This window comes from Neoarius graeffei, chromosome 18 (assembly GCF_027579695.1).
Source record: "Neoarius graeffei isolate fNeoGra1 chromosome 18, fNeoGra1.pri, whole genome shotgun sequence".
Classification (NCBI taxonomy): domain Eukaryota; kingdom Metazoa; phylum Chordata; class Actinopteri; order Siluriformes; family Ariidae; genus Neoarius; species Neoarius graeffei.
This window is the reverse complement of record NC_083586.1, coordinates 24,152,774-24,296,952: the sequence shown is the minus strand read 5'-3', so window position 1 is coordinate 24,296,952 and position 144,179 is coordinate 24,152,774. Positions and strand designations below refer to the sequence as shown.

The 144,179-nt window shown below is 41.9% G+C and overlaps 4 protein-coding genes, 2 long non-coding RNA genes and 1 pseudogene across 8 annotated transcripts in view; all 7 read left to right on the top strand.

Annotated features, from left to right (window-relative positions):
* Positions 1-9,878, top strand: part of LOC132866668 (interferon-induced protein 44-like) — a 20,977-nt gene extending 11,099 nt beyond the window's left edge. Inside the window, exons 2-6 of the mRNA XM_060899450.1 lie at positions 7,696-7,906; positions 8,121-8,273; positions 8,553-8,712; positions 9,360-9,460; positions 9,622-9,878. Coding sequence (XP_060755433.1) covers positions 7,715-7,906; positions 8,121-8,273; positions 8,553-8,712; positions 9,360-9,460; positions 9,622-9,795 — 780 coding nt within the window. The 5' untranslated portion in view covers positions 7,696-7,714 and the 3' untranslated portion in view covers positions 9,796-9,878. The remainder of the gene's footprint in view (positions 1-7,695; positions 7,907-8,120; positions 8,274-8,552; positions 8,713-9,359; positions 9,461-9,621) is intronic.
* Positions 5,303-7,252, top strand: LOC132866667 (uncharacterized). The gene is made up of 3 exons (XR_009650610.1): positions 5,303-5,363; positions 5,992-6,047; positions 7,126-7,252. It is a non-coding gene; the product is annotated as an uncharacterized LOC132866667 (long non-coding RNA).
* A 32,260-nt stretch (positions 9,879-42,138) lies between the features above and the next one.
* LOC132866030 (interferon-induced protein 44-like) lies at positions 42,139-134,093 on the top strand. Of its 3 annotated transcripts, none has more exons than XM_060898586.1 (9): positions 42,139-42,175; positions 131,245-131,301; positions 131,490-131,556; positions 131,670-131,703; positions 131,824-132,025; positions 132,241-132,393; positions 132,541-132,700; positions 133,327-133,427; positions 133,591-134,093. In XM_060898586.1, the coding sequence occupies exons 2-9, from the start codon at positions 131,260-131,262 to the stop codon at positions 133,762-133,764; spliced, it is 933 nt and encodes a 310-aa protein (XP_060754569.1). In that variant the 5' UTR covers positions 42,139-42,175; positions 131,245-131,259; the 3' UTR covers positions 133,765-134,093. The 3 variants fall into 3 exon arrangements, with proteins under 3 accessions (XP_060754569.1, XP_060754568.1, XP_060754570.1); XM_060898585.1 differs by lacking the exon at positions 42,139-42,175 and adding an exon at positions 115,204-115,257; XM_060898587.1 differs by lacking the exons at positions 42,139-42,175; positions 131,245-131,301 and adding an exon at positions 131,328-131,394.
* On the top strand, positions 53,341-54,951 carry LOC132865743 (interferon-induced protein 44-like; annotated as a pseudogene).
* On the top strand, positions 72,700-73,776 carry LOC132865742 (interferon-induced protein 44-like). Its single transcript, XM_060898266.1, has 4 exons — positions 72,700-72,746; positions 72,811-73,021; positions 73,237-73,389; positions 73,669-73,776. The coding sequence occupies exons 1-4, from the start codon at positions 72,700-72,702 to the stop codon at positions 73,744-73,746; spliced, it is 489 nt and encodes a 162-aa protein (XP_060754249.1). The 3' UTR covers positions 73,747-73,776.
* LOC132866666 (uncharacterized) lies at positions 74,521-76,064 on the top strand. The gene is made up of 2 exons (XR_009650609.1): positions 74,521-74,587; positions 74,753-76,064. It is a non-coding gene; the product is annotated as an uncharacterized LOC132866666 (long non-coding RNA).
* LOC132866031 (interferon-induced protein 44-like) lies at positions 82,558-110,367 on the top strand. The gene is made up of 9 exons (XM_060898588.1): positions 82,558-82,620; positions 107,425-107,481; positions 107,670-107,718; positions 107,832-107,865; positions 107,986-108,196; positions 108,412-108,564; positions 108,712-108,871; positions 109,519-109,619; positions 109,787-110,367. The coding sequence occupies exons 2-9, from the start codon at positions 107,473-107,475 to the stop codon at positions 109,958-109,960; spliced, it is 891 nt and encodes a 296-aa protein (XP_060754571.1). The 5' UTR covers positions 82,558-82,620; positions 107,425-107,472; the 3' UTR covers positions 109,961-110,367.
* Positions 134,094-144,179: the final 10,086 nt, after the last annotated feature.

Below are 144,179 nucleotides of genomic sequence, written 5' to 3'. Positions count from 1 at the left end.
AGTGTATTAAGAAGGTGGAAAGAGTACTTTGAGGATTTATTAAATGAGGAGAATCCAAGAGAGAAAAGGTCAGATTCGTTGGAGACAGCAAATCAGGAAGTAAAGTTGGTTAGTAAGGATGAGGTGAGGGCAGCCATGAAAAGAATGAAGACTGGGAAAGCAGTCGGACCAGATGGTATCCCGATTGAGGCTTGGAGATGTTTGGGTGAAACGGCTGTGGAGTTCCTAACGAGATTGTTTAATAAGATCCTAGAGAATGAGAAAATGCCAAATGAATGGAGAGTGTGCTAGTCCCAATATACAAGAATAAGGGAGATGTACAGAGCTGCAGTAATTACAGAGGGATAAAATTGATGAGCCACACCATGAAGTTATGGGAAAGGGTATTGGAGGTGAGATTGAGAAGAGAGGTAGTAATCTGTGAACAGCAGTACGGGTTGAAGAGCATGTCTGATGCAATATTTGCTTTAAGAATGTTAATGGAGAAGTACAGGGAAGGCCAGAGAAAGCTTCATTGTGTGTTTGTAGACCTGGAGAAGGCATACGATAGAGTGCCGAGAGATGAGTTATGGTATTATATGAGAAAGTGTGAAGTGAATGAGAAGTATATCAGAGTGGTGCAAGACATGTATGAGAACAGTGAAACAGCAGTGAGGTGTGCAGTTGGAACGACTGAATGGTTCAAGGTGAAGGTGGGACTTCATCAAGGATCTGCTTTGAGTCCTTTCTTGTTTGCCATAGTGATGGATAGCTTGACGGACAAAGTGAGGCAAGAGTCACCATGGAACATGATGTTTGCAGATAGAATAGAATGGAATGACCTTTATTGTCATTTTACAATCAATTGTATAACAAGATTAGAAGCTTCTCCCTTTCCAGTGCAAAAAAATAAGTACAAAAAAAAAACTTAAATCCTAACACAAACATTACAAAAATTGAAATACGTATAAAAGTGTCTTATATCCAAGTATGAATATGGATGGCTATGTACAGAATCAATAATAAATTATTTGTATTGCACAGAATGTAAAAGGGACAGTGACAGATGTTTTGCATCATGTCGACATTATATTTGTTTCCTCTCAGAGTTCAATATGGTGATGGTTCTTGGGAAGAAGCTGTTTTTCATTCTAGTAGTCCGTGTTTTAATACATCTGTTGTGCCTCCCAGAAGGAAGCAGCTCAAACAGCTGGGAGGCAGGATGTGAATTGTCCTTAATGATACTCCGAGCTCTGCTGATGCACCGGGTGGTGTATATGTCCATCAGGGAGGGGAGAGGGCAGCCGACAATCCTCTGCACTGCTGCGACTGTCCTCTGAAGCCTCCCTCTGTCTGTAGCAGTGCAGCTCCCGTACCAGGTGGACAAGCAGTACGTCAGCAGGCTTTCAATGGAGGAACGGTAGAAGGCCAGCAGCAGCTTCTGGTCTAGATTGTTCTTCCTGAGGACTCTCAGGAAGTGTAGACGCTGCTGTGCCTTCTTTATAACAGCTGAGATATTGATTGTCCAGGAGAGTAAATGTCCAGGAAATGTAACTTACCGTAAAATACCAAATAATAGCCCGGGCGATTATTTGTCTCAATCACGTAAGAGACCCGGCGCGTATTAGAGACTAGGCGGCTATTTGGAACAGGCGATTAATTCCTTCTTCACAAACACCTTCCCCAAAATCTACCTCAAAACGGGGAAAAAAATCATTCTCAGATAGGCCTACTTTTAACCAGTATAACTTACAGTTTGTTTAGAGTTAGATTACAGATAGCACGGTGCCGACTTCGGGGAATTTTGAAGACGCAGAATGCATCTTCGCATGGCACAGTCGGGGTGGATAAAGGATAAATCACACACCTTTTCCTGTTAATGACTAGTTAAGCGCATGCTTTACAAAATAATCAAGAAACCACACCATTGTCTGTGCGCAGCACTGTGATTTAATTACTCTGCAAAGTTATGGTCACTTGCTATCACCCTCACCCATGCAGCCTCCACCCTTTGCGCTTCGCGATGTCTGTCAATCTGAAATTGCATGGAGGGCGCGACGTTGAAGCAACATACCGTAAAATACCAAATAATAGCCGAGTTCCAATTAACCGCCGAGTTCCCTTTAACGGCCGGGTGTACGCGTGTGTTGTGACAAATAAAGGCCGGTTCCGAATACTCGCCGGGGTCTAAAAAAAAAAAAAAAAGCGTCCGAACGTTCTATCTAGAATCTTGAGGCCCAGCACTTTTCTGGTTTTCTGGTGTTTAAACGATTTTGCATTGCATAGTTTTCTACCGAAACAATATGAATGAATGAATGAATGAATGAATGAATGAAATTATTTCTATAATACTGTTTACAATATTTTGTTACGTGATAATAAACATGCCATTTCAATGTTATAATCTTGGTCTACCGTAATATTTCTTGAGGAATGCAACTCCGTAACTTTTGACAGATGTCTTAGCCACCCCTTTGGGTATACCCAACGAAAGCCAGCGTGTGTGGTGACATTGAGGACTGCGGGTTTCCAAGGTTGGACTGCTGCTTCTGTTAAACGACCTAAATTGCCGAATGCATGCGTCAAAGCACACACTGAGTTTTATTAAAGACCTTATACCACACTCTAAAAAATAAAGGTGCTTCAGTGGTTCTTCAAATCTCTGGATGGTTCCATGGAGAGTCAAAACTCTGTGATGAACCATTACATTATGCGAAAGGTTCTTCACATTGGAAATGGTTCTTCAGAGCCTGGCATTCTCTTACCATTTGCTGGTCAATGCACATAGGCTATGTCTACACAAATCTGTCTTCACTGCTCAAACAAATGGTTTAAATGGTTCTTTAAAGAACTGTTGCATGAATGGTTCTTTGAAGCCCTGAAAAAGGTTCTTCTATGGCATCACCCTGAAGAACCGGTACTGGCCCCATTATTTTTTAGAGTGCATTTCACTTGCCCTTACCCATTCGGATCTGGAAGACGCTTTACAAAAAAGGTGAGAGCGTTCTAACATGCATTTCAGTCTGCTCGCGGCCAATCTAATCCAAGGGGCCTTTTCAACAAGTAATCTGTCGTGCAAGTTGGGCAGAAGCACGCGTCAGGCAGGCAACATGTAGGCCTACAAGTCAGTAACCTATTCAACTAACTTTCATCCGAACTTTAAGTTTTCTACGGGGTCGAGCCACCGTACCAACTCACTCTGGGAATAGGCTCATATCCGCCAAATAGGGAGACGTCTTGGAGAGAAACGTGAGAATGCAAGATGACAGTATGTAGCCACTGCAGGTCACTTATTTTTCAGCATAAGAAAAAACCCTTTGGTTTGACACTTCGCACCCTAATTATGTTGCTTCAACGTCGCGCCCTCCATGCAATTTCAGATTGACAGACATCGCGAAGCGCAAAGGGTGGAGGCTGCATGGGTGAGGGTGATAGCAAGTGACCATAACTTTGCAGAGTAATTAAATCACAGTGCTGCGCACAGACAATGGTGTGGTTTCTTGATTATTTTGTAAAGCATGCGCTTAACTAGTCATTAACAGGAAAAGGTGTGTGATTTATCCTTTATCCACCCCGACTGTGCCATGCGAAGATGCATTCTGCGTCTTCAAAATTCCCCGAAGTCGGCACCGTGCTATCTGTAATCTAACTCTAAACAAACTGTAAGTTATACTGGTTGAAAGTAGGCCTATCTGAGAATGATTTTTTTCCCCGTTTTGAGGTAGATTTTGGGGAAGGTGTTTGTGAAGAAGGAATTAATCGCCTGTTCCAAATAGCCGCCTAGTCTCTAATACGCGCCGGGTCTCTTACGTGATTGAGACAAATAATCGCCCGGGCTATTATTTGGTATTTTACGGTAATTAGGGTGCGAAGTGTCAAACCAAAGGGTTTTTTCTTATGCTGAAAAATAAGTGACCTGCAGTGGCTACATACTGTCATCTTGCATTCTCACGTTTCTCTCCAAGACGTCTCCCTATTTGGCGGATATGAGCCTATTCCCAGAGTGAGTTGGTACGGTGGCTCGACCCCGTAGAAAACTTAAAGTTCGGATGAAAGTTAGTTGAATAGGTTACTGACTTGTAGGCCTACATGTTGCCTGCCTGACGCGTGCTTCTGCCCAACTTGCACGACAGATTACTTGTTGAAAAGGCCCCTTGGATTAGATTGGCCGCGAGCAGACTGAAATGCATGTTAGAACGCTCTCACCTTTTTTGTAAAGCGTCTTCCAGATCCGAATGGGTAAGGGCAAGTGAAATGCACTCTAAAAAATAATGGGGCCAGTACCGGTTCTTCAGGGTGATGCCATAGAAGAACCTTTTTCAGGGCTTCAAAGAACCATTCATGCAACAGTTCTTTAAAGAACCATTTAAACCATTTGTTTGAGCAGTGAAGACAGATTTGTGTAGACATAGCCTATGTGCATTGACCAGCAAATGGTAAGAGAATGCCAGGCTCTGAAGAACCATTTCCAATGTGAAGAACCTTTCGCATAATGTAATGGTTCATCACAGAGTTTTGACTCTCCATGGAACCATCCAGAGATTTGAAGAACCACTGAAGCACCTTTATTTTTTAGAGTGTGGTATAAGGTCTTTAATAAAACTCAGTGTGTGCTTTGACGCATGCATTCGGCAATTTAGGTCGTTTAACAGAAGCAGCAGTCCAACCTTGGAAACCCGCAGTCCTCAATGTCACCACACACGCTGGCTTTCGTTGGGTATACCCAAAGGGGTGGCTAAGACATCTGTCAAAAGTTACGGAGTTGCATTCCTCAAGAAATATTACGGTAGACCAAGATTATAACATTGAAATGGCATGTTTATTATCACGTAACAAAATATTGTAAACAGTATTATAGAAATAATTTCATTCATTCATTCATTCATTCATTCATTCATTCATATTGTTTCGGTAGAAAACTATGCAATGCAAAATCGTTTAAACACCAGAAAACCAGAAAAGTGCTGGGCCTCAAGATTCTAGATAGAACGTTCGGACGCTTTTTTTTTTTTTTTTAGACCCCGGCGAGTATTCGGAACCGGCCTTTATTTGTCACAACACACGCGTACACCCGGCCGTTAAAGGGAACTCGGCGGTTAATTGGAACTCGGCTATTATTTGGTATTTTACGGTATTATTATTATCTCTCATCTCATTATCTCTAGCCGCTTTATCCTGTCCTACAGATTATTATTATTATTATTATTATTATTATTATTATTATTATTATTATTGGCTAACCTCTGAGTCCGTTCTGGGAAAGTAAAAGTAAATACCCAAGTCACACCCAGTTCCAGCTTTGCATCCAACACACCTTGCATGTCTCAGATTTAGACACAGCAGCAGCATACAGGTTCAGCTCTACAGCCGGAACAGAATAAACCGTAAGTATAAACCGTAACTCTGTCGCACTTAATTATCCATTTAAATTAGATTTAACATTTCTCAATCCTATTATTATCAGATAATAATGGCACGGTGGTGTAGTGGTTAGCACAGTCGCCTCACAGCAAGAAGGTTCCAGGTTGCTTGGTGGCATCATGGCAGCTGTGCAGGCAGTTTGGGACATACCAGCATTCTGCGTGGCGGTGCTTCTGTGCTCACTTTGTGCCTCCATGGCGCAGTGTTCTGGGCAGTGTTGCATGGCGGCTGTGCAGGCGGTGTGGGACTTGTTTTTGTGCGCCTTTTGGTGGGACTGTGGCTGCTGCACCACTGGAATGACATCCTGAACTTTATTTGGACTTTTTTCCCCCTGTTTCCTTATAAATGTAAAGCGTACTTGGGTATGAGAAAGGTGCTATATAAATGTAACTTATTATTATTGTCTCTCATCTCATTATCTCTAGCCGCTTTATCCTGTTCTACAGATTATTATTATTATTATTATTATTATTATTATTATTATTATTATTATTATTGGCTAACCTCTGAGTCAGTTCTGGGAAAGTAAAAGTAAATACCCAAGTCATACCCAGTTCCAGCTTTGCATCCAACACACTTTGCATGTCTCAGATTTAGACACAGCAGCAGCATACAGGTTCAGCTCTACAGCCGGAACAGAATAAACCGTAAAATTAAACCGTAACTCTGTCGCACTTAATTATCCATTCAAATTAGATTTAACATTTCTCAATCCTAAATGTTCCTGATTATTGAAAAAAAATAAACATGTTTTATTTATATAAACATAATAATTATGTTTCTGATCTGGACAGACATAAAAGTTTCTTATTATATTATTATCAGATAATAATGGCACAGTGGTGTAGTGGTTAGCACGGTCGCCTCACAGCAAGAAGGTTCCGGGTTCGAACCCAGCGGCCGGCGAGGGCCTTTCTGTGTGGAGTTTGCATGTTCTCCCCATGTCCATGTGGGTTTCCTCCGGGTACTCCGGTTTCCCCCACAATCCAAAGACATGCAGTTAGGTTGGCGTGGGGAGGCCTTGGGCTGAGGTGCCCTTGAGCAAGGTACCAAACCCCTGACTGCTCCCCGGGCGCTCTGGGCTGCCCACTGCTCTGTGTGTGTGCGCGTGTGTGTTCACTGCTTCAGATGGGTTAAATGCAGAGGATGAATTTCACTGTGCTTGAAGTGTGCATGTGACGAATAAAGGTTTCTTCCTCTTCTTCTTAATCGCTTCATTTTTTTTCATTAGAAAAAAAAACATGGCAAGGTAATCTGAATGCTAAATTTTACAGTACCATTTTGAGCAAGAAAAATAAATCTGCCCATATTATTTACAATTTGTTCACAAATAGATAAATCAGTTCCAAAAAAACCCACAAATCTGGTCAGAGGATATAAAAGAGGTTGGAGGCAGTTAAAGATGGAGAAAATATAAGGAATGCAAGACAAATAAAAACTTTTGAACATGAAACATGAAGGTTTCAAAAAGATAATGAAGTCAAGCATGAAGGCAGCTCCACCCTTTAAGTCATCACAAAGACAGTCCTCTTTTCCCGACCTTTCTAAAAGCATGTCCTGTTTTCAAAGTGTGAGACTTTGTTGTGTCCTGCACAGCATTAATTTTTCTCTATTGCAGCAGAATTACATCTGGTTATGATGATTTACAATTACTTTATAAGCTTTAGGGTGAAAATAATGTCTAAAAATAATAAATAACTTATTCAGTGACACATTCCTATGCAGAATTCAAGCAGGAACACATTTGAGGTGTCATTCACAGAGGCCAGAGTCATGAGTTGGAATTGGGTAAGAAAACTGATTATTAACAGAAACAATAGCAGGTCTTAACCCAAAGCACGAAGTAAAATTTCTCACTTCCTAAATCATTATACTTTATGAGCAGCTCAGAATAAAGTGACAATACTTCAATATTTTCTATCTACATATAGTAAAAGAGCAATGAAATGTGTGCTTATTTTATATTGATATTGCAGCTTATTAACTTTTCTCGTCTTGGCTTAAAAACTCCAAGCCCAGATCCAGATCCTGGTAAGTTACTGCTGAAACATAATTTTTAAGCAATGTCATAGAAAGAAACATTTATCATGTCAAAGAAAACTCATATGATAATTGATTCATTAAATTTTTCCTTTTTGGAGAATTGGATCATCCATGGCGGCCAGTGGCATGGAGGTAATACCAATGGCTGCAAAAAACTACAAAGACAAGATTATTGTGTGCTTCAAGATGTAATTACTAGAACAACGAAACTGGAAGAAAATATGTTAATGTATTGGTTTACTTCTTAAATAGTGAAAATAAGAAGAATGAGATGTTGAGATACCTGAAGGATTTCCAGCCAGGTAATGCAGAAGTCAGCGAGATTAAGATTCTGCTTCACGGCCCAATCGGAGCAGGAAAATCGAGTTTTATCAACTCTGTCAGCACCGTCCTCCAAGGATACAACACCACCAGTGCACTGGCAGATTCAAGAGCTGGTCAAAGTCACAGCTTCACTAAGGAGGTAACCAAACAATAGAATATTTACTGTAATAGACTGAAGCCTGGACATTGTTTCCCTGAACTTCAGTGAATGTTTAACATGTTTTGGTCTCATTTGATCTCGTATCTAATTTACAGTTGGATCGAGCTGGATATATTATTTTTTAAGATTTAACTGTGTTTTAGAAAATCTTAACAGAATCTTGAAATAAGACACTCCTGTATTTTGTGTCCAGTTTAAAATTCACAGGCTGAAGAAAGAAAGGCCTGGAACTTTCTATCCATTCACCCTTTCTGACATCATGGGTCTGGAGCCAGGGGAGTCAGAAGGAGTGCAGACTGAAGATATAATCAAAATATTAAAGGGCCATGTGAAAAGTGGTTACACTGTAAGTTCATGACTTATTATGAGAATTTTGTATTCTCCAGAAGAAGTTTGGTTATGGCAATGACAACATAAGATGTGAAAAATTCAGACGAACAAATTTTAACATTATGATAGATTAATATTTCTCATAACTAATTACCAGTATTCACTGTTGTTACTGAATAATTCACGAGTTAATATTAGTACTTTGTTTCTGAAGTTCATTCAGTCTCATGTACATCTAAAAAGCATTTGAGGTGGTTCTTTTCACCTCTAAACATAAAGAACTTTGTTCTTTCAGTTTAACCCTGTAAAATCAACTGAGGAATGTGATCAAAAGCCCAGCCTGAAAGACAGAGTACACTGTCTGGTGAGTGTTCTACCAGCGGACAGAATCTCCATCACCTATGACAATGTTTTTCAGAAAATGAGAGCTGTTCGGGAAAAGGCAAGGGACTTAGGTGAGTTTTTACATACACGATATTGCCGAAAGTATGTGCCCCCTGACCATCACACCCATATGTGGTTCTTCCCCAAACTGTTCCCACAAAGTCTGAAACACACAGTTGTATAGAGTGTCTCTGTACACTGTAGCATTACAGTTTACCTTCATTGGAACTAAGAGTCCAAACCTGTTCCAACATAATGTCCATGTGCACAAAACGAGCTCCATGAAGACATGGTGTGTTAAGGTTGGAGTGAAGAGCTTGAGTGTCCTGCACAGAGTCCTGACTGAACTCAACCCCACTGAACACATTTGGGATGAACTGGAACATCCGACTGCACCCCAGACCTCCTTAATCAATAAAGTTCTATTTAATCTAATCTAATCTAAACACCATCAGTGTCTGATCTCACTAATGCTCTTGTAACTGAATGAACACACATCCCCACAGACCCACCCCAAAATCTGGAAAGGGATGTTCAACAAGCAGGCACGGGTGTGATGATCAGGTGTCCACGTACTTTTGAACATATACTGTAATTATGGACAGAAATCTGGTCATCTATAAAACTATTTGTACCATGAGTCATGTTTTTGCATGAGTAGGGTCATATAAATGAAAGCTAGATAGTAATGAATTGTTTGTTTCTGGTGATTTAACAGGGATTCCTCAAGTTGTCATCATGTCACTGGTTGACAAAGCATGTCCCCTTGTTAACAAAAACCTGGAGAAGATCTACACCAGCAAAAAAATCAAACAGAAGGTGAGAAAAACAACAACAGTCATCTTTTCCTCCCTTTATTTACTGCCTGTAGGTCTCCCATCTACTCTTTGGAGTTTTTCAGCAGCATAGAACCCTTTAACAGACGTAAGAGTTTTATATTAACATTATTCCCCCAGTATAACGTCTTTTTTTTGTCATAGATGGAAGAGTGCAGTGCTCAACTGGGAGTCCCGATGAACTGCATCTTTCCTGTGATGAACTACCATGAGCAGGTTACCAACGACTTGCACATGGATATTCTGATTCTCATGGCAATCACTAATATCATTAGCTTTGCCAATGACTATGTTGAAGACCAGGTTTACAAAGAATAAGTTCCCCTTGTTTCTTGTTTAATCTCAAACATGCAACTGGATTGTTTCAGGAATTCACAGAGGTTTACTTAGAGACTATTAAAACAAGCTTAATCATTTCACTTGCAGTGATTACATTTTCATTGAGAATATTTAGTGATTATGATACATGAAATACATTGGAAAATTATCATCTATCATCTTTTTTTGCTATTATCTTTTATGACTGATATCTTTATGACTTTATGACAATGATATTGTTTTAATGAAGGTCACTTGGAGCATGATTTTCTCTTTTTTCCAATTTTAATGTATACAACAAGAGTATAAATAAAAGACAGATTTACAAGAGAGACACCGTAGGAGTAATCTTTACTATTGACATTTTATGGGGTTAATATTCTACCTGGCCAAAAAAAATAAATTTGCATACTAATATTTTATTGGAAAGCTTTTATACATTTACCCCCAACTTTCCCAAACTCTCACCTTTTCCATGATTCATTGTTGCGTCATAGCGGAAGCTGGTATCTTTCTTCTGCTCCACTCTGTTGACATTTGTAGCTAATGCTAACTGCTAGGTACCGTAGGTAAGATCAAAGATGACTAAATGAAGGTTACCCGGGTCCGATTTTCTGACGTGCTCTGGGGATAATACAATCACAATGTCCCATCCGTCTACCCTCACGGAATGGATAGACGACATGAAGTTGTGGCCCAACATCAGCTACATTGAGAGTGTCAATTATTTTATTCTTAGTGAGGGTTTTGATGGTAAGGAGCTACAAAAGCATGGAGGCGTACGATTATCTACACAGTTATAAAATTGGGAAAATTATGTGTAAAAGAGAGGGCAAGTTTGTTTGCTTAAAGGCTAAGGTTGAGCCTACCCAGAGCATGAACAAACCCAAACACCTGACTTGGGTAATGATGAGAGCCAATGGCATGATAGAAATGGCCAGCTGTTCCTGCATTGCAAGGTTAGGGAAATCCTGCAGTCATGCAGCAGCTATCATCTGGAAGGTAGACCATGTCAGAGTAGAGCTATTGTATTATTGTATTTGTTTACTAATTATGTAGTGCGAGTCCATTTAGAATAGAATAGAATAGAATAGAATAGAATAGAATGCCTTTATTGTCACTATACCCATGTACAATGAGATTAAAAGCATCTCCAATAACAGTGCAAACAGCGTGTAGAAAAGAAAAGAGAGAAAAAAAAAGGTGAGGGTGTAAGGTGCACAGTCCTGAGGCGTATGTGTTGTGTTTCACATTATGGAGTGAGGTATTGGACATTTAAAGTATTGCACAGAGAGAGTCATATTATAAAGTACTGTACATTATAAATTATTGCACGAAGAGAGTCACATTGTAAAATAAAGCATTGCACATTATGAAGTATTGCACAGGGGAGTTAGACTATAAAGTCAGAGTATATTCGAGTTCAGGGTGGTTATGGCTTTTGGAAAGAAGCTGTTTTCGAATCTATTTGTTTTTGTCTTGATGCACCTGTAGCGCCTCCCTGAGGGCAACAGGTCAAAGCCAGGGTGGGAGCTGTCCTTGATAATGTTCTTAGCTCTGCTAAGGCAGCAGAAGGTGTAAATGTCCATCAGGGAGGGGAGAGTGCAGCCGATGATCTTCTGTGCTGCCTGATCTTCTGTGCTCAAAACAGATTCCATTCATAAAATCTTTAAGCTTTCATGAGTTGTTTGTGCACCCAACAATGGCACACATTGAACCAGAAAAAGACATTTAAAAAGACATTATCTTCTGACTAAAACAGGGTTGTCGTAGCTAGCTCTGCTCAGCTACGTTCAACTCCCTCAGCCTCAGCTGCTTGGATAAACTGGAAATCAAAAACCAGCATCCGGGAGAGGTGGGTCTCATGGCAACCCCAACTCTCTCTCGTAGGAAAGCCATGGATAGCTTTGATTACGGTGCACATTCACAGTTTTGACAACCTCACTGTACATGATGTCACAACTTTTATTTCCATCCAGAGCTCCATTAATTTTTCACCAGGATCTTGTATTGATGACAGGAAAGTTGAGCCACTCTGTAAAATCTCCAGCACATAGACTTTCAATGGGATTAAGATCAGGACTCTCTGGTGGTTAATTCCTATTGAAAATTATTCCTCATGCTTCTTGAACCACTCTTTCACTATTTGAGTCCAATGAATCCTGCCATCATCCTGGAATATGGCTGTTCCATCAGGGAAGAAAAACCATCAGCTGACTTCATTTTATTGCCCCATACTGTTGCTGAGCCTTGACCTGACCAACTGAATCAACCCCAGATAATAACACTGCCTCCAGAGGCTTGTACAGTGGACAGTATGCATGATGGGGGCATCGCTTCATGAGCTTCTCTTCTTACCTTGACATGTCCATCACTCTGGAATAGGGTCAGTCTGGACTCATCAGACCACATTACTTATTTCCATTGCTCCAGAGTCCAATTTTTATGCTCCCTAACAAAATGAAGCCTTTTCTCCTGATGATCCTCACTAACAAGTGGTTTTCTTATGGATGCACAACTGTTAAGCACCAATCCTGTGAGATCTCGTCACACTGTGAGTGTGAAAATGCTCTTAATTTCACTAGCAAACATAGCTGTGAGTTCTATTGTTGATTTGTTATGATTTCACTTCACCAAGTATTGAAGCAATATCTTATCACATACAGTGAAGTTTTTTTCAACCAGGTTTCTTCTGTGAAGTTGAAGGTTCACCACCATCCTTCCAGGTTTTAATAATGGGTTGGATACAGCTTCTGACATGGTAGTTTAGGAAAGGAGAAGCTACTCACTGCATCATTTCGGGTTGAAAGACTTGTTGCAGCTGAAACCTATTGCTCACTGCAGTAACTATCCAATCAATGGATAAGTATTTGTTTATTTGTTTACTTATCCAAGCAGTGGATATGTATTTGTAAATCCAAACAGCCACTTTTTTGGATAGAAAACATGTGTAAGCTTTTGTAAACATTTTAATTTTGATGTTAAAAAAAAAGGACGGGTAGTCCTGCACTTCTGGTTCTGATAAGTATATTGCAATACATAACCATGACAGCAACAGATACATAACACTTGTGTATGATTGATTGGCTCTCTGTGGCTTTAAGGAGGAAAAAACACATGGGCTTATGAGATGTTGATTTTTCTTTGCTCAGGATTTACCTTTATTAAAAAATGCAAAATAATGAGTGAACATATCTAAAATACAAAATAAAAAATACCCATTACTGAACATCTTGGCAAAAACCAAAAATACATAAGATTGAGTTTATGTTTTGCTGGGATACGAACCTGGTTCATTGGTGTGATGATCCAGCAAACCCCCAGTAGGCCACCAGGGGAATGACTCAAATGCAGAGGCGTGAGGCGGAAGTAGAAAAAGTCACAAAAGGTTTATTTATACTATGTACACTATATACAATCCAGGGCAAAACAAAAAAAAACAAAAACAAAGAGTATAATTCAAAAAGAAAAAGGCAAAAAGGCAAAAGCTCAGAAGATCCACAAAACACAGTACAAAGGAAACTGGAGATAAACATAACAGCACAAAGACTCCGTGACAAGAGGACTGAACTCAGGGGTATAAATACACAAACTAATTAAGGACACAGGTGAAGATAATTAGGACTAACAGGCAATTAACAAAAAAAAAAACACAAAACACAGGAACAGTGGCGGCCTCTAGAGGCCAAAATAAATATGACATGAAAAGGAAATAACAGCGGCCTCTAGAGGCCAAAACAGTCCAAGTCCTAACAGGACCCCCCCCCTCTAGGAGCGTCTCCTGACGTTCCCAGGGCGATCCGGATGGGCCGAATGGAAGTCCCGACACAGTTCTTTATCCAGGACATCCCAAGCAGGAACCCAGCAGCGCTCCTCAGGACCATAGCCCTCCCAGTCCACCAGATATTGCAACCCGCCGCGGACCCGGCGGGAGTCAAGCAGGCGATGCACAGTGAACACAGTCTGCCCCTGGAAGATGCGGGGGGGTGGGGGGTTCCTAGGGGCAGGGGCATACGTAGACATCAGTACAGGCCGCAACAGGGAAACATGGAAAGTGGGGTTGATCCTCAGAGTCCGGGGCAACTGGAGCCGGTAGGAGACAGGGTTCACCCTGCGCACCACCTTGAAGGGGCCAATGTAGCGAGGAGCAAGCTTGCGGTTCTCCACCCGCAGCGGAAGGTCCTTAGTGGACAGCCAAACCCGCTGCCCAGGGCGGAAAGTGTGTGCAGGTCTTCTATGGCGGTTGGCCTGAGTCTGGTTGGTTCTGGAGGTCTGTATGAGGGTCTTCCTGACCTTGCTCCAGGTCTTGCGACACCGTCTCACATATTGGTTGACCGAGGGCACCCCCGCGTCCTCCTCCTGGTCCGGGAACAGAGGTGGCTGGAACCCGAATTGGCACTGGAATGGCGACAGCTTGGTGGCCGATGACTGCAGGGTGTTGTGGGCGTACTCTGCCCATGGCAGCCAGGTGCTCCACGATGTCGGGTTATCCATAGCCAGGCCTCGCAGGGTGGTTTCCAGGTCCTGGTTGAGCCTCTCCGTCTGACCATTGGACTGTGGGTGAAACCCAGAGGAGAGGCTGGCAGTGGCTCCGATGACCTTGCAGAACCCGTGCCACACTCGGGAGGAGAACTGGGGCCCTCGGTCTGAGACGATGTCCTGTGGAAGACCAAAGACTCGGAAGACATGATTAAAATATAAGTTTCGCTGTTTCAAGAGCAGAGGGGAGTTTGCACAGAGGTATGAAGCGGCAGGCCTTGGAGAATCTGTCAACAATGACCAAAATGACCATGTTACCTTGTGAATCAGGGAGACCCATGATGAAGTCGACTGCCATGTGGGACCAGGGACGCCGGGGAATGGTCAGAGGATGCAGGAGACCCTGGGGACGCTGTCGTGGGTTCTTGGTTCTGGTGCAAACCTCACAGGACAGGACAAATGACCTTACTTCCTGCTCCATGTTAGGCCACCAGAAGCGTCTTTTCAGGAAGTCCAGGGTCCTCCGAGCTCCCGGGTGGGCGGTGAGAGGGGAAGAGTGACCCCACTGGAGAACCTTGGCCCGGGCTTGATGTGGGATGTACAAGAGGCCCGGTGGCCCCGTCCCAGGACCGGGGTCCTGGCGTTGGGCTCGTCGAACAGCCTCCTCAATACCCCAGCGGACAGGGGCCACAATCCGGGACACCGGGATAATAGGCCCGACTTCATTCTCCCTGTTAGTGGCAGAGAACAGCCTGGACAGTGCGTCAGGTTTGGTGTTCTTGGAGCCGGGACGGTACGAGAGGGTGAAGTCAAACCGACTGAAAAACAGGGCCCACCTAGCCTGTCGAGGGTTCAGTCTCTTGGCTTGCTGGAGGTACTCCAGGTTCTTGTGGTCAGTCCAAACCAGGAATGGATGTTGCGCTCCCTCCAGCCAGTGCCTCCACTCCTCAAGGGCCAGTTTGACCGCTAGCAGTTCTCGATCCCCCACATCGTACCGGGACTCCGCAGGACTCAGGCGGTGGGAGAAGTAAGCGCAGGGGTGCAGCTTTCCTTCCGAACGTTGAGAGAGTACCGCGCCGACACCACTGTCCGAGGCGTCCACCTCCACGATGAATGGTTGGGAGGTGTCCGGGAGGACCAGAATGGGTGCCGTGCAGAAGCGGGCCTTGAGGTCTTTGAACGCCTTTTCTGCCTGAGGAGACCAGCCATAAGATCCACCTGTCCCTTTGGTGAGTTCTGACATGGGTGCTGCCACAGAACTGAAGTTCCTGATGAACTTGCGGTAGAAGTTAGCGAATCCTAAGAACCGCTGAACCTCCTTAACAGACTTGGGAGTAGGCCAGTCCCGGACGGCCAGGGTCTTGGCAGGGTCCATTTGGAGTTGGCCTGTCCGTACAATAAATCCCAGAAAGGAGACCTCGGGAACATGAAATTCGCATTTCTGGGCCTTGGTGAACAGATTGTTCTGTAGCAGCCTCTGGAGAACCTGGCGGACATGGTGGCGGTGCTCCTGCACGGTCTTGGAAAAGATAAGGATGTCATCGAGGTAGACAAAGACGTACAGGTTAATCATGTCCCTTAAGACGTCGTTGATTAGGGCCTGAAAAACAGCTGGTGCGTTGGTGAGTCCGAAGGGCATCACCTGGTATTCGTAGTGCCCAGACGGGGTGTTAAAGGCAGTCTTCCACTCGTCTCCCTGTCGGATACGGATGAGGTGGTATGCGTTCCGTAGGTCCAACTTGGTGAAGATGGTGGCGCCTTGGAGCAGGTCGAAAGCAGTGGACATCAGCGGAAGGGGATATCGGTTGCGCACAGTGATCTTGTTCAGGCCCCTGTAGTCAATACATGGTCGAAGCCCCCCATCCTTCTTGCCGACAAAGAAGAAGCCGGCACCAGCAGGTGAGGTGGAGGGTCGAATGAACCCAGAGACCAGGGCGTCTTTGAGGTATTCCTCCATAGCCTTGCGTTCTGGCTGAGAGAGGGAAAACAGTCTGCCACGAGGAGGGGTAGTCCCAGGGAGCAAGTCGATGGCACAGTCGTAGGCCCGGTGCGGAGGAAGAACGGCGGCCCTGCTCTTGCTGAATACCTCCTTGAGATCCCAGTACTCTGTGGGAACTTGAGATAACTCGGTGAGATCAGGGGGCTCGGCAGCAGACACAGGAGAGCTAGAGAGAAGACAAGAGGCATGGCATGCAGGGCCCCATTCCACAACCTGGCTTGTTACCCAGTCTATGCGAGGGTTGTGGCGAGTAAGCCAAGGAAGGCCTAGAATAACTGGGAACTCAGGTGAAGGAATCAGGTGCAGGGATATTTCTTCCTTGTGACCTTGAGACTGGAGGAAGACTGGAGAAGTAACTTGAGTGACTCTTCCATCACCTAATGCTTGGCCATCGAGGGCAGACACAGACAGAGGGACTTCAAGAGGTGCAGAAGGTATATTGATGCTTTGGGCGAAGTGAATATCCATAAAGTTCCCAGCCGCCCCTGAGTCTATCAAAGCTTGACAAGAGTGGACAGACTCACCCCAGGAGATGGAGACCGGGATGTAGATTCCTTGGCCAGGGAGTCCGGGAGAGAGGGTAGGCCCCGTCACAACCCTCCCTCGGCTGGACGGGGCGGTCCTTTTCCCAAGAGTTCGGGACATGATGCTCGGAAGTGACCAGGCTTGCCACAGTAGATGCAGCACTTGTCCCTCCTTCTGCGCTCCCTCTCAGATGTGGAGAGGCGAGTACGACCCACTTGCATGGGTTCTGGACAGTCACTGAAGGAGGTAGACGGTCTCCAGGTAGAGGTAGGGAGGCTGGGGGGCCTCAAGGCTTGGTGGCGTTCTCTCATCCTGTTGTCCAGACGAATAGCATGTGAGATGAGGGTTTCGAGGTCACTTGGGCATCCAATAGAGGCCAGACCGTCCTTGATGGGGTCAGACAGACCATGGTGGAAGGCTGACACCAGGGCAGTCTCGTTCCATCCACTTACTGCTGCGAGTGTTCGGAACGAGATGGCATAATCTGCGACGCTTCCTCCTTGCCGGATGGACATGAGCTTTCGGGCTGCGTCGGTACTGATGTCTGCCTGATTGAAGACCCGAAGCATCTCTTCAGAAAACAGCTGGAAATCAAAGCACTCAGGTCCCTGTCTTTGCCAGATAGCAGTAGCCCAGGCTCGCGCCTTACCAGCTAATAAGGTGATCACAAAGGCAATCTTGCGGCGATCCGTAGTGTAGGTGGTAGGCTGAAGCTCAAAGGTGAGTTGACACTGGGTAAGGAACTCTCGGCACTCACTGTGCTTGCCGTCATACCTCTGTGGTGCAGGAAGGCTGGGTTCGCGAGGTGAAGAAGGCAGCATGGCAGGAGGCACTGGAGCAGGAGTGGGAGCTGGATCAGGAGCAGGAACTGGATCAGGAGCAGGAGATGCAGGCAGAGATGTCAGCTGTGCCAGGGTTTTCCCAATTTGCTGAAGCAGTTCCTCGTGGTGAGCAAGGGCCTCACGTTGGCTGGTGAGCGTACGTCCATGAGCGTCCATGGTCGCTCCGAAGCGTGTCAAAGCTGCCATAATTCCCTGAAGGTTGGCCGGGTAGACAGTTGAAGCAGCCTCTGCTGAGTCGGTTATGACGGAGTCTTTCTGTTAGGGTTTTGCTGGGATACGAACCTGGTTCGTTGGTGTGATGATCCAGCAAACCCCCACTAGGCCACCAGGGGAATGACTCAAATGCAGAGGCGTGAGGCGGAAGTAGAAAAAGTCACAAAAGGTTTATTTATACTATGTACACTATATACAATCCAGGGCAAAACAAAAAAAACAAAAACAAAGAGTATAATTCAAAAAGAAAAAGGCAAAAAGGCAAAAGCTCAGAAGATCCACAAAACACAGTACAAAGGAAACTGGAGATAAACATAACAGCACAAAGACTCCGTGACAAGAGGACTGAACTCAGGGGTATAAATACACAAACTAATTAAGGACACAGGTGAAGATAATTAGGACTAACAGGCAATTAACAAAAAAAAAAAACACAAAACACAGGAACAGTGGCGGCCTCTAGAGGCCAAAATAAATATGACATGAAAAGGAAATAACAGCGGCCTCTAGAGGCCAAAACAGTCCAAGTCCTAACAGTTTACAGTATTTCCTAACCATTTAAAGGATTACATCCAGCATTGTTTACACAAGTTAAATGAAGAACAGAGACCTCCAAAATGGGAAATTAATAATAAGTTCAAGGCACTGCACTCTGCACTGGTTATTGAGAGAAGTAACAACTACAAAGCCACTCCCCTAAAATACACAAATTAATGATCACCCAGATTTGTATTTGAATTTACGTTGACAAGACGAGGCCAGAGGTGCGCAGGAAAGGCTAGAGTACAGGTCTACTTTTCAAAATACTGAAACTGTTTATATTTTTGTGCATATGTAACCACACACATACCTTGATTCGTCTTATGCTGAATATATATTGATTGAAAGCCAGGTATGTTGATTTTCAGTAAAGAGCAATTGAAGTTGATGCTATTAAAAGCAAAAATAAATTATCATAATTACAGTAAACAAGTAAAATACATTAAAGATATTGAGGTTGCTTATACTGAAAGGCTGTTTTCTGATAAATCACAGGCCTATTCAAAAAATGTATTATTCTAACCCAGCACCTGCAGCATTATTATATGTTGTAATGAGCTAGCCAAGGCCATGTTGAATCAAGCAATTGTTTATTCTGATTCATGCGATTCATGTGCCGGAGTGTTTTGCACGCTAACATAATACATTTTATCAAATCATTCTGAATCGGGTATCGTTACAGCACAAGCTCCACAGACTGGCCAAGGTCACGATTGTACCCTATCAAGTGTTGTGCTTGTTTGTACCTGCAGCCTGTATCAGTCTTTAAGCTGATTTGACTCCAGTCATTTTGAATCCTGAATTGATCTGAATACTGTGTTGTTCACGATGCATCACTTCTTATCATATGTTTTGATTCTTCCTGAATTGACCATTCATACTAGAAAATTTGGCTCGGTTGATTCCAAACATGAGAAGTGTGAGAGGTACTGCCCAATAGAAAATGTTGAAGAGGTATGATTTGACATGTTAACCAATGAGATTATTTACATACACCGTGTTATTTTGAAACTGTATAAAATGAGAATTTTGTGATTTTGAGTCGGTTCACTCTGCAGACTGACTTGGCTTTTGTTATTGATTTAATAAAAGTCTAAACTTTTCTGCAAACTCTTTGACCTTTGATTGTTCTTGAGAGAGTTTCCACGACAGTACCAGCTTAGTTTTGCACTCACAGAGTGAACTAAGACTGAGCATTTGAGCAACCTATAAGCAGGACTGTGGCTGCTACCCCATTGGAATGACATCCTGATCTTTATTTGGTGGACTTTTTTTTCCCCCTGTTAGATTTAACCAGTGTTGAATTTGAAATTGAAATGATTGAATGTTAGATTTAATGTAAATTTTAAGCTGCATTAAGTGATTTAAGTTAGTTTTATAGTTTTAGAATGCAGAATGTAATTTAGCATTGTTAAGACTTTATGATTTTAATATTTTAGAGCTTTTTAAGATCTTTTATTATTTTAAACTATTACATATACTAGAACAGTGATTCTAAACTATTCCTGTGTAACTTGACCAAGTTACTGTGTGACCTTCGTCCAGGGGAGAAGACACTTCTTTGCCAGACTAAACATGTCTTTGTTTAAAAATTGTCGTTAAGAACATCCGCTGATATGAAATGTATATTATTGATCAGAAATGTGTCTGAACAGCGCCAAGGTCTGCAATGATGTCAGACACACACACACATCCCACAGCTGCATATTCACACAGACACACACACACACACAGACAGATATCAAACAGTGATGTCACTTCATCTACAGATAACACGCACATAAAACCCCTGTATACTCTCGTCTCAGGGGGGACTTGTGAATAAAGATTGCGAACTCATGGGGTTCCTGTCTTTCTTTCGCGACTCACCCCCAGACGTCTGGGTGACACGGGGGGACTGATCTCAAGATGGTGAGGGCCAGAGGTGAAGAAACCTAACACCCCCTTTCCTTATAATTGTAAAGCGACCTTGGGTATGAGAAAGTCACTATATAAATAATAATAATAATAATAATAATAATAATAATAATAATAATTATTATTATTATTATTATTATTATTATTATTATTATTATTGGCTTGGGTAATATTGGGTATTATTGGCAATCTTTTCTCAGCCAGCACCGAGGAAAACAGTTGATAAGATGTCGCAGACTGACATAGTTACAAAGCCTAAACAATCATCTTTGCAAGTCGTCATCAAGGACACACAAACATCTGACTTGCAGGCCTCCCAACATTCAAGGACAGATGACTCCACTTCTCCTCGGATGGATTTCCCAAATAGCATGAAAAAATTGCTCCCAATGGCTACACTCTCTTTTTCCAGCCCAAATCTGTCGCGACAAGCAGTGTACCCAGTTCATCAAAATTGTGTTCGTCCAGGACTTTCAGCTGGCTACAAATCTTTTTCACCATCCAAAAGATACATGTCATCTCCAATCCTTTCACCCTCAAACCAAATGGAACATTTAGAAAGTCTTGTTTGATGTACTCTGGGTCCCTGCAAATGGGTGTAGTGTTGGAAACCAGCTGGGACCCAATGTTGACACTATTCCTGTGTTGATAAGAAACAGAAAACATAGAGCACATTTAACCCTGGGGGTGAACCAATCTAATCTCCTTCCTGTTTTAAAACAGCATCAGAGTGCTCAACCAGATATTACTTCTAGAATTTTTGTAAAGCTAGCTCTTCTGAACATTAGATCACTTTTAAACAAGTCATTTTTAATTAATGATCTTATTTGCAAACACAATCTTGATTTTTTGCTTCTAACTGAAACCTGGCTGGATCAAGCAAATAGTGCTACCACCCTTATTGAAGCAGCTCCCCCAAATTTTAATTTTTTGAATGTTACCCGACAAGGGAAAGGTGGAGGGATCGCAAATATATTCAAAGTCTCTTTTCAATGTAAACAATCCTCACTTGGAGATTTTATGTCCTTTGAACACTTATGTGCACTTGTTACATGCTCTCCTAACATATTATTATTAACTATTTATAGGCCTCCGAGACATTCAGCCAAAGTCTTTCTTGAAGAGTTTGGTGAACTGTTATCAGTCATTTGCTTAGAGTTTGATTGTCTTATTATATCTGGGGATTTTAACTTGCATGTAGATAATACTGATAACATTTATGCCAAAGAACTACTTGCAATTATTGACAACTTCAACCTAGTACAACATGTACAGGGGCCGACCCACTCTCGTGGTCATACTCTTGACCTCGTCATCACAAAGGGTCTTACTGTTTCTAATACTGTTGTTGACCTGGCCTTATCTGATCATTTCTGTGTTTTCTTTGATGTTTCTATGTCTCCTCACATTCAAAATAGCTCAACGACTATAGGTAGGAGAGTCATAAACGACAACACGTGCTCTTTTTGAGCAAGCTCTCTCTCAGAACTCAACCAAAATGTCAGACTCTGTAGATGATTTACTGGAATTTTTTAATTTAAATATGACCCAAATTATGGATGATATTGCTCCATTCAAAATAAAAAGAGTCAATGATAAGCAGAAAGCACCATGGAAGCAGTACCCGGCTGTTAAACTGCTAAAGAGAGAATGTAGAAAGACTGAAAGAAAATGGCGCAAATCTAAACTTCACATCCATTATCAAATCCATAGAGAGATGCTTTGTAATTATATTTATGAAATTCGTAAAGCAAGACAGTCTTTCTTCTCCAACATCATCAGCAGGAATATGAACAATGCCCGTGTGCTATTTTCAACAGTAGAGAAGCTAACTAATCCCCCACCACAATTAGCACCTGAACTTCTCTCAGTTAATAAATGCAATGAGTTTGCATCTTTTTTCAAAGGTAAAATTGATAAAATACGGCAGAATATTTCTCATAATATATCTCAGTTGCAAAAAATTGAAAAACTGCAATCACCAATGACACAGATAGATAACTTTAACACAATGTCAGAATTCTGTTTAATTGATTATGAGACTCTTGAAAAAACTGTACAAAATCTCAGTTCCTCAACATCTGAATTGGACATTCTGCCCACCAACTTTTTTAAGTCTGTTCTTCATCTTATAATTACAGATGTGCTTCAAATTATAAATACATCCTTGGAGACTGGCGTTGTTCCTGTGTCCCTAAAAAAAGCCGTTGTAAAGCCCCTTCTTAAAAAAAAAAATCTGGATCCTTCAGTGTTAAATAACTACAGGCCAATATCAAATCTACCATTCATCGGGAAAATCCTGGAAAAAATTGTCTTCAATCAATTAACTGCCTTCTTGATATCAAACAGCCGTTTTGATAATTTTCAGTCAGGATTTCGTGCCAATCATAGCACTGAAACAGCGCTGATTAAAGTTATAAATGACATACGTCTTAATACTGATGCAGGCAAAACATCGGTCCTGGTATTACTGGACCTCAGTGCAGCTTTTGATACTGTTGATCACAACATACTGCTATATCGACTTGAACACTGGGTTGGATTGACTGGTAAAGTTATCAATTGGTTAAAATCATACTTAAAAGATAGAAGCTTCTTTGTTACCCTGGGAAATTGTTCCTCAACGTCAGTGTCCTTGACCTGTGGTGTCCCCCAGGGGTCGATTCTTGGACCATTACTTTTCAACCTTTATATGCTCCCACTTGGGCAAATTATCAATAAAAATTCAATTTTGTATCACTGCTATGCAGATGACACCCAAATTTATTTTGCTCTATCACCTAATGATTATGCCTCCCTTGAATGTCTCTACCAGTGTATCGATCAAATCAATAGCTGGATGTCACAAAATTTTCTTCAGCTGAACACAGATAAAACAGAAGTAATTCTATTTGGAAAAAAGATGAAAGACTCAGGATTACCACTATTCTTGACACAAAAGGGATGAAAACTAAAGAAATGGTTAAAAATCTTGGTGTTTTCATTGACAGCGAGCTAAACTTTGACAGTCACATGAAAGCAATCACTAAAACAGCATTTTATCACCTAAAAACATTTCCAAACTAAGAGGACTTATGTCAAAAAATGATCTGGAAAAACTAATACATGCCTTCATCTCTAGTAGGGTTGATTACTGCAATGGCCTTTTCACAGGCTTGCCAAAAAAGACCATCAAATGACTTCAGCTGGTTCAAAATGCAGCGGCGAGGGTTCTCACACAAACAAAAAGAACAGAGCACATTACTCCAATTCTAAGGTCCCTTCACTGGCTTCCAGTAAGCTACAGAATTGACTTTAAAGTATTGCTGCTGGTATACAAATCTCTAAATGGTACAGGGCCCAATTACCTCTCTGATATGTTGCAGCGGCCTAACCCAATCAGATCTACCAGATCAAAACAGAAAAAATTACTATTAAAACCAGTTGTTAAAACAAAGTGTGGTGAAGCAGCTTTTAGCTACTATGCAGTACAGCTATGGAACCAACTCCCAGAGGACATTAAAAATGCTCCTGCTGTCGGCAGCTTCAAATCTAGGTTAAAGACCAAGCTGTTTTCAGATGCTTTCTGTTAAATAATTAATATTGTCTTCTTTACATTCTTTATAATCTTTACTTCTCTGCATGTTTTAAATTTACTTTAACTTTATCCTATTTTATTCTTTATTCTATTCTGCTGGGGTTTTTTTTCTTCTCATCCTATTTGAACTACTACTTCATTTTATTATTTTATTTTTACTATTGTTTAATTCTTATTTTCTTTTAATTCTTTTAATTCTTTTAATTAATTGTTTTAGAATTTTATGTAATTTTATTTCTCTATTGTTTACTGTTTTTGTTTTTACTTCTGTAAAGCACATTGAACTGCCATTGTGTATGAAATGTGCTATATAAATGAACTTGCCTTGCCTTGCCTTGCCTTGGCTGACCTCTGGGTCAGTTCTGGGAAAGTGAAAATAAAAGTAAATACCCAAGTCACACCCAGTTCCAGTTATACATTCAACGCATCTTCAGTGTCTCAGACTTACACAAAGCAACAGCATACAGGTTCAGCTCTACAGCCGGAACAGAATAAACCACAAGTGAAAAACATCACTCTGTAGCACTTTATCATCTATTTAAATTAGATTTAACATTAGATTTAGATTTAACTCAATCCTAAATGTTCCTGATTATTGAATATATAATAACACACACACACACACACATAATAATTATGTTTCTGATCTGGTCAGACATAAAGTTTATTCTTATATTATTATCAGATAATAGCTTCCTTTTTTTATCATTAGAACAAAAAAAAATCAACATGGCAAGATAATCTGAGTGCTAAATTTTATAGTACCATTTTGAGCAAGAAAAAGAAATTTGCCCATATCATTCACAATTTGTTTACAAATAGATAAATCAGTTCCAAAATTATAACACAAAGTTGGTCAGAGGATATAAAAGAGGTTAGAGGCAGTGAAAGAAAATATATAGGAATGCAAGACAAATAAAAACATTTGAACATGAAACATGGTATGAAAAAGATGACGAAAAAGTCAAGCATGAAGGCAGCTCCACCATTAGAATCATCACAAAGACAGTCCTCTTTTCCAGACCTTTCTAAAAGCATGTCCTGTTTTCTTACTGACAGTTGTTGATGACAGATGTTCTTATGTTCAGGTTTTATAACAGAAATCCTGAGTCTTTTTTTTGTTGTTGTTCTGCACAGCATTATTTTTTCTCTATTGCAGCAGAATTTTATGATGATTTACAATTACTTTATCAGCTTTAGTGTGAAAATAATGTCTAAAAATAATAATCAACTTATCCTGTGGCACATTCCTATGCAGACCTCAAGAAACAACATATTTGAGGCATCATTCACAGAGGCTAGACTCATGAGTTGGAATCGGGTAAGAAAATTGCTTACTAATAGAAACAATAACAGGTCTTAAACCAAACCAGGAAGTAAAATTTCTCACTTCCTAAATCATTATATTTTATGAGTAGGTCAGAATAAAATGACAATACTACAATATTTTCTATTTACATATAGTAAAAGAGCAATGAAATGTGTGCTTATTTTATATTGATATTGCAGCTTATTAACGTTTTTCGTCTTGGCCGAAAAACACCAAGCCCAAACCCAGAACCAGATCCTGGTAAGTTACTGCTGAAACATGATTTTTAAGCAAAGTTATAGAAAGAAACATTTATCATGTTAGAGGAAAGTCACGTAATATTTGATTCTTTTGATTTTTCCTTGTTTGCAGAATTTGATTGTTCATGGCGGCCAGTGGCATGGAGGTAATAGAGTAGAGTGGGGGAAAAAGCCCCCCTTAAGGAAAATTCAGTTTTTCTCCAAGTTGAAATGAACCATGTGTTTAGTTTTAATCATAGTTTTTGACAACAGTGACATGAACAATAATGCCACCTAAAGTTTGCCTAAAGTTAATACTTAATTTTTTTTTCTCGTCTCGTCTCGTCTTCTTCCGCTTATCCGGGACCGGGTCGCGGAGGCAGCAGTCTAAGCATGGAAGCCCAAACTTCCCTTTCCCCAGACACCTCGGCCAGCTCCTCGGGAAGAACACCGAGGCGTTCCCAGGCCAGCCGAGAGACACAGTCCCTCCAGCGTGTCCTGGGTCTTCCCCGGGGCCTCCTCCCGGGGGGACATGCCTGGAACACCTCCCCAGGGAGGCGTCCAGGAGGCATCTGAAAAAGATGCCCGAGCCACCTCAGCTGGTTCCTCTCGATGTGGAGGAGCAGCGTCTCTACTCCGAGCTCCTCCCGAGTGACTGTGCTTCTCACCCTATCTCTAAGGGAGCGCCCAGCCACCCTGCGAAGGAAACTCATTTCAGCCGCTTGTATCCGCGATCTTGTTCTTTCTGTCATTACCCAAAGCTCATGACCATAGGTGAGAGTCGGAACGTAGATCGACCGGTAAATTGAGAACTTCGCCTTTTGGCTCAACTCCTTCTTCACCACAACAGACCGGTAAAGCGACCGCATCACTGCGGAGGCTGCACCGATCCGCCTGTCAATCTCACGCTCCATCCTTCCCTCACTCGTGAACAAGATCCCGAGATACTTAAACTCCTCCACTTGAGGCAGGACTTCTCCACCAACCTGGAGAGGGCAAGCCACCCTTTTCCGGTCAAGAACCATGGCCTCGGACTTGGAGGTGCTGATTCTCATCCCAGCCGCTTCACACTCGACTGCAAACCGCCCCAGTGCATGCTGAAGGTCCTGGTTTGAAGAAGCCAACAGGACAACATCATCCGCAAAAAGCAGAGATGAAATCCTGTGGTTCCCAAACAGGATTCCTTCCAGCCCCTGGCTGCACCTAGAAATTCTGTCCATAAAAATTATGAACAGAACCGGTGACAAAGGGCAGCCCTGCTGGAGTCCAACATGCACTGGGAACAGGTCTGACTTACTGCCGGCAATGCGAACCAGACTCCTGCTCCGTTCGTACAGGGACCGGACAGCCCTTAGCAAAGAGCCCCGAACCCCATACTCCCGAAGCACCCCCCACAGAATACCACGGGGGACACGGTCGAATGCCTTCTCCAGATCCACAAAGCACATGTGGACTGGTTGGGCAAACTCCCATGAACCCTTGAGCACCCTATGAAGGGTATAGAGCTGGTCCAGTGTTCCGCGACCAGGATGAAAACCGCATTGTTCCTCCTGGATCCGAGGTTCGACTATAGGTCGAATTCTCCTCTCCAGTACGCTGGAGTAAACTTTCCCTGGGAGGCTGAGAAGTGTGATTGGAGCACACTCTCCGGTCCCCTTTCTTAAAAAGAGGGACCACCACCCCAGTCTGCCACTCCAGAGGCACTGTCCCCAACCGCCACGCGATGTTGCAGAGTCGTGTCAACCAAGACAGCCCCACAACATCCAGAGACTTGAGATACTCAGGGCGGATCTCATCCACCCCCGGTGCCTTGCCACCGAGGAGCTTGCAAACCACCTCAGTGACTTCGGCTTGGGTAATGGACGAGTCCACCTCTGAGTCATCAGCCTCAGTCTCCTCAGTGGAAGACATGACGGTGGGATTGAGGAGATCCTCAAAGTATTCCTTCCACCGCCCGACAATGTCCCCAGTCGAGGTCAACAGCTCCCCACCCGCACTGTAAACAGTGTTGGCAGAGTACTGCTTCCCCCTCCTGAGGCGCCGGACGGTTTGCCAGAATTTCTTCGAGGCCGACCGATAGTCCTTCTCCATGGCCTCCCCGAACTCCTCCCAGTTCCGAGTTTTTGACTCTGCAACTGCCCGAGCTGCAGCACGCCTGGCCTGCCGATACCCGTCGGCTGCCTCAGGAGTCCCGGAGGTCAACATGGCCCGATAGGACTCCTTCTTCAGCTTGACGGCATCCCTTACTTCCGGTGTCCACCACCGGGTTTGGGGATTGCCGCCACGACAGGCACCGGAGACCTTGAGGCCACAGCTCCGAACAGCTGCATCCACAATGGAGGTAGAGAACATGGTCCACTCAGACTCAATGTCCCCCGCCTCCCTCGGAAGCTGGGAAAAGCTCTCCCAGAGGTGGGAGTTAAAGACCTCCCCAACAGAGTGCTCGGCCAGATGTTCCCAGCAGACCCTCACCATACGTTTGGGCCTGCCAGGTCTGTCCAGCTTCCTCCTCCGCCAGCGGATCCAACTCACCACCAGGTGGTGATCAGTTGACAGCTCAGCCCCTCTCTTCACCCGAGTGTCCAAGACATAGGGCCGGAGATCAGATGAAACGACTACAAAGTCGATCATCGACCTCTGACCTAAGGTGTCCTGGTGCCACGTGCACTTATGGACACCCCTATGCTCGAACATGGTGTTCATTATGGACAAACCGTGACTAGCACAGAAGTCCAATAACAAAACACCACTCGGGTTCAGATCGGGGAGGCCGTTCCTCCCAACCACGCCCCTCCAGGTGTCACTGTCGTCGCCCACGTGAGCATTGAAGTCCCCCAGTAGCACAATGGAGTCCCCAGTCTGAGCACCCCTCAGTACCTCTCCCAGGGACTCCAAGAAGGCCGGATACTCTATACTGCTATTTGGCCCGTAGGCACAAACAACAGCAAGAGCCCTCTCCCCAATCCGAAGGCGCAGAGAGGCGACCCTCTCGTTCACTGGGGTAAACTCCAACACATGGCGGCTGAGCTGGGGAGCTATAAGCAAGCCCACACCAGCCCGCCGCCGCTCATCACGGGCGACTCCAGAGAAGTGGAAAGTCCAGCCCCTCTCGAGGAGCTGAGTTCCAGAGCCCAAGCTGTGCGTGGAGGTGAGCCCGACTATCTCTAGCCGGTACCTCTCAACCTCCCGCACAAGCTCAGGCTCTTTCCCCCCCAGCAAAGTGACATTCCATGTCCCAACAGCCAGCTGCTGTGTCCAGGGATCAGGTCGTCGAGGCTCCTGCCTTCGACTGCCACCCAATCCACAGTGCACCAAACCCCTACTGCTACCTCTGTGGGTGGTGAACCCACAGGAGGTCGGGCCCACGTCACCTCTTCAGGCTGAGCCCGGCCGGGCCCCATGGGCAAAGGCCCAGCCACCAAGCGCTCGCATACGAGCCCCAACCCCGGGCCTGGCTCCAGGGTGGGGCCCCGGCTGCGTCCTACAAGGCGACGTCACGGTCCTGGATTTTTTCTCCATAGGGTTTTTTTGGTGAACTGCTCTTGGTCTGGCCTGTCACCTAGGACCTGTCTGCCTTGGGAAACCCTACCAGGGGCATAATGCCCCCGACAACATAGCTCCTAGGATCATTCAAGCACACAAACCCCTCCACCACAATAAGGTGGCAGTTTTAACAAAAACAAACATTGTGCCAAGGGGGCCTTTTACCCCCCCCCCCCAGTGGGGTAAAAGGCCCCCTGAGGTGGGGCAATAGGCTCCCTCACTCAAAAAAAGCTGTTTGGATAGCAAAAGTGTTTACTTAAGCCTATAATGTGAAAGAAACAAGAAAATACCCCTGAATTAATGAATAGATGCATTATTTTATTATATTTCGCATTTTAATTTCAATATAATTTTGTGTGGATTGAACATGAATTAAGAAAGAACAAGTGCATCAATAAATATTGCTAATTGAATCAATGAATTCATTACATTAACATATTCATCTCATCTCATTATCTCTAGCCGCTTTATCCTTCTACAGGGCCGCAGGCAAGCTGGAGCCCATCCCAGCTGACTACGGGCGAAAGGCGGGGTACACCCTGGACAAGTCGCCAGGTCATCACAGGGCTGACACATAGACACAGACAACCATTCACACTCACATTCACACCTACGGTCAATTTAGAGTCACCAGTTAACCTAACCTGCATGTCTTTGGACTGTGGGGGAAACCGGAGCACCCGGAGGAAACCCACGCGGACACGGGGAGAACATGCAAACTCCACACAGAAAGGCCCCCACCGGCCCCGGGGCTCGAACCCAGGACCTTCTTGCTGTGAGGCGACAGCGCTAACCACTACAACACCGTGCCGCCACATTAACATATTATATAACATAATAAAATATTATGAATGGAATATAATATAAATAGATAAATAGGTAGAATTTCTATAAATAAATAGAAATTCCATCACATTAATACATTAGGCCTATAAAAAGAATAAAGAATAAAAGAATAAAAAGAATAAATAAATCCAGTGAAATGTAACGCTATCTAAATAAATACCCCGCAGCTGAAAACCCCCAACTGAAACAACACACATGCCATCACACACACACACACACATGCACACACACAGGTTTCTATTCAGACAAACAAATTTCACACACAAATTCCCCATCATTTTCATTGGAACACTCCACATGAGCCCACTTCTGGCAGCCCTTACACCGGATCCATTCCCCCACACTTCTTGAAAAAAGCTCCCCACAATATAAACATTCGACATCATCATTTGATCTAGCTTCTGCTTTTTCATTATTCTTTTTAATTTGCCCTCCTTTGCCCCTTTTGCCTCTAGATGCCTTCGCCTCCAACATCCGCTTGAATGGGGACGAGGTAAGGACAGTTGCTGACTCAGCTGTCCTCTTCTGGGCCCTCTTGGATGGAACTGGCCGAGGAGAAATTGTGTCTATTATTGCCCAAAGTTGTTGGGGTCCTTTAAAAAGCAACATAAAAAGCAACAACGTAGACTATAATTTGAAATACAGAAATACAGTAGACTAATTGCAGAAAGTACACCTGTAAGTTATTTTTCTTACCAGGTTCAGCATGGTGTGGTGGGGATGGTGGTGTGGTGAGAGGTCGACTGGGGCCAGAGAGCTCCTCCTCGCTGTCCTCCTCCACTGTCCTGTCCCCCGCCACAGGAGCCTGTGCAGCCTCAAAGTCCTCCTCCTTAAAGACGAGCCTGTTGATAGGCCAAATGCCACAAGCCCTGAAGCCATTCTGTGCTTTCCCCACAGAGGCAGCATTTCCATACGCCTGATTGAAAAGCCCACACATTGCGTATGCGTCAATGCGCTGACCTGGATGGCAGGTCAGCCGGCTGTCAGCTGCACTGTTGTATGCACATTTTAAAGATTTAAAAAATGTGCGATCCAGAGGCTGCATTTTGTGACTGCAGTGGGGTGGTATGGTTATCATTACCACCCCATGCTCTCTTGCCACCTGTACAGCCTCCAGTGTCTTGTGAGAATGATGACCATCTAACACCAGGACATGTGGCCTCTCCTGTGAACACCCCACAACATCACAGAAGTGGTGCAACCAGCGTACAAGAAGGCTGCTGTCGATCCAGCCGGAGTCGGACACCACTCCAATTGAGCCAGCTGGGGCACCATTCAGGAGACGCTCGTTCATCCTCTTCCTGGGAAAGACAAACATTGGGGGGATGTACTGCCCGGCAGCACTCATGGCGCAAACTGAGGTCACTGTGAACCCCCTCTCTGCACTGGTGATTCTGCCCACCTGCCTCTTCCCCTTGGTCGCCACAATGTTACTTGGCTTTTGGACATTCTGGATTCCAGTCTTGTCCATGTTCCACAGACGAGACGGTTCAAAATGTGGCACCTTCCTGATCTCATTTTCTAGAATGTCAAAAAACTGATTGACATTCGGCCTACTAAATCCCACCATACGGGAGATGCTGGTGGCATGAGGGGTACGGACTGAAAGTGTGCCCTGACGCCTCATGAACCCCTGCAACCAGTCTTTTCCAGCCATCTTAGTGTGTGGATTAAAGGGGTGGTTAATTTGCAGTCGTTCAGCTAGGTCAAATGCAAGCCTCCTGACATCTTTAGTCGTTAAACCAAACAATGCTCTCTCCATTTCCTGTACTATGTGTTGTGTGAGTTGGTGTTCAAACTCAACACTGAACACAGCTTTTCTTCCCAGGGAGGCAGATCCGGGTCTTGCGACTTTGTTATCCCTGTGTCACCTCAGGGTCTTGGGGGACACCCCAAAAAGCTGTGATGCTGCCTTCAATGGCATCCCATTTTTAATTAATTTAAGTGCCTCTTTGAGGCTCTGTTCACTGTATGAACAGCGTTTGCTGACTCTCTTGTAAGTTCTCATCTATATCAAACAAAAAAAAGATAAGACAAAAAGAGAAGAGGTTTATTTAGATTAGAATAGAATAGAATAGAATAGGCTTCATTATTCATTAGAAAACATAGACCTGTCACCAATAAAAAAAAAATCAACAGCACACACACACAATCATATCACCATGTTATATGTAACTATAAGAATCTGAATCTGATGAGCATCAATTAGCCAAACATGATGTGACTAATCTAAGGCTACTGTTCTAGCTAGCTACATAGCTATCTAGGCTAATCTGAGGTAATATTTTTAATATTAAGTTCAAATTACTTGCTTTACTCAACCAGGTAAGCGAGATGTTATTAAAAACTATGTATCTGCTATTCAGAAATGTATGAAATACAGTAATTATGATAAAAGGAAACGATGCCCCCTGGGGGCCATTTACCCCACCATTAAGGGGGCATTTTACCCCACAGACTACACTTTTACAAAAAAGGGTCTTACTTTCAAAATGTGATTCAACTTTTTATACCTAATGTATTTTTTAACGTGCTGACTTGTCTACTTATACCACATACACAGCTGTGATAACTGACGAAATAGCAGCTATCTAAATACAGTTTTACTGATATCTGAAAATTATATCACTTACCATGAAATTTGATTTCTCTCCGCTGCGTTGCTGATATGCGATCCACAGTGGATATTTGTATATCCCCGTTGTCAAGCCAGTCCATAGCAACAATAGAAATGTAACTTTGCGCCATCTGGTGGTTATTTTGGGTAAAACAGGCCGGGGGCGTATTACCCCACGGGGGCGTATTACCCCACTCTACTACCAATGACTGCAAATAGACACAAAGACAAGATCATTGTGTGCTTCAAGCTGTAATTAGTAGAACAAGGTAACTGGAAGAAAATATGTTAATGTATTGGTTTACTTCTTAAATAGTGAAGATAACAAGAATGAGATTTTGAAATCCCTGAAGGATTTCCAGCCAGGTACTGCAGAAGTCAGCGAGATTAAGATTCTGCTTCATGGCCCAATCGGAACAGGAAAATCGAGTTTTATCAACTCCGTCAACACCATCCTCCAAGGATACAACACCACCGGTGCACTGGCAGATTCATCAGCTGGTCAAAGTCACAGCTTCACTCAGGAGGTAACCAAACAACAGAATATTTACTGTAATAGACTGAAGCCTGGACATTGTTTCCCTGAACTTCAGTGAATGTTTAACATGTTTTGGTCTCATTTGATCTTGTATCTAATTTACAGTTGGATCGAGTTGTATACATTTCTTTTTTAAGGTTTAACTGTGTTTTAGAAAATCTTAACAGAATCTTGAAATAAGACACTCCTGTATTTTGTGTCCAGTTTAAAATTCACAGGCTGAAGAAAGAAAGGCCTGGAACTTTCTATCCATTCACCCTTTCTGACAGCAAGGGTCTGGAACCAGGGGATTCAGAAGGAACGCAAACAAAAAATATAAAGAAAATATTAAAGGGCCATGTGAAAAGTGGTTACACTGTAAGTTCATGACTTATTATGAGAATTTTGTATTCTCCAGAATAAGTTTGGTTATGGCAATGACAACATAAGATGTGAAAAATTCAGACGAACAAATTTTAACATTATGATAGATTAATATTTCTCATCTCATCATCTCTAGCCACTTTATCCTTCTACAGGGTCGCAGGCAAGCTGGAGCCATCCCAGCTGACTATGGGCGAAAGGCGGGGTACACCCTGGACAAGTCGCCAGGTCATCACAGGGCTGACACATAGACACAGACAACCATTCACACTCACATTCACACCTACGGTCAATTTAGAGTCACCAGTTAACCTAACCTGCATGTCTTTGGACTGTGGGGGAAACCGGAGCACCCGGAGGAAACCCACGCGGACACGGGGAGAACATGCAAACTCCACACAGAAAGGCCCTCGCTGGCCCCGGGGCTCGAACCCAGAACCTTCTTGCTGTGAGGCGACAGCGCTAACCACTACACCACCGTGCCGCCCCCTAGATTAATATTTCTCATACACTGTAAAAAAAATCCCGTTGTTTTTACGGAAAAAAATTGGCAGCTGGAGTCACCAGAAAAAATCCGTAAAATATACAGCAAAACGGTAATTGCTTTTACAGCACAGCATGTACATTTTACAGTTTAAAGTAGCAAATATAACAGAAGTCCAGTGTTTTATATGCTGGATTTAACTGTAAAATGTACAAGCTGTACCGTAAAAGCAATTACCGTTTTGCTGTATATTTTACGGATTTTTTCTGGTGATACCAGCTGCCAGTTTTTTTCCGTAAAAACAACGGGATTTTTTTTACAGTGTGGTTTCAATGTTCTACTAGACAGATATTTTTTTTTGGGGGGGGGGGCTTTTTTCACCTTTATTGGATAGGACAGTGTAGAGACAGGAAATTAGCTGGAGAGAGACTGGGAAATGACCTTGGGTCAGAATCGAACCCGGGTCCCCAGATTCATGGTATGGCGCCTTAGTCGACTGAGCCACGACAGTGGCTGTTTTTGTATTTTTTTAACGGGGCAATTATGTAATTTTAACTATCACATTCTGTTTTAGTATTACAGTTTGTTTAAACTACAACAATTTGTAAATTCTACAAAAAAATATGATCAATTCAACATATTCTTACTGTTAAATTAACAGTGGTATTTGGTGAGGAGTTTTACAGTATATTGATGTAAATTACACACTGCTTCATTGCTTTTGTATTTACAGTTTTTTTATGTCATGATTTTACATAAATTCACTGTTAATTCTACGGACATTTTTTACAGTGACTAATTACCAGTATTCACTGTTGTTAGTGAATAATTCACGAGTTAATATTAGTACTTTGTTTCTGAAATTCATTCAGTCTCATGTACATCTAAAAAGCATTTGAGGTGGTTCTTTTCACCTCTAAACATAAAGAACTTTGCTCTTTCAGTTGAACCCTGTAAAATCAACTGAGGAATGTGATCAAAAGCCCAGCCTGAAAGACAAAGTGCACTGTCTGGTCTGGTGAGTGTTCTATCAGCTGACAGAATCTCCCTCACCAGTGACAATGTTTTTCAGAAAATGAGAGTTTTCGGAAAAATGCAAGGGACTTAGGTGAGTTTTTACATACACGATATTGCCGAAAGTATGTGCCCCCTGACCATCACACTCATATGTGGTTCTTCCCCAAACTGTTCCCACAAAGTCTGAAACAAACAGTTGTATAGAGTGTCTCTGTACACTGTAGCATTACAGTTTACCTTCATTGGAACTAAGAGTCCAAACCTGTTCCAACATGACGATGTCCCTGTGCACAAAACAAGCTCCATGAAGACATGGTGTGTTAAGGTTGGAGTGAAGAGCTTGAGTGTCCTGCACAGAGTCCTGACTGAACTCAACCCCACTGAACACATTTGGGATGAACTGGAACATCCGACTGCACCCCAGACCTCCTTAATCAATAAAGTTCTATTTAATCTAATCTAATCTAAACACCGTCAGTGTCTGATCTCACTAATGTTCTTGTAACTGAATGAACACAGATCCACACGAAAATCTAGTGGAAATCTGGAAAGGGATGTTCAACAAACAGGAACGGGTGTGATGATCAGGTGTCCACGTACTTTTGGACATATACTGTAATTATGGACAGAAATCTGGTCATCTATAAAACTATTTGTACCATGAGTCATGTTTTTGCATGAGTAGGGTCATATAAATGAAAGCTAGATAGTAATGAATTGTTTATGTTTCTGGTGATTTAACAGGGATTCCTCAAGTTGTCATCATGCCACTGGTTGACAAAGCATGTCCCCTTGTGAACAAGAATCTGGATAAGATCTACACCAGCAAAAAAAAATCAAAGAGAAGGTGAGAACAACAACAGCCATCTTTTCTTCACTTTATTTACTGCCTGTACAGTAGGTCTCCCATCTACTCTTTGGAGTTTTTCAGCAGCATAGAACCCTTTAACAGACATGTAAGAGTTTTATATTAACATTATTCCCCCCAATATAACGTCTTTTTTTGTCATAGATGAAAGAGTGCAGTGTTAAACTGGGAGTCCTGATGAACTGCATCTTTCCTGTGAGGAACTACCATGAGCAGGTTACCAGCGACTTGTACATGGATATTCTGATTCTCATGGCAATCACTAATATCATTAGATTTGCCAATGACTATGTTGAAGACCAAGTTTACAATGAATAAGTTCCCCTTGTTTCTTGTTTAATCTCAAACATGCAACTGGATTGTTTCAGGAATTCACAGAGGTTTACTTAGAGACTATTAAAACAAGCTTAATCATTTCACTTGTGGTGATGCAGTGAATATTCATTGAGAATATTTAGTGATTATGATACATGAAATACATTGGAAAATTATCACATCTCATCTTTATTTGCTATTATCTTTTATGACTGATATCTTTATGACTTTATGACAATGATATTGTTTTAATGAAGGTCACTTGGAGCATGATTTTCTCTTTTTTCCAATTTTAATGTATAGAACAAGAGTATAAATAAAAGACAGACCTACAAGAGAGACACTGTAGGAGTAATCTTTACTATTGACATTTTATGGGGTTAATATTCCTGGCCAAAAAATAAATAAATTTGCACACTAATATTTTATTGGAAAGCTTTTATACATTTACCCTCAACTTTCCCGAACTCTCACCTTTTCCATGATTCATTGTTGCATCATAGCGGAAGCTGGTATCTTTCTTCTGCTCCACTCTGTTGACGTTTGTAGCTAATGCTACCGTAACTGCTAGGTACCGTAGGTAAGATCAAAGATGACTAAATGAAGGTTACACGGGTCCAATTTTCTGACGTGTTCTGCGGAAATCAAAAACCAGCATCCGGGAGAGGTGGGTCTCATGGCAACCCCAACTGTCTCTCGTAGGAAAGCCATGGATAGCTTTGATTACAGCACACATTCACAGTTTTGACAACCTTATACGATGTCACAACTTTTATTTCCATCCAGAGTTGCATTAATTTTTCACCAGGATCTTGTATTGATGACAGGAAAGTTGAGCCACTCTGTAAAATCTCCAGCACATAGACTTTCAATGGGGTTAAGATCAGGACTCTCTGGTGGTTAATTCATACTGAAAATTATTCCTCATACTTCTTGAACCACTCTTTCACTATTTGAGTCCAATGAATCCTGCCATCGTCCTGGAAAATGGCTATTCCATCAGGGAAGAAAAACCCTACTGATGTGAACCTGGTAATTCAGTACATACAGGTCATCAGCTGACTTCATTTTATTGCCCCATACCGTTGCTGAGCCTTGACCTGACCAACTGAATCAACCCCAGACAACACTGCCTCCAGAGGCTTGTAAAGTGGACAGTATGCATGATGGGGGCATCGCTTCATGAGCTTCTCTTCTTACCTTGACATGCCCATCACTCTGGAATAGGGTCAGTCTGGACTCATCAGACCACATGACTTATTTCCATTGCTCCAGAGTCCAATTTTTATGCTCCCTAACAAAGTGAAGCCTTTTCTCCTGATTATCCTCACTAACAAGTGGTTTTCTTATGGATGCACAACTGCTAAGTACCAATCCTGTGAGATCTCGTCACACTGTGAGTGTGAAAATGCTCTTAATTTCACTATCAAACATAGCTGAGTTCTACTGTTGATTTGATATGATTTCACTTCACCAAGTATTTAACCAGGGGCGGCACAGTGTTGCAGTGGTTAGTGCTGTCGCCTCACAGCAAGAAGGTCTGGGTTTGAGCCCTGTGGCCAGCGAGGGCCTTTCTGTGCGGAGTTTGCACACTCTCCCTGTGTCTGCGTGGGTTTCCTCCGGGTGCTCCGGTTTCCCCCACAGTCCAAAGACATGCAGGTTAGGTTAACTGGTGACTCTAAATTGACTGTAGGTGTGAATGTGAGTGTGAATGGTTGTCTGTGCCTATGTGTCAGCCCTGTGATGACCTGGCGACTTGTCCAGGGTGTACCCCGCCTTTCGCCTGTAGTTAGCTGGGATAGGCTCCAACTTGCCTGTGACCCTGTGGAACAGGATAAAGCGGCTAGAGATAATGAGATGAGATTAAGTATTTAAGCAATATCTTATCACATACAGTGAAGTTTTTTTCAACCAGGTTTCTTCTGTGAAGTTGAAGGTTTACCAATATCCTTCCAGGTTTTAATAATGGGTTGGATACAGCTTCTGACACGGTAGTTTAGGAAAGGAGAAGCTACTCACTGCATCATTTCGGGTTGAAAGACTTGTTGCAGCTGAAACCTATTGCTCACTGCAGTAACTATCCAATCAATGGCTAAGTATTTGTTTATTTGTTTACTTATCCAAGCAGTGGATAAGTATTTGTAAATCCAAACAGCCACTTTTTTGGATAGAAAACATGTGTAAGCTTTTGTAAACATTTTAATTTTGATGTTAAAAAAAAGGACGGGGAGTCCTGCACTTCTGGCTCTGATAAGTATATTGCAATATATAAGCATGACAGCAACAAATACATAACAGTTGTGTATGATTGATTGGCCCTCTGTAGCTTTAAGGAGGAAAAAACACATGGGCTTATGAGATGTTGATTTTTCTTTGCTCAGGATTTACCTTTATTAAAAAATGCAGACTAATGAGTGAACATATCTAAAATACAGAATAAAAAATAACCATTACTGAACATCTTGGCAAAAACCAAAAATACACAGGATTGAGTTTACAGTATTTCCTAACCATTTAAAGGATTACATCCAGCATTGTTTACACGAGTTAAATGAAGAACAGAGACCTCCAAAATGGGAAATAAATAATAAGTTCAAGCCACTGCACTCTGCACTGGTTATTGAGAGAAGTAACAACTACAAAGCCACTCCCCTAAAATACACAAATTAATGATCACCCAGATTTGCATTTGAATTTACGTTGACAAGACGAGGCCAGAGGTGCCAAAATACTGAAACTGTTTATATTTTTGTGCATATGTAACCACACATACCTTGATTCATCTTATGCTGAATATATATTGACTGAAAGCCAGGTATGTTGATTTTCAGTAAAGAGTAATTGAAGTTAATGCTATTAAAAGCAAAAATAAATTATCATAATTACAGTAAACAAGTAAAATACATTAAAGATATTGAGGTTGCTTATACTGAAAGGTTGTTTTCTGATAAATCACAGGCCTATTCAAAAAATTTATTATTCTAACCCAGCACCTGCAGCATTATTATATGTTGTAATGAGCTAGCCAAAGCCATGTTGAATCAAGCAATTGTTTATTCTGATTCATGCGATTCATGTGCCGGAGTGTTTTGCACGCTAATGTAATACATTTTATCAAATCATTCTGAATCGGGTATTGTTATAGCACAAGCTCCACAAACTGGCCAAGGTCACGATTGTACCCTATCAAGTGTTGTGCTTGTTTGTACCTGCAGCCTGTATCAGTCTTTAAGCTGATTTGACTCCAGTCATTTTGAATCCTGAATTGATCTGAATACTGTGTTGTTCACGATGCATCACTTCTCATCATATGTTTTGATTCTTCCTGAACTGACCATTCATACTAGAAAATTTGGCTCGGTTGATTCCAAACATGAGAAGTGTGAGAGGTACTGCCCAATAGAAAATGTTGAAGTGGTATGATGTGACATGTTAACCAATGAGATTATTGACATACACTGTGTTATTTTGAAACTGTATAAAATGAGAACTTTGTGGTTTTGAGTCGGTTCACTCTGCAGACTGACTTGGCTTTTGTTATTGATTTAATAAAAGTCTAAACTTTTCTGCAAACTCTTTGACCTTTGATTGTTCTTGAGAGAGTTTCCACGACAGTACCAGCTTAGTTTTGCACTCACAGAGTGAACTAAGACTGAGCATTTGAGCAACCTATAAGCAGCTCTTTAACATGTGTGAAATCAACAACAACAACAAAAAAGGTGAGGTCTCGTGGCTGCTAGAAAGCTAGACTAGTGTTTCTTGGTACTAATTTAACTTTAGGATCACCATAAAAACACAAGATTTGGAGAATAACATCATAGCATTTTAAGAAAAATTTCTAATACTAAAATGGTCCATACTGGAGCAACATTTGTGTGTTAAAATGAGGGATGATGCGGACTTAAAACTGGTTTGACAAAAAAAGAAAAAAAGGAATGGTTGAATTTCTGACACATTCACACCAGGATAATATTATTGGTTTGAAACCTTTTGTTTGTTTAGAAGAAAAAACCACATATCACTTTTCCCCCAAATGATGACTCATGGGCATGGTAATTGGGGAGAAGAAGTCAGACCAAGTGTCACACCAGCACTGGAGTCCATCCTGAACTCTGTCACAGAACCCATCACAGCACACTAACATGGCCTCAATGAATTATGAATACCATCAGCCATCACGTTCAAGTTCAAGAGATTTCTGAACACACACACACACACCTGTACTCAGTCACACATACTGTAAGCGACATACTTACCTGGCAGGGGCAATACCATGATTTGTGAGTGACACAAGTCCAGCTTAAAGGGCTGATGACACGAACATGACTCTATGCAATTTCTTAAATTAACTATACAACATGGTAAACATGTTAGATTTCTGTTATAATTACGTGAAAAGAAGCTGTTGTTACATGAATATCCAACTTTTAATTGCACAGCGCAAGAAAACTGGGTCCGTGGCTCGCGGCCATGCTGTGACGTCAGCGAAAGAACACGCTGCGGTTCACTGGCTGTTCTACTCAATGGAAATGGCGCATGAAAACACCGGTGAACTCTCTAGTGCTAGCTCTTCCTCTTCTGGGAGTCTAGAATTGTGTTGATCTCTTCCGAATAGAATCTATGATAGTCTACCCTCTTTACCCTTTGTCTCTCGTTGCTAGGCAGCAGTTACATGAAAGCCGCAAGCTTTCACAAGCAAATACATGACTGATATCACGCCGACTTTATGATTACATTTATGATTATCATGTAGAATCTATAGCTCTACGTACCTTTATCTAATGTCGCTTCACAACACATGTTCTGACAGGAGGACTGTCTTTGGATCCGGCATAGCTACTAGTAGACCCCCTCCGGAATACTGGCAGTGTTGCCAGATTGGGAGGTTTCCCGCCCAGTTGGGCGGTTTCAAGTGCATTTTGGTGGGTTTTGAACATATTTTGGGCTGGAAAACTTCAGCAGTATCTTGCAACAGATACTGCTGACGTTTTCCAGCCCAAAATATGTTCAAAACCCACCAAAATGCACCTGAAACCGCCCAACTGGGCGGGAAACCTCCCAATCTGGCAACACGGTGTAGGCACTGCTGATGGTAGTAACACACGTTTGTGCTGAACTGCACACCCAAGAGATTCTTTTAAGCTGGGAAGGGTGTCAAAACAATCCAAATCGAAGTGTTCAGAGCACAGGACGGATGTTGGTGAGGGCTCCCACTTGTCACGAGTGCGCCTGACTTGCTTCACCCACTTCGCATGCAGCTCGGGATTTCTGGGAAACTTGAATAAACTTACCCCATCCTTGTGGGTTTTGGAGCAAAAGCCGGCAACACAACGCGAAGGCATAATAACTAATATATATATATATATATATATATATATATATATATATATATATATATATATATATATATAATGTCTAATAATGTCTAATAAAAATACTAATAATGATAAACTGAACACCTCTCGCATCAACAACAAACTGGTAAGTTAGGAGGAAGGTTCTTTCGTTGACGTCATATAGCTCCTCCTCCTCTTTCGTCTCCTGGGTGCTGCAGCCCCGTCAAATTTGCCCAAATAGCTGCGTTTATCATCATAACTTGTAAAATAGGCGCCTTCGTGAATTAATATATGGGTCATCGGGAATTACTTTTTATGTTATAAAACATCGCCAAAGATGTCAAAAACGTGTCATCAGCACTTTAAAGGCTTCATAAAAGCAACTATTTTCCCTTCACTTCTCTCAGCCTGAACATGTTTTACAAAATGAAGAAATAAATTAAGTTTCTATAAGAAAATTCAGTGCTTTTATGATATTTATGATATACAGTAAGCTTTACTCACACTTTTCAGTGATATTTCTCACATACACATCTCACGTTATTCTTTACCAAGGGAGCAACATAGTAATCACATTCAGATATAAACTTATCATCCTGACATATTGAGTGAAACTGCTGATTAAAATTTTACATAGCAGCAGATATTTTGGATCATGAATCTTGGAATTATTGCAGTTCTGGGAAAGTAAAAGTAAATACCCAAGTCATACCCAGTTCCAATTTTATATCCAACACTTCTTCAGTGTTTCAGACTTACAGAACTGGAGCAGCAGTATACAGGTTCAGCTCTACAACCGGAACAGAATAAACTGTAAGTGAAAGATTTCACTCTGTTGCACTGAACATCCATTTAAATTAGATTTAACATTTCTCAATCCAAAATGTTCCTACTTATTAAATATATAATAATACCATGATTATGTTTCTGATCTGGTCAGACATAAAAGTTTCTCATTATATTATTATTACATAATAATCACAACATTTTTTCATTAGAACAAAAAAAAACATAGCAAGATAATCTGAAAGATAAATTTTACAGTAGTATGGTAAACATGGAAAAGAAATCTGTCCATATTGTTTACAATTTGTTTACAAATAGATTAATTAATTCCAACAAGATAACAAAAAACTCCTCAGAGGATATATAAGAGGTTGCAGGCAGTTCAAGAAAAATCATACACAAAGAAAATATAGAGAATGCAAGAAAAATAAAAGCTTTTGAACATATTAACATAGCTTTGTTAAAATCTTAAAATATACTATGGACCAGGGCGGCACGGTGGTGTAGTGGTTAGCCCTGTCGCCTCACAGCAAGAAGGTCCGGGTTCGAGCCCCGTGGCCGGTGAGGGCCTATCTGTGCGGAGTTTGCATGTTCTCCCAGTGTCCGCGTGGGTTTCCTCCAGGTGCTCCGGTTTCCCCCACAGTCCAAAGACATGCAGGTTAGGTTAACTGGTGACTCTAAATTGACCGTAGGTGTGAATGTGAGTGTGAATGGTTGTCTGTCTATGTGTCAGCCTTGTGATGACCTGGCGACTTGTCCAGGGTGTACCCCACCTTTCGCACGTAGTCAGCTGGGATAGGCTCCAGCTTGCCTGCGACCCTGTAGAACAGGATAAAGCGGCTAGAGGTAATGAGATGAGATACTATGGACTATTTTTGTTGTTATAATAAAGAAGCATTCATGAAACCTGACACTAAATATGACTGGAATGTAGGGCTGCTGCTGCCTTTTACATTAGACAGGCCTACATGTAACATTCCTCGGTCCTAAATGTTCCGACGTATGAAATATATAAGGATACCACGATTATGTTTCGGCCCTGACCAGGGATAAAATTAAATCCTCTGGAAAAGAAGGCACAATGTTTTCTCATTATGTTATTCTACAGTCAGTACATTAATGACAGACCTTCTGTCATTCTGTAAGTAGAAATAAAATAACATGGAAAGTTCTGTTAAAACACCATGATAAAAAGGCAAAAAAAAGAAAACTGTTCATCTTCATGGTCACAAGGTGAGATCTTTACACAAGGCCAGATCTTTATATCACAGAAAAGACTTCTTTTACATGTTTTAATTCATCAGCTTTTACCTGAATGCTACAATTGGAATAACAAACACAAATTGACTAAATCAGGAACTAACATTTTCACAATGTTACATGTAACTATAAATGAATAAAAAGTACAATCTGTTGGTATTGTTATTTTTTAATCATCTAGAACAGGGCTTTTCAAAGTGTGGGGCGCGCCTCCCCTAGGGGGCGCCAGAGTTCTTCAGGGGGGCGCAACATGAGGAAAAATAAACCAGAATAAGTTACTATTGCGGACATTTAGCGAACTTCAGCTAGCCTTTACCAGAGACAAAATGGATCGATTTTTAGTACCTAAAGCTACAGTGAGTGAGGAGACAGAGTCTGGGCCAAGCAAAAAAAGAAGGAAGTATGACCACGATTATTTAAAGTTTGGATTTTCATGGACTGGATCTGAAGATGCTCCACTGCCACAGTGTGTTGTCTGCCAAGAGGTGCTAGCTAACGATGCTATGAGATGTTTAAAATGTGTAAAACAAGATGTTTTTTTTTAAAAAAAAAGCACAGATGTTTAAAATGTGTAAAAAAAAGAGGTTTTAAAAAAGCACAGATGTTTAAAATGTAAAAAAAGAGGTTTCAAAAAGCACAGATGTTTAAAATGTGTAAAAAAGAGGCTTTAAAAAGCAGATGTTTAAAATGTGTAAAAAAAGAGGTTTTAAAAAGCACAGATGTTTAAAATGTGTAAAAAAAGAGGTTTTAAAAAGCACAGATGTTTAAAATGTGTAAAAAAAAGAGGCTTTAAAAAAGCAGATGTTTAAAATGTGTAAAAAAAGAGGTTTTAAAAAGCACAGATGTTTAAAATGTGTAAAAAAAGAGGTTTTAAAAAGCACAGATGTTTAAAATGTGTAAAAAAAGAGGTTTTAAAAAGCACAGATGTTTAAAATGTGTAAAAAAAGAGGTTTTAAAAACCACAGATGTTTTAAATGTGTAAAAAAGATGTTTTCAAAAAGCACAGATGTTTAAAATGTGTAAAAAAAAAAAGGTTCTAAAAACGCACAGATGTTTAAAATGTGTAAAAAAAAAAAAGAGGTTTTAAAAAGCACAGAGGTTTTAAATGTGTAAAAGAAAAGAGGTTTTAAAAACCACAGATGTTTTAAATGTGTAAAAAAAGATGTTTTCAAAAAGCACAGATGTTTAAAATGTGTAAAAGAAAAAAAATAATGTGTACAACAACCATTTTTTTTTTAAATACGAATGGAACATTAAGTATAGCAACAACAAAAATAGTAAGGCGGGGGGAGGGGGTGCGCTGTTGTTTCTTTGCTCTCTGGGGGGGGGGGGGGGGGGGCTGACTCTCCCACACTTTGAAAACCCCTCATCTAGAAATTGTAATCATTGTTAATTTGCTGTGGTGTCGGAGGAATAAAACTCTTGGGAGCGTGCTGTTACAGGAAAGTAATCAGCTCTGTGGTGGTAACAGTGCTTGTCGTTGATTGTTTTTCTGGAACAGCAGGCCGCTGAGGGGGTGTGACTGGGGGAGTGTCAGGGCTGCAGTGTGAGCACTGGAAAGACTCCTTTAGAGAACAGGAACACTGCTCTGTTTCAGGATAATGTTACATCTTAAAGCTTTCATTTAGAAACTAAAATAACAATCGAAATATTCTTACACTGCTATCACCTCATACACATGGATTAACAGCTGCACACAACCGGATATCCGGTTTCCTCTAAAATAAACTCATCAACCGGAGCTCAGTAATATCATGCATCAGAATAAACCCGTCCCGGAATCCTACCCCGGGGTGAGAGGGGTATTTACAGTGCAGTGTCTGATGCTACCTGCGGGTGAAGATCAGCCATAATCGGTCATCTGATCTAACTACAGACATCAGAGCGCTGCTGCTCCTCCTCCTCTTCATACCGCTGATCTGCAGATCATCATCACGGAAATGAGGAATGGAATATGACATAAACACCCTCGAAAGTGGGCGGGAACTTTAACATGTTGCACCTCAAGCGGATATGAACTTCCGGCTAGACTACGGGTTTCAAAATAAAAGTCCTACATGGACAGATCCATATTTCTGTCCCCTGCAGTGAGTTCCACCTAGACAGCCGCAAGAGGGCGTGAAATCACAAAAAACAGGCTGAAGTCTCATGGATGCTCGAAAAGTATTCTAGTGGCTCTCGCACTGAGCTCGAGATAAAATCTGGAGAGCTCATAGGCTTGTCAGAGTGAAGCCAGCTGGCCGCCATCTTACCACTCCCATCGTGAGTGTTAGACCACTGGAAGCTACACAACTGAAAATTAGAAAAATTAGAAGAAAAATGCCTGCGTGTGCAGCAGTGAACTATACAAATAGGCAGGTCAAAGGTTGTTGATGGACATTTCACTTGTGAGTACTGGTAGCTAGGGTGTGATCATTTTTATACTTGTGTATGAACTGAGTAAATTAGCCTCAAGAACCTAAATGAAAGAAGGACCAGAGTCTGAGGCAGAAATGGCAGTGAGGGATATATCTGTGAAGAATCTCAGTCATCCAGGTACATAGTAATCTGTGGTTGGTAGAAGAGAGCAACTGGACTTGCTTGAAGATTCTTGAAAACGTTTCGCCTCCCATCCGAAAGGCTTCCTCAGTTCTGTCTGACTTATAGGGAGTATCAAGTATTTATCCTCTCATCGATCATCATAGAATCCGAATCAGAATGCTGATGGCTGCATTGTAGGTGGCTGACCCCCACCTGTGTTCACTGATGGTCGTTCCAGGTTGACAAAAATGAACGATCCTCTCTGGCTAGGATGTCTGCCAGTTTTCTGGAAGTCCTCTCATACTCCTGCACCCGTCGAAGGGATCTCAACCCAAAGTGCATAGTTAGTCAGACAGAACTGAGGAAGGCGAAACGTTTTCAAGAATCTTCAAGCAAGTCCAGTTGCTCTCTTCTACCAACCACAGATTACTATGTACCTGGATGACTGAGATTCTTCACAAATATGTTTCTACGCACTTTGGGATGAGATCCCTTCGACTGGTGCGGGAGTATGAGAGGACTTCCAGAAAACTGGCAGACATCTTAGCCAGAGAGGATCGTTCATTTTTGTCAACCTGGAACGACCATCAGTGAACAGAGGTGGGTGTCTATGACATCTTTTATCAGCCACCTACAATGCAGCCATCAGCATTCTGATTCGGATTCTATGATGATCCATGAGAGGATAAATACTTGATACTCCCTATTAGTCAGACAGAACTGAGGAAGCCTTTCGGATGAGAGGCGAAACGTTTTCAAGAATCTTCAGGCAAGTCCAGTTGCTCTCTTCTACCAACCACAGATGGCAGTGAGGGATGCAAATAAAAAGAGAGATGTTATTGTTCTAGTTTGGTCAGTAGTTATTTTCATTTACCTAAGGCTAAAAACAATTGATGATGTCGATCATCTACACGTCACACCCACTTGCACAAATTGACAAAATGTGAATTGATTAAATATCAAATAACATGAGAAAATAATCCTGTTTCAACAACTGTCGTAAATAGAAAGGAAGTATTGTACAGCCTTTGTGTTGGTACAATAATTAAAGTAACTAAATAAATTATATAAGGAAGAATAAGTAAAGAGAAAGGTACACTGTATAAGAGAAAAACTGAAATAATATCTGTAAAAATAATTATAGTTGTAAAAAAGAGCCATTAAAAAAATGATCAGAGACTGAACTGGAAAAAGGAAAAAAACAATAATAGTGAAGAGGAGCGCAATAAAGATATGTAAGGAATGTGGCTAAAGTGGAGAAAATAAGAGGAGGTAATGAAAGGAGAAAAAAACATCAGGAGATACTTTTCTTGGGGCAAATTTGATCGGATACCACACAAGCCGAATACTCGTGATGGGAGTGGTAATATGGCAGCCACATGGCTTCACTCGTCTCTACAGCAGGTAATAGGCTATGAGCTCTCCAGAATTTATATAGAGCTCAGTGGGTTCTTGGTACTAATTTAGCTTTAGATGAAGGTGACCAGAATTCTGAGAAGAAAATTGGGAACATTTTCAGTTCGGCGGTGAAAACATCATCAAAATATCTAATGTTTTCATTTTTGTAATAAAAAGGGGGGACATTTCTGGTTTTCATGTATTTTGATCATGCATTGCATTAAAACTGGGATTTTCCTCACTGAGTGCACTGTAGGCCGATTCTGCAACTGCTTTAGGTTAACATTAACTGAAGACAATGTGAAAAGCTCTGGTATGGGTACATCGTTTAGATTTATAGACTCTTACATTGTAGGTTAGCTGAAATAGATGTTTTAGACCCATGAAAGTAAATATTAAATTAATTACCGTATATGCCACTAGAGTGGCAGCTACAGTTATCGACACCTTAACAACCTTTTCGCCATTGCAAAAGTAGAAAACACTTTCAATACGGAAATTGTGCATGAATAATTACTCAAACTTCCACTGAAAAAAAAATGGGTTGATTCCCGATTACTTAGCATATCAGATCACATGACACCGTTCCACAATTATCAACACCCAGATGATTATTTATTAAAAAAAAAAATCGGTATGTCGTATTAAGTTAACATAGTTTTTATTTGAAATCTGTTTTGCACAGACTTATATTTAGTACAAAATATATTTTATATAAATATACTGATGTCGCTGCTTACATAAATGAGGAAGTAATTATAATGTTTGTAAACAAATGAACTGATAATGTTTAACCTGCATCAGAAAATCTTTTTGTTCCACTTTCTACCCACTTTCTAAGTATTTTCGTAGATCACATTTTGTTAATCATTCGTTGTTGTTTGCATTAATTTCTAGTTTTGTAGTTTACCAATAAATGTCAACAGGCAATTGATATTGTAACCACATGGAAATCCCGGTCAAAGGTCGCACGTCATTCCTCGAACCAAAATAGAAAATGTCTACTGATATTGTAATATGTGGTAGACATTTACAACAAACTGCAAAAAAAAATATTTTCTGAATGGAAGAGAAAAATGTGAATATTTCAAGCATGTAATTTTTTTTTTATATGCTAGGAATTTAATTCTGGTCTAATTCTATTGATTGCAATAGGATTCCAAATATTCTGTAAGCATTCCATTCTGTTATGAATTGGAAAAAAATTATTATAAATCACAGCACGTTTATTTTTTTAAAGTCCTTCATCTACTTCAATACTGTTACACAAAGATTGATACAAAACAGTTGTAAATGTGACTTAATTCCACAGGGTATCAATAACGGTGGATAAAAGTGATCAGAATTATCAACACCTTACGTGACTTCTCAAACGTGTGTACAGATACAAAATGGCGACTGTCAAATGAAAGAGTAAGAAACAAAGTAGGTTTCGACAAGGAGATTTAGCTGATCATGCTAAAAAAAAATTCCATCTCAGATAACGAGCTGCGTCATCAGACAACAAGATCAAGGGGGGGGGGGGGGGGGGGTCTTCCGGTTGATTAATTAACCATTAATAACTGTTGTAACTGAAACTCACCTTTGTAAAATTGTTTTTTATTGGTAAATCTGAAAGGTGTCTAATGATGGATTGTCGATAATTGTAGCCACCTCTCTAGTAAAAAAGAGCCATTCAAAAAAATGATCAGACACTGAACTGGAAAAGGAAAAAAAACAATAATAGTGAAGGGGAGCGCTATAAAGATATGTAAGGAATGTGGCTAAAGTTGAGAAAATAAGAAGAAGTAATGAAAGGAAAATAACATCAGGAGATACTTTTCTTGGGGCAAATCTGATCGGATACCACAGTTTAACACATAAGCCGAATACACGCTGTGGGAGTGGTAATATGGTGGCCACATGGCTTCACTCATCTCTACAGCGGGTAATAGGCTATGAGCTCTCCAGATTTTATATAGAGCTCAGTGGGTTCTTGGTACTAATTGAGCTTAAGATTAAGGTGACCAGAATTCTGAGAAGAAAACTGGGGGCATTTTCAGTTTGGCGGTGAAAATATCATTAAAATATCTAATGTTTTCATCTTTGTAATAAAAAGGGGGGACATGTCTGGTTTTCATGTATTTTGATCATGCATTGCATAAAAAGTGGGATTTTCCTCACTGAGTGCACTGTAGGGCGATTCTGCAACTGCTTTAGGTTAACATTAATTAAAGACAATGTGAAAATCTCTGGTATGGGTACATAGTTTAGATTTATAGACTCTTACATTGTAGGTGAGGGGCGGCATGGTGGTGTAGTGGTTAGCGCTGTCGCCTCACAGCAAGAAGGTCCGGGTTCGAGCCCCGTGGCCGGCGAGGGCCTTTCTGTGTGGAGTTTGCATGTTCTCCTCGTGTCCGCGTGGGTTTCCTCTGGGTGCTCCGGTTTCCCCCACAGTCCAAAGACATGCAGGTTAGGTTAACTGGTGACTCTAAATTGACCGTAGGTGTGAATGTGAGTGTGAATGGTTGTCTGTGTCTATGTGTCAGCCCTGTGATGACCTGGCGACTTGTCCAGGGTGTACCCCGCCTTTCGCCCGTAGTCAGCTGGGATAGGCTCCAGCTTGCCTGCGACCCTGTAGAAGGATAAAGCGGCTAGAGATAATGAGATGAGAAATTGTAGGTGAGCTGAAATAGATGTTTTAGACCCATGAAAGTAAATATATTAAATTAATTACCGTATATGCGACTAGTAATGTACAATGTATTTAAAAATATACAAAACACACAACACAATTTCAATAAATAGTTTACTTCAATCCAAGCAATTTCAAGGTATTATTATTATTATTATTGAAGATACAAATGATTCCCTATCTCCCATAGCCTAAATTGTAGCCATCACAGAATTGATGACCTCGCCTAAATGAGTAGCCTTAATCAAAATGTGTTGTCCACTACACATCACAACAAATTATACAAATTACTTTGGTAACATTAATCCAGCCACTGGGGGTGCATAAGCATACTCTTGGTGCCGGTCCCAAGCCCGGATAAATTGGAAAGGGTTGCGTCAAGAAGGGCATTCGGCATAAAACCGTGCCAAATCTAACATGCAGATTGAAAAGAGAAGTACCATACCGGATCGGTCGGGGCCCAGATTAACAACTGCCTCCGGTACTGTTGGTCAACAGGGTACCGGTGGAAAGTATGCTACTGTTGTGTCAAATCAGAGAAGGAGAAAGAGAGGGGGGAGGCGTGTTAGGCGTGAGCGTGATAGATGGAAGGGAAGGAGCTTAGAATTGAGTGTAGGAACACTGAATGTGGGAACATTGACTGGCAGAGCGAGAGAGTTAGCAGGTATGATGGAAAGAAGGAAGTTGGACATTTTGTGTGTGCAGGAGATGAGGTGGAAAGGAAGCAAGGCCAAGAACATTGGAGGTGGATGCAAGTTGTTTTATTATGGAGTCGATGGAAAGAAAAATGGTGTTGGTATTGTTTTGAGGGGAGAGTTGGTCAACAGTGTGATTGATATGAAGAGGGTGTCAGATAGAGTGATAGGCATGAAGTTGGAGAGTCAAGGAGTGATAATCAATGCTGTGTGTGCATACGCTCCACAGGTTGGATGTGAGAATGAAGAGAAAGAGTCTTTCTGGGAAAAGATGGATGAAGTGGTAGAAAGTATACCGAGGGAGGAGCATGTGCTGATAGAAGCAGATTTCAATGGACATGTTGGCGAGGGAAACAGAGGAGATGAGGATGTGATGGGCAGATATGGTGTAAGAGAGAGAAATGTGGAAGGGCAAATAGTGGTTGATTTTTCAAAGGGGATGAATTTGGCAACAGTCAATACATACTTCGAGAAGAAAGAGCAGCACAGGGTGATGTTTAAGAGTGGAGGAAGATCTACACAGGTGGACTACATACTCTGTAGAAGGGGTAACATGAAAGAGATTGGAGACTGTAAAGTGATGGCAGGGGAGAGTGTAGCTAGACAACATTGAGTGGTTGTGTGCAGGATGAGCTTGAAAGTGAAAAAGAGGAAGCGTGAAATAGTGGAGCTGAAGATTAAGTGGTGGAAACTAAAAGAGATTGATCATCAGAAATGAGACGAGCATTGAGTGGGCATGGAAGTCTGCCAGAAGATTGGGATACTACTGCTATACTAGTAAGAGAGGCAGCAAGGAAGGTGCTAGGGTGGTCATCAGGAAGGAAGACAAGGAGACATGGTGGTGGAACAAAGAAGTGCAGGAAATTATAAAAGAGAAGAGGCTAGCAAAGAAGAATTGGGACGATCAGAGAGATGAGGAAAGCAGGCGGTTATACAGAGAGATGAGACAGAAGGCAAAAAGAGCAGTAGCAAAGGCGAAAGCAGATGCATACCAGGAGTTGTACGAAAGACTGGAGACCAAAGAAGGAGAGAAAGACCTGTACAGACTAGCTAGGCAGAGAAACAGGGAAGCGAGGGATGTATGGCAGGTAAGAGTGATGAAAGATGTAAATGGAAAATGTGCTGACAAAGAGAGTGTATTAAGAAGGTGGAAAGAGTACTTTTGAGGATTTATTAAATGAGGAGAATCCAAGAGAGAAAAGGTCAGATTCGTTGGAGACAGCAAATCAGGAAGTAAAGTTGGTTAGTAAGGATGAGGTGAGGGCAGCCATGAAAAGAATGAAGACTGGGAAAGCAGTTGGACCAGATGGTATCCCGATTGAGGCTTGGAGATGTTTGGGTGAAACGGCTGTGGAGTTCCTAACGAGATTGTTTAATAAGATCCTAGAGAATGAGAAAATGCCAAATGAATGGAGAAAGAGTGTGCTAGTCCCAATATACAAGAATAAGGGAGATGTACAGAGCTGCAGTAATTACAGAGGGATAAAATTGATAAGCCACACCATGAAGTTATGGGAAAGGGTATTGGAGGCGAGATTGAGAAGAGAGGTAGCAATCTGTGAACAGCAGTACGGGTTTATGCCAAGGAAGAGCATGTCTGATGCAATATTTGCTTTAAGAATGTTAATGGAGAAGTACAGGGAAGGCCAGAGAAAGCTACATTGTGTGTTTGTAGACCTGGAGAAGGCATACGATAGAGTGCCGAGAGATGAGTTATGGTATTATATGAGAAAGTGTGAAGTGAATGAGAAGTATAGAGTGGTGCAAGACATGTATGAGAACAGTGAAACAGCAGTGAGGTGTGCAGTTGGAACGACTGAATGGTTCAAGGTGAAGGTGGGACTTCATCAAGGATCTGCTTTGAGTCCTTTCTTGTTTGCCATAGTGATCGATAGCTTGACGGACAAAGTGAGGCAAGAGTCACCATGGAACATGATGTTTGCAGATAGAATAGAATAGAATGGAATGCCCTTTATTGTCATTTTACAATCAACTGTATAACAAGATTAGAAGCTTCTCCCTTTCCAGTGCAAAAAAATAAGTACAAAAAAACCACTTAAATCCTAACACAAACATTACAAAAATTGAAATACGTATAAAAGTGTCTTATATCCAAGTATGAATATGGATGGCTATGTACAGAATCAATAATAAATTATTTGTATTGCACAAAATGTAAAAGGGACAGTGACAGATGTTTTGCATAATGTCGACATTATATTTGTTTCCTCTCAGAGTTCAATATGGTGATGGCTCTTGGGAAGAAGCTGTTTTTCATTCTAGTAGTCCTTGTTTTAATACATCTGTAGTGCCTCCCAGAAGGAAGCAGCTCAAACAGCTAAGGCAGGATGTGAATTGTCCTTAATGATACTCCGAGCTCTGCTGATGCACCGGGTGGTGTATATGTCCTTCAGGGAGGGGAGAGGGCAGCCGACAATCCTCTGCACTGCTGCGACTGTCCTCTGAAGCCTCCCTCTGTCTGCAGCAGTGCAGCTCCCGTACCAGGTGGACAAGCAGTACGTCAGCAGGCTTTCAGTGGAGGAACGGTAGAAGGCCAACAGCAGCTTCTGGTCTAGATTGTTCTTCCTGAGGACTCTCAGGAAGATAGGCCTGGAACTTTCTATCCATTCACCCTTTCTGACATCATGGGTCTGGAGCCAGGGGAGTCAGAAGGAGTGCAGACTGAAGATATAATCAAAATATTAAAGGGCCATGTGAAAAGTGGTTACACTGTAAGTTCATGACTTATTATGAGAATTTTGTATTCTCCAGAATAAGTTTGGTTATGGCAATGACAACATAAGATGTGAAAAATTCAGACGAACAAATTTTAGCATAATGATAGATTAATATTTCTCATAACTAATTACCAGTATTCACTGTTGTTAGTGAATAATTCACGAGTTAATATTAGTACTTTCTTTCTGAAGTTCATTCAGTCTGATGTACATCTAAAAAGCATTTGAGGTGGTTCTTTTCACCTCTAAACATAAAGAACTTTGTTCTTTCAGTTTAACCCTGTAAAATCAACTGAGGAATGTGATCAAAAGCCCAGCCTGAAAGACAGAGTGCACTGTCTGGTGAGTTCTACCGGCGGACAGAATCTCCCTCACCAGTGACAATGTTTTTCAGAAAATGAGAGCTGTTCGGGAAAAGGCAAGGGACTTAGGTGAGTTTTTACATACACGATATTGCCGAAAGTATGTGCCCCTGACCATCACACCCATATGTGGTTCTTCCCCAAACTGTTCCCACAAAGTCTGAAACACACAGTTGTATAGAGTGTCTCTGTACACTGTAGCATTACAGTTTACCTTCATTGGAACTAAGAGTCCAAACTTGTTCCAACATGACAATGTCCCTGTGCACAAAACGAGCTCCATGAAGACATGGTGTGTGAAGGTTGGAGTGAAGAGCTCGAGTGTCCTGCACAGAGCCCTGACTGAACTCAACCCCACTGAACACATTTGGGATGAACTGGAACATCCGACTGCACCCCAGACCTCCTTAATCAATAAAGTTATATTTAATCTAATCTAATCTAAACACCATCAGTGTCTGATCTCACTAATGCTCTTGTAACTGAATGAACACACATCCCCACAGACCCACCCCAAAATCTGGAAAGGGATGTTCAACAAACAGGAACGGGTGTGATGATCAGGTGTCCACGTACTTTTGAACATATACTGTAATTATGGACAGAAATCTGGTCATCTATAAAACTATTTGTACCATGAGTCAAGTTTTTGCATGAGTAGGGTCATATAAATGAAAGCTAGATAGTAATGAATTGTTTGTTTCTGGTGATTTAACAGGGATTCCTCAAGTTGTCATCATGTCACTGGTTGACAAAGCATGTCCCCTTGTTAACAAGAACCTGGAGAAGATCTACACCAGCAAAAAAATCAAATGGAAGGTGAGAACAACAACAACAGTCATCTTTTCCTCCCTTTATTTACTGCCTGTAGGTCTCCCATCTACTCTTTGGAGTTTTTCAGCAGCATAGAACCCTTTAACAGACGTAAGAGTTTTATATTAACATGATTCCCCCAGTATAACATGTCTTTTTTTTGTCATAGATGGAAGAGTGCAGTGCTCAACTGGGAGTCCCGATGAACTGCATCTTTCCTGTGAGGAACTACCATGAGCAGGTTACCAACGACTTGCACATGGATATTCTGATTCTCATGGCAGTCACTAATATCATTAGCTTTGCCAATGACTATGTTGAAGACCAGGTTTACAAAGAATAAGTTCCCCTTGTTTCTTGTTTAATCTCAAACATGCAACTGGATTGTTTCAGGAATTCACAGAGGTTTACTTAGAGACTATTAAAACAAGCTTAATCATTTCACTTGCAGTGATTACATTTTCATTGAGAATATTTAGTGATTATAATACATGAAATACATTGGAAAATTATCATCGATCATCTTTTTTTGCTATTATCTTTTATGACTGATATCTTTATGACTTTATGACAATGATATTGTTTTAATGAAGGTCACTTGGAGCATGATTTTCTCTTTTTTCCAATTTTAATGTATACAACAAGAAAAGACAGATTTACAAGAGAGACACCGTAGGAGTAATCTTTACTATTGACATTTTATGGGGTTAATATTCTACCTGGCCAAAAAAAATAAATTTGCACACTAATATTTTATTGGAAAGCTTTTATACATTTACCCCCAACTTTCCCGAACTCTCACCTTTTCCATGATTCATTGTTGCGTCATAGCGGAAGCTGGTATCTTTCTTCTGCTCCACTCTGTTGACATTTGTAGCTAATGCTAACTGCTAGGTACCGTAGGTAAGATCAAAGATGACTAAATGAAGGTTACATGGGTCCGATTTTCTGACGTGCTCTGGGGATAATACAATCACAATGTCCCATCCGTCTACCCTCACGGAATGGATAGACGACATGAAGTTGTGGCCCGACATCAGCTACATTGAGAGTGTCAATTATTTTATTCTTAGTGAGGGTTTTGATGGTAAGGAGCTACAAAAGCATGGAGGCGTACGATTATCTACACAGTTATGAAATTGGGAAAATTATGTGTAAAAGAGAGGGCAAGTTTGTTTGCTTAAAGGCTAAGGTTGAGCCTACCCAGAGCATGAACAAACCCAAACACCTGACTTGGGTAATGATGAGAGCCAATGGCATGATAGAAATGGCCAGCTGTTCCTGCATTGCAAGGTTAGGGAAATCCTGCAGTCATGCAGCAGCTATCATCTGGAAGGTAGACCATGTCAGAGTAGAGCTATTGTATTATTGTATTTGTTTACTAATTATGTAGTGTTTATATATTATAAGTCACGTTTGACAAAAGGGTCTGCCGAATACCACAACCATAACTATAACCATATTAACCATAAGCACCTAGCTCGAGTCTAATAGAACTCTACCAGCCTACTGTACCGTGATGTCTCTTGTATCAGCTCAAGAAGCAAAAGCTAGGAGAGAAGCCTAAACTAACCATTTTAATGCAGATGTAAATACTGTCAAACTTTGGAAACAGTAAACATACCATACTTAAATAATTCTTTGTCTATGTATTTGTCCAAGCTTCTTCAACTTCTTAACTACTCTGATCATTCCAGACATTGGATGATATTTGTAGGCTGTTTGTTTACACTAGTACTTCAGCACTGGTCGCTCTTGGATTCTCTTGGCTACATGCACTTATTGTTAGTCGCTTTGAATAAAAACATCAGCTAAATGACTGTAATGCCATGTAATGTTTGAATAATGTACAATTTCTAAACAACAATTACATAGAATTAATGTTGTTGATTTGGGTCCAAAATGCAGTGGTTAGTGGAAAGACAGGAATTGCATGTACAGATGAGCAGCGTATGGTGCTGGACATCACATCTTGCGAGTCCATTTAGAATAGAATAGAATAGAATAGAATAGAATAGAATAGAATAGAATAGAATAGAATGCCTTTATTGTCACTATACCCATGTACAATGAGATTAAAAGCAACTCCAATAACAGTGCAAACAGCATGTAGAAAAGAAGAGAGAGAAAAAAAAGGTGAGAGTGTAAGGTGCACAGTCCTGAGGCGTATGTGTTGTGTTTCACATTATGGAGTGAGGTATTGGACATTTAAAGTATTGCACAGAGAGAATCATATTATAAAGTATTGTACATTATAAATTATTGCACAAAGAGAGTCACATTGTAAAATAAAGCATTGCATATTATGAAGTATTGCACTGGGGAGTTAGACTATAAAGTCAGAGTATATTCGAGTTCAGGGTGGTTATGGCTTTTAGAAAGAAGCTGTTTTCGAATCTATTTGTTTTTGTTTTGATGCACCTGTAGCGCCTCCCTGAGGGTAACAGGTCAAAGCCAGGGTGGGAGCTGTCCTTGATAATGTTCTTAGCTCTGCTAAGGCAGCAGAAGGTGTAAATGTCCATCAGGGAGGGGAGAGTGCAGCCGATGATCTTCTGTGCTGCCTGATCTTCTGTGCTCAAAACAGATTCCATTCATAAAATCTTTAAGCTTTCATGAGTTGTTTGTGCACCCAACAATGGCACACATTGAACCAGAGAAAGACATTTAAAAAGACATTATCTTCTGACTAAAACAGGGTTGTCGTAGCTAGCTCTGCTCAACTACGTTCAACTCCCTCAGCCTCAGCTGCTTGGATAAACTGGAAATCAAAAACCAGCATCCGGGAGAGGTGGGTCTCATGGCAACCCCAACTGTCTCTCATAGGAAAGCCATGGATAGCTTTGATTACGGTACACATTCACAGTTTTGACAACCTCAATGTACATGATGTCACAACTTTTATTTCCATCCAGAGCTCCATTAATTTTTCACCAGGATCTTGTATTGATGACAGGAAATTTGAGCCACTCTGTAAAATCTCCAGCACATAGACTTTCAATGGGGTTAAGATCAGGACTCTCTGGTGGTTAATTCCTATTGAAAATTATTCCTCATGCTTCTTGAACCACTCTTTCACTATTTGAGTCCAATGAATCCTGCCATCATCCTGGAATATGGCTGTTCCATCAGGGAAGAAAAACCATCAGCTGACTTCATTTTATTGCCCCATACCGTTGCTGAGCCTTGACCTGACCAACTGAATCAACCCCAGATAATAACACTGCCTCCAGAGGCTTGTACAGTGGACAGTATGCATGATGGGGGCATCGCTTCATGAGCTTCTCTTCTTACCTTGACATGTCCATCACTCTGGAATAGGGTCAGTCTGGACTCATCAGACCACATTACTTATTTCCATTGCTCCAGAGTCCAATTTTTATGCTCCCTAACAAAATGAAGCCTTTTCTCCTGATTATCCTCACTAACAAGTGGTTTTCTTATGGATGCACAACTGTTAAGCACCAATCCTGTGAGATCTCATCACACTGTGAGTGTGAAAATGCTCTTAATTTCACTAGCAAACATAGCTGTGAGTTCTATTGTTGATTTGTTATGATTTCACTTCACCAAGTATTGAAGCAATATCTTATCACATGAAGTTTTTTTCAACCAGGTTTCTTCTGTGAAGTTGAAGGTTCACCACCATCCTTCCAGGTTTTAATAATGGGTTGGATACAGCTTCTGACATGGTAGTTTAGGAAAGGAGAAGCTACTCACTGCATCATTTCGGGTTGAAAGACTTGTTGCAGCTGAAACCTATTGCTCACTGCAGTAACTATCCAATCAATGGATAAGTATTTGTTTATTTGTTTACTTATCCAAGCAGTGGATATGTATTTGTAAATCCAAACAGCCACTTTTTTGGATAGAAAACATGTGTAAGCTTTTGTAAACATTTTAATTTTGATGTTAAAAAAAAAGGACGGGTAGTCCTGCACTTCTGGTTCTGATAAGTATATTGCAATACATAACCATGACAGCAACAGATACATAACAGTTGTGTATGATTGATTGGCTCTCTGTGGCTTTAAGGAGGAAAAAACACATGGGCTTATGAGATGTTGATTTTTCTTTGCTCAGGATTTACCTTTATTAAAAAATGCAGACTAATGAGTGAACATATCTAAAATACAAAATAAAAAATACCCATTACTGAACATCTTGGCAAAAACCAAAAATACACAGGATTTAGTTTACAGTATTTCCTAACCATTTAAAGGATTACATCCAGCATTGTTTACACAAGTTAAATGAAGAACAGAGACCTCCAAAATGGGAAATTAATAATAAGTTCAAGCCACTGCACTCTGCACTGGTTATTGAGAGAAGTAACAGCTACAAAGCCACTCCCCTAAAATACACAAATTAATGATCACCCAGATTTGCATTTGAATTAACTTTGACAAGACGAGGCCAGAGGTGCGCAGGAAAGGCTAGAGTACAGGTCTACTTTTCAAAATACTGAAACTGTTTATATTTTTGTGCATATGTAACCACACACATACCTTGATTCGTCTTATGCTGAATATATATTGATTGAAAGCCAGGTATGTTGATTTTCAGTAAAGAGTAATTGAAGTTAATGCTATTAAAAGCAAAAATAAATTATCATAATTACAGTAAACAAGTAAAATACATTAAAGATTTTGAGGTTGCTTATACTGAAAGGTTGTTTTCTGATAAATCACAGGCCTATTCAAAACGTGGATTATTCTAACCCAGCACCTGCAGCATTATTATATGTTGTAATGAGCTAGCCAAGGCCATGTTGAATCAAGCAATTGTTTATTCTGATTCATGCGATTCATGTGCCGGAGTGTTTTGCACGCTAACGTAATACATTTTATCAAATCATTCTGAATCGGGTATCGTTACAGCACAAGCTCCACAGACTGGCCAAGGTCACGACTGTACCCTATCAAGTGTTGTGCTTGTTTGTACCTGCAGCCTGTATCAGTCTTTAAGCTGATTTGACTCCAGTCATTTTGAATCCTGAATTGATCTGAATACTGTGTTGTTCACGATGCATCACTTCTCATCATATGTTTTGATTCTTCCTGAACTGACCATTCATACTAGAAAATTTGGCTCGGTTGATTCCAAACATGAGAAGTGTGAGAGGTACTGCCCAATAGAAAATGTTGAAGTGGTATGATGTGACATGTTAACCAATGAGATTATTGACATACACTGTGTTATTTTGAAACTGTATAAAATTAGAACTTTGTGGTTTTGAGTCGGTTCACTCTGCAGACTTACTTGGCTTTTGTTATTGATTTAATAAAAGTCTAAACCTTTCTGCAAACTCTTTGACCTTTGATTGTTCTTGAGAGAGTTTCCACGACAGTACCAGCTTAGTTTTGCACTCACAGAGTGAACTAAGACTGATCATTTGAGCAACCTATAAGCAGGACTGTGGCTGCTACCCCATTGGAATGACATCCTGATCTTTATTTGGTGGACTTTTTTTTCCCCCTGTTAGATTTAACCAGTGTTGAATTTGAAATTGAAATGATTGAATGTTAGATTTAATGTAAATTTAAAGCTGCATTAAGTGATTTAAGTTAGTTTTATAGTTTTAGAATGCAGAATGTAATTTAGCATTGTTAAGACTTTATGATTTTAATATTTTAGAGCTTTTTAAGATCTTTTATTATTTTAAACTATTACATATACTATAACAGTGATTCTAAACTATTCCTATGTAACTTGACCAAGTTACTGTGTGACCTTCGTCCAGGGGAGAAGACACTTCTTTGCCAGACTAAACATGTCTTTGTTTAAAAATTGTCGTTAAGAACATCCGCTGATATGAAATGTATATTATTGATCAGAAATGTGTCTGAACAGCGCCAAGGTCTGCAATGATGTCACACACACACACACACATCCCACAGCTGCATATTCACACAGACACACACACACATAGACAGATATCAAACAGTGATGTCACTTCATCTACAGATAACACGCACATAAAACCCCTGTATACTCTCGTCTCAGGGGGGACTTGTGAATAAAGATTGTGAACTCATGGGGTTCCTGTCTTTCTTTCGCGACTCACCCCCAGACGTCTGGGTGACACGGGGGGACTGATCTCAAGATGGTGAGGGCCAGAGGTGAAGAAACCTAACACCCCCTTTCCTTATAATTGTAAAGCGACCTTGGGTATGAGAAAGTCACTATATAAATAATAATAATAATAATAATAACAATAATAATAATTATTATTATTATTATTATTATTGGCTTGGGTAATATTGTGTATTATTGGCAATCTTTTCTCAGCCAGCACCGAGGAAAACAGTTGATAAGATGTCGCAGACTGACATAGTTACAAAGCCTAAACAATCATCTTTGCAAGTCGTCATCAAGGACACACAAACATCTGACTTGCAGGCCTCCCAACATTCAAGGACAGATGACTCCACTTCTCCTCGGATGGATTTCCCAAATAGCATGAAAAAATTGCTCCCAATGGCTACACTCTCTTTTTCCAGCCCAAATCTGTCGCGACAAGCAGTGTACCCAGTTCATCAAAATTGTGTTCGTCCAGGACTTTCAGCTGGCTACAAATCTTTTTCACCATCCAAAAGATACATGTCATCTCCAATCCTTTCACCCTCAAACCAAATGGAACATTTAGAAAGTCTTGTTTGATGTACTCTGGGTCCCTGCAAATGGGTGTAGTGTTGGAAACCAGCTGGGACCCAATGTTGACACTATTCCTGTGTTGATAAGAAACAGAAAACATAGAGCACATTTAACCCTGGGGGTGAACCAATCTAATCTCCTTCCTGTTTTAAAACAGCATCAGAGTGCTCAACCAGATATTACTTCTAGAATTTCTGTAAAGCTAGCTCTTCTGAACATTAGATCACTTTTAAACAAGTCATTTTTAATTAATGATCTTATTTGCAAACACAATCTTGATTTTTTGCTTCTAACTGAAACCTGGCTGGATCAAGCAAATAGTGCTACCACCCTTATTGAAGCAGCTCCCCCAAATTTTAATTTTTTGAATGTTACCCGACAAGGGAAAGGTGGAGGGATCGCAAATATATTCAAAGTCTCTTTTCAATGTAAACAATCCTCACTTGGAGATTTTATGTCCTTTGAACACTTATGTGCACTTGTTACATGCTCTCCTAACATATTATTATTAACTATTTATAGGCCTCCGAGACATTCAGCCAAAGTCTTTCTTGAAGAGTTTGGTGAACTGTTATCAGTCATTTGCTTAGAGTTTGATTGTCTTATTATATCTGGGGATTTTAACTTGCATGTAGATAATACTGATAACATTTATGCCAAAGAACTACTTGCAATTATTGACAACTTCAACCTAGTACAACATGTACAGGGGCCGACCCACTCTCATGGTCATACTCTTGACCTCGTCATCACAAAGGGTCTTACTGTTTCTAATACTGTTGTTGACCTGGCCTTATCTGATCATTTCTGTGTTTTCTTTGATGTTTCTATGTCTCCTCACATTCAGAATAGCTCAACGACTATAGGTAGGAGAGTCATAAAAGACAACACGTGCTCTTTTTGAGCAAGCTCTCTCTCAGAACTCAACCAAAATGTCAGACTCTGTAGATGATTTACTGGAATTTTTTAATTTAAATATGACCCAAATTATGGATGATATTGCTCCATTCAAAATAAAAAGAGTCAATGATAAGCAGAAAGCACCATGGAAGCAGTACCCGGCTGTTAAACTGCTAAAGAGAGAATGTAGAAAGACTGAAAGAAAATGGCGCAAATCTAAACTTCACATCCATTATCAAATCCATAAAGAGATGCTTTGTAATTATATTTATGAAATTCGTAAAGCAAGACAGTCTTTCTTCTCCAACATCATCAGCAGGAATATGAACAATGCCCGTGTGCTATTTTCAACAGTAGAGAAGCTAACTAATCCCCCACCACAATTAGCACCTGAACTTCTCTCAGTTAATAAATGCAATGAGTTTGCATCTTTTTTCAAAGGTAAAATTGATAAAATACGGCAGAATATTTCTCATAATATATCTCAGTTGCAAAAAATTGAAAAACTGCAATCACCAATGACACAGATAGATAACTTTAACACAATGTCAGAATTCTGTTTAATTGATTATGAGACTCTTGAAAAAACTGTACAAAATCTCAGTTCCTCAACATCTGAATTGGACATTCTGCCCACCAACTTTTTTAAGTCTGTTCTTCATCTTATAATTACAGATGTGCTTCAAATTATAAATACATCCTTGGAGACTGGCGTTGTTCCTGTGTCCCTAAAAAAAGCCGTTGTAAAGCCCCTTCTTAAAAAAAAATAATCTGGATCCTTCAGTGTTAAATAACTACAGGCCAATATCAAATCTACCATTCATCGGGAAAATCCTGGAAAAAATTGTCTTCAATCAATTAACTGCCTTCTTGATATCAAACAGCCGTTTTGATAATTTTCAGTCAGGATTTCGTGCCAATCATAGCACTGAAACAGCGCTGATTAAAGTTATAAATGACATACGTCTTAATACTGATGCAGGCAAAACATCGGTCCTGGTATTACTGGACCTCAGTGCAGCTTTTGATACTGTTGATCACAACATACTGCTATATCGACTTGAACACTGGGTTGGATTGACTGGTGAAGTTATCAATTGGTTAAAATCATACTTAAAAGATAGAAGCTTCTTTGTTACCCTGGGAAATTGTTCCTCAACGTCAATGTCCTTGACCTGTGGTGTCCCCCAGGGGTCGATTCTTGGACCATTACTTTTCAACCTTTATATGCTCCCACTTGGGCAAATTATCAATAAAAATTCAATTTTGTATCACTGCTATGCAGATGACACCCAAATTTATTTTGCTCTATCACCTAATGATTATGCCCCCCTTGAATGTCTCTACCAGTGTATCAATCAAATCAATAGCTGGATGTCACAAAATTTTCTTCAGCTGAACACAGATAAAACAGAAGTAATTCTATTTGGAAAAAAGATGAAAGACTCAGGATTACCACTATTCTTGACACAAAAGGGATTAAAACTAAAGAAATGGTTAAAAATCTTGGTGTTTTCATTGACAGCGAGCTAAACTTTGACAGTCACATGAAAGCAATCACTAAAACAGCATTTTATCACCTAAAAAACATTTCCAAACTAAGAGGACTTATGTCAAAAAATGATCTGGAAAAACTTATACATGCCTTCATCTCTAGTAGGGTTGATTACTGCAATGGCCTTTTCACAGGCTTGCCAAAAAAGACCATCAAATGACTTCAGCTGGTTCAAAATGCAGCGGCGAGGGTTCTCACACGAACAAAAAGAACAGAGCACATTACTCCAATTCTAAGGTCCCTTCACTGGCTTCCAGTAAGCTACAGAATTGACTTTAAAGTATTGCTGCTGGTATACAAATCTCTAAATGGTACAGGGCCCAATTACCTCTCTGATATGTTGCAGCGGCCTAACCCAATCAGATCTACCAGATCAAAACAGAAAAAATTACTATTAAAACCAGTTGTTAAAACAAAGTGTGGTGAAGCAGCTTTTAGCTACTATGCAGTACAGCTATGGAACCAACTCCCAGAGGACATTAAAAATGCTCCTGCTGTCGGCAGCTTCAAATCTAGGTTAAAGACCAAGCTGTTTTCAGATGCTTTCTGTTAAATAATTAATATTGTCTTCTTTACATTCTTTATAATCTTTACTTCTCTGCATGTTTTAAATTTACTTTAACTTTATCCTATTTTATTCTTTATTCTATTCTGCTGGGGGGTTTTTTCTTCTCATCCTATTTGAACTACTTCATTTTATTATTTTATTTTTACTATTGTTTAATTCTTATTATTTTCTTTTAATTCTTTTAATTCTTTTAATTAATTGTTTTAGAATAAAAATAAAATTATTTTATGTAATTTTATTTCTCTATTGTTTACTGTTTTTGTTTTTACTTCTGTAAAGCACATTGAACTGCCATTGTGTATGAAATGTGCTATATAAATGAACTTGCCTTGCCTTGCCTTGCCTTGCCTTGCCTTGGCTGACCTCTGGGTCAGTTCTGGGAAAGTGAAAATAAAAGTAAATACCCAAGTCACACCCAGTTCCAGTTATACATTCAACGCATCTTCAGTGTCTCAGACTTACACAAAGCAACAACATACAGGTTCAGCTCTACAGCCGGAACAGAATAAACCACAAGTGAAAAACATCACTCTGTAGCACTTTATCATCTATTTAAATTAGATTTAACATTAGATTTAGATTTAACTCAATCCTAAATGTTCCTGATTATTGTATATATAATAACACACACACACACACACACACACACACACACACAATAATTATGTTTCTGATCTGGTCAGACATAAAGTTTATTCTTATATTATTATCAGATAATAGCTTCCTCTTTTTATCATTAGAACAAAAAAAAAATCAACATGGCAAGATAATCTGAGTGCTAAATTTTATAGTACCATTTTGAGCAAGAAAAAGAAATTTGCCCATATCATTCACAATTTGTTTACAAATAGATAAATCAGTTCCAAAATTATAACGCAAAGTTGGTCAGAGGATATAAAAGAGGTTAGAGGCAGTGAAAGAAAATATATAGGAATGCAAGACAAATAAAAACATTTGAACATGAAACATGGTATGAAAAAGATGACGAAAAAGTCAAGCATGAAGGCAGCTCCACCATTAGAATCATCACAAAGACAGTCCTCTTTTCCAGACCTTTCTAAAAGCATGTCCTGTTTTCTTACTGACAGTTGTTGATGACAGATGTTCTTATGTTCAGGTTTTATAACAGAAATCCTGAGTCTTTTTTTTTTTGTTCTGCACAGCATTATTTTTTCTCTATTGCAGCAGAATTTTATGATGATTTACAATTACTTTATCAGCTTTAGTGTGAAAATAATGTCTAAAAATAATAATCAACTTATCCTGTGGCACATTCCTATGCAGACCTCAAGAAACAACATATTTGAGGCATCATTCACAGAGGCTAGACTCATGAGTTGGAATCGGGTAAGAAAATTGCTTACTAATAGAAACAATAACAGGTCTTAAACCAAACCAGGAAGTAAAATTTCTCACTTCCTAAATCATTATATTTTATGAGTAGGTCAGAATAAAATGACAATACTACAATATTTTCTATTTACATATAGTAAAAGAGCAATGAAATGTGTGCTTATTTTATATTGATATTGCAGCTTATTAACGTTTTTCGTCTTGGCCAAAAAACACCAAGCCCAAACCCAGAACCAGATCCTGGTAAGTTACTGCTGAAACATGATTTTTAAGCAAAGTTATAGAAAGAAACATTTATCATGTTAGAGGAAAGTCACGTAATATTTGATTCTTTTAATTTTTCCTTGTTTGCAGAATTTGATTGTTCATGGCGGCCAGTGGCATGGAGGTAATAGAGTAGAGTGGGGGAAAAGCCCCCTTAAGGAAAATTCAGTTTTTCTCCAAGTTGAAATGAACCATGTGTTTAGTTTTAATCATAGTTTTTGACAACAGTGACATGAACAATAATGCCACCTAAAGTTTGCCTAAAGTTAATACTTAATTTTTTTTTCTCGTCTCGTCTCGTCTTCTTCCGCTTATCCAGGACCGGGTCGCGGAGGCAGCAGTTTAAGCATGGAAGCCCAAACTTCCCTTTCCCCAGACACCTCGGCCAGCTCCTCAGGAAGAACACCGACGCGTTCCCAGGCCAGCTGAGAGACATAGTCCCTCCAGCGTGTCCTGGGTTTTCCCCGGGGCCTCCTCCCGGGGGGACATGCCTGGAACACCTCCCCAGGGAGGCGTCCAGGAGGCATCCGAAAAAGATGCCCGAGCCACCTCAGCTGGTTCCTCTCGATGTGGAGGAGCAGCGGCTCTACTCCGAGCTCCTCCCGAGTGACTGTGCTTCTCACCCTATCTCTAAGGGAGCGCCCAGCCACCCTGCGAAGGAAACTCATTTCAGCCACTTGTATCCGCGATCTTGTTCTTTCTGTCATTACCCAAAGCTCATGACCATAGGTGAGAGTCGGAACGTAGATCGACCGGTAAATTGAGAACTTCGCCTTTTGGCTCAGCTCCTTCTTCACCACAACAGACCGGTAAAGCGACCGCATCACTGCGGAGGCTGCACCGATCCGCCTGTCGATCTCACGCTCCATCCTTCCCTCACTTGTGAACAAGATCCCGAGATACTTAAACTCCTCCACTTGAGGCAGGACTTCTCCACCAACCTGGAGAGGGCAAGCCACCCTTTTCCGGTCGAGAACCATGGCCTCGGACTTGGAGGTGCTGATTCTCATCCCAGCCGCTTCACACTCGACTGCAAACCGCCCCAGTGCATGCTGAAGGTCCTGGTTTGAAGAAGCCAACAGGACAACATCATCCGCAAAAAGCAGAGATGAAATCCTGTGGTTCCCAAACAGGATTCCTTCCGGCCCCTGGCTGCGCCTACAAATTCTGTCCATAAAAATTATGAACAGAACCGGTGACAAAGGGCAGCCCTGCCGGAGTCCAACATGCACTGGGAACAGGTCTGACTTACTGCCGGCAATGCGAACCAGACTCCTGCTCCGTTCGTACAGGGACCGGACAGCCCTTAGCAAAGAGCCCCGAACCCCATACTCCCGAAGCACCCCCCACAGAATACCATGGGGGACACGGTCGAATGCCTTCTCCAGATCCACAAAGCACATGTGGACTGGTTGGGCAAACTCCCATGAACCCTTGAGCACCCTATGAAGGGTATAGAACTGGTCCAGTGTTCCGCGACCAGGACGAAAACCGCATTGTTCCTCCTGGATCCGAGGTTCGACTATAGGTCGAATTCTCCTCTCCAGTACCCTGGAGTAAACTTTCCCTGGGAGGCTGAGAAGTGTGATTGGAGCACACTCTCCGGTCCCCTTTCTTAAAAAGAGGGACCACCACCCCAGTCTGCCACTCCAGAGGCACTGTCCCCGACCGCCACGCGATGTTGCAGAGGCGTGTCAACCAAGACAGCCCCACAACATCCAGAGACTTGAGATACTCAGGGCGGATCTCATCCACCCCCGGTGCCTTGCCACCGAGGAGCTTGCAAACCACCTCAGTGACTTCGGCTTGGGTAATGGACGAGTCCACCTCTGAGTCATCAGCCTCAGTCTCCTCAGTGGAAGACATGACAGTGGGATTGAGGAGATCCTCAAAGTATTCCTTCCACCACCCGACAATGTCCCCAGTCGAGGTCAACAGCTCCCCACCCGCACTGTAAACAGTGTTGGCAGAGTACTGCTTCCCCCTCCTGAGGCGCCGGACGGTTTGCCAGAATTTCTTCGAGGCCGACCGATAGTCCTTCTCCATTGCCTCCCCGAACTCCTCCCAGTTCCGAGTTTTTGACTCTGCAACTGCCCGAGCTGCAGCACGCCTGGCCTGCTGATACCCGTCGGCTGCCTCAGGAGTCCCGGAGGTCAACATGGCCCGATAGGACTCCTTCTTCAGCTTGACGGCATCCCTTACTTCCGGTGTCCACCACCGGGTTTGGGGATTGCCGCCACGACAGGCACCGGAGACCTTGCGGCCACAGCTCCGAACAGCTGCGTCCACAATGGAGGTAGAGAACATGGTCCACTCAGACTCAATGTCCCCCGCCTCCCTCGGAAGCTGGGAAAAGCTCTCCCAGAGGTGGGAGTTAAAGACCTCCCCAACAGAGTGCTCGGCCAGACGTTCCCAGCAGACCCTCACCATACGTTTGGGCCTGCCAGGTCTGTCCAGCTTCCTCCTCTGCCAGCGGATCCAACTCACCACCAGGTGGTGATCAGTTGACAGCTCAGCCCCTCTCTTCACCCGAGTGTCCAAGACATAGGGCCGGAGATCAGATGAAACGACTACAAAGTCGATCATCGACCTCCGACCTAAGGTGTCCTGGTGCCACGTGCACTTATGGACACCCCTATGCTCAAACATGGTGTTCATTATGGACAAACCGTGACTAGCACAGAAGTCCAATAACAAAACACCACTCGGGTTCAGATCGGGGAGGCCGTTCCTCCCAACCACGCCCCTCCAGGTGTCACTGTCGTCGCCCACGTGAGCATTGAAGTCCCCCAGTAGCACAATGGAGTCCCCAGTCTGAGCACCCCTCAGTACCTCTCCCAGGGACTCCAAGAAGGCCGGATACTCTATACTGCTATTTGGCCCGTAGGCACAAACAACAGCAAGAGCCCTCTCCCCAATCCGAAGGCGCAGAGAGGCGACCCTCTCGTTCACTGGGGTAAACTCCAACACATGGCGGCTGAGCTGGGGAGCTATAAGCAAGCCCACACCAGCCCGCTGCCTCTCACCACGGGCGACTCCAGAGAAGTGGAAAGTCCAGCCCCTCTCGAGGAGCTGGGTTCCAGAGCCCAAGCTGTGTGTGGAGGTGAGCCCGACTATCTCTAGACAGTACCTCTCAACCTCCCGCACAAGCTCAGGCTCTTTCCCCCCCAGCGAAGTGACATTCCATGTCCCAACAGCCAGCTGCTGTGTCCGGGGATCAGGTCGTCGAGGCCCCTGCCTTCGACTGCCACCCAATCCACAGTGCACCAAACCCCTACTGCTACCTCTGTGGGTGGTGAACCCACAGGAGGTCGGGCCCACGTCACCTCTTCGGGCTGAGCCCGGCCGGGCCCCATGGGCAAAGGCCCGGCCACCAAGCGCTCGCATACGAGCCCCAACCCCGGGCCTGGCTCCAGGGTGGGGCCCCGGCTGCGTCCTACCAGGCGACGTCACGGTCCTGGATTTTTTCTCCATAGGGGTTTTTTGGTGAACTGCTCTTGGTCTGGCCTGTCACCTAGGACCTGTCTGCCTTGGGAAACCCTAACAGGGGCATAATGCCCCCGACAACATAGCTCCTAGGATCATTCAAGCACACAAACCCCTCCACCACAATAAGGTGGCAGTTTTAGCAAAAACAAACATTGTGCCAAGGGGGCCTTTTACCCCCCCCCCCCCCCCCCAGTGGGGTAAAAGGCCCCCTGAGGTGGGGCAATAGGCTCCCTCACTCAAAAAAAGCTGTTTGGATAGCAAAAGTGTTTACTTAAGCCTATAATGTGAAAGAAACAAGAAAATATCCCTGAATTAATGAATAGATGCATTATTTTATTATATTTCGCATTTTAATTTCAATATAATTTTGTGTGGATTGAACATGAATTAACAAAGAACAAGTGCATCAATAAATAATGCTAATTGAATCAATGAATTCATTACATTAACATATTATATAACATAATAAAATATTATGAATGGAATATAATATAAATAGATAAATAGATAGAATTTCTATAAATAGAAATTCCATCACATTAATACATTAGGCCTATAAAAAGAATAAAGAATAAAAGAATAAAAAGAATAAATAAATCCAGTGAAATGTAACGCTATCTAAATAAATACCCCGCAGCTGAAAACCCCCAACTGAAACAACACACATGCCATCACACACACACACACACACACACATGCACACACACAGGTTTCTATTCAGACAAACAAATTTCACACACAAATTCCCCATCATTTTCATTGGAACACTCCACATGAGCCCACTTCTGGCAGCCCTTACACCGGATCCATTCCCCCACACTTCTTGAAAAAAGCTCCCCACAATATAAACATTCGACATCATCATTTGATCTAGCTTCTGCTTTTTCATTATTCTTTTTAGTTTGCCCTCCTTTGCCCCTTTTGCCTCTAGATGCCTTCGCCTCCAACATCCGCTTGAATGGGGATGAGGTAAGGACAGTTGCTGACTCAGCTGTCCTCTTCTGGGCCCTCTTGGATGGAACTGGCCGAGGAGAAATTGTGTCTATTATTGCCCGAAGTTGTTGGGGTCCTTTAAAAAGCAACATAAAAAGCAACAACGTAGACTATAATTTGAAATACAGAAATACAGTAGACTAATTGCAGAAAGTACACCTGTAAGTTATTTTTCTTACCAGGTTCAGCATGGTGTGGTGGGGATGGTGATGTGGTGAGAGGTCGACTGGGGCCAGAGAGCTCCTCCTCGCTGCCCTCCTCCACTGTCCTGTCCCCCACCACTGGAGCCTGTGTAGCCTCAAAGTCCTCCTCCTTAAAGACGAGCCTGTTGATAGGCCAAATGCCACAAGCCCTGAAGCCATTCTGTGCTTTCCCCACAGAGGCAGCATTTCCATACGCCTGATTGAAAAGCCCACACATTGCGTATGCGTCAATGCGCTGACCTGGATGGCAGGTCAGCCGGCTGTCAGCTGCACTGTTGTATGCACATTTTAAAGATTTAAAAAATGTGCGATCCAGAGGCTGCATTTTGTGACTGCAGTGGGGTGGTATGGTTATCATTACCACCCCACGCTCTCTTGCCACCTGTACAGCCTCCAGTGTCTTGTGAGAATGATGACCATCTAACACCAGGACATGTGGCCTCTCCTGTGAACACCCCACAACATCACAGAAGTGGTGCAACCAGCGTACAAGAAGGCTGCTGTCGATCCAGCCGGAGTCGGACACCACTCCAATTGAGCCAGCTGGGGCACCATTCAGGAGACGCTCGTTCATCCTCTTCCTGGGAAAGACAAACATTGGGGGGATGTACTGCCCGGCAGCACTCATGGCGCAAACTGAGGTCACTGTGAACCCCCTCTCTGCACTGGTGATTCTGCCCACCTGCCTCTTCCCCTTGGTCACCACAATGTTACTTGGCTTTTGGACATTCTGGATTCCAGTCTTGTCCATGTTCCACAGACGAGACGGTTCAAAATGTGGCACCTTCCTGATCTCATTTTCTAGAATGTCAAAAAACTGATTGACATTCGGCCTACTAAATCCCACCATACGGGAGATGCTGGTGGCATGAGGGGTACGGACTGAAAGTGTGCCCTGACGCCTCATGAACCCCTGCAACCAGTCTTTTCCAGCCATCTTAGTGTGTGGATTAAAGGGGTGGTTAATTTGCAGTCGTTCAGCTAGGTCAAATGCAAGCCTCCTGACATCTTTAGTCGTTAAACCAAACAATGCTCTCTCCATTTCCTGTACTATGTGTTGTGTGAGTTGGTGTTCAAACTCAACACTGAACACAGCTTTTCTTCCCAGGGAGGCAGATCCGGGTCTTGCGACTTTGTTATCCCTGTGTCGCCTCAGGGTCTTGGGGGACACCCCAAAAAGCTGTGATGCTGCCTTCAATGGCATCCCATTTTTAATTAATTTAAGTGCCTCTTTGAGGCTCTGTTCACTGTATGAACAGCGTTTGCTGACTCTCTTGTAAGTTCTCATCTATATCAAACAAAAAAAAGATAAGACAAAAAGAGAAGAGGTTTATTTAGATTAGAATAGAATAGAATAGAATAGAATAGAATAGGCTTCATTATTCATTAGAAAACATAGACCTGTCACCAATAAAAAAAAAAATCAACAGCACACACACACAATCATATCACCATGTTATATGTAAATATAAGAATCTGAATCTGATGAGCATCAATTAGCCAAACATGATGTGACTAATCTTAGGCTACTGTTTTAGCTAGCTACATAGCTATCTAGGCTAATCTGAGGTAATATTTTTAATATTAAGTTCAAATTACTTGCTTTACTCAACCAGGTAAGCGAGATGTTATTAAAACTATGTATCTGCTATTCAGAAATGTATGAAATACAGTAATTATGATAAAAGGAAACGATGCCCCCTGGGGGCCATTTACCCCACCATTAAGGGGGCGTTTTACCCCACAGACTACACTTTTACAAAAAAGGGTCTTACTTTCAAAATGTGATTCAACTTTTTATACCTAATGTATTTTTTAACGTACTGACTTGTCTACTTATACCACATACACAGCTGTGATATCTGACGAAATAGCAGCTATATAAATACAGTTTTACTGGTATCTGAAAATTATATCACTTACCATGAAATTTGATTTCTCTCCGCTGCGTTGCTGATATGCGATCCACAGTGGATATTTGTATATCCCCGTTGTCAAGCCAGTCCATAGCAACAATAGAAATGTAACTTTGCACCATCTGGTGGTTATTTTGGGTAAAACAGGCCGGGGGCGTATTACCCCACGGGGGCGTATTACCCCACTCTACTACCAATGACTGCAAATAGACACAAAGACAAGATCATTGTGTGCTTCAAGCTGTAATTAGTAGAACAAGGTAACTGGAAGAAAATATGTTAATGTATTGGTTTACTTCTTAAATAGTGAAGATAACAAGAATGAGATTTTGAAATCCCTGAAGGATTTCCAGCCAGGTACTGCAGAAGTCAGCGAGATTAAGATTCTGCTTCATGGCCCAATCGGAACAGGAAAATCGAGTTTTATCAACTCCGTCAACACCATCCTCCAAGGATACAACACCACCGGTGCACTGGCAGATTCATCAGCTGGTCAAAGTCACAGCTTCACTCAGGAGGTAACCAAACAACAGAATATTTACTGTAATAGACTGAAGCCTGGACATTGTTTCCCTGAACTTCAGTGAATGTTTAACATGTTTTGGTCTCATTTGATCTCGTATCTAATTTACAGTTGGATCGAGTTGTATACATTTCTTTTTTAAGGTTTAACTGTGTTTTAGAAAATCTTAACAGAATCTTGAAATAAGACACTCCTGTATTTTGTGTCCAGTTTAAAATTCACAGGCTGAAGAAAGAAAGGCCTGGAACTTTCTATCCATTCACCCTTTCTGACAGCAAGGGTCTGGAACCAGGGGATTCAGAAGGAACGCAAACAAAAAATATAAAGAAAATATTAAAGGGCCATGTGAAAAGTGGTTACACTGTAAGTTCATGACTTATTATGAGAATTTTGTATTCTCCAGAATAAGTTTGGTTATGGCAATGACAACATAAGATGTGAAAAATTCAGACGAACAAATTTTAACATTATGATAGATTAATATTTCTCATAACTAATTACCAGTATTCACTGTTGTTAGTGAATAATTCACGAGTTAATATTAGTACTTTGTTTCTGAAATTCATTCAGTCTCATGTACATCTAAAAAGCATTTGAGGTGGTTCTTTTCACCTCTAAACATAAAGAACTTTGCTCTTTCAGTTGAACCCTGTAAAATCAACTGAGGAATGTGATCAAAAGCCCAGCCTGAAAGACAAAGTGCACTGTCTGGTCTGGTGAGTGTTCTATCAGCAGACAGAATCTCCCTCACCAGTGACAATGTTTTTCAGAAAATGAGAGTTTTCGGAAAAATGCAAGGGACTTAGGTGAGTTTTTACATACACGATATTGCCGAAAGTATGTGCCCCCTGACCATCACACTCATATGTGGTTCTTCCCCAAACTGTTCCCACAAAGTCTGAAACAAACAGTTGTATAGAGTGTCTCTGTACACTGTAGCATTACAGTTTACCTTCATTGGAACTAAGAGTCCAAACCTGTTCCAACATGACGATGTCCCTGTGCACAAAACAAGCTCCATGAAGACATGGTGTGTTAACGTTGGAGTGAAGAGCTTGAGTGTCCTGCACAGAGTCCTGACTGAACTCAACCCCACTGAACACATTTGGGATGAACTGGAACATCCGACTGCACCCCAGACCTCCTTAATCAATAAAGTTCTATTTAATCTAATCTAATCTAAACACCGTCAGTGTCTGATCTCACTAATGTTCTTGTAACTGAATGAACACAGATCCACACGAAAATCTAGTGGAAATCTGGAAAGGGATGTTCAACAAACAGGAACGGGTGTGATGATCAGGTGTCCACGTACTTTTGGACATATACTGTAATTATGGACAGAAATCTGGTCATCTATAAAACTATTTGTACCATGAGTCACGTTTTTGCATGAGTAGGGTCATATAAATGAAAGCTAGATAGTAATGAATTGTTTATGTTTCTGGTGATTTAACAGGGATTCCTCAAGTTGTCATCATGCCACTGGTTGACAAAGCATGTTCCCTTGTTAACAAGAATCTGGATAAGATCTACACCAGCAAAAAAAATCAAAGAGAAGGTGAGAACAACAACAGTCATCTTTTCTTCACTTTATTTACTGCCTGTACAGTAGGTCTCCCATCTACTCTTTGGAGTTTTTCAGCAGCATAGAACCCTTTAACAGACATGTAAGAGTTTTATATTAACATTATTCCTCCCAATATAACGTCTTTTTTTGTCATAGATGAAAGAGTGCAGTGTTAAACTGGGAGTCCTGATGAACTGCATCTTTCCTGTGAGGAACTACCATGAACAGGTTACCAGCGACTTGTACACACTGTAAAAAATGATTTTGTGGGGTTGTATATTTTACTGATAAAAAATGATTATTTTTTCCACAAAAAAAATAGGTAAGCAAAGGTAATCGATTGCAAGGGGTAGATCATACAGGCGCTACCTATTAATATAGAGTATAAACTTCTAATGGTGAGAAATGAGTAAACTACACCCAATTGAAGTGATGAAAATGGATTAAATAATAATCAGAAATATTAGGCAGGAAATAATGTAACGCAATAGGTAGGGTATAACTACCTAAAATGACTAAAATATAGCCTACTCGATTCTACGCGCAATGATTCATGGGAGCATGCTCGTACCGTGCTCATGATTCAGCAGAAAACAGCACTCGTGCGTGCAGCGCTCCCAGAAGAAGAGACCGGAGCGAGTCTGCGTCTCGAAGGGAATTGCGAATTAACATTTACAAGGACGCAAACAGTTGAGCAGGATTTATTTTGTTTTTTTGTTGTGTGTGTGTCAGTTGACCTGAATGTCTGGCAGAACAGAGAACCATTTAAGAGATATGAACACATGTAGCATCACTCCACATTCTAAGTTATTCTGATTTATGTGAATACTGTCTAAACTTGTCTTGGGGGGGGAAGAGTGCTAAATATGTACAAGAATAACCTTTTCTTAAACTTTTATCTTGGCACTAACTGTTTTTTTTTGGAAGGTTTTTACCTTTGGCACAGCAGAGAGAGAGTGAACTGCTTTTACTCAGGTTAAGCTACACACAAACAGATTTCTCTTGTCTTTTTTGAACACACACACACAGAGCTTGTGTTGTGTTGTGTCAGTGGCTTAATCTGAATAATTGGTAAAACGCACTGTTGGGTGAGTGCTGCACGTGTTCATATTTTTCTTAAATTGTTCTTAGTTATTCTCATTTGTATGAATACATGTGCAAACTTCTCTAAGGGGAAAAACAGTTGTGTGGTGTATTTTTTTTTCTATTTTTGTAACAGCTTTTATTGTTTTATATCTACACTGTGCCCTCCACTCTTGACCATTTCTACATGCCCAAATGCATCGAGTTGCTGCCATGTGTTTAGCTGACTAGAAATTTGTGTCAGCGAGCAGTTGTACACATGTATCTAATAAAGTGGCCGGTTTGTGTATATATGTGTGCATTGTGTTTTACATTGTTTAAATACAGTATATTGGATATGTTGCATGTTAAGACTTGAGTGACTGATTAAACAAGTTGACTTTAATACTGTCTGGCGTCTGCTGTGTCTGAAAATAGCTTCAAGTAAATCTAACCTTCCTGGAATAGGTAATAGTTAATTTGTCATAGTAGCTAATAATTATTAATAATTATTAATTACATAAATAATGGCTAAACATTTAGTGTTATTACTACTCAATAATTTTGAGTAATTTTTATTGAAAATCGTAGGCAATATTTACCTTATTTCTTTGAGTAATTTATAGCTGTTGAATGTAGGTGGTATTTACTCAAAATAATGGTTGAAATTTACCCAAATAAAGTCTATGCAAATTGTTACCTTAGATAAATTGGGTAAATTCTATAGGTTGTTTTTTATAGTGCATGGATATTCTGATTCTCATGGCAATCACTAATATCATTAGATTTGCCAATGACTATGTTGAAGACCAAGTTTACAAAGAATAAGTTCCCCTTGTTTCTTGTTTAATCTCAAACATGCAACTGGATTGTTTCAGGAATTCACAGAGGTTTACTTAGAGACTATTAAAACAAGCTTAATCATTTCACTTGCGGTGATGCAGTGAATATTCATTGAGAATATTTAGTGATTATGATACATGAAATACATTGGAAAATTATCACATCTCATCTTTATTTGCTATTATCTTTTATGACTGATATCTTTATGACTTTATGACAATGATATTGTTTTAATGAAGGTCACTTGGAGCATGATTTTCTCTTTTTTCCAATTTTAATGTATACAACAAGAGTATAAATAAAAGACAGACCTACAAGAGAGACACTGTAGGAGTAATCTTTACTATTGACATTTTATGGTGTTAATATTCCTGGCCAAAAAATAAATAAATTTGCACACTAATATTTTATTGGAAAGCTTTTATACATTTACCCCCAACTTTCCCGAACTCTCACCTTTTCCATGATTCATTGTTGCGTCATAGCGGAAGCTGGTATCTTTCTTCTGCTCCACTCTGTTGACGTTTGTAGCTAATGCTACCGTAACTGCTAGGTACCGTAGGTAAGGTCAAAGATGACTAAATGAAGGTTACACGGGTCCAATTTTCTGACGTGCTCTGCGGAAATCAAAAACCAGCATCCGGGAGAGGTGGGTCTCATGGCAACCCCAACTGTCTCTCGTAGGAAAGCCATGGATAGCTTTGATTACAGCACACATTCACAGTTTTGACAACCTTATACGATGTCACAACTTTTATTTCCATCCAGAGTTGCATTAATTTTTCACCAGGATCTTGTATTGATGACAGGAATGTTGAGCCACTCTGTAAAATCTCCAGCACATAGACTTTCAATGGGGTTAAGATCAGGACTCTCTGGTGGTTAATTCATACTGAAAATTATTCCTCGTGCTACTTGAACCACTCTTTCACTATTTGAGTCCAATGAATCCTGCCATCGTCCTGGAATATGACTATTCCATCAGGGAAGAAAAACCCTACTGATGTGAACCTGGTAATTCAGTACATACAGGTCATCAGCTGACTTCATTTTATTGCCCCATACCGTTGCTGAGCCTTGACCTGACCAACTGAATCAACCCTAGACAATACTGCCTCCAGAGGCTTGTACAGTGGACAGTATGCATGATGGGGGCATCGCTTCATGAGCTTCTCTTCTTACCTTGACATGCCCATCACTCTGGAATAGGGTCAGTCTGGACTCATCAGACCACTTGACTTATTTCCATTGCTCCAGAGTCCAATTTTTATGCTCCCTAACAAAATGAAGCCTTTTCTCCTGATTATCCTCACTAACAAGTGGTTTTCTTATGGATGCACAACTGCTAAGTACCAATCCTGTGAGATCTCGTCACACTGTGAGTGTGAAAATGCTCTTAATTTCACTATCAAACATAGCTGAGTTCTACTGTTGATTTGTTATGATTTCACTTCACCAAGTATTTAACCAGGGGCGGCACAGTGGTGTAGTGGTTAGTGCTGTCGCCTCACAGCAAGAAGGTCTGGGTTCGAGCCCTGTGGCCAGCGAGGGCCTTTCTGTGCGGAGTTTGCACGCTCTCACTGTGTCCGCGTGGGTTTCCTCCGGGTGCTCCGGTTTCCCCCACAGTCCAAAGACATGCAGGTTAGGTTAACTGGTGACTCTAAATTGACTGTAGGTGTGAATGTGAGTGTGAATGGTTGTCTGTGCCTATGTGTCAGCCCTGTGATGACCTGGCGACTTGTCCAGGGTGTACCCCGCCTTTCGCCTGTAGTTAGCTGGGATAGGCTCCAACTTGCCTGTGACCCTGTGGAACAGGATAAAGCGGCTAGAGATAATGAGATGAGATTAAGTATTTAAGCAATATCTTATCACATACAGTGAAGTTTTTTTTCAACCAGGTTTCTTCTGTGAAGTTGAAGGTTCACCACCATCCGTCCAGGTTTTAATAATGGGTTGGATACAGCTTCTGACACGGTAGTTTAGGAAAGGAGAAGCTACTCACTGCATCATTTTGGGTTGAAAGACTTGTTGCAGCTGAAACCTATTGCTCACTGCAGTAACTATCCAATCAATGGATAAGTATTTGTTTATTTGTTTACTTATCCAAGCAGTGGATAAGTATTTGTAAATCCAAACAGCCACTTTTTTGGATAGAAAACATGTGTAAGCTTTTGTAAACATTTTAATTTTGATGTTAAAAAAAAAAGGACGGGGAGTCCTGCACTTCTGGTTCTGATAAGTATATTGCAATACATAAGCATGACAGCAACAAATACATAACAGTTGTGTATGATTGATTGGCTCTCTGTAGCTTTAAGGAGGAAAAAACACATGGGCTTATGAGATGTTGATTTTTCTTTGCTCAGGATTTACCTTTATTAAAAAATGCAGACTAATGAGTGAACATATCTAAAATACAGAATAAAAAATAATCATTACTGAACATCTTGGCAAAAACCAAAAATACACAGGATTGAGTTTACAGTATTTCCTAACCATTTAAAGGATTACATCCAGCATTGTTTACACGAGTTAAATGAAGAACAGAGACCTCCAAAATGGGAAATAAATAATAAGTTCAAGCCACTGCACTCTGCACTGGTTATTGAGAGAAGTAACAACTACAAAGCCACTCCCCTAAAATGCACAAATTAATGATCACCCAGATTTGCATTTGAATTTACGTTGACGAGGCCAGAGGTGCCAAAATACTGAAACTGTTTATATTTTTGTGCATATGTAACCACACACATACCTTGATTCGTCTTATGCTGAATATATATTGATTGAAACCCAGGTATGTTGATTTTCAGTAAAGAGTAATTGAAGTTAATGCTATTAAAAGCAAAAATAAATTATCATAATTACAGTAAACAAGTAAAATACATTAAAGATTTTGAGGTTGCTTATACTGAAAGGTTGTTTTCTGATAAATCACAGGCCTATTCAAAACGTGGATTATTCTAACCCAGCACCTGCAGCATTATTATATGTTGTAATGAGCTAGCCAAGGCCATGTTGAATCAAGCAATTGTTTATTCTGATTCATGCGATTCATGTGCCGGAGTGTTTTGCACGCTAACGTAATACATTTTATCAAATCATTCTGAATCGGGTATTGTTATAGCACAAGCTCCACAAACTGGCCAAGGTCACGATTGTACCCTATCAAATGTTGTGCTTGTTTGTACCTGCAGCCTGTATCAGTCTTTAAGCTGATTTGACTCCAGTCATTTTGAATCCTGAATTGATCTGAATACTGTGTTCTTCACCATGCATCACTTCTTATCATATGTTTTGATTCTTCCTGAACTGACCATTCATACTAGAAAATTTGGCTCGGTTGATTCCAAACATGAGAAGTGTGAGAGGTACTGCCCAATAGAAAATGTTGAAGTGGTATGATGTGACATGTTAACCAATGAGATTATTGACATACACTGTGTTATTTTGAAACTGTATAAAATGAGAATTTTGTGATTTTGAGTCGGTTCACTCTGCAGACTGACTTGGCTTTTGTTATTGATTTAATAAAAGTCTAAACTTTTCTGCAAACTCTTTGACCTTTGATTGTTCTTGAGAGAGTTTCCACGACAGTACCAGCTTAGTTTTGCACTCACAGAGTGAACTAAGACTGAGCATTTGAGCAACCTATAAGCAGCCCTTTAACATGTGTGAAATCAACAACAACAACAACAACAAAAAAGTGAGGTCTCATGGCTGCTAGAAAGCTAGACTAGTGTTTCTTGGTACTAATTTCACTTTAGGATCACCATGAAAACACAAGATTTGGAGAATAACATCATAGTATTTTAAGAAAAAATTCTAATATTAAAATGGTCCATACTGGAGCAACATTTGTGTGTTAAAATGAGGGATGATGCGGACTTAAAATTGGTTTGACAAAAAAAGAAAAAAAGGAATGGTTGAATTTCTGACACATTCACACCAGGATAATATTATTGGTTTGAAACCTTTTGTTTGTTTAGAAGAAAAAACCACATATCACTTTTCCCCCAAATGATGACTCATGGGCATGGTAATTGGGGAGAAGAAGTCAGACCAAGTGTCACACCAGCACTAGAGTCCATCCTGAACTCTGTCACAGAACCCATCACAGCACACTAACATGGCCTCAATGAATTATGAATACCATCAGCCATCACGTTCAAGTTCAAGAGATTTCTGAACACATACACACACACACCTGTACTCAGTCACACATACTGTAAGCAACATACTTACCTGGCAGGGGCAATACCATGATTTGTGAGTGACACAAGTCCAGCTTAAAGGGCTGATGACACGAACATGACTCTATGCAATTTCTTAAATAAACTATACAACATGGCAAACATGTTAGATTTCTGTTATAATTACGTGAAAAGAAGCTGTTGTTACATGAATATCCAACTTTTAATTGCACAGCGCAAGAAAACTGGGTCCGTGGCTCGCGGCCATGCTGTGACGTCAGCGGAAGAACACGCTGCGGTTCACTGGCTGTTCTACTCAATGGAAATGGCGCATGAAAACACCGGTGAACTCTCTAGTGCTAGCTCTTCCTCTTCTGGGAGTCTAGAATTGTGTTGATCTCTTCCGAATAGAATCTATGATAGTCTACCCTCTTTACCCTTTGCCTCTCGTTGCTAGGCGGCAGTTACATGAAAGCCGCAAGCTTTCACAAGCAAATACATGACTGATATCACGCCGACTTTATGATTACATTTATTATTATCATGTAGAATCTATAGCTCTACGTACCTTTATCTTATGTCGCTTCACAACACATGTTCTGACAGGAGGACTGTCTTTGGATCCGGCATAGCTACTAGTAGACCCCCTCCGGAATACTGGCAGTGTTGCCAGATTGGGAGGTTTCCCACCCAGTTGGGCGGTTTCAAGTGCATTTTGGTGGGTTTTGAACATATTTTGGGCTGGAAAACTTTAGCAGTATCTTGCAACAGATACTGCTGACGTTTTCCAGCCCAAAATATGTTCAAAACCCACCAAAATGCACTTGAAACCGCCCAACTGGGCGGGAAACCTCCCAATCTGGCAACACTGTGTAGGCACTGCTGATGGTAGTAACACACGTTTGTGCTGAACTGCACACGCAAGAGATTCTTTTAAGCTGGGAAGGGTGTCAAAACAATCCAAATCGAAGTGTTCAGAGCACAGGACGGATGTTGGTGAGGGCTCCCACTTGTCACGAGTGCGCCTGACTTGCTTCACCCACTTCGCATGCAGCTCAGGATTTCTGGGAAACTTGAATAAACTTACCCCATCCTTGTGGGTTTTGGAGCAAAAGCTGGCAAGACAACGCGAAGGCATTATATATATATATATATATATATATATATATATATATATATATATATATAATGTCTAATAATGTCTAATAAAAATACTAATAATGATAAACTGAACACCTGCCGCATCAACAACAAACTGGTAAGTGAGGAGGAAGGTTCTTTCGCTGACGTCATATAGCTCCTCCTCCTCTTTCGTCTCCTGGGTGCTGCAGCCCCGTCAAATTTGCCCAAATAGCTGCGTTTATCATCATAACTTGTAAAATAGGCGCCTTCGTGAATTAATATATGGGTCATCGGGAATTACTTTTTATGTTATAAAACATCGCCAAAGATGTCAAAAACGTGTCATCAGCACTTTAAAGGCTTCATAAAAGCAACTATTTTCCCTTCACTTCTCTCAGCCTGAACATGTTTTACAAAATGAAGAAATAAATTAAGTTTCTATAAGAAAATTCAGTGCTTTTATGATATTTATGATATACAGTAAGCTTTAGTCACACTTTTCAGTGATATTTCTCACATACACATCTTACGTTATTCTTTACCATGGGAGCAACATAGTAATCACATTCAGATATAAACTTATCATCCTGAAATATTGAGTGAAACTGCTGATTAAAATTTTACATAGCAGCAGATATTTTGGATCATGAATCTTGGAATTATTGCAGTTCTGGGAAAGTAAAAGTAAATACCCAAGTCACACCCAGTTCCAATTTTATATCCAACACTTCTTCAGTGTTTCAGACTTACAGAACTGGAGCAGCAGCATACAGGTTCAGCTCTACAGCCGGAACAGAATAAACTGTAAGTGAAAGATTTCACTCTGTTGCACTGAACATCCATTTAAATTAGATTTAACATTTCTCAATCCAAAATTTTCCTACTTATTAAATATATAATAATACCATGATTATGTTTCTGATCTGGTCAGACATAAAAGTTTCTCATTATATTATTATTACATAATAATCACTACATTTTTTCATTAGAACAAAAAAAAACATAGCAAGATAATCTGAAAGATAAATTTTACAGTAGTATGGTAAACATGGAAAAGAAATCTGTCCATATTGTTTACAATTTGTTTACAAATAGATTAATTAATTCCAACAAGGTAACAAAAAACTCCTCAGAGGATATATAAGAGGTTGCAGGCAGTTCAAGAAAAATCATACACAAAGAAAATATAGAGAATGCAAGAAAAATAAAAGCTTTTGAACATATTAACATAGTTTTGTTAAAATCTTAAAATATACTATGGACCAGGGAGGCACGGTGGTGTAGTGGTTAGCCCTGTCGCCTCACAGCAAGAAGGTCCGGGTTCGAGCCCCGTGGCCGGCGAGGGCCTTTCTGTGCAGAGTTTGCATGTTCTCCCCGTGTCCGCGTGGGTTTCCTCCGGGTGCTCCGGTTTCCCCCACAGTCCAAAGACATGCAGGTTAGGTTAACTGGTGACTCTAAATTGACCGTAGGTGTGAATGTGAGTGTGAATGGTTGTCTGTGTCTATGTGTCAGCCCTGTGATGACCTGGCGACTTGTCCAGGGTGTACCCCGCCTTTCGCCCGTAGTCAGCTGGGATAGGCTCCAGCTTGCCTGCGACCCTGTAGAAGGATAAAGCGGCTAGAGATAATGAGATGAGATGAGATTATTTGTAAATCCAAACAGCAACTTTTTTGGATAGAAAACATGTACAGTGGTGTTTGAAAGTTTGTGAACCCTTTAGCATTTTCTATCTTTCTGCATAAATATGACCTAAAACATCATCAGATTTTTAGGCTCCAGCTTGCCTGCGACTCTGTAGAACAGGATAAAGCGGCTAGAGATAATGAGATGAGATGAGATACTATGGACTATTTTTGTTGTTATAATAAAGAAGCATTCATGAAACCTGACACTAAATATGACTGGAATGTAGGGCTGCTGCTGCCTTTTACATTAGACAGGCCTACATGTAACATTCCTCGGTCCTAAATGTTCCGACGTATGAAATATATAAGGATACCACGATTATGTTTCGGCCCTGACCAGGGATAAAATCAAATCCTCTGGAAAAGAAGGCACAATGTTTTCTCGTTATGTTATTCTACAGTCAGTACATTAATGACAGACCTTCTGTCATTCTGTAAGTAGAAATAAAATAACATGGAAAGTTCTGTTAAAACACCATGATAAAAAGGCAAAAAAAAGAAAACTGTTCATCTTCATGGTCACAAGGTGAGATCTTCACACAAGGCCAGATCTTTATATCACAGAAAAGACTTCTTTTACATGTTTTAATTCATCAATTGGAATCAATTCTACAATTGGAATAACAAACACAAATTGACTAAATCAGGAACTAACCTTTTCACAATGTTACATGTAACTATAAATGAATAAAAAGTACAATCTGTTGGTATTGTTATTTTTTAATCATCTAGAACAGGGCTTTTCAAAGTGTGGGGTGCGACTCCCCTAGGGGGCGCCAGAGTTCTTCAGGGGGGCGCAACGTGAGGAAAAATAAACCAGAATAAGTTACTATTGCGGACATTTACTGAACTTCAGCTAGCCTTTACCAGAGACAAAATGGATCGATTTTTAGTACCTAAAGCTACAGTGAGTGAGGAGACAGAGTCTGGGCCAAGCAAAAAAAGAAGGAAGTATGACCACGATTATTTAAAGTTTGGATTTTCATGGACTGGATCTGAAGATGCTCCACTGCCACAGTGTGTTGTCTGCCAAGAGGTGCTAGCTAACGATGCTATGAGATGTTTAAAATGTGTAAAACAAGATGTTTTTTAAAAAAAAGCACAGATGTTTAAAATGTGTAAAAAAAAGAGGTTTTAAAAAAGCACAGATGTTTAAAATGTGTAAAAAAAAAAGAAGAGGTTTTAAAAACCACAGATGTTTTAAATGTGTAAAAAAGATGTTTTAAAAACCACAGATGTTTTAAATGTGTAAAAAAGATGTTTTCAAAAAGCACAGATGTTTTAAATGTGTAAAAAAAGGTTTTAAAAATGCACAGATGTTTAAAATGTGTAAAAAAGAGGTTTTAAAAACCACAGATGTTTTAAATGTGTAAAAAGAGGTTTTAAAAACCACAGATGTTTTAAATGTGTAAAAAAAAGATGTTTTCAAAAAGCACAGATGTTTAAAATGTGTAAAAGAAAAAAAATAATGTGTACAACAACCATTTTTTTTTAAAAATACGAATGGAACATTAAGTATAGCAACAACAAAAATTGTAAGGCGGCGGCGGGGGGGGGGGGGGGGCTGTTGTTTCTTTGCTCTCTGGGGGGGGGGCTGACTCTCCCACACTTTGAAAACCCCTCATCTAGAAATTGTAATCATTGTTAATTTGCTGTGGTGTCGGAGGAATAAAACTCTTGGGAGCGTGCTGTTACAGGAAAGTAATCAGCTCTGTGGTGGTAACAGTGCTTGTCGTTGATTGTTTTTCTGGAACAGCAGGCCGCTGAGGGGGTGTGACTGGGGGAGTGTCAGGGCTGCAGTGTGAGCACTGGAAAGACTCCTTTAAATAACAGGAACACTGCTCTGTTTCAGGATAATGTTACATCTTAAAGCTTTCATTTAGAAACTAAAATAACAATCGAAATATTCTTACACTGCTATCACCTCATACACATGGATTAACAGCTGCACACAACCGGATATCCGGTTTCCTCTAAAATAAACTCATCAACCGGAGCTCAGTAATATCATGCATCAGAATAAACCCGTCCCGGAATCCTACCCCGGGGTGAGAGGGGTATTTACAGTGCAGTGTCTGATGCTACCTGCGGGTGAAGATCAGCCATAATCGGTCATCTGATCTAACTACAGACATCAGAGCGCTGCTGCTCCTCCTCCTCTTCATACCGCTGATCTGCAGATCATCATCACGGAAATGAGGAATGGAATATGATATAAACACCCTCGAAAGTGGGCGGGAACTTTAACAAATTGCAACTCAAACGGATATGAACTTCCGCCTAGACTACAGATTTCAAAATAAAAGCCATACATAGACAGATCCATATTTCTGATTCCTGCAGTGATTTCCACCTAGACAGCCGCAAGAGGGCGTGAAATCACAAAAAGCAGGTGAGGAAGTCCCATGGCTGCTCGAAAAGTATTCTCGTGGTTCTTGGTGCTAATTTAGCTTTAGGACCAAAATAAAAACACAAGACTTGGAGAGTAACATCAGACTATTTTAAGAAAAAAGTTCTAATGCTAAAATGGTCCACACTGGAGCAACGTTTGTGTGTTAAAATGAAGGACAGTGAAGAATTAATATTGGTTTTACAAAATAAGGGGGAAATGGTTAATTTTCTGACACATTAGCACCAGGTTAATGTTACTGGTATTAAACTGTAGCAAGTGTTCTATGTGGGTGGAGCACAGAAGCACGGCAGGCTGGTACTGAGTTCTCAACAACTCTTTTATTGTCAGCTTTTTAGCTTCTACACGTTTACTCATACATATATACACACACGCCACACACACACACACGTGTTCTGGTCGGGAGAGAGCCCGCTCTGCTCTCGCTCTCTTCCTTAAATAGGGCGCGGCTCCTGGGAAGACACAAACAGGTTAATTCACCTCAGGTGTAGTGATTCTGCCACTTACCTTTCCTGACTCCGTCCTCCGGTCACAGACCGACGCTTAACCATGCCCCCACTGCCACATACCCCCACCGCCCGACTTCAGGCTGGGCAGCCATCCGGCCTGCAGCCGACTCCACCCCCCCCTTGACGGGAGAGGAAGTCCACCGCGACCATCTGCGCCCCCGGCCTGTGGACCACCTTGAAGTTAAAGGGTTGGAGTGCCAGATACCAACGGGTGATCCATGCGTTGGCATCCTTCATGCGGTGGAGCCACTGGAGGGGCGCATGGTCCAAACAGAGGGTGAAAGGGCGTCCCAGCAGGTAGTAACGGATGGCAAGGACCGCCCAATTGATGGCCAGGCACTCCTTCTCTATGGTGCTGTAGCGCCCCTCACGCACTGACAGCTTACGACTTATGTACAGCACTGGGCGATCCTCCCCCTCCACCTCCTGGGACAAAACAGCCTCCAGCCCTCTGTCTGACGCATCCGTCTGCAATATAAAAGGGAGAGAAAAGTCAGGGGAGTGTAACAGTGGCCCCCCACACAGTGCAGCCTTTACCTCAGAAAAAGCCCACTGGCATTGCTCCGTCCACTGGACCAGATCTGGTGCCCCCTTTTTAGTGAGATCAGTCAGCGGGCTGGTGACGTCCGAATAATTAGGTATAAACCTACGATAATAGCCAGCCAGCCCCAGGAACTGTCTCACCCCCTTTTTGGTCTTGGGCCTCGGGCAGGCCGCAATCGCTGCAGTCTTGTTAATTTGGGGATGCACCTGCCCATTGCCCAAGTGGAAGCCCAGATACCGTACTTCCACCTGCCCAATCGCACACTTCTTTGGGTTGGCTGTGAGACCCGCCCGCCTCAGTGACCTAAGGACGGCCCTCAGGTGTTGTAGGTGCCACGGCCAGTCATTACTATAAATAATGATGTCACCAAGGTACACGGCAGCATAGGTGGCGTGGGGGCAGAGGACCCTATCCATCAGCCGCTGAAACGTAGTGGGCGCCCCAAACAGCCCAAAAGGAAGTGTGACAAACTGGTGTAAGCCGAATGGTGTGGAAAAGGCCGTTTTTTCTCGGGATAATGGAGTCAAGGGGATCTGCTAATAACCCTTTGTCAAATCCAGTGTCGAGTAAAAGCGAGCCGTGCCTAGTCGATCAAGCAACTCATCAATACGAGGCATTGGGTATGCGTCGAATTTAGACACCGCGTTGACTTTTCTATAGTCTACACAGAACCGGACCGACCCGTCGGCCTTGGGTACCAAGACCACTGGGCTGCTCCAGTCGCTGTGGGACTCCTCGACAATGCCCATTTTGAGCATGGTCTCGAGTTCTTCCCGAACCACCTTGTAGGTACATTCCACTGTCTCTTTAAGAAACTACATTTCCCATCAGCCTACTTCCGCATTGACCTGCGTCACGCTAGGGCGGGATCATCTATGTCGCTTCCAACGAGAGCATAAACCGCCTGGAATTCCTCAGCTCTTTGTCTCTCACGTCCGGATTCCAAGGAATCTAGACGCATAAAGAGATGCTGTCAAACCCGAAAACACCTCTTTCTTGCAAGATCCATCATTCAGCGCGATTTCTTACCCTTGGCCAAGGTAAACTCTAGAGTCGCGCGATCTTTAAACTCAACCTGAGTTACAACCGGTTTATTCGTATTAGAAGTGACGCCACGACTGCCGCTCAAACGCAGTTTTTTATTAAAAGTTGGAAGCAACCAGATTCCTTCTGACTAAAAAGCGCTGTGCATATTAGGGGTGGGCAAAATTATCGATACGGCGATATATCGCGATACTTTGTCTTCTGATTCAATATCGATACTCAAAATTTGAATATCGATATTTTTTCAAATAATAAATCATGTTTCAAACGGGTTGTAAATCCAGTACGACTTCCGCACCTCCGCTCCGCTAGGTGTCGCTGTGCCGCTACCTCACTGCAAGGCACTCTTCGTCTTCTCTTTTTTTCCCGGTGGTTGCAGTGAGGAAAAAAAAACAAGCAAGCATGGCTGTTAATGTAAACCTAGAGACGCCGCCGAACTTTAAGGCAGATGTTTGGAGGCACTTTGGATTCCAAAGGAAAGGAGAAAAAAAAAAACAGTGAGCTGGACAAAGAGTACTCACTTTGCAAAACCTGTTTCGCTCCAATTAGATATTCAGGTAACACAACAAACTTGCGAACTTACTTAGCACGACACCACCCCAACATATTAGCTCAGCCGGAGCCACCGAAACCCGACCCGAAGCAAACTACACTGGACAGCGCCAAAGTCCTCCCATCTACTTCAGTGATGTGTGACTTACTGTAACTGTGAACTTAATTTTGTGATTTAAGACCAAAGGCAAGAAGCTGCACTTTATTTTGCATTTTCAATTTTAGTGTGTGTGAGACACTGCATTTTATTTTGAGTATTTACTCAAAGTTCAGAAGAAACGTGATTCACTGAGGTTTCAATTCAGTTTCAGTGTGTGGACACTGACCCACACTGCACTTTGTTTCATAATTGTTCTCAGGGAGACTAAGATGCACACTGCACTTTTCAATGTGTTCCAGACAGTGTGTTGTTCCTGCAAATATGTTGTAACTTGCGCTTGTATAGTTACAATAAAATGGCATGGATAATTAGAATTACATTGTTTTGACTCAGTTTGTCCCATGAATTATCACTATCATCTGATGTACATACAACTCAGATTTTAAGATGCATAATGCGTTTACATTTTTCAGTGAACTATGTAGAATATCGCAATATATCGCAGTATCGTATCATGACTCAAGTATTGTGATGCGTATCGTATCGTGACTCAAGTATCGTGATGCGTATCGTATCGTGAGGTCCTTGGCAATACCCACCCCTAGTGCATATTATTCTGATCAGAGACTTTTCCTCACGAACGCTGAAGTTCGGACCAAGAATCCTCTGCCTTCACAGAAACAACCCAAGTGATCCGCTGGACCAGGAAGCTCTCCGCGCTTTCTACACGAGCGGCTCATGTGCTTCATGAGCAGCGAAGCTCTGCAACGGCAAACATCTTCTCAGAACTTTGCTAGAGGCAAGATATTGAGTAAAATATATTTGGGCATAAATTAAGATAGTCTTAGGAATTTGCTTTTATTGAAATAGTGTGAATTTAAACCCAGGTTTATCTGTTACACTGTTAAACACGCAGCGTGTTGAATTGATCTGTTTTGTTTTAATATCTCAGTTAGATAGGCTGTGCATGTCTCTCTCTCTCTCTTATTCCTTACTAATATCCTCAATTTCATTCTTATTATACATTTTGACCTTATCAAGATTTCAGTGAATTTGATAATGTTATAAAGTAGGTGGAACTCCTTTGTCTCAAGGCAAATCACGGGGGAGGACTCACCTCCCCCCCCCCCCCAATACCTCAGATAACATTCCACACACACCCTGGCTCCCCTTTTCACAGATAACATTCCAAACTTTTATAGCCCTCTCACACCACACACACACACACACACACACACACACACACACACACACACACACTTGCTCTCCCTTTCACAGATAACATTCCAAACTTCACACACACACACGCTCTTACACACATATATGACCATCATCATATTTGAATATATCTGCTGACATTATTCATTTTATTTTTATCTTTGTTATAATAAATTCATTTATTATCAAAGCTGTGTGTATTCATCTTGTTGGTGTTCCAATATATCTGAAGTCCCCAATCTCTCAAAGAATTCAAAAAGGTGCAGATGATTTATGTAATATGGTAAGTGATCAATAATAATTTGGAATATACCATAATTTAGCTGTTTGGTAATTTGTTATTAAGCACCAGGATTAATGGTATGATTCACTTTGAATCATTCACTGATTCACTTTGAATGATTCACTGATTCGATTCACTTGAGTGATTCACTTGAGTGATTCACTTCAAACGATTCAATGAGACTGATTCTATGGTATGATTCAATTCAAATGAGTCAAATTAAACGATTCAATGGGATTGATTCATTTTAATTATTAACCTTCAAATTTAATGAGACTGATTTAATGAGATTGATCACTTAATATTAATAGTAACTGTGATTGTACCTACAACCTTTTTCTTGTGTTCAGGCAATCTGTAAGGGCGGCTGTGCACTACCACCCCCGGGGGCGTCTCAATGTGGTGTTCTATGAGGTGGGTGTGGCCGGGCAGGGGCGAGAACACGTCAGAAAATTCTGTTTGCAACCGGGCGACCTCCGCGAGCTGGGTCGGTGAGAGGTGGGCTCCACAGGGGACCGGAGCAGTGGGTGATGCCAATTTTCCCTTTTGAACCTCTGGCCCCAGCTCCGCCTTCTCAGGAACCACCGACACCAGCGCCACGGGGACCTCCTCGCTCCAACGTTTTAACAGATTGAGGTGGTATACCTGTAACGCCCCACCCCTGTCCATTTGCCCCACCTCATAGTCAACGTCCCCGACTTGCCGTGTGACCTCAAAGGGTCCTTGCCACCTGGCGATTAATTTAGAGCTCGATGTGGGCAACAGTACGAGTACTTTATCTCCCAGTGCAAACTCCCTGAGGCGCGTACCCTTGTTGTACAGGCGGGTTTGTCATTCTTGGGCCTGCCGCAAATTCTCCTGGGTTAGGTGGGCGAGTGTGTGGAGTTTTGCGTGCAGGTCAATAACGTATTGGATTTCATTTTTACTTTGTGAAGGTCCCTCCTCCCAATTTTCCCGCAGCACATCTAGAATGCCGCACAGCTTACGCCCATATAACAATTCAAACGGGGAGAACTCCATGGAGGCTTGTGGGACCTCTCGCACTGAAAACAACAAGAGTTCGAGCCACTTATCCCAATTACGTGCGTCCTCACTTACGAATTTTTTAATTATATTTTTGAGGGTGCGATTGAACCGTTCAACTAAACCGTCCATTTGTGGGTGATAAACGCTGGTGCGGATTGGCTTAATCCCCAACAACCTATACAGTTCCTTTTGTGTACGTGACATAAACGCGGTGCCTTGGTCAGTCAGAATCTCTTTCGGGATCCCAACTCGGGAGATGACGCGGAAGAGCACCTCCGCAATACTGCATGCTGAGATATTGTGAAGAGGCACTGCTTCTGGGTATCGCATTGCATAGTCCACCAGAACTAATATAAAGCGGTACCCTCATGCTGACCGATCTAATGGCCCGACAAGATCCATCCCAATTCTTTCGAATGGGGTCTCAATTAATGGTAGATGGCACAAAGGCGCTTTTGGGATGGCCGCTGGATTTACTAACTGGCATTTGCGGCACGCCGTACACCACCTACGGACATCGCCGCGAATCCCTGGCCAATAGAACCGGGCCATTATTCGGGCTAGTGTTTTATCCTGCCCTAAGTGTCCAGCCATTGGATTAAAGTGAGCTGCCTGGAATACCAATTCCCGGCGGCTCTTTGGGATCAAAAGTTGGGTTATTTGTTCCTTTGTTTGAGTGTCCTGCATCACTCGGTATAATCTATCCTTAATAATGGAGAAATAGGGGAAGGGCGGGGTGGCGTTTGGCTGGAGCGTTTGACCATCGATTACTCTCACTTGGTCAATCGCATGCCGCAGAGACTCGTCTTGCGACTGCTCTAACGGGAAATCTGCGAGGGATTCCCCGAGAGAGGGAGGAGGAGCCTGCTGCTCCTCACTCTGATGCGGGGATGACGTAGATGGCTCTGTGACAGCTGCTCCCGCCAACGCCACTCCGGGACCTCCCCCCGCTGAACTACGGCAGGACCCACTCTTCACTAAGTGCGTCATTAAATCCCGAAATCCCGGCCAATCAGTCCCCAAAATTATAGAGTGGGTAAGGCGAGAATTAACCGCCACCTGAACTCTAAATTTCTCCCCTTGAAACAGAATGTGGACCGACACTAAAGGATAGTTGTGAACATCCCCATGCACATACAACACCTTCACCACTTGTGCTCCCCCCAATGCCTCGTTTTTCACCAGGCTTTGGTGGATTGAGGTCTGATTACAGCCGGAATCCACCAAAGCCTGATACGTATCCCCTTGGATATTCACCAGTATGCGATACGCTCCGGCCCGATCGAGGGAGGTTCCTGACGCGTTGGGGATCCGGACCACCGCGCCCACCTCCATCGCCGAGCACTGATGCTGGAGGTGCCCCGGCTCCCCGCAGCGCCAGCACACCGGCCCGGGCTCTCTCTCTGCACCGGTGTTCCGGATATCACTCACTTGATGGGGGGAAGACACAGACACGGAAGTAGGAGACGGTAGGACACCGCGGGTGTGGCGGGCCGGCTAGGGTGGAGCCGGCCCCCGCCTCCGCGGTGGGGGAATGGGGCGAGGGAGAGGAACAGAAGGGGAGAGAGAGGGAGAGGGGAGGGGAGAAGGGGAGACACGCTGTCCTGCCGTTGGAACGGCCGCCATCTGGTCCTCCGCCAGCTCAATGGCTTGATCCAGCGATGCCGGGCGATGGCACTGGACCCACTCCACGGTTCCCTCTGGAAGTTGAGCGATGAACTGCTCCAGCGCCACCCGATCGATGATCTCCTTGGCGTCGCGGTTGTCGGCCCTCAGCCACCGGTGGCAGGCGTCCCGGAGTTGCTGGCCAAACGCGAACGGCCAGCTGACCTCCTCCAGGTGCAGCGTGCAGAAGCGCTGCCGCTGCTGCTCCGGAGTGCGACCCACGCACTGGAGGACGGCCCTGTGGAGGTCCACGTAGACCAGCTGGCTGTCGGCGGGGAGCTGTAGCGCGGCCAGCTGTGCCTAGCCCGTGAGCAGGGGGAGGAGGCGCGCCGCGCGCTGTTCCACCAGCCAATCCCATGCCTCTGCTGCCTGCTCAAAGAGAATGAGAAAGGCCTCGGGGTCGTCGTGCGGGCCCATCTTCGTCAGGGTGAGGTGGGAAGGGCCCGCGGCAGTGGAGATGGTGGACCCCGCCGACGCGAGTAGGTGCCGGAACGCTCAGCGATCTTCCTGTTGTGCCAGCACCAGGGCCTCGAACCTTCGCTCCTGTTCTTCCCAGAGGGCGACCACCGCCTGGTGCTGGCTCTGTTGGGCCGTGGCGAGGGCATGGACCAGGTCCTTGAAGGGGGAGGACTCCATGGGGCTGTTCTCTCCTGCGCTCCACTCCCGGGTTTCGGCACCACTGTAGCAAGCGTTCTATGTGGGTGGAGCACAGAAGCACGGCAGGCCAGTACTGAGTTCTCAACAACTCTTTTATTGTCAGCTTTTCAGCTTCTACACGTTTACTCATACATATACACACACGCCACACACACACACGTGTTCTGGTCAGGAGAGAGCCCGCTCTGCTCTCGCTCTCTTCCTTAAATAGGGTGCGGCTCCTGGGAAGACACACAAACAGGTTAATTCACCTCAGGTGTAGTGATTCTGCCACTTACCTTCCCTGACTCCGCCCTCCGGTCACAGACCAACGCTTGACCATGCCCCCACTGCCACATAAACCTTTGTGTTTGTTTAGAAGAAAGAACCACATGAACTTGGAGGAGGTTGTCTCTTTTGTTGAAGGAAAAATAGCAGGCATTGGTGATCTTCAAGGCATCAGTGGTCACATCTGTGGTGTAACAGCTGGAATGCCATAAAGAGAAACAGCTTCATAAAGAGGGGACGTGCTTCTAAAATATCTGCAACAAGAGAGACATGTGATACAAGTTTGCCATTATCAGCCTTAAAGCTACGCAAGTGCCATATTTTCAATAAATAAATAAATAGCTACCCTAAATATATTATGGGAATCTAGATAGATAGATAGATAGATAGATAGATAGATAGATAGATAGATAGATAGATAGATAGATAGATAGATAGATAGATGAAGAAGCCTTTATTTGTCACATGCACACTCAAGCACAGTGAAATTCATGCTCTGTATTTAACCCATTTGAAGCAGTGAACACATACCCAGAGCAGTGGGCAGCCATACTACAGCGCCCGGAGAGCAGTTAGGGGTTAGGTACCTTGCTCAAGGGCACTTCAGCCCAAGGCCGCCCCATGATAACCGAACTGCATGTCTTTGAACTGTGGGGGAAACTGTGGGGGAGCACCCAGAGGAAACCCCTGCAGACATGGGGAGAGCATGCAAATTCAATGCCAGTCGTTGCCCGATTGCCCAGTTTGCCTGACCAAGATGTTCGGCAGAAATATTTTAGCAAGTTAGGCCCATTTGGGCACACCTATGGTAGGCTTCTTTAAGCACAAAAATGATTTTCAAGCGAGTACATTACAAAAAAACACGACACATTAACCAGCATCCTCACCTCCCCTGTGATCACTGTTTTGTTTTTTTCTTCCCGATTTGTCACGGCAATTCTGATTGGCTCGCTTCAGGCGCACATGTACCTTTTTTCACTACGAGTGGTCTGAAGCCAAGTGAAGATGTCCGGCATTTGTTGCTGTTTTTCGAAGAAAACTACAGCTAAAAAAGCTCTACTACCAGATTACTTGGATAATCTTAGTCAGAAAGAAGCACAGGATAGATATACGTGGAAATTAGAGTTTATTATTGGCTATGATCCATACAAAATTCCTCAAAATGACTGGAGTGACAGTGCAGATGAATGGCCTAGCATTAGCATTAGCATTAGCTACATGTTGGAATATACCTTCTTTTTCCCCAAAGGGTCCTGACACAGAAGTAGTTAAAAAAAAAACACGCACAAAATAAATAAATAAACTACAAACGCAAGAAAGCCTTCTTTGTGTAAAGACTTTTTCCTTACATCAGCTTTTGGGAACAGAATATTGTGTAGTATCTATTCCAACTTCCGGAAGTGAGATGGCGGCGCACACAGTTGCAGCAGCTCAGTGTCTTTGCGGTCGGTGCCGTGTACAGTATGGCTGTTTTTGTACGTGACTTTTGTTTTGTGTATGTTCTGTCGGGCGAATAACATCTACAGCCGGCATGATCTCCTCAAGATCGGACTTTGTTATGAACGATCCGTAACAAGAGAGTTCCTCCACACACACAAGATTCCGGTGGAGTTAGCGAGAAGCCCCTGCTCTCCATGGATTACCATCCCAGTAGGGAGGAGGCGCAGGCGGCATAGAGAGAGGAGGCAAAAGCGAGGCTGCAGGGCTGGCGGGCTAGTCAGGCTACGGAGGCAGCCATTCAAACCACCGCTTCCCATCTCATTTCTCACGAATGCCAGATCCCTCACGAACAAAATGGATGAATTGAGGCTACAGACTGCAGCGAACAACACCGTGAAGGATTCATGCATTCTGCTTATCACAGAGACTTGGCTTCATCAATCCATTCCGGATTCTGCCATTGAGCGAGCAGGCTACACCACACAGTGCCATGACAGAACAGCAGACTCCGGTAAGAGCAGAGGAAGGGGGCTCTGTGTGTATGTGAACAACAGCTGGTGTACCAACACAGTGATTGTAGACAGTCACTGCTCTCCAGAGTTAGAATATTTGACTGTTAAATGCAGGCCCTTTTATCTCCCAAGGGAGTTCACTGTGATCTTGATAATGGCTGTTTACATACCACCGGATGCTAATGCTAGCTCAGCTATCAGACTTTTGCATGGAAACATCACCAACAAGCAGAACACGTATCCTGACGCCGTGAATATAATAGCAGGGGATTTTAATCATGCGGACTTAAAGGCAGCACTCCTGAAATTCCATCAGCATGTTAAGTGTGCTACAAGGGGAGATAACACCCTGGACAAGGTTTACTCTAACATCAAACTGGGCTACAGGGCCAGACCACTACCACATCTGGGCCAGTCCGACCACCTGTCGTTGCTTTTAATCCATGCATATGCCCCCCTCAGGAAAACTGCTCCTGCTAAGACTGTTGCCACATGGCCGGAGGGTGCCTCCCAGCAGCTGCAGGATTGCTTCGAGAGGATCAACTGGGGGGGTCTTTGATCATCAGGACCTAGGAGGTGTTCACAGACAGTGTCCTACGCTATATTAAGAACTGTATAGACACTGTCACGGTGGACAAATGCATCCGGGTCTACTCCAATCAGAAGCCCTGGATGACACGGGAGGTCCAGCAGCTGCTAAAAGAGAGGAACACCGCCTGGTGGTCTTGCAACAAAGACCTCTACAGCACAGCTCGAACCACTTAAAGAGGGGCATCAGAGAGGCCAAGGCAGACTACAGGAGGAGGATAGAGGACCATCTGAGCAGTAACAACAGTAGGCAGGTGTGGCAGGGAATCCAGCATCTGACCAACTACAGGACCAACTTTGGAGCTGGTGAAGGTGACCCCGCACTGGCAGAGGAGCTGAATACCTTCTTTGCCCGCTTTGAGGTGACAGCACCAGAGTCGGTACTGCTACACCATACGGCATACAGCAGCGTAAACCTCACAATTGAACAGCATGAGGTGACGCGCATACTACGGGCCGTCAACCTGAGGAAGGTGGCTGGTCCTGATGGTGTCCCGGGATGCGTGCTGAAGGACTGTGCAGATCAGCTGGCTGGAATCTTCACAAAGATCTTCAACCAGTCCCTGGCACAGTCCACTGTCCCACCCTGCCTTAAATCCTCAATTATAGTCCCCCTGCCCAAGAAACCTCACAGTTCTAGCCTCAACGACTACCGACCAGTGGCACTCACCCCAGTCTTGATGAAGTGCTTTGAAAAACTGGTCCGTAGTCACATCACACCAGCCCTGCCCTGCAGCCTTGACCCCCACCAGTTTGCCTACAGAGCGAATCGATCCACGGAGGACGCCATAGCCATAGCACTCCATACTGCACTATTACACCTGGAGCAGCAGGGGAGCTATGTGCGGATGCTCTTTGTGGATTATAGCTTTGCATTCAACACCATCCTCCCTCACAAGCTAGTGGTCAAACTGGGGGACCTGGGGCTTCCACACACTATCTGCATGTGGATCAATAGCTTCCTCTCTGATCACAGACAGAGGGTTAGAGTGGGCCACTACACATCCACGGCCCTAAGCCTCAGTACCGGCTCCCCCCAGGGCTGTGTGCTGAGTCCCTTGCTCTACTCCCTCTACACACACGACTGCTCCCCTGTCCATCACAGCAACACCATGGTGAAGTTTGCGGATGACACCACAGTGGTGGGGCTTATCGACCCCCTGGGGGGGACGAGTGTGCCTACAGAGATGAGGTGGAGCAGCTGTCAACATGGTGTAGAGCCAACAACCTGCCCCTCAACACCTCGAAGACCAAAGAACTCATCATAGACTTCAGGAGAAAGAAAACAGAGGTACCATCACTAATCATCAATGGGGACTGTGTGGAGAGGGTGGCAGACTTCCGATTCCTGGGAGTCCACATCGAGGAGAGCCTATCCTGGAGCGTGAACACCTCTGAACTGCTGAAAAAGGCCCTGCAGAGACTGTATTTCCTGAGAATACTCAGGAGGAACAACATCACACAAAGACTGCTGGTATCCTTCTACCGTGCCTCCATTGAGAGCATACTAACATACTGCATGTGTGTAATGGTACACCAGTTGCACAGCGGCTCAAAGGAAAGTGCTCCAGCCCTATAAAAGGAGAGTGAGAAGGGGAGGTTGGCACCGAGGGCTCGATAATAGCCTGTGTGTGTGCGCGCACATGTGTGAGTGAGAGAGTTTGAGCTGTGTGCTGAAAAGCAGCAATAAAGAAAATAATTGAGAACGCAAATAACTGCCTGCCGTGCTTCTGCGCTCCACCCATATCAGGGTCTCGCTACAGTGGTGCCGAAACCCAGGACGAGTGCAGAAGAGAACAGCCCCATGGAGTCCTCGCCGTTCAAGGACCTGATCCATGCCCTCACCACAGCCCAGCAGAACCAGCACCAAGCGCTGGTCGCCCTCCGAAAGGAGCAAGAACAATGGTTCAAAGCCTTGGTGCTGGCCCAACAGGAAGACCGCCAGGTGTTCCGACACCTGCTCGCATCGGCAGAGCCCACAACCGCCACCGGAGCGGACCCTCCCCACCTCACCCTAATGAAGATGGGTCCGCATATTAATGGGTTTCATGACCCGGTTAACAAGTCCTTCTCCCACAGGGTCCCCATCGACAGCAGTCAGTCAATCTCAGTGGCGCCTCCAGTGACTCCACTGGAATTTGGAGCTGCTCCACTAGCTCAGCGTGGATAAAGTCCCCCTCAGCTCCAGAATAAATTAATGCTGAAAACACAAAGACAGACTAAGGGCAGTTAACTGTCACAGGTAAGAGGAAGGACTTGGAGACCAACGCCCTAGTGGGTGCACTCACCACATTAGCACGTGCAGCAGACTCCACGCGCTTTCCCGGGGTCAGTGCCAAAGTACTGCGTCGGCGGATTTGACAGTCTCGTAGAATGTGACCCGCAGTTCCGCAATAGAGACACAGCCCCTCATGGAGACGTCGTCGCTTCTCTTCCTCAGACAAATGGAATGAGTCACACTGCATGGGTTCTGGGAATTCTGGATCCTTATGAGTCCGGGTCAGCGGTGGACATGGGCGACGAGGAGTCAGTGTAGCAACTGGAGCCGTAGGAGATTTACGCAGACCTCTCCTGTGCTTCAGTTGGTCTCAGCGAATGGCGAGGGAAATCAGTTTCTCTAGTGAAAGGCCGTCGTCCTTGCATGCCATTTCCGCTAGTATGTTGGAGTTCAAACCGTTGCGAAACGTCACCAATAACTGCAGCTTATTCCAACCACTCCCAGCCGCAAGAGTGCGAAATTCCAAAGCGTAGTCAGACACTGAGCTATTACCCTGACGTTAACAGGTAAGTAATTCCCCTTGAGAGCGGCCCTAACTGGCATGATCAAGGGGGCGTCGTGGCTCAGGTGGATAAGGCGCCATACCATAAATCCGGGGACCCGGGTTCGATTCCGGCCCAAGGTCATTTCCCGATCCCTCCCCGTCTCTCTCTCTCCCGCTCATTTCCTGTCTCTACACTGTCCTATCCAATAAAGGTGAAAAAAGCCCAAAAAAAATCTTAAAAAAAAAAATTGGCATGATCGAAAACTGTTCTAATTTCTTTAACGAAATTGTTGTAAGTGTCAGACTGGACAATGGGCCAAACTGCGGTAGCCCAATCCAAGGCCTTGCCTGTAAGGCAAGAAATCATAAAAGAAATAAGAGCCTTGTCCACGCTCGGAGGGGAATTTGCAAAAAATATTGAACATCGTAACAAAAACCCCTTACACTGATTAGGTGAGCCATCAAATTTATCCAGCTTGCTGACGACAAACAAACTGGTACCTGCCGTAGGGGGAGCAGCCTGGTTAGTGACCGTAGGCGCGCTGGGGAAGCTGAGTCGTTGGAGTTGGGTAGTGATTTCTTTCATGCTTTCAACAATCTGCATTAACTGTTTTTGCTGCTCACCTTGCTGCTGTGTAAGATTCTGGATGGACTGAGTCACGGAGTCGAAATGCTGGTGATGTTGTCCAAGCATCTGTCCTTGGCTGCTCAGTGCCACCTGTAGCTCCGTATAATCCGTCGTCTGCATGTCAGCACAGAATTCTGTAATGCGGCTGTAACAAACCAGACACTCGCAAATGTAGAATGAATGCAAGGTTTTAATGAGCACAATGGAAAAGTACAGTGTATAACAGTACTTCACCACCACTACCTCTGCCATCTCTCATTGATGCAATTATTATGTGCAATAATATAGGTCTTAAACTATTTTTATACATACTTGTATATATTATACAGAGTCTACCTGTAATGTGCAATTTTTTCCGAGCCTCTCAATAAGGCAATATTTCTATACTTTTTCACGGTAGATAATGCAAATAGCCCTCTGTATTTAATCTTTTGTTTGTCTAATTTTTATTTCAGTTTTATTTGTTATCTGTATGACAATTTCTTGCTACTGTAACACGTGAATTTCCCTGATGTGGGATCAATAAAGTGAATCTAATCTAACAGCCAGGCCAGGTCAAATACCGAGAGATCCGAAATAGTAATGAGGGCTAGACAAATCATGGTTGAAAAACAGGCGAGGATCGAGAAACCGGTAAGCAAGAGAAACGAGCAAACACACACAAGGACTAGGCAAGACAGGAAAAAAACAGAAGGCAAAAAGGGTCATACACAGGGATGCAATCAGAAATAGAAACGCTCAGTAGGCTCACAAAAATGTGGAGGCAATACTGTGCAAAGAACAGAACAAACAAAGGGGTATAAATACAGACATAAACAAAAAGCTACAGGTGAGGGTACTTAGAACTCGGGGGAGCCACTCCTAGGAAGTGGCTCCAGGTTGGCTGATGGAGTGCACGTGGTAGTGACAGGTTTGTGAAGGGGATTGTGGGAAGTGGAGTCCTGAGTGTTAGGTGAGCCTGGGAGCGTCTCTCACACACATACATACATACATATTATATATTATATACACTACCGTTCAAAAGTTTGGGGTCACCCAGACAATTTTGTGTTTTCCATGAAAAGTCACACTTTTATTTACCACCATAAGTTGTAAAATGAATAGAAAATATAGTCAAGACATTTTTCTGGCCATTTTGAGCATTTAATCGACCCCACAAATGTGATGCTCCAGAAACTCAATCTGCTCAAAGGAAGGTCAGTTTTATAGCTTCTCTAAAGAGCTAAACTGTTTTCAGCTGTGCTAACATGATTGTACAAGGGATTTCTAATCATCCATTAGCCTTCTGAGGCAATGAGCAAACACACTGTACCATTAGAACACTGGAGTGATAGTTGCTGGAAATGGGCCTCTATACACCTATGTAGATATTGCACCAAAAACCAGACATTTGCAGCTAGAATAGTCATTTACCACATTAGCAATGTATAGAGTGTATTTCTGATTAGTTTAAAGTGATCTTCATTGAAAAGAACAGTGCTTTTCTTTCAAAAATAAGGAAATTTCAAAGTGACCCCAAACTTTTGAACGGTAGTATATATATATATATATATATATATATATATATATATATATATATATACACTGTATACATATAGTGGGGCAAAAAAGTATTTAGTCAGCCACCAATTGTGCAAGTTCTCCCACTTAAAAAGATGAGAGAGGCCTATAATTTTCATCATAGGTACACTTCAATTATGAGAGACAGAATGGGGGGAAAGAATCCAGGAAATCACATTGTAGGATTTTTAATGAATTACGTAATTGGTAAACTCCTCGGTAAAATAAGTAATTGGTCACCTACAAACAAGCAAGATTTCTGGCTCTCACAGACCTGTAACTTCTTCTTTAAGAGGCTCCTCTGTCTTCCACTCGTTACCTGTATTAATGGCACCTGTTTGAACTCGTTATCAGTATAAAAGACACCTGTCCACAACCTCAAACAGTCACACTACAAACTCCACTATGGCCAAGACCAAAGAGCTGTCAAAGGACACCAGAAACAAAATTGTAGACCTGCACCAGGCTGGGAAGACTGAATAGGTAAGCAGCTTGGTGTGAAGAAATCAACTGTGGGAGCAATTATTAGAAAATGGAAGACATACAAGACCACTGATAATCTCCCTTGATCTGGGGCTCCACGCAAGATCTCACCCCGTGGGGTCAAAATGATCACAAGAAACCTGTTGATTTTGGGGGGAGATTTTAATTGCGTAATGGATCCTAATTTGGACTGGTCGAATCCCAAAGCGCAGACCCTCTCTAAAATGGCTGGTAGGTTCTCAGAATTTTTCAGCCATGCAGCATGTGTGGATCCATGGCGACATTTCAATCCCCATAGTAAGGCATTTTCTTTTTTTTCAAATGTGCATCATACTTACTCTAGGATCGATTATTTTTTTTATTGACAGAAGACTCTTGAATTCAGTAGAGACAGTTGAATATTCAGCCATTGTAGAATCAGACCATGCCCCTATACTAATGAATCTCATTTTTCGCCAAAACTACAGTTGTCGGCCTCAATGGCGTTTTAATACCACACTACTGTCAGATAACACATTCTGCACTTCAATTGAAATAGCCATAAATAGATTTCTGGAAACTAATAAAATTGATGTGTCCCCATCACTGCTTTGGGAAACTCTTAAAGCTTATCTTAGAGGAGAAATAATAGCATATTCTTCTTATATTAATAAGGAAAGAAAGAAACAAAAACAACAGTTGATTGAAGTCATATTTGAATTGGATAAGAAAAATTCCACATCCTCAAGCGCATCACTTCATAAGGAAAGAATATCATTACAAACACAGTACAACCTAATATCTACATCTGAAACGGAACGACTTATTATGAGATCACGAGGACTATATTATTGGCAGGGGGAAAAATCAGGGCGTCTTTTAGCACATCAACTTAAGTCTAAGTCGGCAGCACAGATTATATCAGAAATTGAAGATGAAACGGGGAGGGCCACAACAGACCCCTTAAAAATTAATCACATTTTTAAAGATTTTTATTCTGATTTGTATAGTTCAGAATCTTTGAAAGACACATCACTGTTTCATAATTTTTTCAAAAATCTAAAAGTCCCTACCTTATCTTCTAATCAGAGAGAACGTCTGGATGAACCAATTGAATTGAGGGAAGTTAGCTCTGCTATATCGGCCATGCAAAATGGAAAGTCTCCAGGGCCTGATGGCTTCCTGATCGATTTTTATAAAAAATTCTCTAAACAACTAGCCCCGCTGCTGTTAGATATGTTTGATGACACTCTGTCAGAGGGCAAATTACCTGACTCTCTTAATGAAGCATCCATAACTCTTTTGTTAAAGCCAGGCAAGGATGCTTCTAAGTGTGGGTCATACCGACCAATATCTCTTTTAAATACAGATATTAAAATACTTTCCAAACTACTAGCTACACGTTTGGAAAAATCGCTGCCACATATCATATCACCTGACCAAACAGGTTTTATTAAAAACAGGCATTTATTTTCAAACATAAGACGTCTTTTGAATGTGCTATACAGCCTCTCATCAAACGATGTTCCAGAAATTGTGGTGTCTTTAGATGCTTTAAAAGCATTCGATCGTGTGGAATTGGATTTTTTTTTTTGTTCTAAAGAAATTTGGTTTTGGTAAAACATTTCTCACGTGGATTCAACTGCTTTACTCTTCCCCCCACGCCTCAGGTATTACAAATCGCATCTGCTCCCAAAATTTTCCTCTGTCTAGGGGCACCAGACAGGGCTGCCCATTCAGCCCTTTACTATTCACACTTGCCATAGAACCATTAGCCCTGGCTCTCAAATCAACACCCTCAATAAGAGGTATCAGAAGATGGGGATTGGAATTGAAGTTGTCATTGTATGCAGATGATTTATTGCTTTACATATCAGATCCATTGAATTGTATTAATACAATAATGTCAGTGTTGCACAATTTTGGTCAGATCTCAGGATATAAGCTTAATTTAACAAAAAGTGAATGCTTACCCATAAACAAACTAGCTATGCGAATCCCAGACCATGCTCTACCATTTCATATTTCTAGGTCAGGATTTAAATACTTAGGTATCAATATAACACCTTCATTTAATAGCCTCTTTGATGAAAATTTTGCACCACTCATGTCTAAATTGAACTCAGATTTGCAAAGATGGGATGTTCTACATCTAACCATGGCAGGCAGAATGAACTGCATTAAAATGAATGTTTTGCCTAAATTTTTATTTTTATTTCAATGCATTCCTATTTTCTTGCCAAAGTCTTTTTTCTATAAACTTGACCAACTTATATCTAGATTCATATGGAAAGGTGAAAACCCTAGAATTAAGAAGGATTTCTTACAACGATCAAGGGTGGAAGGCGGGTTGGCTCTGCTAAACTTTAGAGTTTACTATTGGGCAGCAAATTTCCACAAAATAGCATATTGGATTCAGTCTGCAGATACAGATTGGTGTGAAATGGAGTACATGTCATGCACATCATCATCTCTCCTCGCTCTGGTTTCATCCAACTTTCCCATGAAGATTTCCAGGTTTACATCCAACCCAGTGGTAATATCTACATTAAAAATATGGGCTCAATTCAGAAAGCAGCATGGCCTGAGGGATACTCTTTTGACTTATACTCCACTATGTAACAATCATAACTTCTTACCAGCCAAACTTGACCACACATTTATCACATGGCATAGGAAAGGAATTAAGAGGTTTAGTGATCTGTATATTAAAGGATCCTTTTCTTGTTTTGAGGATTTGTGTTCTAAATATGAGCTCCAGCAAAAGGACCTGTTTCGCTATTTTCAAGCTCGACAATTTGCTAGAAGCCACAGCCCACAATTTCCTATCCTTCCAAGTGAATCACTTTTTTTAATTTAATTTTGAAGGCTCCTTTTTTTCTGAGGGGTTTCACTACACACTGTTACACAATCATCATGAAAACGGACATTGTCAACCTGGACAAGATAAAGAAAAACTGGGAGAACGAACTTGGAGAGGAAATCTCAGAAGACACTTGGACTGGCGCTTTAAAAAAAAGTGAACAGTAGCATGTCTTGTGAAAGACTAAGTCTGATTCAGTTTAAGGTTGTCCATCGCCTACACTGGAGTAGAGCAAGGATCTCTTCCATTTACCCAAATGTTGATAGTAATTGTGTCAGATGTCATATTAACGTGGCAGATTTGACTCACATGTTTTGGTCTTGCCATTTGTTAACAGGCTATTGGTCTGGTATATTTGATGTACTGTCCAAAGCTTTTGGAGTCACTCTACAGCCTTGTGCAAAGATAGCATTATTTGGGGTACCGAACAAGGAAGCAAATTTAACCAAGAACCAACAGAACATTATAGCATTTGTTTCACTGCTGGCACGAAGGTGAATTTTACTTCATTGGAAATCAGGTGCGCCACCTACTGTCGCTCAGTGGTTGAAAGATGTAATGCTATTTTTACACTTGGAAAAGATCAAATTTGCTATAAGGTGCTCAGACAAATTTCAATCTGTTTGGGAACCCTTTCTATCATACTTTAGTGGTCTCCGAGAGCTCCCACAGGCATTGCAATAAATTAAAAGATTCTATGGGTTTAGCCTTACAATTTGAGCACACACAAAGGCATACTTTGTTTGTTGGCCATAAAGACCTTTGAAGGCAGGTTGTCCCTTGATTAAACTATTTATTTACTGTTTTAATTTGTTTATTTTGACATCTACCTAGGTTCACCAAACATAAAACTAAGGTCTGTTATTGTTAGGGTTTCTGTTATTTTATTATTATCACTATTATTTTGGTCCAGTCAGGGTGGGGGGAGGGAAGGGAGGGGGGTGGTTTTGAATGTGCTCAAAAAAGTTTAAAAAATGAAAAATCTTTTGTAACCATGGTGATGATTTATCACTGCTATCTCTGATTTTTCAATAAAAATATTTTTTTTTAAAAATGATCACAAGAACGGTGAGCAAAAATCCCAGAACCACACGGGGGGACTGAGTGAATGACCTGCAGAGAGCTGGGACCAAATTAACAAAGGTTATCGTCAGTAACACACTACGCCGCCAGGGACTCAAATCCTGCAGTGCCAGACGTGTTCCCCTGCTTAAGCCAGTACATGTCCAGACCCATCCGAAGTTTGCTAGAGAGCATTTGGATGATCCAGAAGAGGATTGGGAGAATGTCATATGGTCAGATGAAACCAAAATAGAACTTTTTGGTAAAAACTCAACTTGTTGTGTTTGGAGGAGAAAGAATGCTGAGTTGCATCCAAAGAACACCATACCTACTGTGAAGCATGGGGGTGGAAACATCATGCTTTGGGGCTGTTTTTCTGCAAAGGGACCAGGACAACTGATCCGTGTAAAGGAAAGAATGAATGGGGCCATGTATCATGAGATTTTGAGTGAAAACCTCCTTCCATCAGCAAGGGCATTGAAGATGAAACGTGGCTGGGTCTTTCAGCATGACAATGATCCCAAACACACCGCCCGGGCAATGAAGGAGTGGCTTCGTAAGAAGCATTTCAAGGTCCTGGAGTGGCCTAGCCAGTCTCCAGATCTCAACCCCATAGAAAATCTTTGGAGGGAGTTGAAAGTCCGTGTTGCCCAGCGACAGCCCCAAAACATCACTGCTCTAGAGGAGATCTGCATGGAGGAACGGGCCAAAATACCAGCAACAGTGTGTGAAAACCTTGTGAAGACTTACAGAAAATGTTTGACATTGCCAACAAAGGGTATATAACAAAGTATTGAGATGAACTTTTGTTATTGACCAAATACTTATTTTCCACCATAATTTGCAAATAAATTCTTTAAAAATCAGACAGTGATTTTCTAGATTTTTTCTCATTTTGTCTCTCATAGTTGAAGTGTACCTATGATGAAAATTACAGGCCTCTCTCATCTTTTTAAGTGGGAGAACTTGCACAATTGGTGACTGACTAAATACTTTTTTGCCCCACTGTGTGTGTGTGTGTATATAAAACACACACTGGAGCACTTAATCATCCATTTAAATTAGATTTAAAATTTCTTAATACGAAATGTTCCTGATTATTGAATATATAATCATACATATATAATTATAGAAATATAATACTTATGTTTCTAATCTGGTCAGACATAAAAGTTTCTTATTATATTATTATGAGAAAATATTCGCTTCTTTTTTTCAAGAGAACAAAAAAAATCAACGTGGCAAGATCATCTGAATGCTAAATTTTACAGTATCATTTTAAGCAAGAAAAAGAAATCTGCCCATATTGTTCACAATTTGTTTATAAATAGATAAATCAGTTCCAAAACGATAACACAAAGCTGGTCAGAGGATATAAAAGAGGTTGGAGGCAGCTAAAAAAATATATAAGAATGCAAGACAAATAAAAGCTTTTGAACATGAAACATGAAGGTGTGAAAAAGATGACAAAGATGTCAAGCATGACGGAAGCTCCACCATTAGAGTCATCACAAAGACTGTCCTCTTTTCCAGACCTTTCTAAAAGCATGTCCTGTTTTCTTACTGACAGTTGTTGATGACAGATGTTCTTTTGTTCAGGTTTTAGAACAGAAATTCTGAGTCTTCGTTGTGTCCTGCACTCAATTAATTTTTCTCTACTACAGCAGAATTACATCTGGTTATGATGATTTACAATTACTGTATAAGCTTTAGGGTGAAAATAATGTCTAAAAATAATAATCAACTTACTCAGTGACACATTCCTATGCAGAACTCAAGCAACAACATATTTGAGGCATCATTCACAGAGGCCAGAGTCATGAGTCGGGTAAGAAAATTGATTACGAATAGAAACAATAACAGGTCTTAACCTAAACCAGGAAGTAAAAATTCTCACTTCCTAAATCATTATACTTTATGAGTAGGTCAGAATAAAGTGACAATACTACAATATTTTCTATTTACATATAGTAAAAGAGCAATGAAATGTGTGCTTATTTTATATTGATATTGCAGCTTAATAACGTTTTTCGCCGAAAAACTCCAAGCCGAGAACCAGATCCTGGTAAGTTACTGCTGAAACATGATTTTTAAGCAAAGTCATAGAAAGAAACATTTATCATGTCAGAGAAAAGCCAGAGAAAATATTTGATTATTTTAATTTTTCCTTGTTTGCAGAATTTGATCATCCATGGCGGCCAGTGGCATGGAGGTAATACCAATGATTGCAAAAAGACACAGAGACAAGATCATTGTGTGCTTCAAGCTGTAATTAGTAGAACAAAGTAACTGGAAGAAAATATGTTAATGTATTGGTTTACTTCTTAAATAGTGAAGATAACAAGAATGAGATGTTGAGATACCTGAAGGATTTCCAGCCAGGTACTGCCAAAGTCAGCGAGATTAAAATTTTGCTTCACGGCCCAATCGGAGCAGGAAAATCGAGTTTTATCAACTCCGTCAACACTGTCCTCCAAGGATACAACACCACCGGTGCATTGGCAGATTCATCAGCTGGTCAAAGTCACAGCTTCACTCAGGAGGTAACCAAACAATAGAATATTTACTGTAATAGACTGAAGCCTAAACATTGTTTCCCTGAACTTCAGTGAATGTTTAACATGTTTTGGTCTCATTTAATCTCGTATCTAATTTACAGTTGGATCGGGCTGGATACATTTCTTTTTTAAGATTTAACTGTGTTTTAGAAAATCTTAACAGAATCTTGAAATCGGACACTCCAGTATTTTGTGTCCAGTTTAAAATTCACAGGCTGAAGAAAGAAAGGCCTGGAACTTTCTATCCATTCACCTTTTCTGACAGCAAGGGTCTGGAACCAGGGGATTCAGAAGGAACGCAAACAAAAAATATAAAGAAAATATTAAAGGGCCATGTGGAAAGTGGTCACACTGTAAGTTCATGACTTATTATGAGATTTTTATATTCTCCAGAATAAGTTTGGTTATGGCAATGACAACATAAGATGTGAAAAATTCAGACTAACAAATTTAGAGGTGGTTCTCTTCACCTCTAAACATGAAGTACTTTGCTCTTTCAGGTGAACCCTTTAAAATCAACTGAGGAATGTGATCAAAAGCCCAGCCTGAAAGACAAAGTGCACTGTCTGGTGAGTGTTCTACCAGCGGACAGAATCTCCATCACCAGTGACGAAGTTATTCAGACAATGAGAGATGTTCGGAAAAAGGCAAAGGACTTAGGTGAGTTTTTACATATACGATATGGCCAAAAGTATGTGCCCCCTGACCATCACACCCATATGTGGTTCTTCCCTAAACTGTTCCCACAAAGTCTGAAACACACAGTTGTATAGAGTGTCTCTGTACACTGTAGCATTACAGTTTACCTTCATTGGAACTAAGAGTCCAAACCTATTCCAACATGATGATGTCCCTGTGCACAAAGTAAGTTCCATGAATCCATGGTGTGTGAAGGTTGGAGTGAAGAGCTCGAGTGTACTGCACAGAGCCCTGACTGAACTCAACCCCACTGAACAACATTAAGATGAATTGGAACATCCGACTGCACCCCAGACCTCCTCACCCAACATCAGTGTCTGATCTCACTAATGTTCTTGCAGCTGAATGAACACACATCCCCACAGCCACACCCCAAAATCTAGTGGAAATCTGGAAAGGGATGTTCAACAAGCAGGTATGGGTGTGTTGATCAGAGGTCCACATACTTTTGGACATATACTGTAATTATGGACAGAAATCTGGTCATCTCTAAGACTATTTGTACCATGAGGTATTGTATCATGAGTCATGTTTTTGCATGAGCAGGGTCATCTTATAAATGAAAGCTAGATAGTAATGAATTGTTTATGTTTCTGGTGATTTAACAGGGATTCCTCAAGTTGTCATCATGTCACTGGTTGACAAAGCATGTCCCCTTGTTAACAAGAATCTGGATAAGATCTACACCAGCAAAAAAATCAAAGAGAAGGTGAGAACAACAACAGCCATCTTTTCCTCCCTTTATTTACTGCCTGTAGGTCTCCCATCTACTCTCTGGAGTTTTTCAGCAGCATAGAACCCTTGAATGGACATGTAAGAGTTTTATATTAATATAATTTCCCCCAATATAATATAAGTCATGTTTTTTTGTCTTAGATGGAGGAGTGCAGTCATAAACTGGGAGTCCCAATTAACTGCATCTTTCCTGTGAGGAACTACCATGAGCAGGTTACCAACAACTTGTACATGGATATTCTGATTCTCATGGCAATCACTAATATCATTAGATTTGCCAATGACTACGTTGAAGACCAGGTTTACAATGAATAAATTCCCCATGTGTCTTGCTTAATCTCCAGCAGGCAACTGGATTGTTTCAGGAATTCACAGACATTTACTGAGCAACTATTAAAACAAGTTTAATCTTTTCACTTGCAGGGATGCAGTGATTACATTTTCATCAAGATGATTACATTTTCATCAAGAAAATATTCTTGATGAAAATATAATCACCACATCACTGCAACAAGCAGGTGATTATGTTAGCTGAAATACATGAGAAAATTATCACACCTCTCTATTTTTTGTGATTATCTTTTATGACTTTGATATCTTTAAGACTTTATGATAATGATATTATTGTTGTAATGAAGGTCATATGGAGCATGATTTTCTTTTTTCTGATTTTAATATGCACAATAAGGGTACAAATAAAATATAGTTTTCCAAGAGACAAACAGGAGGAGTAATCTTTACTACTGACATTTAATGGGATTAATATACTACCTGGCCAAAAAAATTGCACACCCTAATATTTCATTTGAATCCCTTTATAAATTTATAGCTTTGATTATGGCGCACATTCACAGTTTTGGCAATCTTATTCGATGTCACAACATTTATTTCAATCCAGAGTTCCAGTGATTTTTCACCAGGATCTTTCAGCGAAGACAGGAGAGTTGAACCACTCTGTAAAGTGTCTCCAGCACATAGATTTTCAATGGGGTTAAGATCAGGACTCTCTGGTAGTTAATTCAAAATGATTCCTCATACTCCCTGAACTACTCTTTCACTATCTGAGCCCAATGAATCCTGCCATTGTCCTGGAATATGCCCGTTCCATCAGGGAAGAAAAACCCCAGTGATGTGAACCTGGTCATTCAGTACATTCAGGTCGTCTCACAAGTGGTTTTCTTATGGATGCACAACTGTTAAGTACCAATCCTGTGAGCTCTCGTCACACTGTGAGTGTGGAAATGCTCTTAATTTCACTATCAAACATAGCTGTGAGTTCTACTGTTGGTTTGTTATGATTTCACTTCACCAAGTATTGAAGCAATATCTTATCAGGTACAGTCAAGATTTTCTCCAACCAAGTTTCTTGTGTAAAGTTGAAGGTTCACCACCATCCTTCCAGGTTTTAATAATGGGTTGGAGACAGCTTCTGATATGGTTGTTTAAGAAAGGAGAAGCTGCTCACTGCATCAGTTCGGGTTGAAAGAACTGTTGCAGCTGAAACCTATTACTCAGTGCAGTAACTATCCAATTAATGGATAATTATTTGTAAATCCAAACAGCAACTTTTTTGGATAGAAAACATGTACAGTGGTGTTTGAAAGTTTGTGAACCCTTTAGCATTTTCTATCTTTCTGCATAAATATGACCTAAAACATCATCAGATTTTCACACAAGTCCTAAAAGTAGATAAAGAGAACCCAGTTAAACAAATGAGACAAAAATATTATACTTGGTCATTTATTTATTGAGGAAAATGATCCAATATTACATATCTGTGAGTGGCAAAAGTATGTGAACCTCAAGGATTAGCAGTTAATTTGAAGGTGAAATTAGAGTCAGGTGTTTTCAATCAATGGGATGACAGTCAGGTGTGAGTGGGCACCCTGTTTTATTTAAAGAACAGGGATCTATCAGAGTCTGATCTTCACAACACGTTTGTGGAAGTATATCATGGCACGAACAAAGGAGATTTCTGAGGACCTCAGAAAAAGCGTTGTTGATGCTCATCAGGCTGGAAAAGGTTACAAAACCATCTCTAAAGAGTTTGGACTCCACCAATCCACAGTCAGACAGATTGTGTACAAATGGAGGAAATTCTAGACCATTGTTACCCTCCCCAGGAGTGGTTGACCAACAAAGATCACTCCAAGAGCAAGGCGTGTAATAGTCGGCAAGGTCACAAAGGACCCCAGGGTAACTTCTAAGCAACTAAAGGCCTCTCTCACATTAGCTAATGTTAATGTTCATGAGTCCACCATCAGGAGAACACTGAACAACAATGGTGTGCATGGCAGGGTTGCAAGGAGAAAGCCACTGCTCTCCAGAAAGAACATTGCTGCTCATCTGCAGTTTGCTAAAGATCACGTGGACAAGCCAGAAGGCTATTGGAAAAATGTTTTGTGGACGGATGAGACCAAAATAGAACTTTTTGGTTTAAATGAGAAGCGTTATGTTTGAAGAAAGGAAAACACTGCATTCCAGCATAAGTACCTTATCCCATCTGTGAAACATGGTGGTGGTAGTATCATGGTTTGGGCCTGTTTTACTGCATCTGGGCCAGGACGGCTTGCCCTCATTGATGGAACAATGAATTCTGAATTATACCAGCGAATTCTAAAGGAAAATATCAGGACATCTGTCCATGAACTAAATCGCAAGAGAAGGTGGGTCATGCAACAAGACAATGACCCTAAGCACACAAGTCGTTCTACCAAAGAATGGTTAAAGAAGAATAAAGTTAATGTTTTGGAATGGCCAAGTCAAAGTCCTGACCTTAATCCAATTGAAATGTTGTGGAAGGACCTGAAGCGAACACTTCACGTGAGGAAACCCACCAACATCCCAGAGTTGAAGCTGTTCTATACGGAGGAATGGGCTAAAATTCCTCCATGCCAGTTTGCAGGACTGATCGACAGTTACTGGAAACATTAGTTGCAGTTATTGCTGTACAAGGGGGTCACACCAGATACTGAAACCAAAGGTTCACAAACGTTTGTGACTCACAGATATGCAATATTGGATCATTTTCCTCAATAAATGACCAAGTACAATATTTTTGTCTCATTTAGTCAACTGGGTTCTCTTTATCTACTTTTAGGACTTGTGTGAAAATCTGATGATGTTTTAGCTCATATTTATGCAGAAATATAGAAAATTCTAAAGGGTTCACAAACTTTCAAGCACAACTGTATAATCTTTTGTAATTTTGATGTAAAAAAAAAGGGGGGGGGGGGGGTCCTGCACTTCTGGTTCTGATGAGTATATTGCAATACATAAGCATGATGGCAATAAATGCATAATAGTTGTGTACAATTGATTGGCTCCCTGTGGCTTTAAGAAGGAAAAAGCACATGGGCTTATGAGATGTTGATTTTTCTTTGCTCAGGATTTACCTTTATTAAAAAATGCAGACTAATGAGCAAACGTATCAAAAATAACCATTACTGAACATCTTGGCAAAAACCAAAAATACACAATATTGAGTTTACAGTATTTCCTAACCATTTAAAGGATTACATCAAGCATTGTATACACAAGCTAAATGAAGAACAGAGACCTCCAAAATGGGAAATAAGTTCAAGCCACCGCACACTGGTTATTGAGAAAAAGTAACAACTGCAAAACCACTCTCCTAAAATACACAAATTAACGGTCACCGAGAGTTGCATTTGAATTTATGTTGACAAGACGAGGCCAGAGGTGCGCAGGAAAGGCTAGAGTACAGGTCTACTTTTCAAAATACTGAAACTGTTTATATTTTTGTGCGTGTGTAACCACACATACACATTGAAGTAATCACTATGGAAGGCTGTTTTCTGATAAATCACAGGCCTATTCAAAAAGTGTATTATTCTAACCCAGCACCTGCAGCATTATTATATGTTGTAATGAGCTAGCCAAGGCCATGTTGAATCAAGCAATTGTTTATTCTGATTCATGTGATTCATGTGCCGGAGTGTTTTGCACGCTAACGTAATACATTTTATCAAATCATTCTGAATCGGGTATCGTTACAGCACAAGCTTCACAGACTGGCCAAGGTCACGACTGTACCCTATTGTGCTTGTTTGTACCTGCAGCCTGTATCAGTCTTTAAGCTGATTTGACTCCAGTCATTTTGAATCCTGAATTGATCTGAATACTGTGTTCTTCACTATGCATCACTTCTTATCATATGTTTTGATTCTTCCTGAATTGACCATTCATACTAGAAAATTTGGCTCGGTTGATTCAAAACATGAGAAGTGTGAGAGGTACTGCCCAATAGAAAATGTTGAAGAGGTATGATGTGACATGTTAACCAATGAGATTATTTACATACACTGTGTTATTTTGAAACTGTATAAAATGAGAATTTTGTGATTTTGAGTCGGTTCACTCTGCAGACTGACTTGGCTTTTGTTATTGATTTAATAAAAGTCTAAACTTTTCTGCAAACTCTTTGACCTTTGACTGTTCTTGAGAGAGTTTCCACGACAGTACCAGCTTAGTTTTGCACTCACAGAGTGAACTAAGACTGAGCATTTGAGCAACCTATAAGCAGCCCTTTAACATGTGTGAAATCAACAACAACAAAAAAAAAAAAGGTGAGGTCTCGTGGCTGCTAGAAAGCAAGACTAGTGTTTCTTGGTACTAATTTAACTTTAGGATCACCATAAAAACACAAGATTTGGAGAATAACATCATAGTATTTTAAGAAAAAAGTTCTAATACTAAAATGGTCCATACTGGAGCAACATTTGTGTGTTAAAATGAGGGATGATGCGGACTTAAAACTGGTTTGACAAAAAAAGAAAAAAAGGAATGGTTGAATTTCTGACACATTCACACCAGGATAATATTATTGGTTTGAAACCTTTCATTTGTTTAAAAGAAAGAACCACATATCACTTTTCCCCCAAATGATGACTCATGGGCATGGTAATTGGGGAGAAGAAGTCAGACCAAGTGTCACACCAGCACTGGAGTCCATCCTGAACTCTTTCACAGAACCCATCACAGCACACTAACATGGCCTCAATGAATTATGAATACCATCAGCCATCACGTTCAAGAGATTTCTGAACACACACACACCTGTACTCAGTCACACATACTGTAAGCGACATACTTACCTGGCAGAGGCAATACCATGATTTGTGAGTGACACAAGTCCAGCTTAAAGGCTTCATAAAAGCAACTATTTTCCCTTCACTTCTCTCAGCCTGAACATGTTTTACAAAATGAAGAAATAAATTAAGTTTCTGTAAGAAAATTCAGTGCTTTTATGATATTTATGATATACAGTAAGCTTTAGTCACACTTTTCAGTGATATTTCTCACATACACATCTCACATTATTCTTTACCATGGGAGCAACATAGTAATCACATTCAGATATAAACTTATCATCCTCACATATTGAGTGAAACTGCTGATTAAAATTTTACATAGCAGCAGATATTTTGGATCATGAATCTTGGAATTATTGCAGTTCTGGGAAAGTAAAAGTAAATACCCAAGTCACACCCAGTTCCAATTTTATATCCAACACTTCTTCAGTGTTTCAGACTTACAGAACCGGAGCAGCAGCATACAGGTTCAGCTCTACAGCCGGAACAGAATAAACTGTAAGTGAAAGATTTCACTCTGTTGCACTGAACATCCATTTAAATTAGATTTAACATTTCTCAATCCAAAATGTTCCTACTTATTAAATATATAATAATACCATGATTATGTTTCTGATCTGGTCAGACATAAAAGTTTCTCATTATATTATTATTATTACATAATAATCACTACATTTTTTCATTAGAACAAAAAAAAAATCAACATAGCAAGATAATCTGAAAGATACATTTTACAGTAGTATGGTTAACATGGAAAAGAAATCTGTCCATATTGTTTACAATTTGTTTACAAATGGATTAATTAATTCCAACAAGATAACAAAAAACTCCTCAGAGGATGTATATGAGGTTGCAGGCAGTTCAAGAAAAATCATACACAAAGAAAATATAGAGAATGCAAGAAAAATAAAAGCTTTTGAACATACTAACATCTCATCTCATTATCTCTAGCCGCTTTATCCTTCTACAGCGTCGCAGGCAAGCTGGAGCCTATCCCAGCTGACTACGGGCGAAAGGCGGGGTACACCCTGGACAAGTCGCCAGGTCATCACAGGGCTGACACAGACACAGACAACCATTCACACTCACATTCACACCTACGGTCAATTTAGAGTCACCAGTTAACCTAACCTGCATGTCTTTGGACTGTGGGGAAAACCGGAGCACCCGGAGGAAACCCACGCGGAGAACATGCAAACTCCGCACAGAAAGGCCCTCGCCAGCCCCGGGGCTCGGACCCAGGACCTTCTTGCTGTGAGGCGACAGCGCTAACCACTACACCACCGTGCCGCCCACATATTAACATAGTTTTGTTAAAATCTTAAAATTCCTCGGTCCTAAATGTTCCGACGTATGAAATATATAAGAATACCATGATTATGTTTCGGCCCTGACCAGGGATAAAATTAAATCCTCTGGAAAAGAAGGCACAATGTTTTCTCATTATGTTATTCTACAGTCAGTACATTAATGACAGACCTTCTGTCATTCTGTAAGTAGAAATAAAATAACATGGAAAGTTCTGTTAAAACACCATGATAAAAAGGCAAAAAAGAAAACTGTTCATCTTCATGGTCACAAGGTGAGATCTTCACACATGGCCAGATCTTTATATCACAGAAAAGACTTCTTTTACATGTGTTAATTCATCAGCTTTTACCTGAATGCTACAATTGGAATAACGAACACAAATTGACTAAATCAGGAACTAACCTTTTCACAATGTTACATGTAACTATAAATGGATAAAAAGTACAATCTGTTGGTATTGTTACTTTTTAATCATCTAGAAGTTGTAATCATTGTTAATTTGCTGTGGTGTCGGAGGAATAAAACTCTTGGGAGCGTGCTGTTACAGGAAAGTAATCAGCTCTGTGGTGGTAACAGTAAGTCTGCTTGTCGTTGATTGTTTTTCTGGAACAGCAGGCCGCTGAGGGGGTGTGACTGGGGGAGTGTCAGGGCTGCAGTGTGAGCACTGGAAAGACTCCTTTAGAGAACAGGAACGCTGCTCTGTTTCAGGATAATGTTACATCTTAAAGCTTTCATTTAGAAACTAAAATAACAATCGAAATATTCTTACACTGCTATCACCTCATACACATGGATTAACAGCTGCACACAACCGGATATCCGGTTTCCTCTAAAATAAACTCATCAACCGGGGCTCAGTAATATCATGCATCAGAATAAACCCGTCCCGGAATCCTACCCCGGGGTGAGAGGGGTATTTACAGTGCAGTGTCTGATGCTACCTGCGGGTGAAGATCAGCCATAATCGGTCATCTGATCTAACTACAGACATCAGAGCGCTGCTGCTCCTCCTCCTCTTCATACCGCTGATCTGCAGATCATCATCACGGAAATGAGGAATGGAATATGATATAAACACCCTCGAAAGTGGGCGGGAACTTTAACAAGTTGCAACTCAAACGGATATGAACTTCCGCCTAGACTACAGGTTTCAAAATAAAAGCCATACATCGACAGATCCATATTTCTGATTCCTGCAGTGATTTCCACCTAGACAGCCGCAAGAGGGCGTGAAATCACAAAAAGCAGGTGAGGAAGTCCCATGGCTGCTCGAAAAGTATTCTCGTGGTTCTTGGTGCTAATTTAGCTTTAGGACCAAAATAAAAACACAAGACTTGGAGAGTAACATCAGACTATTTTAAGAAAAAAGTTCTAATGCTAAAATGGTCCACACTGGAGCAACGTTTGTGTGTTAAAACAGGGCTCTCAAGTTTTGAAGTTTGCTCAGAGTGAGATTTTTTTTGTTGTTTTTTGGTGGGGTCCCTCCCAGTGTCCCATCGACCCTCCCTCCCAGTGTCCCATCCCTATGGAATCAATTTTATTCCAAAATGTTCATACAATACTTCTGAAATATCAAACAAAAACGACAAATCAAAATACAAAAAAAGAAAAAAAAAGTCAATTTTTTTAGACTGGCAAACAAATTATTCGTGTAATCGTGCAAAATATCAGTCTATTACTCTTCAGAAACCTTTTATTTTTGTTCCGCGTCTTTCTCAGTTTTGTTTGACGTAATTTATTTTGGTTGCGATTCCAGCTTTCTCGTTTGCGCTCCCTGACTTTTTGCTTGCAGTTTTGGCACAAATTTCACGTGTGGGTGGGCTGTCCAGGAATGCATTCCCATTGGGTAACTTGTGTTTGACTGACAGCTACGCTCAGCCATTCCCTACTCGGATTCTGGCGGACTGTTTGACGAGTGACCGATCCATTGACGGTAAACAAGGATCGAGTGGACTTCAGTGGCGACTATGATATGTGTATGATATATTTGTATTTTGATTTGTCGTTTTTGTTTGATATTTTAAAAGTATTGTATGAACATTTTGGCACAAAATTGATTCCATACCCATCGACCCTCCCTCCCAGTGTCCCATCAACCCAGCTACTTAAAAAAAGAACAAATTTGATTAGATCAATTACACTGTTTGTTTATTCTATAACAAATAATAATACAGTAAAATATGTTTTGTTCTTTATTGTGCATAAACATTTGCATTCCAAATTACACTACCGTTCAAAAGTTTGGGGTCACTTTGAAATTTCCTTATTTTTGAAAGAAAAGCACTGTTCTTTTCAATGAAGATCACTTTAAACTAATCAGAAATCCACTCTATACATTGCTAATGTGGTAAATGACTATTCTAGCTGCAAATGTCTGGTTTTTGGTGCAATATCTCCATAGGTGTATAGAGGCCCATTTCCAGCAACTCTCACTCCAGTGTTCTAATGGTACAGTGTGTTTGCTCATTGCCTCAGAAGGCTAATGGATGATTAGAAAACCCTTGTACAATCATGTTAGCACAGCTGAAAACAGTTGAGCTCTTTAGAGAAGCTATAAAACTGACCTTCCTTTGAGCAGATTGAGTTTCTGAAGCATCACATTTGTGGGGTCGATTAAATGCTCAAAATGGCCAGAAAAATGTCTCGAGTATATTTTCTATTCATTTTACAACTTATGGTGGTAAATAAAAGTGTGACTTTTCATGGAAAACACAAAGTTGTCTGGGTGACCCCAAACTTTTGAACGGTAGTGTAAATAAAGGCAAAAAACACAAATATAGCCCCAAAGGGCCCCACTGAACAATGGTGGATAGTGTGTGTGTGTGTGTGTGTGTGTGTGTGTGTGTGTGTGTGTGTGTGTGTGTGTGTTTATGAGTGAAAAATGCCTCTCAGTTCATGACAGCTCCTAGGCGACTTAACCAAAGTTATTCATTCTATAATCCCCAGAAAAACAGTCTTTGACTAAACGAACATTTAAATCGTTGTCAGCACAGTATGCTATTTTAGCTGGTTTACATCTAGCTTGCTAGTTAGACAGTTATCTATGATAGCTTGAAATGGACAGGTTTTCGATACTGAACAAGGTGTAGACCAGAAATATTGGTCTATAGAGTAAAACTACAAAGTAACTAAATAAATATTGATATAAATTAAGTTATTACCTGATGGTCCTGAGTCCCGACAGTTCTCCAGTTCTTTCAATTCTCTTGTTCGCTCCAGGTCGTTCTCTAGTTCACTCACAATTTTGCAGGTGCAGCGCACACTTGTAGCTGAAACTCACGTCTCCCCGACAACAGAACAATCTATTTTCTGATTGGCTGATGCTGCTCCGAGCACAGGGCGAGTTCAAGCCACATGAAACGTTTCAACACAGTTGCAGAACGGTGCACGTTTCGGCCAATCAATAAGGAACAATTAGAAAAATGTAGCAAACCGTTGCAGCGGTTTGCACAGCACAGGAGCGCTGTGACGTTTGTACAGTAGATAGCTTGAAGGAATTTCTGTGCGATTATTGGAGAAGCTCAGAGTGAGAAATGCCATGTGTGGCATGTGAGCGTGTGAGCTCGTTGAAATGCGTGTGTCTCACTCTCAAAGCATGAGGCTTGAGAGCCCTGGTTAAAATGAGGGACAGTGAAGAATTAATATTGGTTTTACAAAATAAGGGGGGGAAATGGTTAATTTTCTGACACATTAGCACCAGGTTAATGTTACTGGTATTAAACCTTTGTGTTTGTTTAGAAGAAAGAACCACATGAACTTGGAGGAGGTTGTCTCTTTTGTTGAAGGAAAAATAGCAGGCACTGGTGATCTTCAAGGCATCGGTGGTCACATCTGTGGTGTAACAGCTGGAATGCCATAAAGAGAAACAGTTTCATAAAGAGGGGACATGCTTCTAAAAGATCTGCAACAAGAGAGGCATGTGATACAAGTTTGCCATTATCAGCCTTAAAGCTATGCAAGTGCCAGATTTTCAATCAATCAATAAATAAATAAATAATAAATAAATAAATAGCTACCCTAAATATATTATGGGAATATAGATAGATAGATAGATAGATAGATAGATAGATAGATAGATAGATAGATAGATAGATAGATAGATAGATAGGAGAAGAAGCCTTTATTTGTTACATGCACACTCAAGCACAGTGAAATGCATGCTCTGTATTTAACCCATTTGAAGCAGAACACATGCACACATACACAGAGCAGTGGGTAGCCATACTACAGCGCCCAGAGAGCAGTTAGGGGTTAGGTACCTTGCTCAAGGGCACTTCAGCCCAAGGCCGCCCCATGATAACCGAACTGCATGTCTTTGAACTGTGGGGGAAACTGTGGGGGAGCACCCAGAGGAAACCCCTGCAGACATGGGGAGAACATGCAAATTCAATGCCAGGCATTGCCCGATTGCCCAGTTTGCCTGACCAAGATGTTCGGCAGAAATATTTTAGCAAGTTCGGCCCGTTTGGGCACACCTATGGTAGGCTTCTTTAAGCACAAAAATGATTTTCAAGCGAGTACATGGCAAAAAAAACATGGCATATTAACCAGCATCCTCGCCTCCCCTGTGATCACTGTTTTGTTTTTTTCTTCCCGATTTGTCACGGCAATTCTGATTGGCTCGCTTCAGGCGCACATGTACCTTTTTTCACTACGAGTGGTCTGAAGCCAAGTGAAGATGTCCGGCATTTGTTGCTGTTTTTCGAAGAAAACTACAGCTAAAAAAGCTCTACTACTGGATTACTTGGATAATCTTAGTCAGAAAGAAGTGCAGGATAGATATACGTGGAAATTAGAGTTTATTAGTGGCTATGATCCGTACAAAATTCCTCAAAATGACTGGAGTGACAGTGCAGATGAATGGCCTAGCGTTAGCATTAGCTACATGTAGGAATATACCGTACCTTCTTTTTCCCCAAAGAGTCCTGACACAGAAGAAGTTGAAAAAAAAAAAAAACACGCACAAAATAAATAAATAAACTACAAAAGCAAGAAAGCCTTCTTTGTGTAAAGACTTTTTCCTGACATCAGCTTTTGGGAACAGAATATTGTGTAGTATCTATTCCAACTTCCAGAAGTGAGATGGGGGCGCACACAGTTGCAGCAGCTCAGTGTCTTTGCGGTCGGTGCCATGTATGGCTGTTTTTGTACGTGACGTTTGTTTTGTGTATGTTCTGTCGGGCGAATAACATCTACAGCCGGCATGATCTCCTCAAGATCGGACTTTGTTATGAACGATGCGTAACAAGAGAGTTCCTCCACACACACAAGATTCCGGTGGAGTTAGCGAGAAGCCCCGGCTCTCCATGGATTACCATCCCAGTAGGGAGGAGGCGCAGGTGGCATAGAGAGAGGAGGCAAAAGCGAGGCTGCAGGGCTGGCGGGCTAGTCAGGCTACGGAGGCAGCCATTCAAACCACCGCTTCCCAGCCCATTTCTCACAAATGCCAGATCCCTCACGAACAAAATGGATGAATTGAGGCTACAGACTGCAGCGAACAACACCGTGAAGGATTCGTGCATTCTGCTTATCACAGAGACCTGGCTTCACCAATCCATTCTGGATTCTGACATTGAGCGAGCAGGCTACACCACACAGTGCCATGACAGAACAGCAGACTCCGGTAAGAGCAGAGGAGGGGGGCTCTGTGTGTATGTGAACAACAGCTGGTGTACCAACACAGTGATTGTAGACAGTCACTGCTCTCCAGAGTTAGAATATCTGACTGTTAAATGCAGGCCCTTTTATCTCCCAAGGGAGTTCACTGTGGTCTTGATAACGGCTGTTTACATGCCACTGGATGCTAATGCTAGCTCAGCTATCAGACTTTTGCATGGAAACATCACCAACAAGCAGAACACGTATCCTGACGCCGTGAATATACTAGCAGGGGATTTTAGTCATGCGCACTTAAAGGCAGCACTCCCGAAATTCCATCAGCATGTTAAGTGTGCTACAAGGGGAGATAACACCCTGGACAAGGTTTACTCTAACATCAAACTGGGCTACAGGGCCAGACCACTACCACACCTGGGCCAGTCCGACCACCTGTCGTTGCTTTTAATCCACACATATGCCCCCCTCAGGAAAACTGCTCCTGCTAAGACTGTTGCCACATGGCCGGAGGGTGCCTCCCAGCAGCTGCAGGATTGCTTCGAGAGGACCAACTGGGGGGGTCTTTGAACATCAGGACCTGGGAGGTGTTCACAGACAGTGTCCTATGCTATATTAAGAACTGTATAGACACTGTCATGGTGGACAAATGCATCCGGGTCTACCCCAATCAGAAGCCCTGGATGACACGGGAGGTCCAGCAGCTGCTAAAAGAGAGGAACATCGCCTGGTGGTCTGGCAACAAAGACCTCTACAGCACAGCCAGGCCCGGCACCAGGAACAGTTTACTAAGGGGGCAATTTGAAATCGCAAGGGGGCAAATATTTTTCATATAGTGTGTAGTAGTGATGGCGGTCTGACAACGTGTTTCAAACAATTAACTGCGCCAACCACAAAACCACGGCCCCGAAGGTTGCTTTAGTACGGGAAAATCATGTGACATATTACCAGGGCAGTTGCGCTTTATCAACACCCGTGCCCACCTGTTAACCCTCCCCTCCAATTTTCTCACAGACACGCGTTACAACCGGAAAGATGCCAAACATAAAACAACACACACAAACCTACAGGCAAGTCCTTTAAATTTAAAATACATACAAATAGCTCCGCGGCATGAAAACAAAATGTCAATGCAAGTCTAAAGTACTTGGCTCGGCAGCCAAAATCATAATTTAAAAAAATCAACAGACCCCGCGGCTGCACCAGTAATAGCCTTCCTGACTCGCACCGAGTCAACGCTAACCACTTAATCCGTGATCCCAGTTTAGGCGTGTAGGGGACAAAACACTCTGAAGTGATGAATTTTCACCCCCGCTGCATGGGGGGTGACGTCAACAACACATATTCTTACACTATTTGTGCACAAAGCGGACCATAGATGAACACATACACCAACATAAACGGAGATACACACGGTCAGCAGCAAACTACGAGCTAACCACCAACACTCTCAAAACCCTTTGCCTGCGTGTACAGCATCAGCAATGAAAGAGTAACAATGTGCAACGTAAGAATCATAACAACCAATCAGATTTGTTCTACCGTGCCAGTTTTAGTAGTGATTTATGTGAAATGTATTTTTGTGCAATGCGCAACCACTTAATATTTCGTATTTGAAAATGCAAATTATTAATACGTCTATAATACATTATATTTTCATAAGAAAACAATTAAGTGATCTGAGTCTCCGTTGAGGGGGCGGGGCTGTAGCCACGAGGGGGCGACACCCCCTTTCACCCCCCCACGGCGCCGGGCCTGAGCACAGCTCGAACCAACTTAAAGAGGGGCATCAGAGAGGCCAAGGCAGACTACAGGAGGAGGATAGAGGACCATCTGAACAGTAACAACAGCAGGCAGGTGTGGCAGGGAGTCCAGCATCTGACCAACTACAGGACCAACTTTGGAGCTGCTGAAGGTGACCCCGCGCTGGCAGAGGAGCTGAATACCTTCTTTGCCCGCTTCGAGGTCACAGCACCAGAGTCGGTACCGCTACACCATACGGCATACAGCAGCGTAAACCTCACAATTGAAGAGCATGAGGTGAGGCGCACGCTGTGGGCCATCAACCCGAGGAAGGCGGCTGGTCCTGATGGCGTCCCGGGATGCGTGCTGAAGGACTGTGCAGATCAGCTGGCTGGAATCTTCACAAAGATCTTCAACCAGTCCCTGGCACAGTCCACTGTCCCACCCTGCCTTAAATCCTCAATTATAGTCCCCTTGCCCAAGAAACCTCACATTTCTAGCCTCAACGACTACCAACCAGTGGCACTCACCCCAGTCGTGATGAAGTGCTTTGAAAAACTGGTCCGTAGTCACATCACAGCAGCCCTGCCCCGCAGCCTTGACCCCCACCAGTTTGCCTACAGAGCGAATCGATCCACGGAGGATGCCATAGCACTCCATACTGCACTATTACACCTGGAGCAGCAGGGGCGCTATGTGTGGATGCTCTTTGTGGATTATAGCTCTGCATTCAACACCATCCTCCCTCACAAGCTAGTGGTCAAACTGGGGGACCTGGGGCTTCCACACACACTATCTGCATGTGGATCAATAGCTTCCTCTCTGATCACAGACAGAGGGTTAGAGTGGGCCACTACACATCCACGGCCCTAAGCCTCAGTACCGGCTCCCGCCAGGGCTGTGTGCTGAGTCCCTTGCTCTACTCCCTCTACACACACGACTGCTCCCCTGTCCATCACAGCAACACCATGGTGAAGTTTGCAGATAACACCACAGTGGTGGGGCTTATCCCTGGGGGGGGGGGGGGGACGAGTGTAACTACAGAGATGAGGTGGAGTGGCTGTCAACATGGTGTAGAGCCAACAACCTGCTCCTCAACACCTCAAAGACCAAAGAACTCATCATAGACTTCAGGAGAAAGAAAACAGAGGTACCATCACTAATCATCAACGGGGACTGTGTGGAGAGGGTGGCAGACTTCCGATTCCTGGGAGTCCACATTGAGGAGAGCCTATCCTGGAGCGTGAACACCTCTGAGCTGCTGAAAAAGGCCCTGCAGAGACTGTATTTCCTGAGAATACTCAGGAGAAACATCACACTAGTGGGGCTTTTCCACTACCAACGCGGCTGAGTTGGGCTGAGCCGTGCGGTGCTGAGTTGGGCTGAGTCGAGCTGAGTGGGGCTGTTGGCGTTGCATTTCGACTACAACCGCGCTGAACCATGCTGGCTGGAAGTGGGTGGACACATTGGGTGGAGTTAGCGAAAGTGGGTGGATGTCACGTGATGTCGTTAAGCGGCGCAAACAGTGACATCAGTGACCTTTTAAGCAGTAGTCTCACGACCCGGATAGTAAACAATAAACATGGAGGACATGGAGTCGTTAGTGTTGCTGGTCTTGGTGCTGTGGCTTGTTGTCACCGACAACGCCAACAGATACTGGCAAGAGTGTATAGATGAGGCGAGGCGCATAATTTGTCGTAATTCTACTTCTTCCGGGTTTACGGTGTTTACAGATGGTGGATCCCAGCGTGCTCGCGGGGCGTGTGTGGGCATGTGAGGACACTCCTCCGCACCAATCAGTGCACAGGGGAGTGTCTCCTCACGCCCCTAGCCCCACTCAGCTCGGTTTGGCTCACTTCAGCCTCACTGCAAAACCGTGCGAGTTTTGGGTGCTGAGTAAGGCTGAAGTGAGCTCAGTCATGCTGCTCTGAGGTAGTCAAAATGCAAGCCGTGTTGGGCTGAAGTGAGCTGAAGTGAGCTGAAAAAGGGTAGTGGAAAAGGGCCAAAAGACTGCTGGTATCCTTCTACTGTGCCTCCATTGAGAGCATACTAACATACTGCATGTGTGTAATGGTACACCAGCTGCACAGTGGCTCAGAGGAAAGTGTTCCAGAGGGTCCTCAACACTGCCCAAAAGATCGTCGGCTGCCCTCTTCCCAAACTGGAGGAACTACACAGTTCTCATTGTCTCAAAAAAGCACAGAAAAGACACCTACCATCCCAGTCACTCCGTGTTTGAATTGCTGCCTTCAGGCAGACGGTACAGACCAATACATGCATGGACAAATAGACTTCGACACAGTTTTTATCCCACTGCAATAATAACCCTCAATGCTGCTAAATAATGTGCAATACAAAACCTGACTGTGAAACAGACCAATGTAATGACAAAGTATGCATGTCTGCATGATGTATGTTCATATGGTTACTGTCTGTCCGTACTGTCTTTTTTTTATGACTGGGTTTGTTCGTAATGACAGGAAGTATGCATGTCTGTAGATGTTCATATGACAACTGTATGTCTGTACTGTCTTTTTTTGCAACGACTGGGTGTGTTTGACTGTGTGTTCATGTATGCTGCTCATACTGTTACATGTTTTCTATGTATTCTTTTTAACGTAAATTATATTTTAGAGACTCAATGAATGAGGCACTGACTGGAGAGCACTTTTAATTTCATTGTACTTGTGACAATAAAGACCTATTCTATTCTATTGTGAAAGTCAAAGCATTTAATCTTAAAGGACTCCTACCTGAACTGTGGGCTGGATGGTATTCCCAGCCCTCCATGTCTCAGCAACCCCAAGGACATCTAGTTACAGAGCTATGTGCACTCCATCATTTATACGTTGATGCTTATTATTGTTAAAACAATATCTGAAGTGTTATTTGTAAATTAACAAAATATCTTGCTCTAGACTTTCAAACGATGTAAGATTTTATTTTAATTTTATCTAATAGTAGATGGTGCAATAATTATAAATGCTAACAGTATCAGCACATTGCAGTTGTAGCTATAATCATAGAGTAAATTGTTCTTGTAATAATAAAAGCTAGTAGTAAGTACATTCAATGATTGGAAAGACATGCTTTTGTGTCTCAAATAGTAAGCCACACCCTCTACAGTAAATATAGATCATTTACATTGTGAATTATCCCATACATCAAGCCCACTTATCATGGACATTGGCCCGTCATGCATGTGAAGATGAGGAGGACAGGTTGTTTAATTTCCTCCTAAATGCAAAGGCAAACTCAGGCAGGAGTGCAGTACAGACTTCTGTTTTATAATGTTTTTAGTTTTATAATACATCTTTGCAATATTACTAGTCATTGTTATTGGCTCCCCAGCTCAGCCGCCATGTGTTGGAGTTTACCCCACTGAACGAGAGGGTCGCCTCTCTGCGCCTTCGGATTGGGGAGAGGGCTCTTCCTGTTGTTTGTGCCTACGGGCCAAATAGCAGTATAGAGTATCCGGCCTTCTTGGAGTCCCTGGGAGAGGTACTGAGGGGTGCTCAGACTGGGGACTCCATTGTGCTACTGGGGGACTTCAATGCTCATGTGGGTGATGACAGTGACACCTGGAGGGGTGTGGTTGGGAGGAACGGCCTCCCCGATCTGAACCCGAGTGGTGTTTTGTTATTGGACTTCTGTGCTAGTCACGGTTTGTCCATAACGAACACCATGTTCGAGCATAGGGGTGTCCATAAGTGCACGTGGCACCAGGACACCATAGGTCGGAGGTCGATGATCAACTTTGTAGTTGTTTCATCTGATCTTCGGCCCTATGTCTTGGACACTCGGGTGAAGAGAGGGGCTGAGCTGTCAACTGATCACCACCTGGTGGTGAGTTGGATCCGCTGGCGGAGGAGGAAGCTGGACAGACCTGGCAGGCCCAAACATATGGTGAGGGTCTGCTGGGAACGTCTGGCCGAGCACTCTGTTGGGGAGGTCTTTAACTCCCACCTCCGGGAGAGCTTTTCCCAGCTTCCGAGGGAGGCGGGGGACATTGAGTCTGAGTGGACCATGTTCTCTACCTCCATTGTGGACGCAGCTGTTCGGAGCTGTGGCCGCAAGGTCTCCGGTGCCTGTCATGGCAGCAATCCCCGAACCCGGTGGTGGACACCGGAAGTAAGGGATGCCATCAAGCTGAAGAAGGAGTCCTATTGGGCCATGTTGACCTCCGGGACTCCTGAGGCAGCTGACGGGTATCGGCAGGCCAGGCGTGCTGCAGCTCGGGCAGTTGCGGAGGCAAAAACTCGGAACTGGGAGGAGTTCGGGGAGGCCATGGAGAAGGACTATCGGTCGGCCTCGAAGAAATTCTGGCAAACCGTCCGGCGCCACTGTCCTTGGCTGCTCAGCGCCACCTGTAGCTCCATATAATCTGTCATCTGCACGTCAGCACAGAATTCTGTAATGCGGCTGTAACAAACCGGACACTCGCGAATGTAGAATGAATGCAAGGTTTTAATGAGCACAATGGAAAAGTATAATGTATAACAGTACTTCACCACTACTACCTCTGCCATCTCTCATCGGTGCAATTATTATGTGCAATAATATAGGTCTTAAACTATTTTTATACATACTTGTATATATTATACAGAGTCTACCTGTAATGTGCAATTTTTCTGAGCCTCTCAATAAGGCAATATTTCTATACTTTTTCACAGTAGATAATGCAAATAGCCCCCTCTATTTAATCTTTCGTTTGTCTAATTTTTATTTCAGTTTTATTTGTTATCTGTATGACAATTTCTTGCTACTGTAACACGTGAATTTCCCAGATGTGGGATCAATAAAGTGAATCTAATCTAATCTAACAGCCAGGCCAGGTCAAATACCGAGAGATCCGAAATAGTAACGAGGGCTAGACAAATCATTTTTGAAAAACAGGCGAGGATCGAGAAACCGGGAAGCAAGAGAAACGAGCAAACAAACACAAGGGCTAGGCAAGCCATTGTTGAAAAACAGGCGAGGATCGAGAAACCGGTAAGCAAGAGAAACGAGCAAACACACACAAGGACTAGGCAAGACAGGAAAAAAACAGAAGGCAAAAAGGGTCATACACAGGGATGCAATCAGAAATAGAAACGTTCAGTAGGCTCACGAAAATGTGGAGGCAATACTGTGCAAAGAACAGAACAAACAAAGGGGTATAAATACAGACATAAACAAAAAGCTACAGGTGAAGGTACTTAGAACTCAGGGGAGCCACTCCTAGGAAGTGGCTCCAGGTTGGCTGATGGAGTGCACGTGGTACTGACAGGTTTGTGAAGGGGATTGTGGGAAGTGGAGTCCTGAGTGTTAGGTGACCCTGGGAGCGTCTCACACACACACACATACATACACATATACATATATACACAAACACATACATACATACATACAAACATACATACATATTTTATATATATATATAGTGGGGCAAAAAAGTATTTAGTCAGCCACCAATTGTGCAAGTTCTCCCACTTAAAAAGATGAGAGAGGCCTGTAATTTTTATCATAGGTACACTTCAACTATGAGAGACAGAATGGGGGGAAAGAATCCAGGAAATCACACTGGAGGATTTTTAATGATTTAATTGGTAGATTCCTCGGTAAAATAAGTATTTGGTCACCTACAAACAAGCAAGATTTCTGGCTCTCACAGACCTGTAACTTCTTCTTTAAGAGGCTCCTCTGTCCTCCACTCATTACCTGTATTCATGGCACCTGTTTGAACTCAGTATCAGTATAAAAGACACCTGTCTACAACCTCAAACAGTCACACTCCAAACTCCACTATGGCCAAGACCAAAGAGCTGTCAAAGGACACCAGAAACAAAATTGTAGACCTGCACCAGGCTGGGAAGACTGAATCAGCAATAGGTAAGCAGCTTGGTGTGAAGAAATCAACTGTGGGAGCAATTATTAGAAAATGGAAGACATACAAGACCACTGATAATCTCCCTCGATCTGGGGCTCCATGCAAAATCTCACCCCGTGGGGTCAAAATGATCACAAGAACGGTGAGCAAAAATCCCAGAACCACATGGGGGAACTAGTGAATGACCTGCAGAGAGCTGGGACCAAAGTAACAAAGACTACCATCAGTAACACACTACGCCGCCAGGGACTCAAATCCTGCAGTGTCAGACGTGTCCCCCTGCTTAAGCCAGTACATGTCCAGGCCCGTCTGACGTTTGCTAGAGAGCATTTGGATGATCCAGAAGAGGATTGGGAGAATGTCATATGGTCAGATGAAACCAAAATAGAAATTTTTGGTAAGAACTCAACTTGTCATGTTTGGAGGAAAAAGAATGCTGAGTTGCATCCAAAGAACACCATACCTACTGTGAAGCATGGGGGTGGAAACATCATGCTTTGGGGCTGATTTTCTGCAAAGGGACCAGGACGACTGATCCGTGTAAAGGAAAGAATGAATGGGGCCATGTATCGTGAGATTTTGAGTGAAAACCTCCTTCCATCAGCAAGGGCATTGAAGATGAAATGTGGCTGGGTCTTTCAGCATGACAATGATCCCAAACACACTGCCCGGACAACGAAGGAGTGGCTTCATAAGAAGCATTTCAAGGTCCTGGAGTGGCCTAGCCAGTTTCCAGATCTCAACCCCATAGAAAATCTTTGGAGGGAGTTGAAAGTCCGTGTTGCCCAGCGACAGCCTCAAAACATCACTGCTCTAGAGGAGATCTGCATGGAGGAATGGGCCAAAATACCAGCAACAGTGTGTGAAAACCTTGTGAAGACTTACAGAAAACGTTTGACCTCTGTCATTGCCAACAAAGGGTATATAACGAAGTATTGAGATGAACTTTTGTTATTGACCAAATACTTATTTTCCACCATAATTTGCAAATAAATTCTTTAAAAATCAGACAATGTGATTTTCTGGATTTTTTTTTCTCATTTTGTCTCTCATAGTTGAGGTATACCTATGATGAAAATTACAGGCCTCTCTCATCTTTTTAAGTGGGAGAACTTGCACAATTGGTGACTGACTAAATACTTTTTGCCCCACTGTGTGTGTGTGTGTGTGTGTGTGTGTGTGTGTGTGTGTGTGTGTGTGTACACACACACTGGAGCATTTAATCATCCATTTAAATTAGATTTAAAATTTCTCAATACGAAATGTTCCTGATTATTGAATATATTATCATACATATATAATTATAGAAATATAATACTTATGTTTCTAATCTGGTCAGACATAAAAGTTTCTCATTATATTATTATGAGAAAATATTTGCTTCTTTTTTTCAAGAGAACAAAAAAAAAACCAACATGGCAAGATCATCTGAATGCTAAATTTTACAGTATCATTTTGAACAAGAAAAAGAAATCTGCCCATATTGTTCACAATTTGTTTATAAATAGATAAATCAGTTCCAAAACGATAACACAAAGCTGGTCAGAGGATATAAAAGAGGTTGGAGGCAGCTTAAAAATATATATAAGAATGCAAGACAAATAAAAGCTTTTGAACATGAAACATGAAGGTGTGAAAAAGATGACAAAGATGTCAAGCATGAAGGCAGCTCCACCGTTAGAGTCATCACAAAGACAGTCCTCTTTTCCAGACCTTTCTAAAAGCATGTTCTGTTTTCTTACTGACAGTTGTTGATGACAGGTGTTCTTTTGTTCAGGTTTTGGAACAGAAATTCTGAGTCTTCGTTGTGTCCTGCACTCAATTAATTTTTCTCTACTACAGCAGAATTACATCTGGTTATGATGATTTACAATTACTGTATAAGCTTTAGAGTGAAAATAATGTCTAAAAATAATAATCAACTTACTCAGTGACACATTCCTATGCAGAACTCAAGCAACAACATGTTTGTGGCATTATTCACAGCGGCCAGAGTCATGAGTCAGGTAAGAAAATTGATTACGAATAGAAGCAATAACAGGTCTTAACCTAAACCAGGAAGTAAAAATTCTCACTTCCTAAATCATTATACTTTATGAGTAGGTCAGAATAAAGTGACAATACTACAATATTTTCTATTTACATATAGTAAAAGAGTAATGAAATGTGTGCTTATTTTATATTGATATTGCAGCTTAATAACGTTTTTCGTCTTGGCCGAGAAAAACCAAGCCCAGACCCAAAACCAGAACCAGATCCCGGTAAGTTACTGCTGAAACACGATTTTTAAGCAAAGTAATAGAAAGAAACATTTATCATGCCAAAGAAAAGCCAGAGAAAATATTTGATTCTTTTAATTTTTCCTTGTTTGCAGAATTTGATCATCCATGGCGGCCAGTGGCATGGAGGTAATACCAATGATTGCAAAAAGACACAGAGACAAGATCATTGTGTGCTTCAAGCTGTAATTAGTAGAACAAGGTAACTGGAAGAAAATATGTTAATGTATTGGTTTACTTCTTAAATAGTGAAGATAACAAGAATGAGATGTTGAGATACCTGAAGGATTTCCAGCCAGGTAATGCAGAAGTCAGCGAGGTTAAGATTCTGCTTCATGGCCCAATTGGAGCAGGAAAATTAAGTTTTATCAACTCCGTCAACACCGTCCTCCAAGGATACAACACCACCAGTGAATTGGCAGCTGGTCAAAGTCACAGCTTCACTCAGGAGGTAACCAAACAATAGAATATTTACTGTAATAGACTGAAGCCTAAACATTGTTTCCCTGAACTTCAGTGAATGTTTAACATGTTTTGGTCTCATTTAATCTCGTATCTAATTTACAGTTGGGTCGAGCTGCATACATTTATTTTTTAAGATTTAACTGTGTTTTAGAAAATCTTAACAGAATCTTGAAATCGGACACTCCAGTATTTTGTGTCCAGTTTAAAATTCACAGGCTGAAGAAAGAAAAGCCTGGAACTTTCTATCCATTCACCCTTTCTGACAGCAAGGGTCTGGAACCAGGGGAGTCAGAAGGAACGCAAACAAAAAATATAAAGAAAATATTAAAGGGCCATGTGGAAAGTGGTCACACTGTAAGTTCATGACTTATTATGAGATTTTTATATTCTCCAGAATAAGTTTGGTTATGGCAATGACAACATAAGATGTGAAAAATTCAGACTAACAAATTTAGAGGTGGTTCTCTTCACCTCTAAACATGAAGTACTTTGCTCTTTCAGGTGAACCCTTTAAAATCAACTGAGGAATGTGATCAAAAGCCCAGCCTGAAAGACAAAGTGCACTGTCTGGTGAGTGTTCTACCAGCGGACAGAATCTCCCTCACCAGTGACGAAGTTATTCAGACAATGAGAGATGTTCGGAAAAAGGCAAGGGACTTAGGTGAGTTTTTACATATACGATATGGCCAAAAGTATGTGCCCCCTGACCATCACACCCATATGTGGTTCTTCCCTAAACTGTTCCCACAAAGTCTGAAACACACAGTTGTATAGAGTGTCTCTGTACACTGTAGCATTACAGTTTACCTTCACTGGAACTAAGAGTCCAAACCTGTCCCAACATGATGATGTCCCTGTGCACAAAGTTCCATGAATCCATGGTGTGTGAAGGTTGGAGTGAAGAGCTCGAGTGTACTGCACAGAGCCCTGACTGAACTCAACCCCACTGAACAACATTAAGATGAATTGGAACATCCGACTACACCCCAGACCTCCTCACCCAACATCAGTGTCTGATCTCACTAATGTTCTTGCAGCTGAATGAACACACATCCCCACAGCCACACCCCAAAATCTAGTGGAAATCTGGAAAGGGATGTTCAACAAGCAGGTATGGGTGTGTTGATCAGAGGTCCACATACTTTTGAACATATACTGTAATTATGGACAGAAATCTGGTCATCTCTAAGACTATTTGTATCATGAGTCATGTTTTTGCATGAGCAGGGTCATCTTATAAATGAAAGCTAGATAGTAATGAATTGTTTGTTTCTGGTGATTTAACAGGGATTCCTCAAGTTGTCGTCATGTCACTGGTTGACAAAGCATGTCCCCTTGTTAACAAGAATCTGGAAAAGATCTACACCAGCAAAAAAATCAAAGCGAAGGTGAGAAAAACAACAGCCATCTTTTCCTCCCTTTATTTACTGCCTGTAGGTCTCTCATCTACTCTCAGTTTTTCAGCAGCATAGAACCCTTGAATGGACATGTAAGAGTTTTATATTAATATAATTTCCCCCAATATAATATAAGTCATGTTTTTTGTCTTAGATGGAGGAGTGCAGTCATACACTGGGAATCCCAATTAACTGCATCTTTCCTGTGAGGAACTACCATGAGCAGGTTACCAACGACTTGTACATGGATATTCTGATTCTCATGGCAATCACTAATATCATTAGATTTGCCAATGACTACATTGAAGACCAGGTTAACAATGAATAAATTCCCCATGTGTCTTGCTTAATCTCCAGCAGGCAACTGGATTGTTTCAGGAATTCACAGACATTTACTGAGCAACTATTAAAACAAGTTTAATCTTTTCACTTGCAGGGATGCAGTGATTACATTTTCATTAAGATGATTACATTTTCATCAAGAAAATATTCTTGATGAAAATATAATCACCGCATCACTGCAACAAGCAGGTGATTATGTTAGCTGAAATACATGAGAAAATTATCACACCTCTCTATTTTTTGTGATTATCTTTTATGACTTTGATATCTTTAAGACTTTATGATAATGATATTATTGTTGTAATGAAGGTCATATGGAGCAAGATTTTCTTTTTTCTGATTTTAATATGCACAACAAGGGTACAAATAAAAGATAGTTTTCCAAGAGACAAACAGGAGGCGTAATCTTTACTACTGACATTTAATGGGATTAATATACTACCTGGCCAAAAAAATTGCACACCCTAATATTTCATTTGACTCCCTTTATAAATTTATAGCTTTGATTATGGCGCACATTCACAGTTTTGGCAATCTTATTCGATGTCACAACATTTATTTCAATCCAGAGTTCCAGTGATTTTTCACCAGGATCTTTCAGTGAAGACAGGAGAGTTGAACCACTCTGTAAAGTGTCTCCAGCACATAGATTTTCAATGGGGTTAAGATCAGGACTCTCTGGTGGTTAATTCAAAATGATTCCTCATACTCCCTGAACTACTCTTTCACTATTTGAGCCCAATGAATCCTGCCATTGTCCTGGAATATGCCCGTTCCATCAGGGAAGAAAAACCCCAGTGATGTGAACCTGGTCATTCAGTACATTCAGGTCGTCTCACAAGTGGTTTTCTTATGGATGCACAACTGTTAAGTACCAATCCTGTGAGCTCTCGTCACACTGTGAGTGTGGAAATGCTCTTAATTTCACTATCAAACATAGCTGTGAGTTCTACTGTTGGTTTGTTATGATTTCACTTCACCAAGTATTGAAGCAATATCTTATCAGGTACAGTCAAGATTTTCTCCAACCAAGTTTCTTGTGTAAAGTTGAAGGTTCACCACCATCCTTCCAGGTTTTAATAATGGGTTGGAGACAGCTTCTGATATGGTTGTTTAAGAAAGGAGAAGCTGCTCACTGCATCAGTTCGGGTTGAAAGAATTGTTGCAGCTGAAACCTATTACTCAGTGCAGTAACTATCCAATTAATGGATAATTATTTGTAAATCAGGGGCGGCACGGTGGTGTAGTGGTTAGCGCTGTCGCCTCACAGCAAGAAGGTCCTGGGTTCGAGCCCCGGGGCCGGCGAGGGCCTTTCTGTGTGGAGTTTGCATGTTCTCCCCGTGTCCGCGTGGGTTTCCTCCGGGTGCTCCGGTTTCCCCCACAGTCCAAAGACATGCAGGTTAGGTTAACTGGTGACTCTAAATTGACCGTAGGTGTGAATGTGAGTGTGAATGGTTGTCTGTGTCTATGTGTCAGCCCTGTGATGACCTGGCGACTTGTCCAGGGTGTACCCCGCCTTTCGCCCGTAGTCAGCTGGGATAGGCTCCAGCTTGCCTGCGACCCTGTAGAAGGATAAAGCGGCTAGAGATAATGAGATGAGATGAGATTATTTGTAAATCCAAACAGCAACTTTTTTGGATAGAAAACATGTACAGTGGTGTTTGAAAGTTTGTGAACCCTTTAGCATTTTCTATCTTTCTGCATAAATATGACCTAAAACATCATCAGATTTTCACACAAGTCCTAAAAGTAGATAAAGAGAACCCAGTTAAACAAATGAGACAAAAATATTATACTTGGTCATTTATTTATTGAGGAAAATTATCCAATATTACATATCTGTGAGTGGCAAAAGTATGTGAACCTCAAGGATTAGCAGTTAATTTGAAGGTGAAATTAGAGTCAGGTGTTTTCAATCAATGGGATGACAGTCAGGTGTGAGTGGGCACCCTGTTTTATTTAAAGAACAGGGATCTATCAAAGTCTGATCTTCACAACACATGTTTGTGGAAGTGTATCATGGCACAAACAAAGGAGATTTCTGAGGACCTCAGAAAAAGCGTTGTTGATGCTCATCAGGCTGGAAAAGGTTACAAAACCATCTCTAAAGAGTTTGGACTCCACCAATCCACAGTCAGACAGATTGTGTACAAATGGAGGAAATTCTAGACCATTGTTACCCTCCCCAGGAGTGGTTGACCAACAAAGATCACTCCAAGAGCAAGGCATGTAATAGTCGGCGAGGTCACAAAGGACCCCAGGGTAACTTCTAAGCAACTAAAGGCCTCTCTCACATTAGCTAATGTTAATGTTCATGAGTCCACCATCAGGAGAACACTGAACAACAATGGTGTGCATGGCAGGGTTGCAAGGAGAAAGCCACTGCTCTCCAGAAAGAACATTGCTGCTCATCTGCAGTTTGCTAAAGATCACGTGGACAAGCCAGAAGGCTATTGGAAAAATGTTTTGTGGACAGATGAGACCAAAATAGAACTTTTTGGTTTAAATGAGAAGCGTTATGTTTGAAGAAAGGAAAACACTGCATTCCAGCATAAGTACCTTATCCCATCTGTGAAACATGGTGGTGGTAGTATCATGGTTTGGGCCTGTTTTACTGCATCTGGGCCAGGACAGCTTGCCCTCATTGATGGAACAATGAATTCTGAATTATACCAGCGAATTCTAAAGGAAAATATCAGGACATCTGTCCATGAACTAAATCGCAAGAGAAGGTGGATCATGCAACAAGACAATGACCCTAAGCACACAAGTCGTTCTACCAAAGAATGGTTAAAGAAGAATAAAGTTAATGTTTTGGAATGGCCAAGTCAAAGTCCTGACCTTAATCCAATCAAAATGTTGTGGAAGGACCTGAAGTGAACACTTCACGTGAGGAAACCCACCAACATCCCAGAGTTGAAGCTGTTCTGTACGGAGGAATGGGCTAAAATTCCTCCATGCCAGTTTGCAGGACTGATCGACAGTTTCTGGAAACATTAGTTGCAGTTATTGCTGTACAAGGGGGTCACACCAGATACTGAAACCAAAGGTTCACAAACGTTTATGACTCACAGATATGTAATATTGGATCATTTTCCTCAATAAATGACCAAGTACAATATTTTTGTCTCATTTATTCAACTGGGTTCTCTTTATCTACTTTTAGGACTTGTGTGAAAATCTGATGATGTTTTAGGTCATATTTATGCAGAAATATAGAAAATTCTAAAGGGTTCACAAACTTTCAAGCACAACTGTATAATCTTTTGTAATTTTGATGTAAAAAAAAGGGGGGGGGGGTGGGTCCTGCACTTCTGGTTCTGATGAGTATATTGCAATACATAAGCATGATGGCAATAAATGCATAATAGTTGTGTACAATTGATTGGCTCCCTGTGGCTTTAAGAAGGAAAAAGCACATGGGCTTATGAGATGTTGATTTTTCTTTGCTCAGGATTTACCTTTATTAAAAAATGCAGACTAATGAGCAAACATATCAAAAATAACCATTACTGAACATCTTGGCAAAAAACAAAAATACACAGTATTGAGTTTACAGTATTTCCTAACCATTTAAAGGATTACATCAAGCATTGTATACACAAGCTAAATGAAGAACAGAGACCTCCAAAACGGGAAATAAGTTCAAGCCACCGCACACTGGTTATTGAGAAAAAGTAACAACTGCAAAACCACTCTCCTAAAATACACAAATTAATGATCACCCAGATTTGCGTTTGAATTTATGTTGACAAGACGAGGCCAGAGGTGCGCAGGAAAGGCTAGAGTACAGGTCTACTTTTCAAAATACTGAAACTGTTTATATTTTTGTGCGTGTGTAACCACACATATACATTGAAGTAATCACTGTGGAAGGCTGTTTTCTGATAAATCACAGGCCTATTCAAAAAGTGTATTATTCTAACCCAGCACCTGCAGCATTATTACACTGTGTGCACAATTATTAGGCAAGTGAGTACTCTGACCCTACCATTATTTCTATGCATGTTTTCCAACCGCAAGCTAGATACACTTGAATGCTAATTGGATTTAAGCATTCTCAGGTGGTATTTATTTGTGTAATGAGGGAGGGTGTGACCTAAAGTCATTAATACCCTATATTAAGGTGTGCATAATTATTAGGCAGCTTCTTTATCTCAGGCAAAATGGGCCAAAAAAGAGATTTAACAGACACTGAAAAGACAAAAATTGTAAAATGCCTATCAGAGGGATGCAGCACTCTTGAAATAGCTAAGCTATAGAAATGTGAGCACAAAACAATCAAACGTTTTGTTGCAAATAGTCAACAGGGTCGCAAAAAATGTGTGGAGAAGAAAAGACACAAATTAACCGCAAAAGACTTGAGAAGGATTAAACATGAAGCTACCAGGAACCCATTATCCTCCAGTGCCACAATATTCTAGAACTGCAACTGACCTGGAGTGTCCAGAAGGACAAAGTGTTCAGTGCTCAGAGACATGGCCAAGGTAAGGAAGGCTGAAACACGACCACCACTAAACAAGACTCACAAGTTGAAATGTCAAGATTGGGCCAAGAAATATCTGAAGACAGATTTTCCAAAGGTTTTATGGATGGATGAAATGAGAGTGACTCTGGATAGACCAGATGGATGGGCCCATAGCTGGATAACTAATGGACACAGGACACTTTGACTCAGACACCAGCAAGGTGGTGGAGGGGTAATGGCATGGGCTGCTATTATTAAGAATGAGCTAGTTTGACCATTTCAGGTTGAAGATGGACTTAACATCAACTCCCAAACCTACTGCCTGTTTCTAAAAGATACATTCTTCAAGCAGTGGTATGGGAAGAAGTCTGCATCATTCAAGAAGGCCATGATTGTTATGCAGAACAATGCACCATCACATGCACCCAAGTACTCCACTGCTTGGCGAGCCCACAAAGGCCTTAAAGATGACAAAGTAATGACATGGCCCCCTTCCTCACCTGACTTAAACCCTATTGAGTACTTGTGGCCCCTTCTTAAGCATGAGATTTACAGCGAGGGAAGATAATACACCACTCTGAATAGCATTTGGGAGGCCATGGTTGCTCCTGCACAAAAAGTTGATCGTCAACAAATCAAAAAACTAACAGACTGGATGGAAGCCTCATGGCAGTTATTGAAAAGAAGGGTGGCTATATTGGTCACTGAATATTTTTGAAATGCTAGAAGTGTTTATTTGTTAATTCTGAGTTGTTTATTTGTTACACTGAAAATTAAAATAAACAAGTGAGATGGGAAACTTTAAGCTTTTCATTTAGTTGCATAATAATTCTGCACATTAAATGTTGCCTAATAATTCTGCACACTTGTATATTCCCCTGAGAAGGCCTAAACTCCCCTTTCCTTTGTTAATCATTCTGGTTTTAGGTTTATTAACAATTTGGATTGACTGAGAGCACTGTATTTGTTCAACGATAAAATTAATCATCAGGAATACAACTTGCCTAATAATTGTGCACACAGTGTATATGTTGTAATGAGCTAGCCAAGGCCATGTTGAATCAAGCAATTGTTTATTCTGATTCATGCAATTCATGTGCCGGAGTGTTTTGCACGCTAACGTAATACATTTTATCAAATCATTCTGAATCGGGTATCGTTACAGCACAAGCTCCACAGACTGGCCAAGGTCATGACTGTACCCTATCAAGTGTTGTGCTTGTTTGTACCTGCAGCCTGTATCAGTCTTTAAGCTGATTTGACTCCAGTCATTTTGAATCCTGAATTGATCTGAATACTGTGTTCTTCACTATGCATCACTTCTTATCATATGTTTTGATTCTTCCTGAATTGACCATTCATACTAGAAAATTTGGCTCAGTTGATTCAAAACATGAGAAGTGTGAGAGGTACTGCCCAATAGAAAATGTTGAAGAGGTATGATGTGACATGTTAACCAATGAGATTATTTACATACACTGTGTTATTTTGAAACTGTATAAAATGAGAATTTTGTGATTTTGAGTTGGGTCACTCTGCAAACTGATTTGGCTTTTGTTATTGATTTAATAAAAGTCTAAACTTTTCTGCAAACTCTTTGACCTTTGATTATTCTTGAGAGAGTTTCCACAACAATACCAGCTTAGTTTTGCACTCACAGAGTGAACTAAGACTGAGCATTTGAGCAACCTATAAGCAGCCCTTTAACATGTGTGAAATCACACACACAAAAAAAAGGTGAGGTCTCGTGGCTGCTAGAAAGCTAGACTAGTGTTTCTCGGTACTAATTTAGCTTTAGGATCACCATAAAAACACAAGATTTGAGAATAGCATCATACTATTTGAAGAAAAAAGTTTTAATACTAAAATGGTCCATACTGGAGCAACATTTGTATGTTAAAATGAGGGATGATGAGGACTTAAAACCGGTTTTACAAAAAAAGATAAAAGGAATGGTTCATTTTCTGACACATTCACACCAGGATAATATTATTGGTTTGAAACCTTTTGTTTGTTTAGAAGAAATAACCATGGACTTGGAGGAAGTTGTCTCTTTTGTTGAAGGAGAAATAGCAGGCAGTGATGATCAAGGCATCGATGGTCACATCTGTGGTATAACAGCTAGAACTCCAGCACACTCAGTCCAGCAGTCAAGTCCACACTGTGTTGTGGCTTATGGAATTGCTATAAATTTATCACGAGTAAAAATGCATGTGCTAGAAGCTTTGCCTGGGTTATGTGATGTGTTCGAACATTTCTTCCTCAGTTAACTCCCATAAGAACTGTGATGGAATTAACAAAGCTACATGTTCTTAAATATGTCATTATGGTTCATTGTGTCTGCTCACTACCTTGGACTCATCAATTTGCCTACTGAACCAACAGGTCAACCGAGGACGCCATCTCCATGGCACTCCCCTCCAAGTTAGACAACCTCTGCTCCAGCACTTTCACTCTGAACACCAGTGTGCCACAAGACTGTGTGATAAGCCCTTGTGACAGCGGGGGCGTGGTCAAGCATCGGTTTGTGACCGGAGGGCAGAGTCAGGGAAGGTAAGTGGCAGAATCACTGCACCTGATGTCAGTTAACGTGTGTTTTGTGTCTTCCCCAGTGACTGCGCCCTATATAAGGAGAGAGAGAGAGGAGAGGGGAGAAGAGGAGATCTGCTGTCCTGCTGTCGGAACAGCCGCCAAATGGTCCTCCGCCAGCTCGATGGCCTGATCCAGCGACGCCGGGCGATGGCACTGGACCCACTCCGCGGTCCCTTCGGGTAGTCGGGCGATGAACTGTTCCAGTACCACCAGATTGACAATTCCCTTGGCGTCGCGGTTGTCAGCCCTCAGCCACCACCAGCAGGTGTCCCGGAGTTGCTGGCCAAATACGAACGGCCAGCCGACTTCCTCCAGGCGCAGAGTGCGGAAGCGCTGTCGATGTTGTTCGGGCGTGCGCCCCACACGCTGGAGGATGGCCCGGCGGAGGTCCACGTAGACCATCCGGCTGTCGGCGGGGAGCTGTGCCTCACCTGTTAGCAGGGGGAGGAGGCGCGCCACGCGCTGTTCCACCGACCAGCCCGAGGCCTCTGCTGCCTGCTCAAAGAGTGTGAGGAAGGCCTCGGGGTCGTCATGCGGGCCCATCTTCGTTAGCGTGAGGTGGGGAGGGCCCGCGGCGGTGGAGGTGGTGGACCCCGCCAATGCGAGGAGGTGCCGGAACGCCTGACGATCTTCCTGCTGCGCCAGCACCAGGGCCTCGAACCTTTGCTCCTGCTTCTTCCAGAGGGCGATTAGCGCCTGGTGCTGGCTCTGCTGGGCTGTGGCGAGGACGTGGACCAGGTCCGCGAAGGGGGAGGACTCCATGGGGCTGTTCTTCCCTGTGCTCCGATCCCCGGGTTTCGGCACCACTGTTGCAATTCTGACGGGTGGGTGGAGCACAGAAAGACAGCAGGCCAGAACTGAGTTCAACAAAACTCTTTTATTTTCCACTTTTCAGTGTACTTATTTTCCACTCTCCCAGCCACACATGCACACACAAGGCGTCTGGTTGGGGAGAGAGCTCCCTTCCTCTGCCCTTTCTCTCCTTATATAGGGCACGGTCACTGGGGAAGACACACAAAGCACACGTTAACTGACATCAGGTGCAGTGATTCTGCCACTTACCTTCCCTGACTCCGCCCTCCGGTCACAAACCGACGCTTGACCATGCCCCCGCTGCCACAGCCCTCTTCTGTACTCCCTCTTCACCCACCACTGCATTCTAACACTATAATCATGGTTCTAACACTATAATCAAGTTCATAGACAACACCGTAGTGCTAGGCCTGAACAGAGGGGACAATGAGTCAGCCTACAGGGCAGAGGTCCATCACCTGGTGGTATGGTGTTCCAAAAACAACTTGGGCCTGAACACCCAGAAGACCAAGGAGATCATTATGGACTTCTGGCAAACTAGGCGCCACATCCATCCATCCATCCATCATCTGTATCCTGTTCTACAGGGTTGCAGGCAAGCTGGAACCTATCCCAGCTGACTATGGGCAAGATGTAGGGTACACCCTGGACAAGTCGCCAGGTTATCACAGGGCTGACACAGAGACAAACAACCATTCACACTCACACCTATGGTCAATTTAGAGCCACCAATTAGCCTAGAACTAGACACCAGATGTCGGTTTCTTTGGAACCTCGAGAGGAACCAGACTCAAAAGGGAACCCATCCTCATTTGGGTGATAAAAGATAACGGGATTATAAATAACTTGCTTCTATAACTATGTCCTATAGAGTCACAAAATATCACTGTGAAACCAGGACATTTACTATAGTTGTAGCATAAACTCTGTTTTGTTGAAGTTATAAATTGTTTATTAATGAAAACTTGAGAGCAAAACTGTTCATGACAACTGCAGTCCTAAAGTTAGCAAGTCAGCTGTAGTCCTCAGGCATAAATATATTACTTTAAGTGTCCAGAGCGTCTTCCAAGTGCAACTCTCGACTGTCCATATGGGGCCGTCCTGCACAGGAGCGATGTGATGAGACTCCAGCCAGACGTAGGGCATCAGGATGGATCAGGCAGGTCCAAGAAGCAGAAGAGGTCACCATCTCGGTCTCAGGATCGACATGTAACTCAGAGGGACAGACAGAGTGGGGGGGGGGGATATATAAATATATGTGATATATAAATATATTTTATCTTGTCTAATTAAATGTTCATCTAATGGACATTCAGTCTGAACACTTAAAATAAAATGCATTTCTTTTCGATCTACACATTCATCTTTTTTCCCCATGTAATAATCTGTTATTCACTATTTTATAATTTTGTAATTACACGTATTTCTCACATCTTCATATTCACTTAAATTTCAACCTTTAATCTCTGCAATGTTTTCACAATTGATTAACTCCAAAAGTCATTCACATGGTGTAAGGAGATTTTTATTTAATGTTTATGGATTTATGGAAGGAGTCTTCAGTGTCAGTGTTTTGTATCAGTCAGAGGTAAAATTGTAAATTTAAGTTTTCTATATTTTTGCCGGCAGCACGGTGGTGTAGTGCTTAGTGCTGTCACCTTACACCAAGAACGTTCTGTGTTTGAGCCCAGTGGCTGACGGGGGCCTTTCTGTGTGGAGTTTGCATGTTCTCCCCGTGTCTGTGTGTGTTTCTTCTGGGTGCTCCGCTTTCCCCCAAAGTCCAAAGAAATGCAGGTTAGGCTAATTGGTGGCTCTAAATTGACTGTAGGTGTGAATGTGAGTGTGAGTGGTGGTTTGTTTCTATGTGTCAGCCCTGCGATGACCTGGCGACTTGTCCAGGGTGTACCCCGCCTCTCGCCCGTAGTCAGCTGGGATAGGCTCCAGCTTGCCTGCGACCCTGCACAGGATAAGCGGTTACAGATAATTGATGGATATATTTTTGCCTTGTTAACATCAAGAGAGAGAATAAAGAGAGGCTGGTGAAGGAATGAGTGTTTATAGCTACTATAATGTAAGTGACAACAGGAACCCACTGGTTTCACAAACATTAAATGCAGCTATAAACAGATAAAAAAGTATGTTGTGTTGTTCATTAATAAATAAAATGGCAAATTATTGTGGTGTAAGAGGAATAAGACACTTGGGAATGCAATAATAATAATAAAAATAAATTATTATAATAAATTCTGGAGCAGGAAAATTAACTCTGTTTAACTCACACGTATTACCACTATTTACACTGAAATGCTGGAACCTGGGCTGCCAACTCTCACGCAATGAGCATGAGACACACACATTTGACTGTCTTCACCTAGGGCGTAATTTTGGGTAGGGACGCTAGGGATGTGTCCCTACCAATATTCAGCCGCTACTGTGTAATCACAATCAATAAAACCGATGTCCTAACCTGAGCAATGATTATATGGCACACAAACAGTTAAATGTATGACACTGCTAATAATCCCCCC

Bases quoted from the DNA above. Each gene is read 5' to 3' on its own strand.
- LOC132865742 (XM_060898266.1), top strand. From the start codon at position 72,700: ATGACTGCAAATAGACACAAAGACAAGATCATTGTGTGCTTCAAGCT. The intron at 72,747-72,810 runs GTAATTAGTAGA...CTTCTTAAATAG, and splicing joins ATCATTGTGTGCTTCAAGCT to TGAAGATAACAAGAATGAGA. The intron at 73,390-73,668 runs GTAAGTTCATGA...TTGCTCTTTCAG, and splicing joins ATGTGAAAAGTGGTTACACT to TTGAACCCTGTAAAATCAAC.
- LOC132866031 (XM_060898588.1), top strand. The intron at 107,719-107,831 runs GTAAGTTACTGC...CCTTGTTTGCAG, and splicing joins AAGCCGAGAACCAGATCCTG to AATTTGATCATCCATGGCGG. The intron at 107,866-107,985 runs GTAATACCAATG...CTTCTTAAATAG, and splicing joins TGGCGGCCAGTGGCATGGAG to TGAAGATAACAAGAATGAGA.
- LOC132866030 (XM_060898586.1), top strand. From the start codon at position 131,260: ATGTTTGTGGCATTATTCACAGCGGCCAGAGTCATGAGTCAG. The intron at 131,302-131,489 runs GTAAGAAAATTG...TTGATATTGCAG, and splicing joins CGGCCAGAGTCATGAGTCAG to CTTAATAACGTTTTTCGTCT. The intron at 132,026-132,240 runs GTAACCAAACAA...TTTTGTGTCCAG, and splicing joins GTCACAGCTTCACTCAGGAG to TTTAAAATTCACAGGCTGAA.